We start from the raw sequence: 144,179 nt of genomic DNA, 5'->3' as shown, positions 1-144,179 counted from the left end.
CCACCTAGACTGAACATCCCTAGATACTATGGGCAATGTAGCATGGCCAATCCACTAAACCTGCTCATCTTTGGACTCTGGGAGGAAACTGGAGCACCCAGAGGAAATCCACATAGACACAGGGAGAATGTGCAAACTCCACACAGACATTCACCCAAGGATGGAGTTGAATCCAGTCCCTGGTGCTGGGAGGCAGCAGTGCTAATTACTGAGACACTGTGCCATCCTAATAACATGAAGGCTTATGCCACCAAACAACTGCTGAATCAGTAAGCAGAAATTTCTTTCAGCTCCCAGACACAGACAGGCATTTTACAAAATTTAAAAGAATTTTAAATAACATCTTGACAGTTTTCATAGAACATGCCCCCATTTATTGGTATTTGCATCCACTCTAAAAAAATTCATGCCATACGTTATGGGATGAGGCCCTTGTTCCAGCGAAATGCTGTCTACTCAAACTCAGCAATGATTTCAAATCTTTGGGGTGACTTGGTGGTTAGCACTGCTGCCTCACAGAAGCAGGGACCCCAGTTTGATTCTAGTCCTTGGGTGACTCCCGTATGGAATTTGCACATTCTCCCCATGTCTGCATAGGTTTCCTCTGGGTGCTCTAGTTTCCTCCCACAGTCCAACAATGTACAGGTTCGCTGGATTGGCCATGCTAAATGCATGGTTATGGCCCTAGGGAGGATCAGTGCAGTCTCAGTGGGCTGAATGGTCTCTATTTTCACTTTATCTTCCATCACTCCATGATTGTATGAAATGGCATAGCCTGATTCCTTTTCCACACGAGCATAAAATAGGCTGTGTAACAAATTGGTGAGGACCCTGCACCAATATAGACTAAGAAGGGAAAAACTTAATGTTGGAAAAGCTTGGAAACCATAACTCCGAAGTAACATGTTGTTCTATACTGTCTCTGTACTTGTGATATTTCAAATTATTTACATACAATACATTCTTGCTTTAAGTTGTTCCCCTTAAAATCATTTTGTTTTAATGTAATTTATTCATTCAAGCCATTTTATTTTGAGTGCCATTTTCATGTTACCATCATTGGCTTGCCCAGTGGGAATTGGAGTTACATGTCGAAATCAGAATATTGCGTCAGAATCAAACATCATATCCACAGATCAACATACAGGTGCACAAAATGGAAATTGCTAGAGAAATTCAGCAGTTCTAGCAGCATCTGTTGGGAGAAAGCAGAGTTAATATTTTAAGTTTGGTGACCCTTCTTCAGAACCTAAACAGTTTATATCCTGGACCATACAACAATCAGGCAGCTGGTTGGGTGCCAGGATACTTCCTGCTGGAATTAGGACCCAGGAGAAGGAAGCACCAACCACCAAGAGTTGTTGGCCAATGAGAGGCTGACAGTTCCAGAATGCTCACCAGTTCTCTCTGGACAAGAATCACCCCTGGGAAAGGTAAATGTTGTTTGGGGTTGTGGGGGAGAGAAGGGAAATATTGTATGATGATACCTCATCAGTAACCATCCAGCTAACCAATTTGCTGCCACCATCCTCTCTCCTGGTAGGGATACACAGCACCTGACGGTCTAGTGTCATAGAGGAAAACCATTCAGTAATTGAATGAGAACTCACGCTCATCCTAAACAAAATGTAGTTTGTTACATGATAACAACTGGAAAGTGTTAAGTTGGCACAATAGACATTGTTATTAAGACTATGAACAAGACCTCAATGCTGGGGTCTGACTACATCAAGGTATGTTCCTCCACCCGGTTCTGTATAATATCATCATATTGGGTGATGCTTAATGCAATCCTCAACGCTAACACTTTCAGATACACAATCCCTTATACAACAGGCAGAGGGGTTAGCAACAATGAGATGGCTTTCAGTGCCCACTTCTCTGCCCTCGATTCAGTCCCTTGGTTGTGCACAGATCACAGCACATCGCCATCACCTATCCATTACATCCCACTAACTGATACCCTGCCCTCATCAGTTAGACAATTAGATAGGCCAACTCTTTCTCCTTCCACCTGGAGCTGAAATAATTACAGCTCAGTTGGGATGAGGCCCTTAAGAGGCCACTTAGTGACCACTTAAAGGCCACAAAGAGTAGTGATAAACGGCTCCATTTCGGAATGGCAGGCAGTGACCAGTGGGATACCGCAGCCTTTTACAAGATGTATTAATGATATAGAAGATGGTATGAGTAATAACATTAGCAAATTTGCTGATGATACTAAGCTGGGTGGCAGGGTGAAATGTGAGGAGGATGTTAGAAGATTACAGGGTGACCTGGACAGGTTAGGTGAGTGGTCAGATGCATGGCAGATGCAGTTTAATGTGGATGAATGTATGTTTATCAACTTTGGTGGCAAGAACAGGAAGGCAGATTACTACCTAAATGGAATCAATTTAGGTAAAGGGGCAGTACAAAGAGATCTGGGTGTTCTTGTACACCAGTCAATGAAGGTAAGCATGCAGGTGCAGCAGGTAGTGAAGAAGGCTAATAGCATGCTGGCCTTCATAACAAGAGGGATTGAGTATAGAAGGAAAGAGGTTCTTCTGCAGCAGTACAGGGCCCTGGTGAGACCACACCTGGAGGACTGTGTGCAGTTATTGTCTCCAAATTTGAGGAAATACATTCTGGCTATTGAGGGAGTGCAGCATAGGTTCACGAGGTCAATTCCTGGAATGGCGGGATTACCTGACACTGAAAGACTGGAGCGACTGGGCTTGTATACCCTTGAGTTTAGAAGACTGAGAGGGGATCTCATTGAGACATGTAAGATTATTAAAGGATTGGACACTCTGGAGGTAGGAAACATGTTTCCGCTGATGGGTGAGTGCTGAACCAAAGGACACAGCTTAAAAATACGGGGTAGACCATTTAGGACAGAGTTGAGGAGAAACTTCTTCACCCAGAGAGTGGTGGTTGTGTGGAATGCTCTGCCCCAAAGGGCAGTGGAGGACCAGTCTCTGGATTCATTTAAGAAAGAGTTGGATAGAGTTCTCAAGGATAGTGGAATCAAGGGTTATGGAGAAAAGGCAGGAACAGGATACTGATTAAGGATGATCAGCCGTGATCATATTGAATGGTGGTGCAGGCTCGAAGGGCAGAATGGCCTACTCCTGCACCTATTGTCTATTGTCAATTGACAGCAGGGCAGGAAGGTGGAACCTGGGCCTTCCAACCAAGTACTGACTTCAGGAAAAGGTGGGTAAGTGGCAGGGATTAGTCTTCCATCATCTTGTCTAAACAGGTTCATATCCGGCTTCTAGATCCCTGCATTTAGGTCCAGAAGAATCCACCCCAGTTTCACATATACCCTTACTTTACCTCGCAGGTGAAAGCTTCGCTTTACAGAGTATACATCTCAGAAAACTGAGCATGGAGTACATGTGGCCAGTTGCAAATTATTTCACTAAAAGACCTGGAACCAGTTTTAGATACTTAATTTATACAGTAATAGACCAACATCTGCTTCAGGGATTTACCCGATGTAAGGACTGTGTCTTTTCATTTGTGTTTTTGTTTTAGAAAAGCTATGGACTGAAATAAGAAAGAACTTTTTTTTAAAAGTGTGGCTATATGTTTTGAAACCAAGACACCGAAAGCGAGCTTCATGTAAACAGCTATTTCAACAAATGGTACTTGAAGAATGAGTAGCACACCCACTGGAACTAATGTGGGGGTGGTGATGTACAGATGTAGCTTTTGCTGGCACCAAGGAGTTGGTTAGTCTATGGGCCCGGGACCAATTATCAATGACAACGCCTTTTCGCCTGTCAAAACCGTGTGAATGGATCTCAAGTAACTGAACAGCTTGGAATTTAGAATAAGTTATGGACAGAGAGAAGTGTTCAGTTCTTCCCCAGATTGGGAGCAATTTCTCTGTTCGCTGCAGTCAAAACTCACTGTAAATCTGAAAGAAAGTCAGTTTCTCTTTCCTGTAGCAGTTGTTAAAAGCTGTGACTTTTAACTAATAAATCAAAGGCTTTTTATAAGCAAACTGGCCAGCTTGTGTTTTTTTTCCTTTATACATTCCCAAGACAAGAGCGTCACTGGCTGGGCAGCATTTATTACCTATCCCTAATTGTCCAGAGGGCAGTTAAGAATCAACTACATTGCTGTGGGTCTGGAGTCACAGATAAGGATAGCAGTTGTCTTCCCTGAAGAGCATTAGTGAACCCAGATGGGTTTTTTTCCCCGACAGTTAGCAATAGTTATCATTAGACTCTAATTCCAGATTTTTTTATTGAATCCAAATTTTACCATCTGCTGTAGTAGGATTCAAACCCAGGTCCCTAGATCATTACCTGGGGTCTACAGTCCAGCAATAATGCCATAAGACCATCTACTTACTAACCAGTAGAAGTGTCCAGAAAAAGACGACTGAAACAACAAGCTGGCCAGCATGGAATCAAAAAAATCATCCCAATAACAGGGCCTAGGATTAACAACATATGTACTTTTTTTTAACCAGTTTTCTCTCTACCATTGCATATTTTTATCCTGTTTGATTTTTATGTCTGTATGTAGGAAGAGTTTCTAAGGGGATTGGAGTTTTAATTAGTAGTGTTGTATGCTAAGGTTGATAACTGCTAATATGTAACTAGAGTCTACTTCTCATAAACAGGAAAAGTTTATCATCGTGGAATCTTTAAATTTTGTGATGACTGTGAGAATAGTGGATCTTTATTTCTAGTGCACTACCTCAGTGCGTTGTCCCATTTGAATGGCTCAGAGAGGGCTGTCATGAAAATGGCAAGTGCAACATAAGAATATACCTGCTGTATTACATGCTTAAGCAATTTTGGTTGGCTTCATAATGCTGCTCTGCAATCTAATTTATAGGTCTCTGTGTTTAACACTTGGGAGTTAACCTTGAATCCATGAATTTCTGCTCAGGTATTGGGCTGGATTTTGCAGTCAACATTGAGACCAGAATTGCACACAATATTCCAAAAGTGGCCTAACCAATGTCCTGTACAGCCGCAACATGACCTCCCAACTCCTGTACTCAATACTCTGACCAATAAAGGAAAGCACACCAAACGCCTTCTTCACTATCCTGCGACTCCACTTTCAAGGAGCTATGAACCTGCACTCCAAGGTCTCTTTACTTAGCAATACTCTCTAGTCCTGCTAAGATTTGCTTTCCCAAAATGCAGCACCTCGCATTTATCTGAATTAAATTCCATCTGCCACTTCTCAGCCCATTGGCCCATCTGGTCAAGGTCCTGTTATAATCTGAGGTAACTCTCTTCGCTGTCCACTACACCTCCAATTTTGGTGCCATCTGCAAATTTACTAACTGTACTAAATGTAAGAGAATCTCCAAGTATCCAGCAACAGTGGATACATTGATTAAGGTAAGCAGTCCATCATGTTGAAGTATTCTCTCAGATAGCGACCTAACAAGTAAAACCTATTGAAACTCTTTACTGTATAATTTTACAAATCGTTTGTATGATGTTGGAACACATACTTGACGTTAGGGTAGAAACTAAAATATAAAACTAAACTTTTCTTTTAAATGTGGAATTTCTTATCATAAAAAAGAATTTTTCCATTCTATAAATATAAAATGACTACTAGATTCGGCTGAGGTAGGTAGAAATAATTACAAACTTAAGACAGTATTAAAAATCCAGTAATGCCTTATTCAAGTTTTCTACAGTTTTTACAGTGAGATGGAACATAAAAGCGGAAGTTGTCAAGTCAATAATTTCAAAATCATTGCAATCTAGGGCTATCTCAACTCACTGTTTGGAGAAGCATCAAATTACTGATAACAACATCAGAATTTCTGCTTGCAACTGTGCATATAAACAAAAGGAATCATTCCTGCTTCATGTTAAATGGTAAATTGGGGGTGAGCACATTGAAAAGCTTTCTACAATTCCAGAATTAGAGCAAAGGCAGATGTTTGCATACTTTTTTCTTCTGCTTACAAACAGACACACAACTGTTGTATGGAAGCATTTTATTTTGTAAGTGGAGTTTTCACACAAAGAGATACATGCAAACTGCACAGTTACCACAGAAACAAAATAGAACTTGAAAAATGTACCTACAAAAAGATACTGTGTTCACAAGAGTTGCGCATAAAGACATTTCAGCCTACTTATTATGACAATTTTACACAGGATAATTGGAATGGAGTAAATACAGCATGCAGAAAAAAATCATCCAACCGGGCAAGATGACTAATGGTACTTAATTTCCAGAAGAATACATATCAACATGACTGCCTAACGCATGTAGCTACTATTATAATACCTCAACTTGAAAATTCCAAATACTGTGTTTCAGTAGTGGGACAAACTCCAATTATTTTGTGGTCAGTGAATGCTGTTCAAATAGATATGACAATCTGGAGTTGTGGAATTGTATTCAAAGCTTTTAACTGATCTGCTTGTAACACTGATTCCAATTACTGCCATACTTTTTAATTTCTTCCACAAGGCCAAACTGCTTGAATCGGATTGCTTCCATGATTTTCAACAGAGTGTGGTCTTTGTTTTTCTATGGTCAATGACAGTTATCCATTTTTTTTCCTTCTTAAAATATACAAGTTTCTGCCCTTTCACAATTTCTGTTTTAAAAAGGTCAAATGACAAGTGACATCTGAAGTAATAATTGCTCCCAGAACTCTAGTTTGTTAGGATATTTAAAGGGCAACCTATCAAAGAATACTTTCAAACTGAACAGGATACTAATCAGCTTCATTAATTCCAACATTTGTGACATGAATATCAAGGTATAATTCATGAAGAACAAGTACTATTGTTAGGAATTCCTTCTTGGTGATTCCTACAATATAAATATCAGCCAAATATACTCACAGGCAGGGAATTGATGAAATCTGCGAATGCCTCATTTTCCTGCAAATTTATATGCACTCATTCTGAGTCCTGAGCTCTGTAGTCTTGCACCACTGAAAACATCCTATCTGGATGCATCACAGCATGACTGCAAGAAACTACAGAGAGTCATGAACCAAGTCCAGTTCACTACACAAACCAGTCCATCAGGCAGAAGATATAAACGTTTGAATACATATATGAATAGATTCAAGAAAAGCAATTTTCCCATTGGCATAAGACCTTTGAATGAATGTCTCAAATGTTAATTCTGATCTCTCTCTCTCTGCACCTCCTCTGTGGCTGTAACACTGTATTCTGCGCTCTGTTCTATCGTCCTTATGCACTTTGTATGGTACGATCTAACTGTAATACATGCAAAACAACATTTTGCATTGTATCTCAGCATGTGACCATAATAAATCAATTAATCACTTCCTTGCTGGATCCCAGTATTTGAGAGGGAATGATCTTCAGCTTTATTTTCCAACTGCTTTGAATCCACAGTGGGTCATCTAGTTTGACATAATCATGGGGAATAGTTAGCTCTGCTGGTTCAATGACTCATGTGCAGCTCAGAGTAACAAGAACGGTTTGAATATAATTCCTGTTCTGATTAAGATAGGCTTGGGACAGCCTCTTCATTCTGCCCCTGAGGATGGATGGCAATAGCATACCATCACTAACAAAAACTGTCAACAAAGTTCTCCTGTCATTCAGCAACTGCAAACAACGGACCAAAGACCTGCCTTCAGGTGGTATGCACAAACTATATTTGCATCTGTTTTAGCAGAAGCCTTCAACTTCCTTATCCAGTTTGACATATGAAATTCCTGTTTTTAACACAACTTTAACTTGAAAAGAAGTAGCCTTTCAGATTTCTTAATTTTGTGTGTGAATCTGATGGTAGAAGGAGGTGATATTAAGCAAAGAGCGGAATCCTAACATGTTTAAATTGTTGAAAAATGGTTGTTATTTCCATAGTCGTCAAGTCAAGGTGCAACATCATCTAACTAATTTTCAAACCTAGTCCCCTTGATGGCACACTGTGCTTGGTTCACAAATGTATCTTTGTTTTTAGTATTTTCTAGCCTACGAGAAAGCTCTGTGGTCAATCTCGTTCATGAATGGAAAAACACGAGTAGAAATTCACCTTGGACAAATGACAGCATTGTTATATTTTGCCTGATATCCAGTTTCATTAACTGCATGACTCAACCACTTTAATATCTGCCTAATTTGTGGCACCATCCAAGATGAATTTTCACCCCAATTCAGTTGAGCACTTCCTATTAAGTATTAGAGAATAGTATCATGGAATGGTTATGGCACAGAAGGGCACTTTGGATGGTTGTCATGCCAGTCGTCTAAAGAACAACCTCAGCCAGTCTCATTCAACCAGTTTTTTTCACTTTGTTGAATGTGTACCTTGCCTTGAAGAGAATTCTCCACTCAGGACTCCATGCGCTGTATGTGTACAATGTCACAACTTTGCCTGGCCATCAATACTTTGGAGATTCTCAAGCTGCAAGCCACAGAAAAGTTAGTTTTGCAACAATGTTGGCTTCATAATTTGTATTGTGCTTTCCTGTTTTAAATAATTACCTGCTAAATAAAAGTATTACATAATTATCATTGACAAAGCACATGTAGACTTCTGAGATATTTTCTTTCAGACACTTCCTCAATTGCATTTTGAAAGCCACAATTGAAACTGACTCCAACACAATCTCCATTTGTATATTCTAGATCCCAAGTACCCAATGCCTCATGTTGCATTGATTCTTTTGATGATCACTTTAAAATGGTGTCCTGTGGTTCTTGATCATTCCGCCAACAGGGAAGTTTCTTTCTCGATCAATTTGATTGAAACCGCACATGATTTTGAACATTTCTCTGAAATCTCCGCTCACGTGTCTCTTCCCTCAAAAGAATAACTCCCGCTTTGATAATCTATCAGCACAATTGAAATCGCTCAGCACAAACAAAGTTATCATAAATCTTTGCTGTTTATCTATTTGCTTGACTTATTTGATAGATAAATATGTTTAGATTCAGAGTTGTTTCTGCAAAAATTTAAAACAAATTTAATTTTTAAGACACTACTCAGAAGAGCCATATTTCACCTTGAAGATTTTATTGTCCTTTAGACAAAGTCACTGGCAGAACCTTCTCAGCCTCTGAACAATGTAGGCAGTGGCAAGTCATTTGGAAAAAGTAGGGCAAGATGGAAAAAAATTAAAATGCAGCTATTTTTCCAGGCAAAATATAGAAACCAGATGGCGAAAATTCCTGGCAAGAATGTCTGAGCAAGTCCATGGTGGCTCCAGCTCACCACTTATTCATCTGGCCCTCCAGCATGACCAGCATTCCTCATCTCTGCCTTGCCTTGTCTTGTCTTGTTTTTTTGTGCATTGTCATTTCATTGAGAATTTACAGCCTCACAGTACTTCTATATTACCCTCCCTCTTAGTGCACCTTGTCATAATTGCCAGCAATGGTTAGTCAAGGGGGTGGCCATATTGTTGTACAGCATCACGCAATGTCAATGTCATACCCACATCATGTGACAACAGCTTAATCACATTGCATGTGCTTCTACCCAAATAGCTATGCCTCAAAGGTTAAGGGAAGCTGATTTCAGTCAAAGCAAGGAAGACTGTTATCTGTCAGGGGGTCCCACCAGACGCTGTTAAAGATATTATCTGATCACAATCCAGGGGCTTGGATACAGTTAGTCAGCTGCTTGGGACGTTCAGAGTCAAGTGTCCCACATCATTACAGTCCAAGGACTGGGCCAAGGTCAGTCCTGTGGGTCCGGCGTAACCAGATGGGAATTAGCAATAAGTCACTAGGAAGTCACACAGAGATCAGTCAGTTAGGAGAAAGTGAGGATTGCAGATGTTGGAGACCAGAGTTGAGAATATGATGCTGGAAAATCACAGCAGGTCAGGCAGCAACTGAGGAGCAGGAGAATCAAAGTTTCAGGCATAAGCCCTTCATCAGGAATGAGGCTTGTAAGTGGGGAGCACAGCTCCACCCTCCTGTCTGACCTATCACCCTTCAAAAAGCTACAATTTTGAAGAATGAGGGGGGATGTTGTAGGAACATATAAAATTATGAAGAGAATAGATAAGGTAGAATCAGGGGGATTGTTTCCACTGGCTGGTGAAACCAGAACTAGGGGAAGTAACCACAAAATAAGGAGGAGCAGACTTATGACTGAGTTGAGGAGGAACTCCTTCACCCAAAGGGTTGTGAATCTGTGGAATTCCCTGTCCAGTGAAGCCGTTGATGCTACCTTGTTGAATGTTTTTAAGGCAAAGAGAGATAGATTTTTGAACAGTAAAGGAATTAAGGATTATGGTGAGCAGGTAGGTAAGTGGAGCTGAGTCCACAAAACAACCATGATCTTGTTGAATGGCATAGCAGGCTCAAAGGGCCAAATGGCCTACTCCTGCTCCTCGTTCTTATGTTGTTATGTACATGCAGGTTCAAGAGATATCACTTTTTTTTCTATTTTTATCAATTGGAAGAGTGTTTGTTACACTTAATTACTTTATTTTACATCAAAATGTCTTTTGTCCTGATGACGCATTATAATATCCACATGTGCTATTTTCACCTAGGGGGCTGTCCCAGGCTTAATCCCAGCATGAGCTGAGTTAACTACCTGACCGTGACTGGAAATGCAATAAATTACCTTAGCAGCTTTGGGCTGGGGGAAGGAGTAATCAGCCAAGGATCGCTGTCCCACTTCTTACACATTGATTTCTTGCTTTAGATTTTATGTGGGGTTGTGGGTGTTGGATGAAAATAAGGTTGTTTTGGGTTATAATACACCGAATGTTGAATAATTTACCATCTACTATTCAGACAAGAAAAATGACCTTTTTAGATAGGAAACCCAGAGGGCTGCCCATACCCATAAGAGCCGTATGGCAAGATTAACTCAATACTCACGGGGAATGAGGGGGAAAGAAAGAAATTTTAAAGTAAACTCACTTCTGAGCGGGAGAGATTTGTTTCAGTGTTACTTGGTCTTTGGTGGAGTACAGTGATTGGTAACAACGCATTTGGGTCTCAAGTGATCGTGGAAGACTATGTCCTGCAGTTGATAATTACAAAGATACTCCATTGCCCGCTGGCTGTAAAGTTACTGTCTGAGATTTGATTTCAACTCATGCCTCTGAGCACATATCAGCTCCTAAAACATGGTTCTAAATTGGCAAACTTGCTGGCTTCAAGGAAACAAGATGTGGTCAGAGATTATGACTCAGTTACTGTTTGATTTCACTTTACCTCAGTTGCTTCAGTGTAACAGAGAAAGGAAGTCTGTTTACTGTTTAATGCAAGGATAGTACAGCATAGGAGAATTGCTTACTCTGTTTAATCATGGAATTACATGTGAAGAGCTGAAGAAGATTTTAATTGAATTAACTGTGCAGAGAAAGCCAAGCCAGAATAGGAACTGGTTGGGGGAATAGGGGAAGAGAGGTTTTATTGGTGCGATTAATCAACATATTAATGCTACATAGGAAAAGCAGCTTCTGATATTTTATCCATTACTAGAAACTCATGGGCAAACTGCTCCGGTCGAATTGTTTTGATAGCTGCAAGGTGACAACTTGAATATTGCTGAAAAGATGTACCTTGCTGAAGCTTTTCCCTTTACACTCTTCAGGACAAATTCAAAAATCCCAAATTTCAAATGATCACCCAATTTATCTTATAAGAGAAAAAGCTGCTGGTTAGTCGCAAGTCAACTTTGAAGGCTTTGTGGTTTATATTGCAAGGTTTGGCAGATTGATCAAGCAGCATTTTTCTTCATTTCTTCATAATAGGACGAGAACAGACCATATTCACACAGCCTACACTTTGAAAACCTAAAATAAAATGTTTACACATAGATGTGATTCCATGAATAGAGACTGCACCTACTGAACAATCATGAGTGTGCTAACGCCAAATTAACAGCAATTTAAAATAACCAGTCAAGTTTATAGTGTGGAGAAAGTGAGGACTGCAGATGCTGGAGATCAGAGTTGAGAGTGCAGCACTGGAAAAGCACAGCAGGTCAGGCAGCATCCAAGGACCAGGGGAATCGACGTTTCGGGCATATGCCCTTCATCAAGAATGAGGCCTGTCAGCCAAGGTGGTAGAGAGATAAATGGGAAGTGGGGTGGGGCTAGGGGGTAGGTAGTTGAGAATGCAATAGGTAGATGAATGTGGAGGTAATTGTGATAGGTCAGAGAGGGGGGTGAAACGGATAGGTGGGAAAGAAGATGGACAGGTAAGACAGGTCATGAGGGCAGTGCCAAGTTGGAAGATTGGTTTTGGGATAAGGTGGGGGAAGGGGAAATCCACATTAATCCTGTGTGGTTGGAGGGTCCCAAGGCAGAAAATGAGGTGTTCTTCCTCCAGGCATTAAGTGGTTAGGGTTTGGCAATGGAGGAGGCTCAGGACCTGCATGTCCTTTGCGGAGTGGGAGGAGTAGTTAAAGTGTTTAGCCACAGGATGGTGGGGTTGGTTGGTGTGGGTGTCCTGGAGATGTTCTCTGAAGCACTCTGCAAGTAGGAGTCCCATCTCTCCAATGTAGAGGAGATTGCATTCTTTGGGGACTTGGACGGAGGTGAGTGGGATAGGTGTCGGCACAGGCTTTACAATTCTTGCATTGGCAGGGGGAGGTGCCGGGAGGGGATGGTGGGCTGGTGGGGGGGGCGTTGACCTGACAAGACAGTTGCAGAGGGAATTGCCTTTACGGAATGCAAATAGGTGTGGGGAGGGGAACATGTCTCTGGTGGTGGGGTCTGTTTGTAGGTGACGGAAATGGCGGAGGATGATGCAATGTATCTGGAAGTTGGAGAGATGGAGTTCAAGGGCAGAGGTGCAAGAAGTGGACAAGATGCGCTGGAGGGCATCATCGACCATGTGGCAGGGCAATTGCGATCTTTAAGACGAAGGCCATCTGGTGTGTTCTGTGCTGGAATTGATCCTCCTGGAAGCAGATGCGGTGGAGACAGAGGAATTGGGAATAAGGGAGGATGTTTTTACAGGAGGTAGGGTGGGAGGAGGTGAAGTCCTGGTAGCTGTGAGAGTCAGTAGGTTTGTAGAAGATGTCCGTGTTGGATCAGTCACTGTTGATGGAGCTGGAGATGGAGAGGTCCAGGAAGGGGAGAGAGGTGTCTGAGATGGTCCAGGTGAACTTAAGGTCGGGGTGGAATGTGTTGGTGAAGTTGATGAACTGTTCAACCTCCTCAGGAGAGTACAAGATGGTGCCGCTACAGTCATCAATGTAGCAGAGGAAGAGGCAGGGAATGGTGCCACTGTAACTGTGGTAGATGGACTGTTCCACATAACCGACAAAGAGACAGGCATAACTGGGGCCCATGTGGGTGCCCATGGCTACCCCTTTCATCTGCTGGAAGTGGGAGGATTCAAAGGAGAAGATTTTGAGGGTGAGGACCAGTTCAGCCAAATGAATGAGCGTGTCACTGGAAGGGTATTGGTGGGGACACCAGGAGAAGAAGAAACGGAGGGCTGGGGGTCCTTTGTCATGTCAGATGAACATTTGTATATCCATGGTGAAGATGAGGCATTGGGGGCTGGGGAAGCAGAAGTCATGGAGGAGGTGGAGCGCGTGGGTGGTGTCCTAAACATAGGTGGGAAGTTACTGGACTGAGTGGAATAGGACAGCATCAAGGTATGTGTTGATATGTTCGGTGGGGCAGGACCAGGCTGAGATAATTGGTCGTCCGGGGCAGTCAGGATTGTGAATCTTGGGAAGGAGGTAGAACCTGACAGTGCGGAGTTTCTGAACTATGAGGTTGAAAGCTATGAGTGCAAGATCCCCTGAGATGATGAGGTTGTGTACAGTCTGGGAGATGATTATTTGGTGATGGGGGGGTGAGGTCATGGTCAAGGGGGCAGCAGGAGGAGGTGTCTGTGAGTTGGCTCCTGGATTCAGCCATGTAGACGACAGTGTGCCAACCTACCACTGCAACCTCCTTGTCCACTGCTTTGATGGTGAGGTTGGGGTTGGAGTAGAGGTAGTGGAGGGCTACACGTTGTGAGGGTGAGACGTTGGAGTAGGTGAGGGGTGTGGACAGGTTGAGGCAGTCAATATCCCTGCAGCAGTTGGAAATAAAGAGATCGAGGGTGGGTAATGGATTGTATCCATCACTCCTGATGCGATTTCCTCCACACTGGGGAGTCAGGATGCCTACTTGCAGAACGCTTCACAGAACATAAGGTTTGATAAGGTTCCACATGGTAGAGTATTGCACAAAATATGGACTTTCAGGATTGAAGGTGGCTTAGTGAATTGGATCAGAAATTGGCTTGCTGAAAGAAGACAGAGGGTGGTGGTTGATGAGAAACGTTCAAGCTAGAGCTCAGTTACTAGTGGTATGCTGCAAGGATCTGTTTTGGGGCCACTGCTGTTGGTCATTTTTATAAATGATCTGGATGTGGGCGTAGAAGGGTGGGTTAATAAATTTGTGGCTGACGCTAAGATAGGCAAAGTTGTAGATAGTGCTGAAGGATGTTGTGGGCTACAGAGGGACATAGATAAGATGCAGAGCTGGCTGAGAAGTGGCAAATGGAATTTAATGAGGAAAAGTGTGAGGTAGTTCACTTTGAAAGAAATAACAGGAATGCAGAGTACTGGGCTAATGGTAAAATTCCTAGCAGTGCAGATGAAGAGAGAGATCTCGGTGCCCAGGTACATAAATCTCTGAACGTTGTCACCCAGGTTGATAGGGTTGTTAAGAAGGCATATGGTGTGTTGGTGTTTATTGGTAGGGCGATTGAGTTTTGGAGCCACAAGATCATGCTTCAGCTGTACAAGACACTGGTAAGGCTGCACCTGGAGTATTGCATGCAGTTCTGGTCATCACATTATAGGAAGGACGTGGAAGCTTTGAAAAGGGTTCAGAGGAGATTTACTAGGATGTTGCCTGGTATGGAAGGAAGGTCTTATGAGGAAAGGCTGAGGGAACTGAGGCTGTTTTCGTTGGAGAGAAGAGGGCTGAGAGGTGACATAATCGAGACGTATAAGATGATCAGAGGGTTAGATAGGGTGGAGAGTGAGAGCCTTTTCTCTCGGATGGTGAAGGCTAATACAAGGGGACATACCTTTATATTGAGCGGTGATAGATTTAGGACAGATATCAGGGATAGTTTCTTTACTCAGAGAGTGGTGGGGCGTGGAACAATCTGCCTGCAACAGTAGTAGATTTGCCGACGTTAAAGGCATTTAAATGGGCATTGGACAGACACGTGGATAATAATGGAACGGTGTAGGTTAGATGGGCATCAGATTAATTTCACAGGTTGGCGCAACATTGAGGGCTGAAGGGCCTGTACTGCACTGTAATGTTCTATGTAACATCTCTGGAACATGCACAAAGAAACCCCATCACTCCGTGGCCGAACATTTCAACTCCCCCTCCCACTCCTCCAAGGACATGCAAGTCCTGGGCCTCCTCCATCACCAAACCCTAACCACCTGATGCCTGGAGAAAGAATGCTTCATCTTCTGCCTTGGGACCCTCCAACCACACGTGATTAATGTGGATTTTACCAGTTTCCTCATTTCCCCTTACCCCATCTTATCCCAGATCCAAACTTCCAACTTGGCACCGCCCTCATGTCCTATCCTACCTCTCCATCTTCCTTCCCTCCTTTCCTCGCCACTCTTCTCTCCAAACTATCACCATTACTCCCACCTTCATTTATCTATCACATTCCCAGCTACCTCTCTCCCAAACCCCCCATCCTTCTCATTTATCTCTTTACCCCTTTGGCTCACAAGCCTCATTCCTGATGAAGGGTTTATACCCAAAACATCAACTCTCCTGCTCCTTGGATGCTGCCTCATCTGCTGTGCTTTTTCAGCACAACACTCTTGAAGCTTATAATTTGGCTTACTTACACTCGCTAGAAGCAATCCATTCATATTCAGGGACCAATTTGTTGTAAGGAAAAATAATATGTTCAAGCTTTGCATCCTTTTCTAATTACTCAGGTATTTGGGGAACCTCTAGGGTCTGTTGCCTTCAGGGCAACACCCTCGCCAATCATATTTGACATTGCTGTACCAACCAGCACCCTTTTTTCCTACAGTTCAAATTGCAATAATTTGAAATCTGATATTTTTGCATTTGTCCTGATGAATGCAATAGAAAAGCTTTGTCAACGTTACTATCGTATTGGCAATGTTTGGTGCTACTAAGAAAGCCCTTTCACCTCTGAGAATTAATGCTAGACTAAGAGCTTCAAATATGTTTTTCAATCTTGGTGGTTCCTTCGTCACCTGCCGCAAACCTAAACCCACTGGCCAAGTCCTTCAGAATCAATGAACTCAGTCAGTCATGCAACTGCCAAGCCACACTTGGTGATGGACATTGAAGACCCTAACCAAAGTATATTCTGCACCTAGCTTTCCTCCAGGTGTTCAACATGGAAGAGTACTGATTCATCGGTCATGTTAGGTGAGAAATGGGCACAGTACATTATTCAACACTTTTCTTTTGTCCATGTGCGACCTGATGTCATGTGACCTCAATGTGTCTGGTGTCAACATTGAGAACTTCTAGGTAGTTGCCCCCAAATGGTACACTACTGTCCCATCCCCTCTCCCCAACCAGATGGAGAAGACATATTCAGGGATGGTGATGGTGGTGTCTGGGATATATCAGAGTCAAGCAGCATGGAACAGATCCTTCAGTCCAACCAGTCCACATCAACCATGTTCCCAAATCAAAGTAGTCTCGCCTGCCTGCACTTGGCCCATCTCCCTCCAAAAGTTTCCTATCATGAACTTATCTAAATGTCTTTTAAATGTTATAATTTTATCTGTATCCACCAAGTTCTCTAATAGTTCATTCCACACATGAACCACTCTCTGCATAAAAAGGTTGTCCCTTGTGTCCTTTTTAAATCTTTCTCATCTCACCTGAAAAATATGCCCCCTGGTTTTGAAGTCCCCCACCATAGGGAAAAAAGAACTCTTGTCATTCAGCTTATCCATACTCCTCATGATTTTATAAACCTCTATAAGGTCACACCTCAACCTCCTACACTCCAGTCAAAAAAGACCCAGTCTTTCCAGCCTATTTTTATAACTCAGGCCTTCCATTCCCACCAAAGTTCTGATAGCTCTTTTCTGAACCCTCTCCAATTTAATTAAATCCTTCTTCTAACTGGGTGACCAGAAGTGCACACAGTACTGTAGAAGAGGCCTCACCCTGGTCCTGTACAACCTCAAGATCACATGTCAACTCGTATACCCAAAGGTCTGAGCAATGAAGGCAAGTGTACTAAACACCTTCTGATCTACCCTGTCTGTCTATGATTCCATGAATATAATGATGCCAGACTGTTCCTTGACTAGTCTGTGAGACAGATCTCCCAATTTTGACACTAGTCTCCAGATGTTAGCATGTAGAACCTCTCAGGCTTGACATGGCTGTGTTTGTCATCATCGTTTCCAAGGCCTGGGTTAGTGCAAGGAGGCTGGTTTGCTTTTACTTGAAATACCACACCTCCTACTCTTTCTGCACAGTGCTACAGAAGACTCCTTTAGCCCAGCACTATGTCAGTTCTTTCCTTTTCCCCGTAACGAATTACATTGTACAACTGGTGACAGCAGAATGTTCCAAAGTACTTTACAATCAATACAATTCTTTCCAAATGTGGTCATTCTTAAACAGAAATCTAGGGAGGTAATTTACATAACACAAAAGCTCACAATTTAGAAATGAAATAAATGACTAGTCTGTTTTAGTTGAAGTTTGAAATTTAGCCAGAACAGCTTGTGGATACTTTGCTTTACTTCAATGGAATTGATTGAACAAACAGATGGAGTTTCAATTTAATGTCATTCAGAAGGTGTCAATTCAGATAGTGCAGCATTCTCTTAGTACTTTGCTGAAGGCACAGCTTTGATTGTATTAAAAAAGATGTTTCAATTGACTGAGTAAAATGCATCATTCCTACTTCCCACAGCTAAAGAGATCTATTCTATGGGCTCTGTTGCAATTTTTGACTTATTTTGATAGTCTCCAAATACACTTCACAATTATTACCTTCATAAGTGTGCTTTTTCCACATAGAAATAAGAATTATCCATTTTTTGTTGTCTCAATATTCAGTAATGGTAGCAGACCAAGGAGCTGAACAAAAGCTCTTGTCAGTGTATTCAGCTTCCTTGGTAACCCATGTCCCTAGAGTTATCCCGATCTTCATCTCTCTTCTTTTGCACTCTACTTTAAAACTTACTATGATCTGAAGTCCCCACCTGCTTCAAGAAGATCACCATCATCCCAGTGCCAAAGAAAAATCATGCACTGTGCCTCAATGGTAGCTCTATCCTCCATAATTATGAAGTGCTTCAAGAAGTTAGTCATGGCTGACATTAACTCCAGCCTACCAAATTGTCTTGACCTTTTGCAATTCACCCACTGACCTAATGGATCCACAGCAGATGTGTTGTCCCGAGCTCTACACTAATCCCCAGAATATCGGGATAACAAGGACATTTATGTCAAGCTCCTGCTTTTTGACTACAGTTTCACCTTCAATTCCAAACAAACTCATCCCTAAATTCCAAGACGTAGATTTCAGCTCCCCCCTCTGGATTTGGATCCTCGACTTTCTGACCTATTGATCTCAGTCAGTAAGAATAGGCAACAACTTCTCCACCATAGTCCTCAACACTGCTGCCCTAAAAGGCTGCTTGCTCAGCCCTTACTATAAACCTCATACACTCACCACTTGTGTGGCCAAATTCCATCCCAACTCCACTTAAAATTTGCTGATGACATCACCGGGCATAGGGCGGATCTGAAACAATGACGAGACAGAATACAGGGAAGAGCTTGAGTGCTTAGTGGCCTGATGTAAAGACAACAATCTCTCCATCAACATAAAAAAACTGAAGGAGCTAATCATTGACTTCAGGAGACGATGTGGAGGGCACGCCCCCATCTGCATCAATGGTGAAGAGGTGGAGCTGGTCTGGAGCATCACGTTGTTGGGAGTGATGATCATCAACAATCTGTCCCGGTCCAATCATGTCGATACAATGATCAAGAAAGCACACCAAATCTCAACTTCCTCATGAGGCTAAGGAAATTTGGCATGTCCTTAAAGACTCTTGCCAATTTTTAAGTGTACACCATTGAAAGCATCCTATCTGGATGTGTCACAGTGTGGTTTGGCAATTGCTGTTACCAAAACCGCAAGAAACTACAGAGAGTCATGAACACACATTGACTCCTTCTATACCTGCCTTGGGAAAGCAACCAGCATAATCAAAGACCCCTCCCACTCTGGTTATACTCTCTTGCACCCTCATCCATCAGGTAGAAGATATAAAAGCTTGTATGCACATACAAATATATTCAAGAACAGTTTCTTCCCCTCTGTTATTAGATGTCTGAATGGACCTCTCATATATTAAATTTAATGTTGATCTTGGTCTCTGTGCACCTTCTCTTCAGCTGTAACATTGTATTCTTCATTCTGTTCTATTATCCTATCCACTTTGTATGGCATGATCTGCCTGTACTGCACGCAAAACAAAACTTAGATACCGAATAAATCAAATCGAACCAAATGAAATCAAACTGTCTCCGTAACCGCACAGTGGGTCTACCTACACTGAACAGAATGCGAGATTCCAAACAGCAGCTTCCAACCATCTTCTCAAGGACAACAAGGGATGGCTGATAAATGTTGGCCCAATCAAAAATGTCCACATCCCATGAATGATTAAAGAAAAATCAGACAGTTAAGCAAATGCATTAAAAATAACTTTGTTAAAAAAGCCATTGTGACAGCAGACAGATTCACAATGTTATTCTGAAGAATAGAAAAACCTCCCCTTCAAAACATGAATCCAACGATTACCTCAAATTCAATGTAATGTTAGACATGAACAAGAATCCTACCTGTAACTTTAGAAGGGAGTTTGCAGCTAACCTCCCTTGGAGTTCTCTCTTTTCCTCTCCCTCTCACTGTCATAACGAGAAAAAAAATTGAAGAATTGGAATAAGCCTCTACAAGATATATTTCCTGGTAGCTACAAAGTTCGACAAGGGACAATGGAAATTAAATATGTATCTCTCCTAATTGCATCAGGCTGTCAAACATGCAAAGAATGTCGGAGATAATGACCAAGCTTCCCAGAAATTGTCTCCCAGAAGACCACCAAGGAATTGGTCCAATTTTATGCAAACAGCTGACTGGAAATATATATGCAAATACACCGCCACAAAACACAACATAGCTCACCATCCAGCCAACAGCTGCCAGTATAGTTCAGTTGCCAAGTTGTTACAACCACCACTTTTGAGCTCCTGAAACAAAGCAAGAAGGTTGCAATTTAAAGTATTTACATATTTATGTCCTGCTGAGACCCACAACAACAACTTGTATTTGCAGATTACCTTTGACATAGGAAAATATCCCAGCACGCTTCACTGGACCATTGCCAAACATGCCTCAAGAAGGGATCAGGGGTGGTAACCAAAATCCCAGTTATTAAAGGTAGGTTTTAGGAACGTTGTGCAACTAGAGAGATGGAGAACAGATCGATTTGGGGGAGTATTTCCAGAGTTTAGGGCCTTTCATCGTGGGGTTGCAATGGCAGAGTGGTATTATCACTAGATATTAATCCAGAAACTCAGCTAATGTTCTGGAGACTCAGGTTCATATCTCGTCACAGTATCTGGAATTAAGAATCCACTGATGACTATGAAACCATTGTCTGGTTCACTAATGCCATTGGGGGAAGGAAATCTGCCATCCTTACCTGGTCTACAGCAATGTGGTTGACTCATAATTTCCCTCTGAAATGCTTTAGCAAGCCATTCAGTTGTATCAATTGCAACAAAGTCTCAAGTAAGAAATTAAACAATTGGATCACCTGGACACAGAAAAGATAAGGGCAGAAATAGCCCTGTCGACCCTGCAAAGCCCTCCATACTAATTTAAGTGTCAAAATTGGGAGAGCTATTCTCATAGACTCGTCAAGCAACAGCTTGACTTAGTCATGCTTTATAAACAATGTCCCAAAACTAGCATCACCATCCCTGGATATGTCCTGTGCCACCAACAGACTGGCACAGTTGTCTACAGTTGGGAGAGAGTTACCCTGGGAGTCCTCAACATTAATTGTGGACCCCACAATGTCTCATGATTTCAGGTCAAATATAGTCAAGGGAACGTTCTACTGTTTAACACGTACTGTCCTCCCTCAGCTAATGCATCAGGACTCCAAAACGTGGGGGAAGTACTGAGGGTGACAAGGGCACAAAACGTACTCTGGATGGGGAGTTACATGTACCAAACCTAGAGTGGTCAAAAGTAGTATCAATGATCGTGATGGTTGGGTCCTAAAGGCCATAGCTATTAGATTGGATCTGCAGCCAATAATGAGGGAACCTACAAGGCAGAAAAAAAAACTTGATCTCATCCTTACTGGTATTCGGCAAGAACTTTCAAAAGCTGATTGGGTGCAGATGTTCACAGCTAAAGGGAGGGCTGGAAAATGGGATGCTTTCAGAAATGAGATAACGAGAATCCAGAGAAAGTATATTCCTGTTAGGGTGAAAGGAAAGGCTGGTAGGTACAAGGAATGCTGGAGGACGAAAGAAAAAGAAGAAAGCATATGTAAGGTATAGACAGGATAGATCGAGGGAATCCTTAGAAGAGTATAAAGGCAATAGGAGTATACTTAAGAGGGAAATCAGGAGGGCAAAAAGGGGACATGAAATAGCTTTGGCAAATAGAATTAAGGATAATCCAAAGGGTTTTTACAAATACATTAAGGACAAAAGGATAACTAGGGAGAGAATAGGGTCCCTCAAAGGTCAGCAAGGCAGCCTTGTGTGGAGCCGCAGAAAATGGGGGAAATACTAAATGAGTATTTTGCGTCAGTAGTCCAGAACTAGAGGGCTTAGGTTTAGGGTGTGAGGGGAAAGATATCAAAGTGACCTAAGGGGCAACGTTTTCACGCAGAGGGTGGTACGTGTATGGAATGAGTTGCCAGAGGAAGTGGTGGACGCTGGTACAATTACAACATTTAAAAGGCATCTGGATGGGTATATGAATAGGAAGGGTTTGGAGGGATATGGGCCGGGTGCTGGCAGGTGGGACTAGATTGGGTTGGGATATCTGGTCGGCATGGATGGGTTGGACCGAAGGGTCTGTTTCCATGCTGTACATTTCTATGACGCTATGATTTGCTGGCTGCAGATGTCAGGTCAGGATTGCTAAGAGTGATCACTGTACAATCCTTGTGAAGACAAAGTGCCACCTTCAGAAGACCCCATGCTTCACCATGCTAAATGGGATAGACCTTGAACAGATCTAGCAATTGAAGACTGATAATCCAGGAGGTGCTGTGGACCATCAACAGCAGCAGGACTATGCTCCAGCACAATCTGCAACCCCATGGCCCCACTCAATGACTACCATCAAGCCGGGGATCAACCCTGATTCAATGGAGAGCGCATTTCAAGACTTACACCAGGCTTACCTGAAAATGAGGTGTCAACCTGATTAAGCTACCAAACTGGACTACTTGCATGATAAACAGCATATGCTGTGAGTGACAGAGAGAGCTAAGTGATTCTACAACTGACAGATTAGATCTAAGCTTTGCAGTTCTGCACATCCAGTTGTGAAGGGCGATGGACAATTAAACAACTCACTGGATGAGGAAGTTCGCAAATATAATCATCCTTAATGATGGAAAAGCCCAGCATATCGGTGCAAAAGATAAGGCTGCAGCTTTCGATGCAATATTCAGCCAAGAGTGTTGAATGATGATCCATCTCAGCCTCTTCCAGTGGTCCACGGAATTACAGCCAACTTGATTCACTCCACATGATATCAAAAAACAGTTGGAGGCACTGGATACTGCAAAGGCTGTGAGCTTTGACAACATTCTAGCAATAGTACTGAGGACTTGTGCTCCAGAATTTTCCACTCTACTCACCAAGCTCTTCTAATACAGCTATAACATTGGCATCGACCTGACAATGTGGAAAATTATTCAGGCATGTCCTGTACGTAAAAAGCAGGACAAATCCAATCCTGCTAATTACCACCCCATCAGTCTACTGTCGATCATGATGGAAAGTTTCATCAATCGTGCTATCAAGCAATACCTGCTCAGCAATAGCCCGCTCAGTGATGCCCAGTTTGGATTCCACCAGGGCCACTCAGCCCCTGCCCTTATCATAGTCTAGGTTCAAAATGAACAAAAGCTATATTCCAGAGGTGAGGTGAGAGTGACAGCCCTTGACAACAAGGCTGCATTCTTCTGAGCGCGGCAACAAGGAGCCCTAACAACACTGGAATCAAGGGTGTCGGGGGAAAATTCTCCACTAGTTGGAGTCATACCTGGCACACGAAAAGATGGTTGTAGTTGTCAGAGATCAGTCATCTCAACTCTAAAATATATATGCACGAGTTCCTCAGGGCAGTGACTTAGGGCAAACCATCTTCAGCTGCTTCATCAATGACCTTTCCTCCATTATAAGGTCAGACATAGTGATGTTCACCAATGATTGCACAATGTTCAGCACCATTCGCAACTCATCAGATACTGAAGCAGTCCATGTTCAAATGGACAACATCCAGCCTTGGGCTAACAAGAGAAATGCCAGGTATCAACCATCTCCAATAAAAGACAATCCAACCACCGCCTAGACATTCAATAGTGTTACCATCAATGAACCCCCACTACCAACATCCTGCACAGTTACCATTGACCAGAAACTCAAGTGGATTCACCAAATAAACACTGTGGCTACAAGAATAGGTCAAAGGCTAGGATGACTATGGCAACCATCTCATCTCCTGACTCCCCAAAACCTGTCTTCCATCTACAACGTACAAGTCAGAAGTGTGCTAGAATATTGCCCACTAGCCCGGATGGGTGCAGTTCCAATAGCACTCATGAAGCTTGATGCCATCCAAGAGCTACCAGCCCGCTTGACTGGCATCATATCCAGAAACAGCTACTCCCTCCACCACCAATGTTCAGCAGTAGCAGTGTCCACTATCTGCAAGATACTTTGCATAAAATTGTCAAAGATATTTAGAGAGCATCTTCCAACCCACAACCACTCCCACCTAGAATGATAAGGTCAAGACTTACATGGTAACACCACCACCTGCAAGTTCCCCTCCAAAGTCTCACTATCCTGACTTGGAAATATATCACTGTCACTTCAATGCTGCTGGGTCACAATCATGGAAATCCCTTCTGCCCCAGTGACATTGTGGGTCAACAGACTGCAGTGGTTCATGGGACAGCTCACCACCACTTTCTCAAAGGTAACTAGGAACGGGCAATAAATGCTGGCCAGCCAGCAATGCCCACATCCCACAAGTGAATTAAATAAATGCAGCTGAAGCCAGATGTGATGAAAAAAAAAGACCAGGATTAAAGACTTAAAGAAAATAAAGTGGTCTGATTTATACTCAACAGCTCTGACCCTGAGATCTTATGTGTGAAAAATATAGGATTATCTTCTTAGTGAAGCTGTTTTAGGATATGAGATCATAAGAAATAGGAGCAGGGGCAGGCTGTTTGGCCCTTCAAACCTGCTCTGCTATTCAATAGAATCATGCCTGATCTGATATTCCTCACATCCACTTCCCTTCCCTTTCTACGAACCCTTCATTCCCTTCTAATCAAGAATCTATCTATCTCAGCTTTTAACATACACAGGAGCCTGTCCCCACAGCTCTCTGTGACAAGGAGTTCCAAAGACTTATAACACTCTGAGAGAAGAAATTCCTTCTCATCTCAGTTATAAATTGGCAGCCCTTTATTCTGAGACAATATCCTTTGGTCCATGAGGACAAACATCGTCTTAACATTTACCCTGTCAAGCCCCTTAAGAACACATATGTGTCAATGAGATCATCTCTCATTTTTCTAATTTCCAATGAGTTGAGTCCTAACTGCTTAAATTGTTGATTGTAAGACAATCCCTCCATACCAAGGGAGGTATACTGACCATTAAAATAACAAAATAAGTAGATGTGGTGGCCAGATTTTGCTGGAGGGGGACATTTCATTGTGTGCCCCTTTTGTTAAACTTATCCCAAGCAGGAAGGAGAGAAAAAGGGGAAATAAAGATTACATTTAGAGTGAGAACAAAAAGAGACTTTTTAAAAGTACATTTAAAATTTTAAAATTCACCAAGTATTTACTACTTGCAGAAATGAGACATTGCAAAATCAATTGTCTTCTTTCTGAGCTGAAAAGGTCAAATGGTGATTCCAAAGCACATCCTTCCATTGAAAGAGTTCTTACACTTTTAAACACCAGCTCTAATAGTCAAGTTTATTTAATATTCACACAAATGCAGAAATTCTTGAAACTCTTGAGGTTTATGATAGCTCTTATAACAAGCAAATTGTCCAGTAATTTGTGACAATTTGCAATTCACACAATTCTCTCACCACAATTTGCTGGACAATATACAGGTTAATTAAGATGTGCAAGTTGGACTAACCATTGTTTAACTACTAATTTACAGTCATTATGGCATGTTCGTAACGTTACATTTTATTGCATTATGTACCTAACATGAATTTCATGATTTCAAAATATTTTCTTAACTTCAGTGTTATATCTTCACACCAAGGACTGCTACCTCTGATAAATCCAAACCAAAGCCAATTTTCAAATACCCTTTTACAGCTGAGCTGTTATGTTTTACATTGTGTTCCTCAGAATTATGAATTATTGCCATGATTAACAGGTGAAAATGATATGTCAATGGCTTATCATTACCATGAGATCTTTGAGTTATCTTCAAATTATGAAAAATTGTGAAAATGTATTTAGCTGTGGAAAGACTTTGGTACTCCAACTGCTTATAGGGTTTTCTTCCATTGGAGTTTTCACCAGTCTTTATGTTACATTCTTCTTGATTGAATTTGTGCCATAGTTTAAATTTGATTTTGGCTTTTACAGTCAGGGGTTCTAGTTTTCACTTTAATAACACAAGCATTCATTTCTGTTTGCCTGGAACATGTTGCTGTGCTCTGTACAATTACAAATTTATTTAATGCTGTTTATGTTAATCTGCTGTTGTCTTAACAACCAACATTGAGAAGAGAATTTATTCACAAGTCAAAAAACAACAATTAGGAACACCAGTCTTTAAACCATCAGGTTAGAATTAAGCAAAGAGTATGGGAGGTAATTCATCATTTATAATGTTTAGTTTCTGGGAATTGCCTGGAAATAACGCCAAATACCAGGGAATCCTTTTCTTAATTTGTGAAAAACAAAAAGGTACAAATGCATCTTTGGCAGTATTGCATCTGCTGCTTGTTGTGGATATCAACACATATTCTGTTCTGTTGCACAAGATGACTTTCTACTCCGCCTTCATTTACCAAAAGGAAATTGTGTTAAGACTGCAGAAAGCTGTTTCCATTAGTTTTCATTCATAATGGATATGACAACTAAAATGATACGTTGCTGTGTTAACAACTTCAGAAATATAAATACTGCTGAATGTTAGCCTGGTTCCATACATACTGCCCTCATTGCTGGGTCAAATGTTGTGGATTTAAACATCAATATCAATATCCTGGGTGTTAACCAGAACTAGTAACTGAACCAGTAAGATAAGTACTATAGCTACGAGAGCAGGTCAGAGGCTAGGAATTCTGCAAACTAACTCACCTTCCCAATGCTTGTCCTCCATCTAAAGGCATGAGTCAGGACTTTGATGGAATAATCTCCACTTACCTAGAAAAGTGCTGTATTAAAAACACACAAGAGAGTTGATACCATCCACTTGAGTGGCACCTCAACCACCACCTTCAAAATTTATGCCTCTACCACAAATGCACAGTGACAGTAGTGTGTTTCATCTACAAGATTCACTGCAGTAATTCACCACATGTACCTCAAATCACTTTCCAAGTGAACCCATACTGTTACTGCCGAGAAGGAAAAGGGCAATAGTTGCATGGGAACACCACCAGCTGCACATTCCCCTCCATTCTGTACAGATTGGAACCATGTTATCATTATATACAACGATGTGGGTGAACCTACAACGCAAGGACTGCAGAAGTTTTAGAAGGCAGCTCATCGTCATCTCTCCTTGGAAATTAGGGATGGATAATAAATGCTAGCTGAGTCAGCAATGCCCACATTCTATGAATGAATAAAATGTATAGTTTTAAGTGTATACTTTTGGCTTGTTGCAATACAGAGGGTGTACTGCACTTTTGGAAGTGATTGCTTAGAAACAGACTCAGTTTAGCTCTCTAGTTGAATGATTTTTACATCTGAATGGGTAGACCCTAAGCACCAGCCAAAACTTGTTCCATGAATCTGTCAATCTAGCTTTGCTTGCTTTGCATTTAAAGGTAGCTTAATGTTGAACTGGAATCGAATTTTGGGCCATCACATCGCTCTGTATTCAGGGAGGTATGATAAAGGAAATGTATCTTTTTGGTGGAAGTCATGCATGGTCACATTAAGGACCAGTTATTCAACATGGAGACCTCGTTTTCATCAAACTAACCCAGCAGCAATTTCTTCAATAATCCACAAACAAGTGTGAGGCCTACTATTTGCAAATGTAAAGGGCCAGCACTTGTTTCAAATTTGGGCCTTGTACACCTCTTTTTCTGCCTTCATCAATATGATGAGTGGCATACTTAGAGTTTCTTGGTACATGACAAAATGGCATGGCACCAATAAATTCAGCACATCTAGCTCAGCGCCCTTTAATATTATACATATGGATTACATAGTCAAACACTAACTACCTGGATCAACTGACCAGACATAAAAACGTTGAATCTATGGGTAAACATTCCTTCACTTTCTGTAAGGGCACAATATATTTAAGGTTGCACACACAATTTAAAGCAAGGAATTAAAGAGTTAATGAAAACGCCTATGGGTATAAGACCAATTTTCCAAGTTGGAAAGGTTTGAGGCAATTCTAAATGCCAATATCTTAACTATTCTTTTATCAATGTGCTTTAGGAAACAGCTGTACCACTGCCTGCCAAAGAATTGGACTAACATTGAAGAGATTTAAGGCATCTCACAATGTCTCATTTGTTGTATAATCCATAAAAAAAGAAGTTTTAACTTGACCTGTGGTAAAGTAGTGAAGACATTCACAATAGATAAAGGGATAAAGATTTTGGAACCGTAAACGGTGTGCTACAAAATGGCATCCTCGTACCTTGCAGAAACACAGTCAGATTTAATACTGATCCATTCACTGTATATGGCTCTGTGTAGATAGTTTTACATACCATAGATTGTAGAGCATATGTTGGCCATACAGACAATACTATTTCCTCTACCCCAAAAATCATGTTTTTGCATAAATAGACCCCTCTTTTTGAGCCATTACATAGTGCAGTCACACTTGTAGTCAGCCTCAATGTTTCACTCCACAACTGAATGTTACACTTCCTGGTACCTTGCAACTGGGTGCAAAGGATCAAGCAGGTGATATTGGCTGTGTTGTGAAGATCAATGGGAGTTTAAGGTAAGTCCAAACAGAACAGACCCCATGTGGTGAATGACAGATAATGAGTACTCACATTGGCAGTTTACTTTTACTCTCAGTGTATAAGTTGACTCCATTTTTGGAAGGATTTTACAAAATTTCAAATCTATAGTATGACAGTTTAATTTTTCAAATAATTTTGATATAGATCTTGTTAAAACAGTACGGCAGCAACATCCAAAGAGAGCGCTTGATATAAACAAAGCCTGATGTTGATTCAACTCTGAAGTTCAAAGGAAGGTGGATGCTGGAGATCTGAAACCAACAAAGACAGAAATTGCTAGAGAAACTCAGCAGGACTGGATGCATCTCTAGCGGGAAAACAGAGTTAAAGTTTTAACAAGTTCTGAAGAAGTGTCACTGGACTTGACAGGGTGACTCTGTTTTCTTGGCAGGGATGCTGCCAGATCCACTGAGTTTCTGCAGCAATTTTGGTTCTTGTTTAATTCAGCTCCGTTAGATTAGACTGCTGGAAGGAGCAGGTGGCTTTTCTGTCTGCATTATATAGCATTGAAGAAGGCCGGACAGTTACATTTATAGCAGTGAGTGTAAACTTGTAAGAGGTTAAGTCAAAACTGTTTGATTTTTTATGAATAAATCATAAAGGTCTGGACCAGAAAATGCTGAAAGATAATGTTTCACTAGAAAAATAGCTCTGCATTTCTCAGTATTCAGCCTTATTTGTCCAAGTGGTTCTATAAGTGATTCACAATAACATGAGGTTGACAAAGGAAAATACTGGTCTAATTATATATAAAAGCTTTTTACAAGGAAAGGAGAAGGCACCTGTTCTTTTGAGCTCTTCTGTTGTACATTTCGAGCAAAGTTGATATATATTCAACTCCATCTGTTCACTTTTAATTCTGTACCCATTAATATGTTTGCCTGACAAAAATCTTTCAGCAGAATTTTGCCTGCCCTAAGGCGAGAGAAAATGGCGGTGAGGCCTGTTGGGAAATCTCTCCAACACTTTCCCAACATTGGGAGGTTTCCAGGGAGCAGACTGGCATGCAGATCAGTTAAATGATGTAAGGTGACTGGCAACAAATCTGAATGTGGAGTGACCCAACTACTGGAGGGCTCGTTGCATGTTTTCAGTGGTGGAGTGGGCCATACTGTTTAGGAAAACCAGTAAGTCTCTCTTTAAGAGGGTGGGGGTACCAAATAATGGCATCAAAGGGCGCATCTGCTTTGATCAAATCAGTCAGGCTGCTTGAATCCTTTTAAAAAATGTGTAGACTTTTACTTCTCCAACTGTACCTCCATAACAGGTGCTCATGTAATCTCTGACTTGACCCAACAGTGGCCAAGTCTGTCAGTAGAACTATCAATCCCCTAGGGTTCTGATAGAACTGCAGCCTCAAAAGGCCTCCCATCATCATTAATTATGTGGTGAACTCAGAGACTGTCATTTAGAAAGCCATCTCGTGGGTAACAGGCCTCCTCATCTGGCTGACAGCTGTGGTGGATTTCAGGACTCCTTTATCTAGACATTGGAATCTGAAGGCCGCAGGAAAATGCTGACCTATGAATCAGGTTTTCTTTTAAATATCAGTTCATCCCCAGCCTCATTAACTAAATAAAAAAGGTTTGAACTCATTTGCGCTTATTCTGATATGCACCCCAACCCTGATCCATTTTATTATATCCGAGTTACTTTGTCATATTTGGCAGTTTCTCACTGTTAGAAAGCAGCCGGCTACTGAAAAGAGGACAAGCTTGCTGGACCGATAGTGGGAATATGACTACAGTGAAAAAAATTACAAGCAAAGGAGCTCAGGAATAAACATGTCCTGAAGATTGGAGTTAATCTCCTGTTAATGGCTGTAAGACTAGTCTGATTGCAGCCAGATGAGAGGAGTGGAGGCCATAAGAGACCTAATCTTTTAATAGAGGATGCCTACACACATTATTGCCACCTCTTGAAGCCTAGTATCACCTCACCTTTGGCATTCCCAGAAGAAATGATAACACAAAATAGGAGGAAAATTCACCTAAAACCTTAAAAATCACAGAAAGGTCAAACAAATTGGAGCTTTATTTATTTCATGGAAAAAGGTGTAAACTGTTGCTTAGTGTATTGGTAAAATGGGACGTGGGAAGAATTATCACCAGTAGATCAAAAGTGAAATTGGAAGACAATTCTGCCTATGTGATGTTTTCAGTACATGCAACGTTTTACTGCAGGTAATATCAATGGTTGAAATGTTCCTATTTACATCTTACTGTCCATGATGAAATGAAAGAACTGAGAAAATGGAAAACAGTTCAACTCTCAAGTTATGTCTGATTTATTAGTTATGGAAGAGCAGCTTCCTCAGACTCAGTTTAAGGTTCAGGGTAAACTTGGGGTAAGGCCATAACCAGAACTCAATGATTCTCCATCAAGCAGCTGGATTAAATATCTATTATCTCTTGGTTCAACAATAACTGTCATTGATTCAATGGAAGAAACTTAGGAGGGCTTTGTATAAAGATATCATTCCTAACTCAGCTTGCTCTTCTCAATCACCAAACTCTCAAACATAACTTTCGAATCATCACTTTTCCCACCCTCATGTCTTCACAGAAACACTTCTCAATGCATTAAATCATAGAATGGTTAAAGCACAGAGCAATATCAGTCAGCACATGCCTGTGTCCAGTCTCTGCAACAATAACTCACATAGTCTCAATATAGAACAATGGAAATGATACAACACAGAAGGGAACTATTTGTCTGTTCTCATTGCAAAGAAGAAGGCTAAGGGGGGATTTGATAGAGACATACAAGATGATCAGAGGATCAGATAGGGTAGACAGTGAAAGTCTTTTTCCTAGGATGATGACATCAGCTTGTACGAGGGAGCATAACTACAAATTGAGGAGTGATAGATTTAAGACAGATATCAGAGGCAGGTTCTTTACTCAGAGAGTGGTAAGGACGTGGAATGCCCTACCTGTAGTTAACACAGCCATATTAGGAAGATTTAAACAATCCTTGGATAAGCACATGGCTGATGATGGGATAGTGTAGGGGGACGAGCTGAGAATAGTTCACAAGGTCGGCACAACATTGAGGGCCGAAGGGCCTGTTCTGCGCTGTATTGTTCTATGTTCTATGTTGTCCCATCCTGTCCAAGCCACCTCCTGCCTTTCCCTCACAGATTGCCACGCAAATTTCTATTCTCTTCACATAATTTGAAAGTCACAATTGAATCTGCTTGCACCAGACTCTCAGGCAGTGTATACCAGATCCAAACTACCCAGTGCATAAAACTCTTTTTGTTTGTGAGGCTTTTGCATCTTTGGCCAATTACAATCAATCAATGTTCTCTGCGTCTCAATTCTTCTGTCAGTTGGAAAGGTTTCTCTCTATCTGTACTGTCCAGACTCTTCATTATTTTGATAAGCTGTATGAAATCCCATTTAATCTTCTTTTCTCCAAAGAGAAAATCTCCAGTTTCTCCAATCCATCCGTATAACTGAAGTTCCTCAGTCCTGGAACATTCCAGTACTTCTTTTCTACAGCTCTTTCATGTTTCTTACGTGTGGTGCCCAGAACTGGACACAAAGCATAAATTGAGGCTGAAACACTGTTTATACAAGTTTATCATAACTCTCTTGCTCCTGTGCTCTGATATGCCCCTAGTCATAAAGCAAGGTCCTTATGCTTCATTAATTGTTTTTCACCCTGTATTGTGATCTTTGATGAATTACACACATATACTCCCAGCTTCCTTTGCTGTTGCACCTCTTATACATTTGTGCACTTCATTTTATATTGCTTCTCTTTGTAGCAGAATAAGACCATAAAATCTAAGAGCAGAATTAGGCCACTCAGCCCATCTACACTGCTCCATCATTTGATCATGGTTGATGTGTTTCTCAACCCCATCTTCTGGCCTTCTCCCCATCACCCTTGATCCCCATTCTAATCAAGAAACTATCTATCTCTGTCTTAAATACATTCAATGATTTGGCCTCCACAGCCCATTACAGCAAATGGTTTATCAGATTCACAACACTCTGGCTGAAGAAATTCCTCCTCATCTCAGTCTACAAAGTTGCCCCTTCACTCTGAGGCTGTGTCCTCAGGTCCTGGTCTCCCTAACTAGTGAAAACATTTTCTCCGCATGCACTCCAACCAAGCCTCTCAGTATTCTGTAAGTCTCAATCAGATCCCCCTCATCCTTCTAAACTCCAATGAGTACAATTTCAGAGTCCTCAACTGCTCCTCACATGACAAGCCCTTCAACACTTGGATCATCCTTGTAAATCTCCACTGGACATCTCCTTAGATACGGAGTCCTATGCTAATCATGGTATTCTCAATGTGGTCTAACCAGAGACTGATACAGCCTCAGCAGTACATCTCAGCTCTTGCTCCCTTCCCTCTTGAAATAAATACCAACATTGCAGTTCTTTCCGAGCTGCCAACTGAACCTGCATGCTAATCTTAAGAGAATCCTGAACTAGGGCTTCCAAGTCTCTTTGCATTTCAGATTTCCAAAATCTTTCCCCCACTTAGAAAATTGTCTACACCTCTATTCTACCTAACAAAATGTACAATCTCATACTTTTTCACATTGTATTCCATCTGCCACCTCTTTACACACTTGCCTGGCATGTCCAAGCTCTTCTTCAGCTTCCCCATTCCCAAACACTAGCTGTCTCTCCACCTATCTTTGTGTCATCTGCAAATTTAGCAACAATGCCCTCAGTTCCTTCGACCAGATCTTCATATCATTCCAATTTCCTATGATTCTTCTGACCTAATGAACCACTTCTATCTCTCTGCATTTAATTTCACATGTCGCATACCTGCCTATTCTTCCAGATTTTCCGTGTGCTCCTCTTAAGGTTTATCACCCATCCTCTTGGTGTTCACAATGTCCATTTGTGTCATCATCACAGTTTGCAATTGTTCTCTGTACACTCAGGTCTATGTCAGTAAAATATGTGCAGTATTAGGGAAAGGGGTCTTAAGACTGACAACAAAGGAACCCCACAGTATAACTTTCTTTAGACTGTGAACAAAACATTAACCACTATTTTCTTTGCTTCCTGTCATTCAGTTAATTTTGTTGGTCAATTCCATAGACCTTACTTTTGCTGACAAATCTCTCTGTGCCATTTTATGAAATTTTTTTGGAAATCATGTGCGCCACATACACTCTCAGTTACCTCATTTAAAAAAGCTCAATCAAGGTGGTTAAACAAGACTTGCTGTTAACAAATCCATGTTGGCTTTCCTTAATTAATGCACATTTATCCAAGTGATAGATTTTTTTCCCTAAATTATTCTATGCTTGCATCATCGAGGTTCAACTGACTGGCCTCTGGCTGCTAAACTCTTCTACACATCTTTCTTAAACAATGCTAAAAATCACACAACACCAGGTTATAGTCCAACTGGTTTAATTGGAAGCACTAGCTTTCGGAGAGACGCTCCTTCATCAGGTGGTTGTCCCAACCACCTGATGAAGGAGCGGTGCTCCAAAAGCTAGTGCTTCCAATTAAACCTGTTGGACTATAACCTGGTGTTGTGTGATTTTTAAGTTTGTACTCCCCAGTCCAACATCGGCACCTCCATTTCTTGAACAATGACATAAAATTTTCAATTCACCGGTTCCCTGGCACCACCCTGCATCCAAGCAAGATTCAAAGATTATGCATTGCCACCACAATTTCCACCTTCTTTCCTTCTGTATTTCTTGGATTCACCAGTACTGGTGATTTACCAACGTTAAGTATAGCATCTTCCCTTTTATCAATGGTTCACCTGTCAAGTGTCTCATCTATTTTCTCTTTCCCTATGATTTGGACAGCAAAGTCTTCCTTGATTAAGGCAGGCAAAAACTCCATTTTAATTTCCAGATGCTACACTGGGATGAAAACAAATGTGTATTTCATCCATTTAATTGCCTTTTTAACCTCAAGACAAATCACCAACTCATTGAGATCTGGACAAGAATGAATAACATTTTTAAAGCGGCTGTAAAACTTTTACTGATTGTTGGTACAGAGAATGGATCGGTAATTTGCTGACTTTTATGAGAGAAGAACAAGCTTTAAAATTCCAGCATTAAAAATGTTTAAGATCATATTTTAAAAAATCAGATACTAAAGCTAATTCAAGTATGTAATTTCAAATACAAGCACTGACATAATACTTGCTCATATTGTCCATGCGCTTAAAATTCTTCCAGTGAATCCTTACTATGTCTGTTAATGCAAAGAGTACCATTAATGATTCTTTTTTGTGGTTTATAGGCTTGTTAAACAGCAACAAATAATAGATATGCAAATGTTTGCCATCAAGCTGTTACAATGTTCATGATGCTCACATTCAAGGTGGCAGGAGTCCAGTGTAGTGCAGAGCAATAAATGGTTCAAAGGAGGAACTCTGTTGTTTAAATGCACATCATAGGGACATCAGCAAGGTCCATTTTGCTGACTGTATCGAAGGGAAGGACACCACAGGGGATCTAACCAATAGAAGATTTACCAGAACTCACTACAATCCCAGGTAATGAGGTAAGTTTTAACTTTGTGCGATAATGTAAAATGAATGATAAGTGTTAGCAGCCCATCGTACATTTCTCCTGGTTTTTATTTCTATTGAAGTCAATGGTAAAGGTTGGCTGCCAATTCACAATCACCTGTAGAATGCTAATATACAAAGTCAAAATGAATCCCCAATACTTTTGCCCCTATTAGTAGGGAACCAAGTTAGATTATTGCTCGTGTATCAGCAGCCCGCTCAAGATCAGCACAACCAGAAACATGGGATCAAGTTACATCTCAGTCTCCTATGTCACAGGATGTTGCATAGTGGAAAGAATGGCAGGAAGTCCTGAACTAGGTAATTCTATTAAAATGTCTTAGTGAGGAAGATAAAAGGTTTCCATGGGATGAAAATAGGAGAAGAAAACAAACATGAATAAAATAAATCAAAAAATATTTATTTTCTTTAAATCATTCACAAGCCACGCTCATATTTATTGCCCAATCCAGAGGGTATTTAAGGGTCAGTATTGACAAGACCAGGTAAGGACAGTATTTTCTTCCCAAAAGGACATTGTTATGCAGATGTTTTTCCCCCACAACCATGGTTTCATGGCCATCGGTAGACACTAATTAGCAACTTTAAAATTGAATTCAAATTCCACCATTTGTCATATACAGGATTTGAACTAGAGTCTGCAAGATTAACTGATCTCTGGATGAACACTCTAGCAACAATATCACTTGGCCAACAGCTCCCCATTGGCATCATAGCCAAATATAACTCTCTTCATTAAGTTAGTCTTCAATAGCCAGGTACTAATTCTTAAATACATTTGTTTAAAACTATGAATTTTGAATATCATCCTATCTATGAAGTAACTCAGAGACACTCTGACATGTTTAAATTATGAAATGTTGACGGCATATTCCTTCATTACAGAAAGGCAGTGCAGAGGCTTCTCAGCCTTTTATGAATCTAAAAGATGGTAGCTCCGTTACTATGCATGACAGCATTTATGCCTATGTCAAAATATAAAAAGGTTTAGCTTTTTATTTCATAAAATGATAGCACTATCTATAAATCAACTTAAAATTACGACTGTTATGGACTTTAACTTGGATTGTGCTATTAAGGTTATGGATATAGTTCAATTATTTGGATAATAACATCTTTACAATTTCATTTCATTGTAATTGAATCTACAAACCCCAGGATTCCTTTTAAAGCCAGCTTTTGAACTAAGTCAAGCTCCCAATTACAATTTGATTCTGCTAAAAATTGTCCGTTTCTCTGACCTTCTCTTCACTCATGTTGTGTTCACTTCTGAAAAAGGCAGAGTTCATTGTAGCTAAACCCTTTCTCTCATGGGTTAGTTGTAGAAACATATACAATGTGAGCAGGAGTATCAATTCCGCCTTTTGAATGTGTTCCACCATTTGATATGATCATGGATGATCCAATTCAGTATTCTGTTCCTACTTTATCTTTGATCCCTTTAGTTCTAAGAACTATATAGAATCCCTACAGTGTGGAAGCAGCCATTTGCCCCATCGCATCCACACTGATCCTCCAAAGAGCATCCCAACCCAGGCACATCCCACCCCTACACTCTACATTTAGCATGGCTAATCCACCAAGCCTGCTCATCTTTGGACTGTGGGAGGAAACCAGAGGAAACCCACACAGACACAAGGAGAATGTGGAAACGCCAACAGACAGTCATCCAAGGCTCGAATCAAACCCCAGGTCCTTGGCACTGTGAGGCAGCAGTGCTAACCACTGAGCCAACATGGCACCCAATATTCAACTCTTTCTTGAAAACATTCACTGTTTTCTGTGACAGATAATTCCACAGGCTCACCACTCTCTAGGGTTAGGATTAGGATTGGAGCAGACAAGAGGGATAGGGTTAGGGGAGATAATGGGGTGAATTTGGTAAGGTATAGTGGAAGATCTTACTAGGCCTCATGGTGAGAAACTCTCAAAGAAACTTGACAAAATTGACATGTAGCCAAAAAAGGTTCAGCCCTTCAGGTTTATCCAATTGTACAAATGTCCAAACCACCATAAGGACATAAGAAAATCATTTTTTTAAAATCAACTTTCCCCTCTTAGAGTCATAGAGTCATAGAGATGTACAGCATGGAAACAGACCCTTCAATCTGACTTGTCCATGCCGACCAGATATCCCACCCTAATCTATTCCCATTTGCCAGCTCTTGGCCCATAATACTCTAAACCCTTCCCATTCATACACTCATCCAGATGCCTTTTAAATGCTGTAATTGTATCAGCCTCCACCGCTTCCATACGCGCACCACCCTCTGCGTGAAAAAGTTGGCCCTCAGGTCCCTTTTATATCTTTCCCCTCTCAGCCTACATCAATACCCTCCAGTTCTGGACTCCCCCACCCCAAGGGAAAGACCTTGTCTATTTATCCTATCCATACCCCTCATGATTTTATAAACCTCTATAAGATCACCCCTCAGTCTCCGACATTCCAGGGAAAACAGCCTCAGCCTATTTAGCTTCTCCCTATAGTTCAAATCCTGCAACATCCTTGTAAATCTTTTCTGAACCCTTTCAAGTTTCAGAACATCCTTTCTATAGAAAGGAGGCCAGAATTGTATGCAATATTCCAAAAGTAGCCTAACCAATGTCCTGTACAGCTGCAACATGACCTCCCAAATCCTATACTCAATGCTCTGACCAATAAAGGAAAGCACACAAAACGCCTTCTTCACTATCCTATCTCCCTGCCACTCGACTTTCAAGGAACTATGAAGCTGCACTCCAAGGTCTCTTTGTTCAGCAACACTCCCCAGCACCTTACCATTAAGTGTATGAGTCCTGCTCTGATTTGCCTTTCTAAAATGCAGAACCTCACATTTATCTAAATTAAACTCCATCTGTCACTCCTCAGCCCATTGGCCCATCTGATCAAGATCCCATTGTACTCTGAGGTAATCTTCTTTGCTGTCCACTATGCCTCCAATTTTTTTGGTGTCATCTGCAAACTTACTAACTATATCTCCTATGTTCCCATCCAAATCATTTATATAAATGACGAAAAACAGTGGACCCAGCACCGATCCTTGTGGCACACCACTGGTCCTCTTATCTACATGTCTCACCTTTTCTTGCATAAAGATGATCCTGCAAACAGACTTTGGAATACATCTCATCTGCAGGTCTACTCCTAGAGTTTATGCTAGTTGATTTTTAAACTGATAATTATCTTACATAGTTTCTGCTGCAAAGTTTCCCCATTGTGTCCTAACCAGTTTAATGGTTGTTCTTCCCTTTTAATGTTTCTCATTGAGACATCAATTTCCTTTATCATGAAACTGTTAAGGACAGTTAATATTTTAAAAACAGAATCCAAAAGAATCAAGCAATTACTGATGGAATTACATCACTAAACTTCATTTGTTTGAATAAAATCAAACTTGACTGGATACCAAACAGAGTAAGCTCTGTGACATTAGCACTATAGATTACAACTCTGTATGTTATGAGTCGAGAGTGTGGTGCTGGAAAAGCACAGTAGGTCAGGCAGCATCCGAGGAGCAGGAGAATCGATTCTCCTGCAAAATGTCAATTCTCCTGCTCCTCAGATCCTGCCTGACCTGCTGTCCTTTTCCAGCACTACACTCTCGACTTGATCTTCAGCATGTGCAGTCCTCACTTTCTTCTATGTGTGTTATGAACATAGGTTTGCTTTTATTTCTCCCAAGAATTGCCTTAGAGACCAACCGAACTATATGTCACAGCCCTCTGAAAATTACTTAGTTGTCCCAGGGATACAGCTATCCTCTGAGGTACAATGCTGTGGGAGTTCCTTCTATTAGCTGTGTGATCCTCCACTTTTCCTTTACAGACGTCTCAACTGTGGATGCCTCATATCTTTGTTTGTATTGACAGCAGATAGCTCACTACTTTCTAATAGATTTTTAGGCTGACTTTGATAACCCTAAGAATGATAAGCTTGTGGAATTCTCTGCCACAGAAAGTGGTTAAGGCCAAAACTGTGAATGTTTTTTAGGAAGGAGTAAGGTATAGAATGCCACAAGGCTTCATAGTGATCACTGTGCACTTCTTCTTTGGCTGCAAACTAAAGCACGTCTTCCAGCTGCCTTTCCATCACAAAAGCTAGACTGAGATTTAGCCCCACTCATATTCCACATATTGAACGATGAACTTCGTATTTTCTAGGATTGAAAGAGCTAACTATCACTTGCACTGCCCTCCCTCAATCTGATAAGATGCAGTCCACATCTGAAAATGCCTGCTTTTGTAAGCAAACACCTGGATAACTTAAGCAAAATCACTTCCTACTCCTACACCACACCCCATGACTATATTGTACGCTTCAGGGTGTTCTCAGATAGAAATGTAAACAATTCTTTTATCTTCTGTACCACTCTTTGATTTTTTTTTACTCCTTTTGAATAATTGATATCGCAAATGATGTTTTATGATTCTTTCTCTAGATCTTCTAGCTCCATTACAAACTTAGAATTGAATCATTCATTTTTCAAATGTTCTTACCCTTTCAACTGTGAGATAAGTGTAGGTTAATTAAAGGTGATCTTGGTTGATTCGCTTTTACATTAAAGTTGTGTTTACCAGTTTTGCAATCAGATATCCTCATTTATCTAGAACCTTGGGGTCACTATTTAAAACAAACATCACCCATTTAAGACAGACATAAGGCAATTTTTTTTCCCTCGGAGTTTCACAATTCTTTAGAACTTTCTTCTTCAAGTACTTTTAAGGCAGAGCAGGATAGATCCTTGGTAATCAAGGGGGTGGGAATGCAGAGTCCGGGTTACAGTCAGATCCAGCATGACCCTGTATAACAGACTCAAGGGGCCAAATGACCAGTCCTGCTTGTAACTCATATGTTTGTATGTAAGTAGCTAGTGTTAAAACTTTCATTCTTGAAACTAAATTTTATATGGTAAAATGTATGAACTATGAACTAAGAACTGTTGATAACTAATGCTTCACTGCATAAAACATGAAAGTAAATTGAAAAATTGTATGCATTGTCTTAGATTTTAGAATCTATAAACAACATGTCCAAAAGCTGTAGCATCCTGCTTTGCATACAAACTCTCACATCCACACATCGTCCTGTGATTCTTTGAAGCTATGAACACTTGGTTGTGTTCTTCACAAACAAAGCATCCAGCTGTTCATCAGGAGATAACTTCAATCAGCTTAGACCTGTCCTAACAGGCATAACAAGGCACCAATTCTCTTGCAATGTATCACAGATACAGAATTTTCTCAAAGACAAATTGAAGACTTGAAATATATTGTTGGAGCTGACAATGTGTACACCATGCAGTCTCTCACATCATCAAGGTTGTACTGAAAGAACTCTGTCACAATCTTTCAATCTTTAACAATTCCTAATATACTGACAGCCTGTTAAAATTATGCCTCAGACTGAATAAGAGTTTAAAAATACATATGTTGCAACATTTTTATCAAACATCATTTTCTCTTCTAAACTTTGTTTTCTTTTATTTTCCAGTATTCAGTAACTTTGAGCCCGTCTTCATTTTTAACATCTTGTAGTTAGTCTCTTAATTTATATGTGCTCATCCTCTGGTACATGATTTCCAAGTTCCTGTTTTTAGCTAATCACTTTATCTCATTTAAATCAGAAACAGAAAATGCACAATTTTTAGAAATATTAAACAAAACCTTTTTTGTCAGAAGACTCCCCCCTCACAGAAGTGGAATGTAACAAATATAGCCACCAGGCCATCCTAGGATGTTAGGGGAGAGTAACTATAAGTTTGGTCACAGAAATAAAATTTAATCATAGACTCCCTACAGCGTGGAAGCAAGACATTCAGCCCATCAAGTCTACACCAACCCTCCAAAAGATTCAACCCATTCCCATCCCACTAACCTAACGCTGCATTTCCCACCTAGCCTGCACGTCCCTTGACACTACTGTCAATTTAGCATGGCCAATCCACCTGACCTGCACATCTTTGGACTGTGGAAGGAAACCAGAGCACCCGGAGGAAACCCACACTGACACAGGGAGAATGTACAAACACCACACAAACACCGCCAGGGGCTGGAATCAAACTGGGGTCCCTGGTGCTGTGAGGCAGTCGTGCTGACCACTGAGTCACCATGCTCAAGGAGGGCTTTAAAGGACTACAATAAGATAATGACGCTGTTTTTAAATTATACAGAACAGAGGGAGGCAATTCAGTCTGTCTTACCTCTGTCAGCCCTCTAAATTAGTGCCCAGCTTCTGCTGTTCCATGTTATCCTGAAAAACATTCCTTTCACGCATTGTCCCAATTCCTTTTTGAAAATTATTGTTGCTTTTGTTTCCATGGATGGCACCTTCCAGATCACAGCAAATAAGATATAAATATTTTTTGTTTCTTTTGTCAGTTACCATGAATTGGTGTCCTCTGGTTACCAAATCTCCAGCCAATGGAAACACTTACTCTTTTACTGACAAAGCCCTATTAGAATGCCTCTTTTAAGATTTCTTTAATCACCTTAGTCCTAAGGAATATCGCTTCAGCCTCTCTAGTATCAGCACATAACTGGAGTCTCTCATCTCTGGTACCACTGAAATCAATCTCATCTACAAGGTCTTGAAAGATTTCTGAAAATGTGGTGCCCAGAACTAAATCCAATACTCCAGCTATAAACTAGTCAAAGTTGAAAAGTAAATTCAGAGATTTGGATGTGGACAGCTGAAGACCCACCATCAATGAGGGAATGGAGTGGAGGATAAATAAGCCAGAATTTCTATGATTCACCCTTGCCACCTGCTCCTACTACTGCTGGATAAATTATCAATCCTAACATAGGTGATGAAACTCATCTGACATATCCTGCTCAAATAGCTAAGTCATCAAAGTCCCTACATTATTAATTGCTGAGGTTACTGCATTTTCCTTTGGACTGTTGGGGTCAGTTCTTCCTCCCAGCTAGCAGCTTGTGTGAATGGCTGTAGCACTGCAGTCCCCTTTCATTATGCAGCTCAATTACTCCTCCCCAATAATTTTCCAAATATGTTTTCAGAATGTCAACAAGAAAATCTAGAAAATAAAATCATATGTTTTAAATTATCATAACTCTTGATGAATTGTAGTCTGTAATGTATTTTTTAAACAATTTTACAGACAATAAACCAGCATCTTGCCAGTCATTTGCTCTTGGATGATAGCTAATTAAGCAATCAAACTAGCAGCTGATAAACCAATTACAATGTAATATTTGATACTAAAACACACCAGATGAAATAATTCATATTGGTCATAGTTCTCTGTTACTGTTTCACCCTTTAGTTTTAAAAGGAGCTTAAACAAAACTTGTTGCATTTTATATCAAACACGTCTACACATCAAAGTCCACTTGTCAACCAATCAGCACCCTCTTCCTACGCACTATAAATTGTTGTTCTCTTTGAGATTTGGCATTCTTGCAATTGTATCCTGATGACTGCAATATAAAACATCACAGCTAAAGGTTCCTTTTTCAGAGCTACTCAAGGTCTGACTTCCGAAGCAACTCAAAAAATATATACAGATAGACAATCTCTTATCCAAAATCCCGAAATCTAAAAAGTTCCGAAATCCAAAGGTTTTCTTGTGAAGTTTTTTTTCTCATTCCACATCCACTCGATGCATGTCACTCAGATGTGATGTGGGTGGGTGTGACCTAGCACTGGCAGGTCTCACTTCTGTCTCAGGGCCCATATTACTCACAGTGAGTCTACTGATCAGTAAAATTTTTTTAAAATTTCATCGTCAAACTGTCACTTATTCTGAAATTTGAACAATTCCGAAAGCCAGCTGGTCCCAAGCATTTGGGATAAAAGATTGTGTACCTGTATTCTTCATGTGTCAACTTCAAATAAAAATATTTCTGACATATTTTCTATTACACTTTAACCATAATTCTTTTTCCCTCTTAACACTTTTTAACTTAACACTAGAATTTTTTTACCCAATTCCCTTAACATTTAACTTTTGAAATCCCAACTGTTTCATTTTTGACTCTGCATTTCTATAATTACACATCTGTTCAAGCACACCCTCTCTCTTTGTGATGCTCTAGTTACCATTAATATCATCCATCTGTCACTCAGCCTGGTCAATCTCCTAACAGGTCCCACATTGTTGTTTCCTAAGGCAACAGGAAATAGACTTGATTGGAAAGGACAGATATGCTTTAGGAGAAAGTGAGGACTGCAGATGCTGGAGATCAGATTCGAGAATGTGGTGTGGGAAAAGCACAGCCGGTCAGGCAGCATCCGAGGAGCAGGAGAATCAATGGACATACTTTAAACATTCACTTTCTTTTCTTTATATAATATATTTTTATTAAGAAAAAATAGATTTTTAAATAGTACAACAAATACAAAACAATGCAATTCAAAACAGTACAAAAATAGTACAAAACTAAACCCAAATAATAAGAAACATTCCCCAACCCACCGTCCTATACGAATGTATAAACATATATAGAGAAGTATAAAATTAAAAAAGAACCTAAACTAGCTACTTAACTAACTAGATAAATACCTAACAACAAAAAAAAATTAGTAATAACTCAGCCCAGCCAAACAAAACACTCATACATTCACAGTTCCTCCTCCCTGGATATTGGACTCATGAAACACAATTGTTATGGCTATATAAAAGCCCTTGTTAGTGTGACAGATAAATCTGTGTCCAGGTATTTCAAAAAGGGTTGCCATGTCTTGTAAAAATTCTCAGTTTTGTGGTGTACCATATTTGTGAGAAACTCCAGTGGAATATGCTCCATAACAATCTTCCGCCAACCCGACAGGCCTGGGGTTTTTTCTGATATCCAACCTAACAAGATATTCTTCCTTACACAGAATGTAAAAATATTGAAAAGTTTTGCCTTATGCAAGTCTGCAGGAAATACAATGGGTAGGCCCAAAAGGAGAGAAATAGGGTCCTTCTCCACCCTACGCCTAAAATCCTCTCCATTGCACCCACCACAGCGCTCCAATATGTTTGAAGCCTGTCACAAGACCAAAGACAATGGGTAAGAGTGCCCGTGCAGACCTTGCACTTGGGGCATGCTGGTTTAAATTTTGACAAATGGTCTGGGGCTAAGTGGACCCTGTGGAGAATCTTCAACTGTAAAGCATGGGTCCTATTGCAAATTGATATCCTTGCATTCTCCCAAATATCCTCCCATGCCTCTGAAGAAACTTCAACACCCAGCTCTCTTTCCCACATCTTGCAGAGTCAATCAGACTCATCTGAGGTGGCACCCCCCAATTGGTGATATAGAGTACTGACAGAGAGTGTACCCTTAGCCCTTAGTACCCCTCTTTCTATGTCAGATTTGTAGGGATCAGTCAAAAGTGTGGTCCTTTTTTGAATAAAATCCCTAACTTGAAAAAAAAACGAAAGAGGTCTCTATTAGGTAACTTGTACTTCCATACTGACTGATTGAAGGACATCATTCCATCTCCCTCAAATAAATCACCCATGCAAGATATACCCCTCGCTGCCCAATGTTTAAATCCTGAAAATATTTTATCCGGTTGAAAACTCAGCATACCCACTAAAGGTGTAAACAAAGATGTTTTGCCAATATTACCTTCCCTCTGCTGAATTGCCCTCCATGCTTTAACAGCATTGATGACTATTGGGTGATGGCAATATTCCCTAACTGTCCTCACCTTGTCCAAAAACAGCAAACTGGTAAGGGGGCACCTTGCCTGGGAGACTTCGATATCTAGCCGTATTGAAAGAGAGTGCCCACAAACCCAATCACTTACGTAGTTCAAAAGCGAGCTTAATTGGTAATTTTTAATGTCCGGAAGGTCTACTCCCCCCAGTCTGTGAGGCAACTGCAGTTTGGCTAATTTAATGAGGGGCTGTTTACGGTGCCAGATAAAGGAGCTGAACCAACTGTTCAGTCTCCTGAGTGTTTGTTTATTGAAAATCAGGAGGAGCATCCGTATAGAGTATAGCGCACGAGGGAGAATATTCATCTTAATAAGCGCTATCCGACCCAACAATGAGACTGGAAGTGCCTCCCATCTTTGGAGATCTTGTCTATTTTTTTCAAATAATTGAACAATTAACAGCCAATCCAGAACTGCAGTAATGAATATGCCCAAATACACAAGACCCCCCTGTGACCACCTAAATGGGAATCTGTAGTCTCTCAAGAGCCAACTCTTTCTTAAGACCACCCATTGGCATAGCCTCTGATTTAGCAAAATTAATCTTATAACATGAAAAAGTGCCAAATGTGTGAATGCATTGTATCAGGCAAAGTACTGAGACTGCTGGATTTGTCAAGAAAATTAGAACATCATCTGCATACAGCAAGATCTTATGTAATTTTGACCCCACTTCTGGATCTGATATAATGAGATCCCCACGAATGGCCTTTGCCAACGGTTCAATCACCAAAGTAAAAAGCAATGGTGAAAGCAATGCCGGCTGCCCCTAGAAATATTAAAATTGCTTGATCGTACTCTGTTGTTAATGACCGCCGCGAGACGTACAGTGTAGAGAACCTTTACCCATCTTATGAAAACTTCGCCCAGACCAAACCGATCTAGAGTGTAGAAAAGGTACGGCCACTCAACTCAGTCAAATGCCTTCTCTGCATCTAAAGAAATCACCAATCCCTGTATTGACTGCTGTTGGCGTGCTTGAATTACGTTAAGCAGCCTCCTAACGTTATTGGAGGATCTGCGACCCTTTATGAAGCCTGTCTGATCCTCTTTAATAATAGAGGGTAACACAGTCTCCAGCCTTAACGCAAGAGCCTTAGAGAGGATCTTAAAGTCCACATTTAAGAGCAAGATGGGCCTGTATGAAGCACAGTCTTCTGGATCCTTCCCTTTTTTAAGGATAAGTGGGAGACAAACATGACTGTATGAATCATTAAACATATTCAGCATCAGGCCTGACAGTATACTTATAAATTCCTTATAGAATTCACTGGGAAGTCCATCAGGACCGGGCGCCTTTCCACTCTGAAGCTGCCTCACAGTTTCCTGCACTTATTGCTCTGATAATGGAGCATTGAGAAAGAACTGTTGTTTTGGGAATCACACCCGGGAGCTTCAGATCTCTAAAAAAGGATTCCATTTTGGCCTGCCCCTCCTCACAATTCTCAGACTGATATAACTTAATCTCTGGATCGCCACATTAATCTTTTTAGAATCAAATGTTAGGTTCCCAAACCCTTCCCTAATCGCTGTAATGGTTTGTGGGGCACTTCTCTTTCTGGCAAGGTATGCTAAGTATCTGCCTGGCTTGTCACCATGCTCGTATAACTTTTGCTTTGCAAAAGCCAGCTCCTTCTTTGCCATCTGCGTGAGCACAGAATTTAGTGCAAACCGCAGTGCCATAATCCTCTGTAGTTTGACCAACGAGGGTCTGTCAAAATAGGCCTTCTCGGCTGCCTTCAAGCATGCTTCAAGGAGACGTTGCTGCTCACCCTTCTGCCGCTTCCTACTTGTGGAATATGAAATAATTAACCCTCTGGCATAAGCTTTGGCAGTTTCCCAGAGAACAGATGAGCTATCAACCGAGCCTATGTTGATGTATAGGAATGCCCGAAATTTCCTAGAGAAATACTCCACAAACTTGCTGTCCATGAGACTAAATGGGTCCATTTGCCAGTACCTTGAATCCACTGTAACATCCTTAATCTTAACCATGAGGTACACTGGAGCATGATCAGAGATGGCAATATTACCAATCATACAGGATACCACCAGATCCAGGGTTACCGCAGGGGTCAGAAAAAAATCAATTTTCGTGTGACATCTGTGCGGATTGGAGAAAAATGTGAAATCCCTACCTGTAGGGTGGAGACACCTCAGCCATCCACCAATCCTAATTCCCCACATAAACCCAATAACTGTTCAGTTTGTGCAGAGGGTATCGAGGGACCTTTAGGCAACCTGTCTATTGTGGGGTCCATGAGGCAGTTAAAATCTCCCCCTTTAATGATGTGCCGAGACTTGAGACTTAACAGTTTAGAAAAAGCATCTACCAAGAATTTAAGAGGATGAGCTGGGGGACAATAAACATTTAAAATGCCATATTCTTCCCCATTTATCAAGGCTTTAAGAATTACAAACCTCCCGTATGTGTCTTTAACACATTTCAACAATTTAAATGAAAGATTTTTCCTTACCAATATCGCCACTCCCCTACTTCTGGTATTAAATGATGAAAAATAAACTCGGTCAAAGCCATTCTGCTGTAATTTCAGATGCTCCTTGTCATCCAAATGTGTCTCCTGTAACAAAGCAATATCCACCTTCTCCTTTCTAAGACTCAAAAGTACCTTCTTCTTCTTAATTGGGGAGTGACTTCCCTTGATATTCCAGGTACGCCATTTAATCAAATCATTAGCCATAATCTTCTGCAATTACATTTAAATTCCAGAGAGGAGGAACCCGAACTACAAATTGCTGAGCCTTAGTGTCGCATGGTCCACCAAATATAAAAACTACATAAACTAAAACCACTACATTTAACAAACATACAAGATGGTTAAAAATAAAAAACAACAAAAACCAGAAAACAAACCAACATGTAAAGCGCCAATAGCACTGAGTAGGGGAATTCACTCCCTGCCCAGAGGGCGCAATTACCCGTCCCGAACTGCCCATAAATAGGCATCTAACCATCTCAACCACCTTCACTTCTCCCAGCTAGAGCTGCATCACAAGCACAAGCTAAAAAGAATAAACACCCCATAGAATATCAATATGAATAAAAAAACATTCTTTCATTAAAAAAAGGGGAAATAAATACCCCACCTATCCTTTGGTATGTCCTAACATAGAAATTTAAAATGTACATCTTAACCACCGCCAGACATAGTTTGAACCAAATTATTATCAACAGAGAAAAAAAAGGGAAAAACAAAGCTCCAACCGGATATCCTCTATTTCTTTTACAGAATGATAAACACATACCCAAGCGACAATATTTATACATACTACAATTGTTTAAATTAGGTTAGTTTGTCCACAAAGTCTCTTGCCTTCTCCGATGTGTCAAAGAGATGCATGGTTCCATCTAAGGTGATCCGAAGCACTGCCGGATATCTCAGGGAGTACTGAATCCCAAGCTCCTTCAATCTTCTCTTGACACCATCATATGATTTTCGTTTCTGGATCACCGCCGCTGAAAAGTCCTGAAAAAACATGATCTTAGACCCCTTATAAATTAGGCCCTTTGGATCCTTCCCCTGGAGTCTGGAAGCCTCCATGACTCTCTCCTTATCCCGGTAATGATGGAACCACACCAGGAAAGGGCGAGGGTGTTGACCCAGACCCGACCTCCGTGCTGCGACCCGGTGAGCGCTCTCTATCTTCAATCCTCTCATGCCAGTCTCCAAGTCAAGGAATTTCGGAAGCCAATCTTCAACAAATCCCGCAGGCTGCTCACCTTCCTTACCCTCAGGCAGACCGATGATCCGAATGTTTTTTCTCCTGCCCCTGTTTTCAAGATCATCCACTTGGTCACGCAAATTACGAACTTGCATCTTCAGGGCTTGGATCTCTTCCTTGAATGAACTGGCATCAGCTTCCACCACTGTGACCCTGTGCTCCACCTTATCCGTCCTCTTCTCCAGGTCTCCCAGCTGCTGCTCATGCTTCTGCAGCATGAGAGAGACTGGAGCCAGCTTCTCTTCAATCTGTTTCCCCAACATCTCGCAAGATTTCGAGAGCTGGTTCACCAGGTCCTGGAGAGTAATCGGCTCCGAGGCTGCTGTAGGCTGAGCTGCAGGCCCAGCCTCAGATTCTCTTCCTCCATTTTTAGGCATTTCTGGACAGCTGAAAATACAGGTAAGTCAATTTTTAAATCTTTCTTGGGGCTCCACAATCTTTTCAATGCCCCAAGAAATCCTGATGACCTGGGTTGGGTGGGTTAAAGGACCGTCCTGCTCCTGCTGCGATGCGAAGCTCTGCAGTGTGATCCTCTCAGATCGCCACCATTTTAGATCCCCCAAACATTCACTTTCAAATTTGACTGGATCATACAAAGCCCTAACAGGCCTTCCTCTCATTTATTGAAACTATTACTGTTCTAGGATGACGCTGAAATCTAAAGATCTTCCATTCCTATTGTACTAGTTTTCTTAAACTATTCTCCCCTGTTCTCTCCACTCTTCCCTCCAAGGAGCTCATGGATTCTTTGTTGCAAATATGAAGGCTTTCTATGCAGGTGCCTCTTCTGTTTCCCCTACTCTACTGAATCACAATTTCTTCAAGACTTCCTGCCTAGGTCCTGACGTGCAGCTTACTCTACATTTTATTTTTTCTCATCTCACATTTGTTATGCTCATTGCCTGCACTTTGTATCTACTCCCACTAAACTGTTGACCACTCAACTCATTTTCCTATTGGTTGACATTATTCATGATGCTTGCCCCTCTTCTATAGAAAAGTTTGAGTAGTCTGTCTTCCCTCCCTATTCTCTTCAAATGCCTTTTACATGTTGTAGCTATCCAAACCTATGCCATCTTTCCAAGAACTCCATTTGAACTCATGCAATCAGGTTACCCCTCTGCTTTAGTATCAAAATCCCTCTTATCAAAGCCACAAATAACATTCCACATGAATGTAGCAAAGATAAGCTTTGCCTCTTCATTCTTATCAATCTGTCTCCTTTGTCACTTTAATAAGGTTGACACCATCCTCCCCCAATATTTCTTTTCCATTGTCTGGTTGGTGGGACTACTCTCACCTGATCGTATCCTTGTATCTAGTCATTGTCCAAAAATCACCTACAATGACTGCACTGTTGTCCCTCGTGTCCTCCAGGGATCTATCATTGGGCAGCTCCACTTTCTCATCTGCATGCTGTTCCTCAGCAATATCATCCAGAGTTAGCTTGAATAGGCACACTGAAGACATCCAACTCTAGAATCATAGAATCCCTACACTGCAGATAGAGGCCATTCAGTCAACTGAATCTACACTGACTTTCTGAATAGCATCTCAAACACATCCACCCATCTTATCCCCGTAACCCTGCATTTGCCATGGCTAATCCACTTAACCTACACATCCCTGGACACTGTGGGGCAATTTAACATGAGCAATCCACCTAATCTGCACATAGAACATAGAACAGTACAATATAGTACAGGCCATTCAGCCCTTGATGTTGTGCTGGCCTTCTATTCTACTCCTAGATCAGACTAACCTACATACCCTTCATTGTACTTAGATTAGATTAGACTTACAGTGTGGAAACAGGCCCTTCGGCCCAACAAGTCCACACCGACCCGCCGAAGCGCAACCCACCCATACCCCTAACCTAACACTAGGGGCAATTTAGCATGGCCAATTCACCTGACCCGCACATCTTTTGTGACTGTGGGAGGAAACCGGAGCACCCGGAGGAAACCCACGCAGACACGGGGAGAACGTGCAAACTCCACACAGTCAGTCGCCTGAGTCGGGAATTGAACCCGGGTCTACAGGTGCTGTGAGGCAGCAGTGCTAACCACTGTGCCACCGTGCCGCCCACAAATCTTGCATCTTGCTATCTTGCATGTACCTATCCAAGAGTTGCTTAAGTGTCCCTAATGCATCTGACTCTACTACCACTGCTGGCAGTACATTCATGCACTCACCACTCTCTGAGTAAAGAACCTACTAAATGTTTCCCCTAAACCTTGCTCCAGTTCTCTTAAAATTATGCTCCCTTGTGACAGACATTTCTGCCATGAGAAAAAAGTCTCTGGTTATCCACTCTATCTATTTTGGCCAGAAATATAAAGGGGCAAATTATTATTTAAATGGGAAGCAGAAGGATCTGGGTGTCTTTGTTCCCAAATCACAGAAATTGGCTATGCCGGCGCAGCATATAAGATAGGCAAATAGAATCCTGACATTTACTGCAAATGGACTGGATTATAAAAGTAAAAAAATGTTGTTATAATTATATAAGACATTGGAATATTGTATCCAGTTTTAGTCTCCTTGCTTGAAAAAGGATGTGGTGGAGGTATTTCAGAGGAAGTTCATAAGGTTGATTCCAGCCGATGAGAAGGCAGCCGTTAGAGGATAGGTTGAATACTTTGGGCTTGTGCTCAATGGAGTTCAGAAGAATAAGGGGGGAGTCTAATTGAGATTTATAAAATGTTAAAGGGGATTGATAAGGTGGATGTTGAACAGATGTTCTCCCATGTGGGACAGAGGTCATAAATATAGAGTGAGAGGAGGTAGGTTCAATATTGAGATGAAAAGAAACTACTTTTTCTCAGAGGGTAGTGAGTCTGTGGAACTCACTGCCCCAGAGTGCAGTGGAGACAGAATTAATCAACAGATTCAAGAAAGAAATAAATATGTTTCTGATAGAAGGATTTGGGGAGCAGGCAGGGAAGTGGAGTTGAGATCAGGATAAGATCAGCTATGATCATATTAAATGGTGATGCGGACTTGAAGGTCTAAATTGCCTACTCCTGCTTCTAATTCCCATGTTCTGGTGTTGTTCCAATGAACTCTACAAGTGCTATCTACCCTGTTTCTGGCAGCACCTGCAAATCACAACTTAGACTTGCCACCTATCTTATAACCTGTCAAACTAGAGGAGAAACAGGTCAGTCTTAATCCAGAGAACTGCCTAAAGAAAAGGAACTTGAGAAACTACTTCATTATTTCTTTCTCATGACCTCAAGGCAAAAGGACATCTTCCTTAGTCTCCCCTTCCTTCAGCAATCTTCAATTCTCTAAAATTGATCCCTTGCCAACTCTGTTTTGTCTTTTTTCCCAGTCTTGGTGCCTCTATCATTATAGGCCACATTTCTTTACTTTGGTTCCTCAATTAAAAAAAATCTGTGAGTCTGAAAGCTAAGCAATAGACAGTCCTCATCAAAACCTAGGTGTGTCCTAGAACTTAATATAGCCACATTTCAGTGAAGGGACTACATGGTTTGACTTACGTCACAACTAGATTAGAACAAAAATGTTGTGATTCCCACAACAAAAAATGGATGAGGCGAGGAACACACAGATCAAGAAACAAATACCAGAGGAAATGAAGGATTTGAGTTGCAGGGAAAGGTTGGCTGAACATGAATAGTTATGTCACACAAATTTCATCTTGCAACATCACCAGAGCACCCCCTGCTGGTCAGCAACAAACTGCTAATTTCCAGAAATAAGAGCCCAAATAAACTCACACCCATCACTTTCAACAAAGGCATGTGAATTGACATTAACCTTTCACCTCAGAATTCCTTTCTACACCACAAGACATCAGCACAATTTGAAATGTAATAAACTTAGCTAATTTATATGACATGGTCTCCCGAATATAAAAATGCCTCACTCTAATTTGAGACTCGATTCAGGTTTTTGATACCATAACTACTTTGTTTTAAAATACAAACTGTGATATCAGAAAGTAACATGTTTTGGATCAGATGCTAATATTCCATGCCTGGCAATCTGTATTTCTCCAGGAGGTGATTCCTACAATACAGCATTCCCAACACTTTAAAAGTATTTAGTCAAACAATCAAGAAAGACTGGAATTTATTTTGCACTTCTCATAACCACCAGTAATCTCAAATGCTTCATCGTCACAGAAGTATTTTTGCAATGTAGAAACATGGCAACCAATTTTGATCTGCCAAATATTCACAAGCAGCCATATGACAGTGATCTCTTTTTGTGATGTTTGATTGAGGGACAAATATTAGCCAGGCCACCGATGATAACTCATCCATTCTTCCTTGAAATAGGACCAAATGGTTATTTTTATCATTGTAATAATCAGATGGTGCCTCAGTTTAACACTTCATCTTAAGGAGGGCACCTCCAACAGTGCAGCACTTCCACCATGGAGTACCAGCTTTGACTTTTGTACTCAAATGTAATGAGTCAGACTTGAACCCAAGACCTTATGATTCAGAGGTAAGAGTGTTACACACTCAGCTATAGTTGATTCCAAACATTTTACTGAGAAATGCTTTGATTGTTCTAATAAATTATTAATTTGCTTTATTTTTGTGTGATGTGATTAATTAATTTATTAATGCTCTGAAATCTCTGACACTTACTTAGCTTGACCAGCTGTTTTGTCCACTAAGTACTGCTTCACCTCAAAGAATAGCATTGGAGTGGATTTGTTGAGGAATTGTTTGTTTCCCCAATCAACTGTGTCAAATTCAAAACAACAAAATCATGATTGGTATGTTGCTGTTGGAGAATTTCTGTAACACAAGGGTTCCGGTATAAGAAACACTTGAGGCATTATTATTTTTTAGTCTGAAGAAAAGGACATTTGCTGCCCTATCCACCCAGGGGTTGTGACATATACTTCAGGCTATGTTTTGTAATTTGACAAATTGAAACTGGCAGCCGATGTCTGCAGTTGAGCAGATTTTGTCGCTTGTCAGCATGATTTTATGTTAATACTTATTTTTCCAACAGTGTTACCACAGCAGACTGAAGGGTGCACTCAATGCATTCCTACACAGGACTGAAAGCAACTACAATTTTCAAAACTTTAAAGAAATTACTTTATTTCTCACCCACCCCCCCCCCCCCCCCCCCCCCACCTCCCCCAGTCACACATTGTATGCAATCATGAATGTATGCAACAATTAGATTCATTCTTATTATGGGGACAGAAAGTTTAAACTTTGTAAGAAACGATTGTTTAAGCTAATTCTTTCATAATTAAGACAGATTTTGCATGCAGTTTACCTGACATTATGGTTGTCAGCATGACGTTTATTGAATTGGAATATAGACAGTCAAATTACTATCATGACCAAGCTCTGGATGTCTTTGGAAGAGAGCTGAAAATCTTGCTAGTAAACATTTATCAACTATTTACAGTTGTTACGGTGTCAAACTTTGTCAGGACTCTAGTAGAATATTCTTCCTTCAGGTTTGAGTAAACACATGGCCTGATGTCATCTGACTTGCACTATAGATGTCAGCATAAGAACTATTAGCACTTTATACTACACCTCCCCGAAATCTTTTATTCTGCCTATGAAATACTTACATCTTTGTCCTACTCTCACTCCTTCACTGCCACCCACAAAGTCGCTGTTAGCCCTTCCAAATCAGATGCCGTTGTGGCTAAACTAATCTGCAGACTGTAGTCTTGTTTTTATTGAAAGAGGTGGAGGATCACAGGTATCTTTTGGAGATGACCCAGAGATGGCTGGCTTATCTTCCCTTTCAGCTAGGTGATCCACCTGGGCCAGCAAGAACCACTTGCTTGTGGACTCTAAAGCAGATCTGTTGCGTCTGAGGGCACTGTGGTCAGTGTTGAACAGGTAAAAGTGGGATTGAATCAAAGGGCTTAAAGCATGAGCCAGGTGGGTTCTGGTCTCAAAACCAGTCACATTCCTCAGAATGGAGTGCTGTCAACACAATAACCCTGCAGCAATGGCTAAAGGTGACAGCAATGGTTACACAGTAGTGACCCTCCTCCTCCTGCTGACCCTTAGCTAAGACAATATTCTTGGTACCTCTTTGGAGACTATGCTGGAGACTTGGCAGCAGGGTAGCTAACCTCCTGGCCAGAAGAGTTCTGAAGGTGCCTGGCTATTGTGCAACAGTGTGACATTAACTAAGTAAAGCCAGATCGATGTTGTCCTTTGTCTTGTACCGGTCTTTGACGGTATGAATGCATTATCTAGCTTTACGTTTGGCTTGTGGGGATCTCAGGAAGCTAGATGTGGATGTGTGTTTCCATGAAGTGTTTAAAGCAGTCATTGGTGTACTGCATTTCTCTATCAAAAATGGTTATCTCAAGAATGTCATGTGTGGGGAAAATCTCTTCAAGCTCATAGTTAAAGAGGATCTCCACTGACATATGATCTGTTTGGATTGTGAATTTAAGGGTTAGGACATAATTAGAGAACTTTTCACTGGCCCAGGTGACTGCCAGGGCCTCCTTTTCAATGATCTCATACTACTGGAGTCATAAAACATTGGTGTCCATAATACTGGGTCTGGAACAAGCCATAATAATGGTGGACAGGTCCTTGTCAGAATGGGTTTGGGGTGGGATAAACATGAGCATGTTTTTGATGTTATCAAGGGCCTGTTGTTGGTGTATGCCCCAATACCAAACCTGACCCCATTTCCAGAACTACTGAAGAATAGCCTTGGGTGGTTGCCTGTATGGAGTTTGCACATTCTCCTAGTATCTATGTTGGTTTCTGTTGGGTACTCCAGTTTCCTTATACAATCCGAAGATGTGCAGGTTAGGTGGATTAACCATGGTAAATGCAGGGTTTCAGTGATAGGGAAGGGGGCTGGGTCTGAGTGGGATACTCTTCAGAGCCTTTGTACAGAATTAATGGGTGAATAGCCTTTCTCCGTAGGGATTCTATGATTCTCACTAGATAGGCTTCCCTGTATGGTAGTGGGTGGAAGTGCCAATGCCCAATGCCCTGGGCCCACCACATTGCCTGGTCAAAAGAGTAACATCCAAAACATCTCCCTCCTTTCTGGCAATCTTCTCCCTGATACTTTTATCCAGCCACAACAGTCATCTTGTTGGGATCCAGCCACAATACCTGATGAAGTACACAATGTAATACTGACAGTGGCCGCCACCTCCAGTGATGCCCTCTGATTGGTGGTTACTCCGTAAGACAACTCCCAGTTCCTGAGGGAGGAGAAATTCCACCTCCTGTCTCCTAACAGCCAATCGGAATTTAAATGATTACAGGGCTCCAGATCCTCCCCTGGAGGATCCAGTCAGCCCCAAACACTTTCTTGGAGGTCAAAGACTTCAGCATCCTGTTAAATCCAACAAATGCAGCAATTGGCTCTAAAGGTTTTTGACTTAATTGCTACCTTTCCCTGTTATCAAAAGGGCTGTGAATGGAAATTCCATTTATAAAGTAAAAAACTGGCACGTAATTGTGTGATCACTCCTTTTATGTAGGAGAAAAAAATGATAATGCACATCTGTTGTGCTCTTGGAATAATAAAACAATTTGCAGTCATACCATACTTTCAACAAAGTGTGAATGTGTCACTAGTATCACTGGCTGTGCTAAGCATTTCCTAATGAAGCAATCCAATGAGTATATTTACTGATTTATTTCCCTCTGCAACTTTAAATTACATTTTTATGCTCTTCTCATTTGTAGGTAATTATACTGCTCCTCAGAAGCCCTCTGCTGTCCGTCATTTCCTTGCTCATGTGTCCATCACAAGAGGTGATAGGTGCAAAGCTCTATGGAATGGAGCAGAAAGGGTAATTATAAACTATTCCTTTTGAAAGTAGGAGAAATTCCCAGGATAGTTCTTACATGGAGAGTGTCGAACAACCCCAAACAAGTTTTAATAACATTTTGTCATTCCATTATTATTGTAAATTGTGTTTCTTGGTATTTCTGATTGCTGCTACATCATCGAGCCTGAATTGAAAGTAAACATTTGACTTCAACCTTTAAACTATACGTTGATGGTCTACCATTTAGAAGATGGAAAACATCATTGGGATGAAGTTACATTTCAGTATGTATATTGGAGCAATTGCAACACTTGTTATTCCCAGGATACAAGGACGCATTACAAAACATATGGTATCTTGATTGTATGAGTTATTTCACATGCCTCTGTCTTACTTTTTTGTAACAAGGTACAAAGGTTCTTTTCAGGGATCTTCTAATGGTAGCTGTCAGGGATTCTGCAAGCGCAGTGGCTCAATGCTTTGCGATTCTGTTTTCCCTCTATCTCAGCAAGGTAACAGCAGGCTTAATCATGACGCTAACCACAGATGGCAGAACCAGGAACACGAACAGACAGTGTGGAGAATTAATTTAGCTTCAAGTGACTGTCTGAGGCCTGTTTACACACTTGGGGGAAGGAAAATCAGCATTTTCTTCAGCTGTACTGGATTATTAGAACAAGTTGTAACAATTGCAACTCCATAGCTGCTCATAGGGTCAAAAGGAAGTAAATAAACATTGAAACCAGATATTTAAGCTGAAGAGTCTTAGATGCCATGAATGAATATCCTGCAACTCAATGATTTGGGCACCGCGCTTCTTTACTAGGATACTGAATATATCTTACAGCTACAAGTGAGCTTCTAATTCTAGTTTCAATAAAGGATGAACTATCAAATATAAATTTCTGTATAAATCAATGCTCCAATACAGCTAAGAAATGGGGTGAGATCCTAAAAGCTGAATAAAGGGAGTTAGGAAGTAAATTAAAAAAGGACATCAAAAATAGCGATCTCAAGATTACTATAAGTGCCATCTGCTAGTCAGAATAAAAATATATCAATATGTGTTGTATATATTCGATATATCAGATGAACACATGACTGAGGAGTGGGAGGATTTCAGGTTCCTGGGGCATTGGGACCAGTTCTGAGGGAGGTAGGACTAGTACAAACTGGATGAGTTGCGCCTGAGCAGCACTGGGATTGATTTGCTAGGAGGAGTATTTGTTGAGTGGTTGGGGAGATTTTAAATTATAATAGCAGGGGGTTCAGGAACATATGCAAGGAGTCCAAGGACGGGGAATCAAGACAAGAACAAAAGACAAAAAGGGGAATAAGAAAAATGTTAGGCAGAGAAATCAAGGCCAGGATCAAACAAGGCCACAAGAAAACAATAGGAATGGGATAAGTTACAAAGCCAACCCTTAAAGGCTTTCTGCCTTAATGTACGAGCATTTGTAATAAGTGGGTGAATTAATCACTCAGGTATGAAAACAGGTATGATATAGTCAGGATTATGGGCAATGACTGCAGGGTGACTAGGGATAGGAATTAAATATAAAGAGTATTCAGTACTTAGGAAGAACAGACAAAAAGGAAAAGACAGTGGAGTTGTAGAACATAGAACATAGAAAAGTACAGCACAGAGCAGGCCCTTTGTCCCACAATGTTGTGCCGAGCATTAATCCTAATGTAAAATAAAATAACCTAACCTATCCACCCCTCAACTCACTGCTATCCATGTGTACAGCCAGCAGTTGCTCAAATGTCCCCAATGACTCTGCTTCTACCACCAACGCAGGCAACGCATTCCATGCATTCAAAACTCTCTGTGTAAAGAATCTACCTCTGACGTCCCCTTTATACCTTTCCCCTAATATCTTAAAACTATGGCCCTTCGTGCCAGTCAATCCTGCCCTGGGGTAAAGTCTCTGGCTATTGACTCTATCCTCTCACTACCTTATATACCTCGATCAGGTCATCTCTCTTCCTCCTTCTCTCCAGAGAGAAAAGTCCGAGCTTAGTTAACCTCGCTTCATAAGGCAAGCCCTCCAGTCCACGTAGCATCCTGGTAAACCTACTTTGCACCCTCTCCATATTCTCTGTATCTTTCCTATAGTAGGCTACCAGAACTGGACACAATATTCCAAGTGTGGTCTCACCAGGAGCTGTAGCAAAACCTCGCGCCTCTTAAACTCAATCCCCCTGTTCATGAAAGCCGAAATGCCATATGCTTTCTTAACAACCTTATCCGCTTGGGTGGCAACTTTGAGGGATCTATGTACTTGAACACAAAGTACTCTGTTCCTCCACACTGCCAAGAATCCTGTCTTTAATCCTATATTCAACATTCGAGTTCGACCTTCCAAAATGCATCACTACACATTTATCCAGGTTGAACTCTATTTGCCATTTCTCAGCCCAGCTCTGCATCCTGTCTATGTCGCGCTGCAGCCTGCAATAGCCCTCGATACAATCAACGGCACCTCCAATCTTTGTGTCATCTGCAAATTTACTAACCCACCTCTCAACCTCCTTATTCAAGTCATTTATAAAAACTACAAAGAGCAGAGCCCTGTGGGACCCCACTCAACACTGACCTCCAGGTAGAATACTTTCCATTTACAACCAATTCCTGCTTTCTGTCAGCCAACCAATTTTGAATCCAGATAGCCAAATCTCCCTGTATCCCATGCTTCCTGACTTTATGAATGTGCCTACCATGGGGAATCTTATTAAATGCCTTTCTGAAGTCCATATACACCACATCCACTACTTGACCTTCGTCGACCTGTCTTGTCACCTCCTCAGAGAACTCAATAAGATTTGTGAGGCATGATCTGCCCCTCACAAAGCCATGCTGACTGCATTTAATCACGCTTTGCTTTTCCAAATAGTCATAAATCCTATCCCTCAGAATTCTTTCTAAAACATTTGCTGACCACAGACATAAGACTGACTGGTCTGCAATTGGTAGGGATTTCCCTATTACCATTCTTGAAAAGAGGAAAACCATTCGACTCCTTCCAATCCTCCGGTGTGACTCCCGTGGAGAGTGAGGAGGCAAAGATCTTCGCCAGTGGCTTAGCAACCTCTTTTCTTGCTTCCCGGGGCAGCCTAGGATAAATCTTGTCTGGCCCTGGAGACTTATCAATCTTAATGTTTGCCAAAATTTCCAGCACGTCAACTTCATCAATCTTGATCTGGTCAAGCCTATATCCCTGCTCCTCAAAGTTCTCATTCACAACAAGGTCCCTTTCCTTAGTAAAAACCAAAGCAAAAAACTCATTTAGGGCTTCCCCTATGTGCTCTGACTCCATGCACAAGTTCCCTATATTATCCCTGACCGGCCCTACTTTCTCCCTGATCATTCTCTTATTCCGGGTGTAGGTTTGCTCGCTGAGCTGGAAGGTTCATTTCCAGACGTTTCGTCACCCTAATAGGTAACATCTTCAGTGGGCCTCCAGGCGAAGCTAGTAGGGTGATGAAATGTTTGGATGTGAACCTTCCAGCTCAGCGAGCAAATCCACACCCAGAGCCTCATCCTGAGCTACATATCTTCTCAAAACTCATTATTATCTTATTCCTCATGTATGAGTAAAATGCCTTTGGGTTTTCCCTAATCCTTCTTGCCAAGCCTTTTTCAAGCCCCCTCCTGGCTCTCCTCAGTAATCCTCTAAAACTGTGCTAGATCTTTGCTTCCTCCACCTTACATGAGCTGCCTTCTTCCTTTTGACGAGAAGCTCCTCTGTTCTTGTCATCTAAGGTTCCTTAACCTTACCCCTTCTTACCTGTCTCAAAGGAACAAATTTGTGCATCACTCGCAACAACTGCTTCTTAAACAGCCTCCACATGTCTACTATGCCCTTTCTGTGGCCCCAGTCTGTACTTCCCAATTCCTGTCTGCTAGCGTCATAATTTCCTTTTCCCCAATTAAATATCTTCCCTCGGTAACTGCTCCTTTCCCTTTCTATGATAAATGTGAGGCAGTTGTGATCACTGTCACCAAAGTATTCTCCCACCGCGAGATCTGACACCTGTCCTGGCTCATTGCCAAACACCAAATCCAAAATGGCCTCTCCCCTTGTCAGTCTGTCTACAGTTGTATTACTGGTTAAAGAGGAACTTAATGCCATTGTGAGGAAGGATATTGTTGAAATTGATTAAAAATAGCTACTGAACTGTGAGACTGCGAGAGCTAAACAAACTCAGCACAGGTTCAACAAAAATTGGTCCAACAAAACAAATGGTCTTTATTAACAAGAAAACTGCATGCAGAGTGGCTGAACATGTTCACGCTTACAAAGGAAAAAGCAGGAATCTTTATACTTAAAACTTATCGATAGCTTTAATAACTACCACTGGAGGTTAGTCATCCATCAGACTGGTACATTGAATTATGATCTGTGTTATCACTTCCAAGGTTTATCAGATTGACTTCCCAAAACATTGTGCCACATACATCATCTCATAATCTCGTCCTTGTTGGGGGCTTAGAGAATTTTGTTTGGGCATAGTCAGTATCCCAGAATGTATGAGGAGCCAGCTGAATCAAGCTCTGCCGAGGTCTACCAAGGTAGATTAAAGAATTTATGTGGACTTAGCCTACTTCAAGTCCTGCTGAGGCGAGCAATGCTTTGACCTTTGTTAGAGTCTTAACTGGTGGTGTGTCAGGCAGCTCTTGGGTCGTACAAAGGACAGTCAAAATGTATGTTACAAGCAGGAGTTAGCCAGTTTTCCCATCATGCAATTATCTGTTCCACACAATTCCACAATATTTGCTCCTAAAATATGAAATTCGTATGGGAAAAACTGAGAAACATGAAGGGACAAAAAAAAAAATTAGTGTGGGTTGTATATAGACCCCAAAACTCTAGAGGTGATGTTGGAAATGGCATTTAGCAGGATTTTAGAGATGCAAGCAATGGACCTTATGGATAACAGATTCAATGGCGGTTATTTTCTAAGATTCTAATCTGGAGCAATTCCTACAAATTGGATGGTAGTTAATTTAACCCTTCTATTTAAAAAGGGAGACAGAGAGAACATTTGGAATTATAGACTGGTCAACCTGACTTTGGGAATGGAGAAGATGCTAAAGTCCATTATAAGTAAAGGAACACTGTAATTGTGTATGACCTTAACCTGCTTGGGTAAATCAAATTGGTAACAATACCATAGAGGAGGAATTTTTCAAGTGTACACGGGACAGCTTCCTGGACCATAATGTTAAGAAACCATCTAGAGGACAGACCATCCTAGACTGAGTATAGTGTAGTGGGAAAGGAATAATTTGGCAAACTAGTTGTTTGAGACTACCAGGAGATAAGTGACCACAATAATATAGAATTCCTTATCAAGGTAGAGAATGATGCAGTTGATTCCTGAATCTAAATAGAGGAAACTATAATAGTATGAGGCACCCGTTGACTGTGATAGATTGCAAACAATTACTTAAAGGAATGATGGATGTAAGTTTGCCTGCTGAGCTGGAAAGTTCATTTTCAGATGTTTTGTCACCATACTAGGTAAGGTTATCAGTGAGCCTCCGGTAAAGCACTGGAATTAGTGACCCGCTTTCTATTTATGTGTTTGGGTTTCCTAGGGTTGGTGATGTCATTTCCCATGGTGATGTCATTTCCTGTTCTTTTTCTCAGGGGGTGGTAATAGGGTCCAAGTCGATGTGTTTGTTGATAGAGCTCCAGTTGGAATGCCATGCTTCTAGGAATTCTCGTGTGTGTCTCTGTTAGGCTTTTCAAAGGATAAATGTCTTGTCCCAGGAACTGACTTCACCACTGGAAATGACATCACCAACCCAAGGAAACCTAAATACATAAATAGAAAGTGGGTCACTAACACCAGTGCTTCACTGGAAACTCACTAATGATGTTACCTAGTTCGGTGACAAAACATCTTTAGATTAGATTACTTACAGGGTGGAAACAGGCCCTTCGGCCCAACAAGTCCACACCAACCCGCCGAAGCGCAACCCACCCATACCCCTACATTTACCCCTTACCTAACACTACGGGCAATTTAGCATGGCCAATTCACCTGACCCGCACATCTTTGGACTGTGGGAGGAAATCGGAGCACACCCACGCAGACACAGGGAGAACGTGCAAACTCCACACAATCAGTCGCCTGAGTCGGGAATTGAACCCAGGTCTCTGGCGCTGTGAGGCAGCAGTGCTAACCACTGTGCCACTGTGCTGCCCACAAAATAAACCTTCCAACTCAGCGAGCAAACTTGTGTCCAGAACCTCAACCTGAGCTACAAATCTTCTCAAAAAGGAATGATGTTTAAAAGCAATGGCAAACATTCAAAGAGTGCACAGGCGATCTGCAACAGTTGTTCATTCCTATGTAGCACAAAGGTAAAATGGGAATGTGGCCAAACCATGGCTTACAAGAGAAATTAGATTTAATATTAGATCTAAAGAAGTTGCATACAAATTGGGATTTAGAATTGAGGTGAAGAGAAATTTCTTCAGCCAAAGCGTGGTGAATCTTTGGAATTCATTGCAGTAGAGGACTGTGGAGGTCAAGTCTTTGAGTGTATTTAAGACCGAGATAGGTAGGTTCTTGATTCTTAAGGGGATCAAGGATTACAGGGAGAAGGCAGAAGAATAGGGTTGAGAAACACATCAGCCATGATGGTATGGCAGAGCAGACTTGAAGCCTGAATGATCTACTTCTGCTCCTGTTTTTATGGTCTAAATAAATGCCAAAAATATTGGGGATTACAGGGTTTAGTGAAAGTGAGATAATAAGTATTCGTCAGAAATGGTATTGTGGAAATTGATGGTGTTGAAGGCAGATAAATCCTCAAGGCCCAATAACCTAAAGCCCTGAGTAGTTAAGAAAGTGGCCGTAGAAATAATAGGTTCTATAGAATCTGAAACTATTCTTGCAGAATGGATGGTAGCTAATTTTCCCCCTTTATTTAGAAAGGGAGTCAGAGAGTTAGGAATTATAAACTGGTCAGTCTGACTTTGGTATTGGAGAAAAAGCTAGAGTCCTTTATAAAATATTGAATTGAAGAGCACATGCAAAACAGTGGCAGAATCAGATGGCATCAGCATGGATTTATGAAAGGGAAATCATACTTGACAAATCTATCCAAATTCTTCAAAGATGTACTTCTTAGAGTTGATCAGGCGAGCCAGAGGATGCCGTTTATTTGGACTTCCGGAAGGCTTTTGACACAGTCCTGCATTAATGTATAAAGTGCACAGGATTGGCGTTAGTGCATTGAAATGGATAGAAAATTAGTTAGCAGACAGGAAAGAAAGTGTGAATAAAAGGGTAGTGCAGTATTTAAGAGGTACCCGGGTTTGATTTCATCCTCGGGTGACTGTCTGTGTGGAGTTTGCACATTCTCCCAGTGCCTCCATGGGTTTCCTCCAGGTGCTCTGGTTTCTTGCCATAATCCAAAGATGTGGAGGTCAGGTGGATTGGCCATGTTAAATTACCCATGGTGTCCAGCAATGTGCAGGTTATGTGGATTAGCCATGGCAAATGCAGGGTTACAGAAGTAAGATAGTGGGTGGGATACTCTTTGGAGGGTCAGTGTAGACTTGATGGGCCAAATGGCCTGCTTCTAATCTATGATTTTAAATGGGTGTTTTTCAGAATAGTAGATAGTGACTAGCAGGATACCACAGGGATCCGTGCTAAGATATTGTGGAAATTGATGGGGTTGTTCACAATATGAATTAATGATTTAGATGAGGAAACTAAGTGTAACATCTGCAAATGACACAAAGTTAATTAGGAGGGTGAGCTGTGAGGAGGACGCAAAGATGCTGCAGTGTGATTCAGACAAGTTGAGTGAGTGGGCAAATGCGTGATAAATGCAGTATAATGTGAATGCAGGTGAAGCCATTCACTTTTGAAGCGAAATCAGGAAGACAGATTATTATTTGAATGTTTATAAATTGGGGGTGAATGTACAATGAGAACTGGGTGTTCCAATGCATCAGTTGCTGAAGGTGAAGTAGGCAGTGAAAAAGGCAAATGTTATGTTTGCCTTCATGGCAAGACAATTCAAGTACAGGAGCAAGGATGTCTTACTGCAATTATACAGGGCCATGGTGACACCACATCTGAAATATTGTGTGCAATTTTGGGCTCCTTATCTGAGGATTTAGAGTCATAGAGTCATACAGATGTACAATACGGAAACAGACCCTTCGGTCCAACCCGTCCATGCCGACCAGATATCCCAACCCAATCTAGTTCCACCTGCCAGCACCTGGCCCATATCCCTCCAAAGTTGAAAATGTGTTGCTGGTTAAAGCACAGCAGGTCAGGCAGCATCCAAGGAATAGTCCTGCTGTGCTTTAACCAGCAACACATTTTCAACTGTGATCTCCAGCATCTGCAGACCTCATTTTTTTACCCATATCCCTCCAAACCCTTCCTATTATTATATCCAACCAGATGCCTTTTAAATGTTGCAATTGTACTAGCCTCCACCACTTCCTCTGACAGCTCATTCCAAACACGTATCACTTCTGCATGAAAATGTTACCTCTTAGCTCTTTTTTACATCTTTCCGCTCTCACCCTAAAACTATGCCCTCTAGTTCTGGACACCCCCACCCCAGGGAAAAGACCTTGTCTATTTATCCTATCCATTCTTGACATATTTGGAATGCAAAGAAGTTTACCGGACTGATGCCTGGAATGATGGGACTGACTGATGAGGAGAATTTGCTGGAGTTCAGAGAATAGAAGAAGGGAGGGAGGTGCTGTCACAGAAGCCTACAAAATTCTAAAGAACTAGACAGGGTTGATACAGGAAGGATGTTCTTAGTGACTGGGAGTCCGGAACAAGGGGTCATAGTCTAAGGATATGCAGTACACCATTTAGGACTGAGATGAGGAGAAATTTCTTTATCCAGAGATTGATAAGCCAGTGGAATTTGCTACCATAGAAAGCAATACCTATCATGGGTGAAGTAAACATTTCTGCAAATGATGATACAGTAGAGCAATGACAGTATCAGGATCATGGCTATTGCCATAAGGTCTTGATAGTGATGGTTAATGATAGTTTTGATGGTTCATGATAGTGCAGGATGCCCTTTATGGACAAGATCATGCTCTGCACAGATTGACAGGAGGAGTACAGCAATGGTATTTGCTTTCTCTGATCCTTTGTTACCAATCAATCCCTTCTGGAGATTGAAGTCCTTCCTGACTCTGCCATTCAAATTTCCGAGGGGATCAATTTGTCACCCGCTGGGACTCAGGCTAGGGTTTGGTCCAGGTCAATGTAGAATGCTTCCCTCATCTCCGTTGTTGCAAGAGGGTATATGCTAATAAATAATGATGTGCTGATTCCTCCTTTGGGTGAGTAGGGCAGTCATGGGACACTCACTTATCCTAGGGAGCAGGGTTGCTTGGGGCGAGTCACTGAAAGTTCCAGACAAAATGAATGTTGATAGCAAAGCCTAACCTTTACTGCATGCAGAATCGGTCTCCTTGACTCAAGGAAGATACACTTGTCATTGAAGGACCTTAGTGGATGTTCACCAGGCTGATTCCAGAGATGGGTAAAAGGTGAGGTCTGCAGATGCTGGAGATCAGAGCTGAAAATGTGTTGCTGGTTAAAGCACAGCAGGTCAGGCAGCATCCAAGGAACAGGAAATTCGACGTTTCGGGCCAGAGCCCTTCATCAGTCCTGATGAAGGGCTCTGGCCCGAAACGTCGAATTTCCTGTTCCTTGGATGCTGCCTGACCTGCTGTGCTTTAACCAGCAACACATTTTCAGCGCTGATTCCTGAGATGGTGCAACTGTCCTGTGAGCAGAGATTGAGGTGACTGGGCCTTTATTCTCTGGAGTTCAGAGGAATGAATGGTGATCTCATTGAAACTTACAACATTCTTGAAGGTACAGAATAGATTCAGAAAGATTACTCCCCTGGCAGAAGAGTCCAGAGCCAGGTGACATAGCTTCAGGATAAAAAGCAAAATCTTTAGGACTGAGATGAGGAAGAACTTTTTCGCTCAGAGTGTGGTGAATCTTTGGGATTCTCAATGCCAGAGGGTTGTGGAAGTTCAATCATTAAGAAAGTTCAAGGGACAGAGACTGATAGATTTCTAATTACTAACAACATCAAGGAATATGGGGATATTACAGAAACATGATCAACCATGATCTAAAACGACAGGAAGGCTTGAGGATCTGATTGCCCTGCTCCTGTCCCAAACACTATTTCAATGAATGGGAGATGTCTGTTTAAAAACAATGACTGCAGATGCTGGAAACCAGATTCTGGATTAGTGGTGCTGGAAGAGCGCAGCAGTTCAGGCAGCATCCGAGAAGCAGTAAAATCAACGTTTCAGGCAAAAGCCCTTGACTGTGTATGCTTGTTTATAATGTGGGATCATTGTTACAAGCCAAATACCATCCAGAACGGAACCTTGGTCTGTTATGTTATGTCTCATGGTCTGTATATGAGTACACCTTTAAAAGATGTGTTGATGGTATCATTGCTGCATCATAGGATGTGACATAGGTGTATAAAGATCATCCATTTGACTTCACCTTGTATTACTTGAAGCACAACACACTACTGGAAGGACATTGCAAATTATTAGCTTAATACTCATCCAGGTATTATGCGCTTGAGGAATGTAATGTACATTTTTTAAATTCATTCTACTGTACCACTACCTCCACGTACATAATAGTTGGGAATAATAGATAATTGTTGAATTCTTCAAAACTAATATATTGATGCACAATTTCCTGTGTTAATGGAGATAACATAAGCATTGCCACAATACCTATTGAAGACAAGCTCACACCATGTTAGTAGAAGTGGTCGTCTAGAAAAGATTCTAATAGCTTGATGGTAGATATTTGGAAAACAAATTGAAGACCAACCAGACAATAGTTGTGGACAACAAGAGAACTTGAACAGTGGGAGAAATGCTCACCCTTAAGCTGCATCAGTTTCTGTGAGGAGGGTTAAAAAGTGTGGTGCTGGAAAAGTACAGAAAGTCAAGCAACATCTGAGGAGCAGGAGAATCAATGTTTCGGGCATAAGCCCTTCATTGGGAATTTCTGTGAGTACAGACAGCGAAACAAGATCTGTAGGTAAGGTAATAATCACTTGAAAAACCGAACTAATTTCTCTTTGATTAGAATAGAAGTTATTTCAAGACAAAAGATACTTATAATATTGCTTTAATTAAAAGAAAGGAAAGGAAAAATTAAAAAGACCTTTGAGCTGAAACACAAAAGTCAGCTGGAAGCTAGAACACTCTATTCCTACCAAGTGACATGTAATAAACCAAGCTCTCAGACAACAACTTCTGAGTTTTGGCTTAAAAGTATAATTTAGCATTTTTAAGGCAGGACAATGGATAGCAGAAACTCTAGTAAAGAATGGGCATCGAGTGATCCTTTACTGAATTATAACTATTCACACAATGTATGCAGTTTTAGTTTACAGATCAAGTGATAGATACAACTGAGAAAAGAGCTCTAAAAATCTTGCTTGCACTTGGCCAGCCATTGTGAATAGTTTCAATTCACAACTACCAAAGAAGATCAGTGATAGGATTTGCAAAAGATCATATTCCCTGACAATATTAAAGAAATACCTAAGAAGATTTGTAAATTTTGACCATATAAACTTGGTATATCATGATAAAGGTGAATAAAATAAAATATCATGTCATGTTACCTCAGGGACATTTCAGCATTGAACTATTACTATTACAAATGAGATAAGAGATACAGTGATAGCATGGGAACATGGCATTGAAGTAGATGATCAGCCATTATCTAGAATCACAGAGCAGGATTGAGTGGTTGAGGAATGTAATGTACATATTTTTAAATTCATTCTACTGTACCACTACCTCCACCTACATAATAGTTGGTAATAATAGAATTCTTCAAAACTAATATTCCTGCTCTTATGATCTAATATTCCTATCATCCAAACCTCATTTTGACAAATGGAAGATAACCAAATATCATTTGTTTTAATGTGGAGTAGTCATTGCATACCAACCATCATATGACCTCAGCTGAGCAGAGCCTTGGAATCCATGCTGTTCTGGAAGACATGAGCACATTCATGAATGAAGCTACAACACATAAAATGCAGTAGTTCAAGAAGGTAGCTCACATGACTTTCTCAAGGGATTGGCAATAAATTCTTGCCCCGCCAGTGAAGCCCATTTCCTGTGATCAAGCAAAAACGATTAAGGTTGACACTATTTGCTGCAGAACTGAAAATGTGTTGCTGGTTAAAGCACAGCAGGTTAGGCAGCATCCAAGGAACAGGAAATTCTTAGGCAGCATCCAAGGAACAGGAAATTAACCTGCTGTGCTTTAACCAGCAACACATTTTCAGCTCTGATCTCCAGCATCTGCAGACCTCACCTTTTACTCGACTATTTGCTGCAGGTTGATATTGGTGTCTCAGTTTCAGCTGCTTCAGGCTCTGTTAGTGCGGTGGAGATCTCCAGCCACTTCTGCTGGTTTGTGGGTGGTAAGAAGAATCATAAAACAGTGGAATTGTTCCAATGGGCCTGTGTCATCTCTTACAAAGAACAATTCTGTTCATTCTGTTTTTCAAATGCTGCTAATTCCCCTTATCTCAGCAAATGTTTCCTCTCAAGTGTTTATCAATTTCCCTTTTGAAACCTCTTAATAAATCTGTAGCCGCTACCCTATCAGAAGTAAATTCCAAGTCCTAACCATTAATTGCAAAGAGAAAGTTCCCTCATGTTACCTCTGGTTATTTTGCAGTTCACCTTTAAATCTTGGTGGCACGGTGACTCAGTGGTTAGCACAGCTGCCTCAAAGTGCCAAGAGATCCATGTTCAATTTCTATCCTTGAATGACTATCTAGGAGAAGGTGAGGACTGGGGATCAGAGTCAAAAAAGTGTGGTGCTGGAAAAGCACAGCAGGTCAGGCAGCATCCAAAGAGCAGGAGAGTCAACGTTTCCAATATAAGTTATTCCTCAGGATTGAAGGGCATATGTTGGAAGAGTCAACTTTCCTGCTCCTCGGATGCTGCCTGACCTGTCGTGCTTTTCCAGCACCACACTTTTTGACTTGGGTGATTATTTGTATGAAGTTTGCATGCTTTTCCTCTGAGTGCTCTAGTTTGCTCCCAGAGTCCAAAGGTGTGCAGGTTAGGTGGATTGGCAATCCTAAAAGGCTTCATAGAGTCCAGGAATGTATAAAGTGGGTGAATCAGCCATGGAAAATAGAGGGGTGGGTCTAGGTAGGATGCTCTTTGGAGGATCAGTGTGGACTGAATGGCCTGCTTCCACAATGTGGGGATTCTAAGATCTCTGATTTCTGAAAATCAACGCTCAGGCCTTAGAAATCAGTTTTTCTTTATTTCCTCTGTAATGATCCTTTATGATTTTAACTCATCTATTAACTGTCCTTGGAGCCTTCTCTGCTGTAGGGACAACAACATCAGCTTCTTTGTTCTTTTCATCTCACTGTGATCCCTCATCACTGGAACCATTTTAGTAAATCTTTGAGCATCCTTTCAAAAATGTCTGCTGCCTGTCATTTTCATTGCAGTGTAACAAAACATTCAACAATGACGTTCACAACAATTTTATCACAACAGAATGTCTGTCCAATACAAAATAATTGAAGATAATCATGTTGAAACATCTGAAACAATAGGGAAAGTAGAATTAATAGCAACATACAATGCCACTTGAGAAATGTACAAAGTTAAAAATCTCTCAACATCAGGTTACAGTCCAACAGGTTTATTTGGGAACACTAGCTTTCAGAGCATTGCTCCTTCATCAGGTGGTTGTGGAGTATAAGATTGTAAGACACAGAATTTATAGCAAAAGTTTACAGTGTGTTGTAACTGAAATTTTATATTGAAAACGACACACACACATGCACACATACGCATATAGGTTTGTGGGGTGAACTTGTACTTGCAGAATTACATTGCACTTTGCTCAAACACTGCATGAATCCATGGAAGATGGAAGATTGTTACACTGCACTGAAAATGACAGGAAGCAACACTTTTGAAAGGATGCTAAAAGATTTACTAAAATGGTTCCAATAATGAGGGATCACAGTGAGATAAAAATAACAAAGGAGCTGATGTTGTCCCTACAGCAGAGAAGTCTCCAAGGATAGTTAATAGATCAAGGTGTGTGTGTTGGGGAGTTGGGGGCGGGGTTATGAGTGTCTGTGAGAGAGTGTGTGCATGTGTGTGAGTGAGTGTAAAGAGGTCTAAGTCTGTGAGAGGGTCTACATGAGTGTATGGGTCTGTAAGAGAGTTTGTGTGTCTGTAGGAGTGTGCATGTGTGTAGGAGTGTCCGTGTATCTGTGTCTGGCTGTGAGTGTGCGTCTGTCTATGTGTGTCTGTCTGTGAGTGCACATCTGTGTTTGTGTCTGTCTGTGAGTGTGTGTGTGTGTGTGTGTGTGTGTGTGTGTCTACGGATAAAAAATGAGGTCTGCAGATGCTGGAGATCAGAGCTGAAAATGTGTTGCTGGTTAAAGCACAGCAGGTTAGGCAGCATCCAAGAAATAGGAAATTCGACGTTTCGGGCATAAGCCCTTCATCAGGATGAAGGGCTTATGCCCGAAACGTCGAATTTCCTATTCCTTGGATGCTGCCTAACCTGCTGTGCTTTAACCAGCAACACATTTTCAGCTGTGTCTGTGTGTGTCTGTCCGTATGTGTGTGCATCTGTCTGTCTGTGAGTGTACGTCTGTGTGTGTGTGTGAGCGTCTGTCTGTCTGTGAGTGTACATCTGTGTGTGTGTCTGTCTGTGTCTGTATATGTATAGTGCGATGGGGTCACCTGTCGTATGACATGAACCCAAGGTCCTGGTTGAGGCCATCCCCATGGGTATCAGCCTCTGCTCGGCCACTTTTCATTGTTGCCTGTCCCGAAGTCCGCCTTGGAGGATGGTCATCCGAAGGTCCGAGGTCGAATGTCCCGGACCACTGAAGTGTTCTCCGACTGTGAGGGAACACTTCTGTCTGTTGATTGTCGTTCAGTGTCTGTTCATCCGTTGCCATGGCCTCTGCTTGGTCTGGCCAATGTACCATGCCTCAAGGCATCCTTGCCTGCAGCGTATGAGACAAACAATGTTGGCTGAGTAAAAACAAGGACTGCAGATGCTGGAAACCAGATTCTGGATCAGTGGTGCTGGAAGTGCACAGCAGTTCAGGCAGCATCTAACGAGCAGCGAAATCGACGTTTTGGGCAAAAGCCCTTCGTCAGGAATAAAGGCAGTGAGCTGGAAGCATGGAGAGACAAGCTATGCTACTCTCTCCCCACCCCACCCTCCTCTAGCTTATCTCTCCATGCTTCCAGCTCACTGCCTTTATTCCTGATGAAGGGCTTTTGCCCGAAGCATCAATTTCGCTGCTCGTTGGATGCTGCCTGAACTGCTGTGCTCTTCCAGCACCACTGATCCAGAATGTTGGTTGAGTCGCATGAATACCTGCCACGTACATGGTGGGAGGTGTCCCCACGTGTAATGATGGTATCCGTGTCGACATTCTGACACATCTTGCAGTGTCTACCGTGACAAGGTTATATGGAAAGCCGGGCAGTTTGCGATGAACATGTCACACACACAGATAGACGCGCGCACACAGACACTCACACACACACACACACACACACACACACTCATACAGATACAAACGCTCTCCTATAGACCGTACACTCATGCAGACCCTCTCTCCTACTCTCACGCATACACTCCCATACCAACACACGCACTCTCTCACAGACTTATACCCCTTTACACACACACACACACACACACACACACACACTCATATGCACTCATAACCCCTGCCCCCAACAACCCCACCCCTACCCCCACCACATACACACATACACATATCAGTTTGTAGGGTGAACTTGTACTTGCAGAATTACATTGCACGTTTCTCAAACACTGCATGAAGCCATGGAAAATTCTGTAAATCCGTTTTTTTAGATTAGAATCAGTCTGACCATTGTGGTACAGACAGTCTCACACAGGGCACCTCACACCTTCAAGGCATTATCTGGGCCGACATGACACCAATTGTTAAAGTTCACTTGAGAATATAACTTGTAAAAAGTTTTGCCATTTACATATGAAAGAACTGAAACCAACACGGTCATTCTAAAAGTTGAGAGACTTAACAAATAATCCAGGTCTTTTTCAGTATATAATTTCAGTTACATCACACTGTAGACCTTTGCTATAAATTCTGTGTCTAACAATCTTATACTCCACAACCACCTGATGAAGGAGCAGCACTCCAAATAAACCTGTTGGACTAAAACCTGGTGTTGTGTGATTTTTAACTTTTGTACACCCCAGTCCAACACCAGTATCTCCAAACCTAAGAAATGGTGTCAGTGGAATTACAGCACATAGCAGTGGAAACCAATTTATGCTTTCTATTTATAGTTTCCTATAGAGTCATATTTAACTCATCGTTTCACCAAAACATAGGAGGGCCAACTTTAATAAAAAACATTTAACAATGAGATAGGCCAAATTATACACTTCTGTACTGTAATATGATTCTATGAATTAAAAAACTACAATTAGTGACTTCACAAACAGTACAATTGCAACATTTAAAAGGCATCTGGATGGGTATATGAATAGGAAGGGTTTGGAGGGATATGGGCCAGGTGCTGGCAGGTGGGACTAGATTGGGTTAGGATATCTGGTCGGCATGGACGAGTTGGATCAAAGAATCTGTTTCCGTGCTGTACATTTCTATGACTCTATGATCATGAAATTTACAGTAGTATAGCACATACACAAAAAGATATACACTTGGACAAAAAAAACCCTTCAACACAAAATTGGTCCTAGTCAGATGGACCACAACTTTTTTCTGCTGTTTTATATTCTAAAACATTTCTAAAGTTCAAATAAAATTTGAATCACAACAAAAATGATACAGTAATGAAAATTATCAAAGCTAGATGCCAGGACTAAAAGATTCATTCTCCCTAAATGACTCATTTCATGTAGGTCAATAAGTGGCACAAATAAACTGACAAATAGATACTTGTGTCTTTTGTTGCTCCCATCAATTGGTTGGCATGAAAGTCACGATCATGTCATCAATAAGAGAACTATTATGCACATAAAGATCTGTGCATTTGATCATCAGGGGTTTTCCCATAGAATCAAAGCGTCATTAAGATGTACAGCATGGAAGTAGACCCTTCAGTCCAACTCATCCATGCTGACCAAGTGCCCAAAATTAATCTAGTGCCATTTGCTAGCACTAGGCCTATACCCCAATAAACCCTTCCTATTCATATACCTATCCAGTCTTTTACATGTTGTAATTGTACCAGCCTCCACCACTTCCTCTGGAAGCTCATTCCACACATATACCACCCTTTGTATGAAAAGGTTGCCCCTTAGGTCCCTTTTAAACTTTTTCCCCCTCACTGTAAACCTATTCCCCCCTATTTCTGGACTCCCCAAACCCAAGGAAAAGGCAATGTCCATTTACCCTATTCATGCTCCTCATCATTTTATAAACCTTTATAAGGTCACTCCTCAGCCTCCGATGCTCCAGGGAAAACAGCCCCAGTCTATTCAGCCATATTGAAGATTTGTTAGAAAATGCAGGTCAGAGTACAATCTGTATCCAGTCGCAACAACTAGTCATCTTCCTCCATTAGTCCCAAATATATTCTCTGATTAAAAGTATAAATGCCTTTCTCATTCTGTATCTCCTCCCATTATGTTCCTAATCAGCACTGTAGATTATCTTAAAAGCTAAACTAACCATTTCTGCCACATTCTGATTTAATTCCACGTTGACAGCTTTAACTTTCACTATGGGCTGATAATACCTTCATGGACAATGCTTGGACTTGCTGTGACACATGGCTCACCGACCGTGGGGCTTGGGTTCACAGTTGCCACACTCAGCCTGCTGCTGGTTGGGTTTAACCTTTTAGCATTGCTTAAAACAACTTGTATTTATATATTACCTTTAATTATAATAAACATCTCCCATGTTGTTTCTTGGGACAGAAATTATAACAATATTAGCCATATGAGGTGATTTTAGGGGTGATTGTGAAAGCTGGACCAAAGAGTTTTTTAATAAATGTCTTAAAGGAGGAAAGTGAGGTAGAGAAGGCTAAGTAGAGAATTCCAGAGTTTATGACGTATATAGACAACAGCCGGTTTTGGAGGAATTTGGGAATGCTCAAGATCCCAGAATTAGATGATGCAGATATCTTGGACTGTTGTGGGACTAGAGGAACTCATAAGGCCAGCACTAAATACCCTACGTATAAAGGCTCATTCACCCAGTCTATTCTTTCAACCTGCACTTGAACATTGGCCTACTCCCACCAACAATCTATGAATCTGACTTTACATGATCCATTGCGGGGGGTGGGGGTGTGTGCAGCACCAAACAGTCTTTATGAATGATAAAGTCAAAAATCCTGAGTTTTCACGTGCCTTGAGAACATGAGTGATGCTTGATTTCATTTTGAAACCATCTTTCACAATAAATGTGAGAGTTGGCATGTCTGAATATGTGTGTTTGCTAGATGATTAGCACTAATGCTGGATGAGTGTTTTACTTCTTATCTATTTTGATTTACAAACCTTGGCTTTAAAATGTGAGCTATTTTTATGAGTGTCACTCCTGCAAATGAGCACAGCTCCATTTGTTTAAATGACTTCACTCTCTGTTTTACCAATTGGGATTGAAAAAAAATTGATTGCTAACTTTCAACTGTCAAATTGCCAGTTTGGGTTCTTAAAAAGTTATATCCAAAATGGAATGTTAACTCTGTTTCTGTTGCCATGTCATGACCACATCACCAAATTTATGTTATGATTTGGCTGGAGACCAATGACTTAAAGTAGAGAAAGAATGAGATTCCAGGTTTTTATTAAAAGAATAAAGCTACAAAATTTATGGTTTTTAAACAAATGACAATAAACTTTATAATTCAAAGCTGTAAGTGTAATACAATGTGTAAAATATATGCAGTATTGTTAATACTGTATTGAGGTGTTAGAATGTGGCAACAAGGGTGTAAGCTCTTTGCTTTCACCTTTCACTTTAACTTTAAATGCAAGATGTAAGTCAATTGCAATGATAATTGGACAGGTTCTGACTGACTTCTAGTAGATGGGACTAGGATGTGGATCTTCTGGCCCAGAGATTAGAACACTACCATTATGTAACAATATCCTCTCAAGTACAATTATATGTTGAGTTAACAGAGCTAGTCTAAAGGTTTACGATCCAGATTAGTTGTAGGACCCTTTCCAGGTGCAGTCACTTAATAGTTTTTTTTTGCCTAACTCCGAGTTACATTTACTTGAATCATAAACCATATAAACTGTGGTCATGACATGGCAACAGAAATAGTAAACATTCCATTTTGGATATAACTTTTTAAGAACCCAAGCTGGCAATTTGACAGTTGAAAGTTAGCAGAGGTAAACATGGAAGCATTGTGTCAGAGCATATTGTGTTAGAGGCAATGTGCTGTCATGTACGGAGGATTGGCTGACTGACAGAAGGCAGAGAGTGGAGAGAAAGGGCTCTTTTTGAGAATGGCAACTGGTGTCTAGTAGAGTTCTGCAGGTGTTGGAACAATTGCTCAATTTTCAGATGGCACAAAGATAGGTGGAGGGACAGGTAGTGTTGAGGGAGCAGGGCGGCTGCAGAAAGACTTGTACAGGCTAGGACAGCAGACAAAGAAGTGGCAGATGAAATATAATGTGCATTTGGTAGGAAGAATAGAGGTGTACGCTATGTTCTATGTTGATGTGATCTATTTTGACAAGGTTCCACATGGCAGACTTGTTAGTAAGGTTAAGTCACATAGAGTACAGGGAGAACTAGCCATTTGGATACAGAACTGGCTCGAAAATAGTAGACAGAGGAGTGAGGGGTTGTTTTTGAGACTGGAGGTCTGTGACTAGTGGTGTGCCTCAAGGGTTGGTGCTGGGTTCACTGCATTTTGTCATTTATATAAATGATTTCAGTGTGAACATAGGAGGTATAGTTAGTAAGCTGGCAGATGACACCAAAATTGGAGGCATAGTGGACAGTGAAGGAAGTTACCTCTGGGTATAACTGGACCTTGATCAGATGGGCCAGTGAACCAATGAATTTAATTCTAGAAGGAGTTTAATTTAGTTAAATGTCTGGTGTTTCATTTTTGGTAAGGCTAATCAGGGCAGGAGGGATACACACAATGATAAGGTTTTGGGGAATGTTGTTGAACAAAAAGACCTTGGAGTGCAGGTTCATAATTCCTTAAAAGTAGAGTCGCAGGTAGACAGGATAGTGAAGAAGGTATTTTGTATGCTTGCCTTGACTGGTCAGTACTGTCACAAAGCTAGTCCTTTTGTTTTCTAAAAGCCGCTCCTTGGCTCAAGGACACTCTGTTCTTGATATTTTTCAGAGGGGTAATAAACTGGCCTGGGCTCTTATCAGTCTGGTTTGGTACAGGGATGAAAAGGATTTTGAGAGGCCTTTTGTTTATATGTAAACAGATGAGGCTTCAGGCCAATGTGGTCATGTTTTAGAAGTGACCTGTATAAAGAAAGGGAAGTGGTCAGCTCTCTAGCTAACTGAGCTGAGCAGTTTTAGTTCAGTCTTGAACTGGTTGGAAGTTCAACAGGGCGTGTGTGGAAACTCTCTCTCTCTCACTTCTGCCCTTCAACTTCAACCTGTAAGCCTGTGTTCCATTTATACTGGTTTTTAAAGGGAGTTTGCTTATTGGGACTGTCGTGTATATTTGGAACAGCATAATTAAGTTGGAGAGGTTGAGTTCTGTAGGGGTTCCTTATTCAGTTCTTTGTTTCATTGTGTAATTTTGTGAATATATTTTTATCTGTTTTAAAATCTAGTCGTCAACCTAGCTAACTTAATCCATGTAATTTTCAGTGTACACTTAGCAAAACAAAATGCAAAGTTATGGTCTGAGCTGCTCTTTAAGAATGTTTAGAGTAGTCTGGCTTAGTCCATAACATATTGGGGGCTCTTTGCATGACTTCAAACAGTAAGTTGTAGGTGTTAGTGTCTTTATTTCAGGTGTTGGTTTGATTGGGTAGACAAAGCTTGGGATAGTAATGGCTCTTTCAGATGACAGAAGTTTTCTGTATGAGGATGTAGTGACTTTGGAAGTTATAAGACCAAGTTGCAAGACTTAGCAGAGAAGCTGGAATTGGAACTGCCTGCTTCTATGAGGAAAGGAGAGATAATTACAGCAGTAGCTCAGCATTTAAACTTGCTGGAGAAACCATCAGAATCTATGGAGATGGCCAGAATTCAATTGCAAATGAAGCAGCTTGAGTTAGAGACAAGAGATAAGGAAAGGGCAGCAGAAATGCAACAGTTTGATTTACGATTAAAAGCAGAACAGAGAGACGAAGAGAGAGCTTTTGAACTTCAAAAAACTGACACTTAATAAAGAAAATCAGCGTAAAAGGCTGGAGATAAAGGCTGAGGGTAAGGATGAGCAAGCCCCTGATAGTCGGAAGCCTAGTGAGCAGCCATTGTCTAAATTTGATGAGAAGGATGTGGAAGACTTTTTCATCTCATTTGAAAACGTGACTAACCAAATGCAGTGGCTAGTGGCAATGTGGGTTTTGTTGATCTGAATGAAACTTGTAGGTAGGGCTAGTGAGGTATTTACATCACTATCGGAGGAGGTGTCTGGGGAGTATGAGGAGGTGAAAAAAGCCATTTTAAGTGCATATGAACTTGTACCGGAAGCCTATAGACAATGTTTAAGGAATCGAAGGAGGGACCCTAGTTAAACTTATATTGAGTTTGAAAGGATCAAACAGATTAATTTCGATAGATAGATAAGAGCTTTACAAATCGAGCAAACCCTTAGAGAGGTAATTATTTTGAAGGAATTCAAAATTCACTACCTGAAGTAGTGCAGACTTGTGGAAGAGCAGAGAGTTAAAACAGCAAGGTTAGCAGCTGACATGGCTGATGATTATGTGCTGGTCCATAAAGCTCGGTTTGGCTTCCAGAATCAACTTCAATCCGTGAGGGATAGAAACTGGGGCAAAGAGAAATCCTCACGTGGAAAGGGCAAGGTAGATCTCAGTGAAGATCATAAGGATAACTTACCACAGGGTAAAAAAGAAACCCTTGAGGGGGACAAAGAGGTTAAAAAGCTCCAGTGCTCTCATTGTAATAAAATGGGCCACAAGAAATCACAGTGTTGGTGGGCTAGGAGAAAGCCAGGTGTAGGAAAATCAGACAAGCCTGGGTGTTTTGTCGGACTAGTAACAAAAGGCACAAGGAAAGTTAGACAACTGCCTCAGAGTGTACAAGTTGATCAGAGGTTGATTAAGGAGGAAGTGCCAGATCTGCTTAAAAAATACACATGCAAGGGTAGGTTTTATTCACATAGACCAGGAGTAATAGGTAAGGAAGGACAATATTAAGGGACACAGGATCCTCTCAGTCTTTAATGCTAAAGGATGAGGAGATATGCACTCCTGAAGGACTATTGCCAGAAAAGGTACTGATAACAGGAATTCATGATGAGACAGAAAGTGCTCAATTATATAAAGTGAGACAACAGAGTCCAGAGAAGAGAGGAGAATTTGTGGTAGGAGTGCTGGACAAAGTTTCATCTCCTGGAATACAATGTGTCCTTGCAAATGATATAACTGATTCACCGGTAGGCATGCTGCCTGCTCTAGTTGAAAAGCCAGTGGTGACGCAGGCAACTGAAAACATGGAAAATGTTTATCCAGGAATTTTCCCTGATTGTGTGATCACAAGATCACAGAAGCACAAGGTGAATCAGGAGAGATCAAAAGCACAGACAAGGAAGCTGACATAACATTATCTGAAATTTTCTTTGATCAGATAAGTGGAACAGAGAATGAGCAAATAGGTAAACATGAAAGTATCTTTAGCTCTACTAAGCTGATTGAATTACAGCAGAAAGATGAGTTAAAACAGTTGTATCAAAAGGCATTTACTGAGAAAGAAAGTGAATGCATTCCTGTGTGTTATTACTTAACAAATGATGCCTTAATGAGGAAATGGAGACAAGCACACATTCAAGCAGATGAGAAACTGGCAGAGATTCAGCAAATTGTTTTGCCAATAGGGCATAGAAAGGAGGTGCTGCGAGCTACCACTTGGAGGTCATTTAGGGATGAGGCAAACACAGGCTAAAATACAAAGACACTTTTGTTGGCCTGGACTACTCAAAGATGTTTTTGAATTTTGCCAGACTTGTCATACATGTCAGCTAATCGGGAAACCACAGGCAGCAATAAAACCTGCACCTTTAAAACAATTCTAGCATTTGAGGAACTTTTCACAAGAGTCTTGATTGATTGCGTAGGTCCCCGACCTCAAACCAAAAGTGGGAATAAGTATTTATTAACAATAACGGATGTCTTGACCAGATTTCCAGAGGCAATCCCATTACGCAACATCACAATTAAAAGGATTGTAGAAGAATTACTTAATTTTTTTACTAGACACAGACTACCAATAGAGATCCAGTCAGATCAAGGATCAAAATTCACATCCAAACTATTCAAGGAGGTTATGGATAACTTGGGGATAAAGCAATTCAGATCTGTTGAGCACCATCCAGAATCGCAGGGAACGCTAGAGAGATGGCATCAAACACTAAAGATCATGTTGAGGGCTTATGGTCAGGATTATCCAGATGATTGGGATAAGGGAGTTCTGTTTGTACTTTATGCAATCAGAGATGCACTGAATGAATCAACTAAATTCAGTCCATTTGAGTTGATTTTTGGGCATGAAGTAAGAGGACCGTTAAAATTGATTGAGGAGAAATTAATAAGTCAGAATTCATTGACCACCCATTTGGACTATGTGTCAAATTTTACAGAACAATTAAATAGAGTTGGAGAGTTGGCAAGACAGCATTTGAACATAGGACAGCACACAATGAAACAAAAACTGCATAAGAAATCACAAATTCACAATTTTGCAATTGTGCTTAAGGTATTGGTGTTACTTCCAGTTATAGGTGAGCCTTTAAAAGCAAGGTTTAGTGGACCATATCAAACTGAGAAGAAATTGAGTGAGGTGAACCACTTGTTAAGGACTCCAGGCAGGAAGAAATCTCACAGTGTGCCATGTGAATATACTCAAAAGGTATTTTGACAGGGAAGGAAAGCAAGAGGAGAAGGTGTTAATGATTACAGCACAGAAAGAAGAGCCAAGTTCAGAGGATTCTGAATTGGACATTCCTCAAATCAAATTGGACAATGAGCAAGTTGTCAAAAATTGGGATAAATTATTGGGTTAACTTCCACAAGAAAATCGAAATGACCTGAAAGAGTTATTACTATCACATGGGGAGATATGCGGAAATAAACTGGGAAGTACTAACCTAATTGTGCATGATATGGGAGGTGCTGTTCCGATTAAATAACATTCTTATAAGCATAACCCTCTAAAGTTGGAACAAGTTCAGAAGGAGATAGAGAGCATGCTCCAAGATGGCATAAACGAAGTGAGTTTCAGTGACTGGAGCTCACCCATAGCCATGGTCCAAAGCCAGACGGTCCCCAATGGTTATGTGTAGACTATCACAAAGTCAATGCCATTACAAAAACTGATACATATCCAATTCCATGGTTGGAGGACTGTGTCGAAATAGTGGGACAGGCAACTTACATTTGTCAGTTGGACTTGCTCAGAGGCTACTGGCAAGTACCTCTGTCAGAGAGAGCAAAAGCAATTTCGGCTTTCCTAACGCCAAATGGACTATATCAGTTCAAAGTCATGCCATTTGGTATGGAAAATGTTCCAGCCACATTTCACTGCCGGATTACCCAACTGTGTGATGTATGTTGATGACCTAGTGATTTTTAGTCACTCATGGAAGGAACATTTGCAGCATTTATCGGACTTGTTCGATTTACTTTGGAAGGCAGGCTTGGAGATAAATCGAGCTAAAAGTGAATTTACCAAAGTCCAAGTCACCATGGGCAAATGGCCCAACAGGATGTGAGAATGAAAGTAATTTGTGAATTTTCCGTACCGTTGACTTAAAGCGTAGTACTACAGTTCCTGGGGCCGACTGGATTTTATCGAAAGTTTATGCTGAACTTTAGCAGTGTGGCTGCTCCACTCACCGAATTGTTAAACAGGGCAAGAAGTTTCAGTTGACAGTGGACTGTCAAAAGGCATTTAACAGGCCTAAAAACTGTGATAATGACTGCCCCAGTACTGGCCACAGAAGATTACATGAAACCTTTCAAGGTGTTTATCGATGGCAATGATGTGGGGGTCGGTGTGGTGCTCCTGCTGGAGGATGATGAGGGGATAGAAAGACCCATCGGTTATGTTTCCAGGAAGTTGAATGTTCATCAACAGAAATATTCAACGGTGGAGAAGGAAACTTTAAGGTTGGTGTTGGCATTACAACATTTCAGTGTTTATATTACCGGCAATGCATCTGAGTCAATCGTATACACTGATCATAATCCACTGAGATTTATTGAAAAATGTATGGACAAAAAATTTCAGACTGTTTAGATGGAGCTTGTTGTTGCAGCCATTCAATTTGACAATTGTACATATGACAGGTTGTGAAAACATGATTGCCGATGCATTATCAAGACTAAAATGAGATACAGAGGCGTTCGGTGGTGGGTGTACCACAGCCTGAATTTGCATGTGGGTGTGCATGTTTGCATGTTTATAGTTAGTATAGTGTATATGTGTGTTCAGATTACTAGCCTGGTTTTAAAGGGTTAAAAATGAAGCCATCTTTTGGTATTGATGGTTCTTTACTTTAAGGGAGGAGGTGTCACCAAGTTAGTTCCTTTATTTTCCTTGGTTCAAGAACATTTTGTCCTTGATTTTTTTCAGAGGGCTAATAAATCAGGCCAGGCTCTGATCCGTCTGGTTTGGTACAGAGATGAAAAGGATTTTGAGAGGCCTTTTGTTTATATGTAAACAGATGAGACTTCGGCCAAAGTAGTCATGTTTTAGAAGTGACCTGTATAAAGAAACGGGAGTGGTCAGCTGTCTAGCTGAGGTAAGCAGTTCAGTTCAGTCTTGAACTGGTTGGAAGTTCAACAGGGATCTGTGTGGACATTCTCTCTCTCTCTCACTACTGCCTTCAACTTCAACCTGTAACCTTGTGTTCCATTTATATTGGTTTTGTAAAGGGAATTTGCTTATTGGGATTGTTGTGTCTCTTCGGAACAGTGTAGTTAAGTCTAGTTGGACAGGTTGAGTTCTGTGGGGGTTCTTTATTCTGTTCTTTGTGTTTCATTGTGTAATTTTGTGAATAATCTTTTGTCTGTTTTAAAATCTAGTAGTCAACCTATCTAACTTAACCCAGGTAATCATCACTGAACACTTACCAAAACAAATTGTAAAGTTGTGGTCTGAGCTGCCTGCTTAAGAATGAATTGAGTGGTCTGGCTTAGTCCATAACAGCACATTGAATATAAGAGCTGGGAGTCATGTTGCAGCTGCACAGGATGCTGGTTAGGCCACGACTGGATTACTGCATTTAATTCTGGTCTCCCCTGTGTAGGATGGCTGCTGTGAAACATAAGCGTCTTCCAAAAAGATTTACAAGGATTTTGTCAGGTTAAAGGGTTTGAGTGATATGGAGCGGCTAAATAGTCGAGCGCTATTTTCCTTGGAGCATTGGAGAGATCCAAGGGCCAACTTTTTCACACAGAAGATGGTTTGTGTATGGAATGACCTACCAGAGGAAGTGGTGGAGTCAAAGCGTCATAGAGGTGAACAGCATGGAAACAGATCCTTCGGTCCAACCCATCCATGCCGACCAACTAAACCAACCTAATCTAGTCCCACCTGCCAGCACCTGGCCATATCCCTCCAAACCCTTCATATTTAGTCCCATTAACCTGCATTTGGCCCATTTCCTCTGAACCCTTTCAATTCATATACCCATCCAGATACCTTTTAATTGTTGCAATTGTACCAGCCTCCTCCACAACTTCCTCTGGCAACTCATTCCATACACGTACCACTCTCTGTGTGTAAAATGTGCCCCTTAGGTCTCTTTTATATCTTTCCCCTCTCACCCTAAATCTATGCCTCTGGTTCTGGACTCCCCGACCGCAGGAAAAAGACTTTGTCTATTTACCCTATCCATGCCCCTCATAATTTTGTAAACCTCTTTAAAATCACCTCTCAGCCTCCGACGCTCCAGGAAAAACAGCCCCAGCCTGTTTAGCCTCTCCCTATAGCTCAAACCCTCCAACCCTGGCAACATCCTTGTAAATCTTTTCTGAACCCTTTCAAGTTTCACAACATCTTTCCAATAGGAAGGAGATCAGAATTGTACGCAATATTCCAACAGTGGCCTAACCAATGACTTCCCAACTCTTGTACTCAATACTCTGACCAATATAGGAAAGCATACCAAACGCCTTCTTCACTATCCTATCTACCTGTGACTCCACTTTCAAGGACCTATGAACCTGCACTCCAAGGTCTCTTTGTTCAGCAACACTCCCTGGTACCTTACCATTAAGTGTATAAATCCTGCTAAGATTTGCTTTCCCAAAATGCAGCACCTCGCATTTTCTGAATTAAACTCCATCTGCCACTTCTCAGCCCATTGGCCCATCTGGTCAAGATCCTGTTGTAATCTGAAGTAACCTTCTTCGCTGCCCACTACACCTCCAATTCTGGTGTCATCTGCAAACTTACTAAGTATACCTCTTATGTTTGCATCCAAATCATTTATATAAATGACAAAAGGCTGGTACAATTCCAACATTTCAAAGGCATCTTATGGGTATATGAATAGGAAGGGTTCAGAGGGTTATGGACCAAAAGCTGGCAAATGAGACTCGATTAATTTAGGATATCTGGTCAGCACAGACAAGTTGGACTAAAGGATCTGTTTTCATGCTTTACAGCTCTATGACTCTATAACCACGATCAAATGTGAGCAGATTCAATTGACTAAATAGCCTGATTCTGCTCCTATATCTTATGGTTCTAATATAAAATTAATTCCTCACTTGCTTAATCGGGTCACAATAACTGAAAACTAACTCAAACCTAAATAGTCTACGGATTGTGGTTGAACATATCATGTGGCAAATGCAATCAGATTTCACAGATTCTCAGCAATTTTCCTCCTCCCAAGTCAAGGTAAGTGACACTGAAAAACAGCAAATCTCATTCAAATTTGTAATCTGTATTCTAGCACTTGATATCAGGATCAATTTCAACTTTTCAGATAGCTGGTTTCACCAAGTTTGTATTGCTCTTGAAAATTTTTGTCTTTTATTTTTGCTCAGATATGCAAGGCAAATACAACTTATGAGGTTTTCAATCACCATCTTCCGTCAGAGTGAAGTATTAATTCATTGCAGATTTCTTCTGAGGTGCTCGGTTTCCTGACTTTCCAGAGCACTAACTCCAACACAACAGACAATAGATGCAGGAGTAGGCCATTCTGCCCTTTGAGCCTGCACTACCATTCATTATGATCATGGATGATCATCCTCAATCAGTATCCTGTTCCTGTTTTATCTCCATAACCCTTGATTCCACTATCCTTCAGAGCTCTATCCAACTTTTTCTTAAACGAATCCAGAGAATGGGCCTCCACTGTCTTCGAGGGCAGAGCATTCCACACACCCACCACTCTCTGGGTGAAGAAGTTTCTCCTCATCTCTATCCTAAATGGCCCACCATTTTTAATCTGTGTTCTCTAGTTCGGGACTCACCCATCAGCAGAAACAGGTTTCCTGCCTGCAGAGTGTCCAATCCTTTAATAATCTTGTACATCTCAATCAGATCCCCTCTCAGTCTTCTAAATTCAAGGGTATACAAACCCAGTCGTCCAATCTTTTAACGTAAGACAGTGCCGCCATTCCAGGAATTGACCTTGTGTATCTACACTGCACTCCCTCAATAGCCAGAATGTCTTTCCTCAAATTTGGAGACCAGAACTGCACACAATATTCCAGGTGCGGTCTCAACAGGGCCCTGTACAGCTGCAGAAGAACCTCTTTGCATCTATACTCAATCCCTCTTGTTATGAAGGCCAGCATGCTATTAACTTTCTTCACTACCTGCTGTATCTGCATGCTAGCCTTCATTGACTGGTGTACAAGAACACCCAGATCTCTTTGTACTGCCCCTTTACCTAACTTGATTCCATTTAGGTAGTAATCTGCCTTCCTGTTCTTGCCACCAAAGTGGACAACTATACATTTATCCACATCTGCCATGCATCTGTCCGCTCACCTAACCTGTCCAGATCACCCTGTAATCTCCTAACATCCTCCTCACATTTCGCCCTGCCACCCAGCTTTGTGTCATCAGCAAATTTGCTAATGTTACTATTAATACCATCTTCTATATCATTAATATATATTGTAAAAAGCTGCGGTCCCAGCACTGATCTCTGCGGTACCCCACTGGTCACCGCCTGCCATTCCGAAAGGAAGCTGTTTATCACTACTCTTTTGTTTCCTGTCAGCCAACCAATTTTCAATCCAAGTCAGTACTTTGCCCCCATTACCATGCACACTAATTTTGTTCACTAACCTCCTACGTGGGACTTTATCAAAGGCTTTCTGAAAGTCCAGGTACACTACATCCACTGGATCTCCCTTGTCTGTGCTGTTCAAGAGTTATCTAATGGTTTGTGGGACTTTTCCCTGAACCTTACTATGTAGAAGCAGCAGCGTTCTCAACAACAGATTTCTCATGGAGCCTGTGTTTGGCTCTCCAACTGCATGTAACTCTTCGATTCTTGGGTCCCTTGAAGTGGTCTGAGTAAGCCTTGCAAAAAACCTGACCTTGTTCCTTGGCAGGACTGAATTTTAAACAGTGGAACTCAAATGCAGTAAATGCTCATGTCTGTCTGTTCCTTCAATGTTCACAACCTGCTCTTATGCCAGGACACTCAGGTTTACCTGCCACCTGCTCCGGAGATGTGTCTCTGAACAGGTAGAAAATATTTAGACGGGAAAAGAGGATTTCATCATAATCTCTGTCTGCAGCTGCTGTCTGACCAAATTCATTATTATTATTCATTCACAGGATGATGTCATCTCTTGCTTAACCAGCATTTATTGTCCAGGGGGCAGTTAAGAGTCAGCCAGATTACTGTTGCTGAGAATTTCCTCGATCTTTTTTGTTGTATATTTAAACATCTTTACTGTGGCAGTAAAAATAATCAACTGAAGTACTTTTTTTTTCAAAATCTGCTTTGATTTATTCCTCTTGCAGGGGCAATGATGCACTGCCCGGAACCTTTCTCCAGGGGTTGAGCCGCTGCGCTGGGTGGGGGGAGGGAAATGGTTTCGGTCGGCCGTTCCCACTTGCCGGGGGACAGCAGTGGCGGCGGGACACTGCGCTGGCTTCCTGTTTCCGCTTGTCTCTCCCACTTTAACAATGGTGGTAACGGTGTGAGCGGCCTGACCCGGCCCGGCCTGGCCCCGAGCGGATCGAACTCGACGTGAGCAGGTGAGGGCGCCCGGGGACGGAGCGGGGGAGGGTCTCTCGGGCGGAGCGGGGCCTGCCGGGGTTAGAGGTGGGGGGGGGGTGCTGGCAGGTCGGAGTTGCCGGGGCCTCCTTCCATTTCTTCCCCGCCCCTTGTGTCTCCTCCCCGTGCCCGGTCGTGCACACCCTGCGGAGAACGGCAGCTGTGAACAGGCCGGTGGGGACCAGGCCTCCGGGAAAGGCCCAGGCTCCGCGGCCTAGTGCTGCAGCCGAGTCCCAGGCAGAAAGGGGGCAGGGGATTCCGCGGGGCCGGTCAGGGTTGAACCGATCCATCTCTCCTCATCTTCTCCCCCAAACTCGGGGCCGCTCGTTCTTCCCGCCGGTTTACAAAAAAAAATCCCTTTTTCCAAAAAAAAACTCAGCACCTTTTGAAGTAGCCTCCTCCTCAGCGCAATTATTTTATATTAAATCACCAGGTGCGTCCATGTTTTTTAAAGCTGGGTCACTCCCAGGTTTTTTTTTGTGTCACTTTTTCTCTTTTTGTCTTGATGAAATAATTTGGAGCTAATTTAGTATTTTCTTCAGTGTCACTGCCTGGCCGTTAAAACTGGGAGGGAGTGGTGGAGGGAAGGGTGAGTTTTTGTTTTAGCTGGCAGGGTTCGCCAATAGGTTCAGTTTCGTGTCTTAGTGCGAATTTATTTTTGTTCCCTCCTTTTGCCCCATTCTCTGTCGCCCTGGTAATAGTCACCAGTAAACTACAGTTGAAATCTGGCGCATCACGATCTTTGTGATTGCGTAACTGGCTTTATGTGGGTCAATAGTGTGATATAGCGGAAGATAAAAATGCACTGGTACTTTGAAACCAATAGATGCTTTTGGACGATGTGTTGAAGCTTCCTTCTTTATCAGGTTGGTGTACGTTTTGACTTAATGTTAATGGAGATCAGACTTCCATGAAACACAGGCATTCGTTATGTTTGGTGCGAAGTTTACTGATATTACGAAATGCATTGTAATATAATTAATTGAGAATCTGTTTGTTTGCAAAAAGAAAACTTCAATGCACAGATTGAGCTATTTTATTGAACTATTTTTCCAAGCTTCAGAATACAGTGAACAGCTAAGATTGATATGTACAAGAAAAGTGAAGCAATTTGGGCATGTACTGTGGAGTAAGTCAAACTTCCGGATTGATAGCCTTTGAATTTATGTTAAAAATTTTTTTTAAGTTATCTCCCTTTTACACATACTCACTGTTACAGAGGTACCAAAGATTTTTGTCGATTTCTTCCATCATAGTTTAGTGGCTATTAACATTAAGTTAGGTCATCAACAGAGGCAGCAGACTTGCACATAGGGTGATGAATATACAGTACTAAAAATTCATTATTTAGAATAGGTGTAGTATACCCAAGTGTGTGCATATTGATATCCTTGTACTTGGTCAAAAATGCCTAGTGATTCTTATTGTTGTAACTGGTTATCTTTACAAATTTAACAAGCTGTTTTTGTGTCTTTCAGTAGCCTGCAATAAAGGTGCACAATGTTACATGTTATTCATTGGTAGGATGTATTACAGGCTTTCTTGACAGGAAATTATTCATCAAGTCTTTGATTTGTGAATTTTTCTCTGATCTCAGGGACCTCTTCTGATTCTTCTGTTAATCAAGATAATCAAGTGCAGTTGTAAGGTTTTTGTGCTAATTGGGTACTGTTGGGTACTATGCTGTTGGGTAAAGGATTCTTTCAGGATACTGTGTCCTGACATTTACTTTTAATATGAGACAGAATAAAATTGGGAAATGCAACACAAGAAAATTCAATAAATTGGCAGAGTTTCTTCCCTTTTAAAAATGATTGAAAAATTCCATAATTGGTGAACTGCAAAAGAAAATAAAACATTTTATTGCAGATGTCGCAGTTATAAAACAAAAACAGAAATTTTTGGTGAAACTCAGCAGGTCTGACTGATTACAAGTCCGGACTCAAAATGTTAACTCTGCTTTCTTCCCACAGATGCTACCAGACTTGCTAGGCTTCACCAGAAATTTCTGGTTCTGAACTAGAAAAGAATTTAGCAGCTAGGGCAATCCAACACTTTGGTCATAGGACTATACAGCATGGAAACAGACCTTTTTGGTCCAACGTGTCCATGCAAGCCAGATATTTTAAATTGATTTAGTCCCATTAACCAGCATTTGGCCCATTTCCTCTGAACCCTTTCTATTCATATACCCATCTAGATACCTTTTAAATGTTGTAATTGTACCAGCTTCCACCACTTCTTCTGGCAGCTCATGCCAGACACGCACCACCCTCTGAGATAAAGTTACCCCATAATTCCCTTTTTTAAATCTTTCCCCTCTCATCTTAAAGCTATACCCTCTAGTTTTAGACTTGCCTACCTTGGGTAAAACACTTCGGCTATTCATCCTATCTCTGCCCCCATGATCTTAAAAACTTTTATAAGGTCATCCGTCAGCCTCCAATGCTCCAGGAAAATTAGCTTATTCAGCCTCTCCCTATAGCTCAAACCCTCTAACCCTGGTAACATCCTCTTACATCTTTTCTGAACTCTTTCAAGTTTCACAACATCCATCCTATATCAGGGAGACCAGAAATGCATGCAGTACAGAGAAACCTCTATTATCCAGCATTCAGTTATCCGAATTTCAGATTATCTGACAAGATTGCAAGGTCCCGATGCTTGGCTAACATATGTTACCTGGCATTCGATTAACCAGATGAAATGCTCCCTGCCAGTATCCTTTGGATAATCGAGTTTCCTCTGTATTCCAAAAATGGCCTAACCAATGTCCTGTACAGTTGCAACATGACCTCCCAACTCCTATACGCAATGGTAAAGGTAAGCATAACAAACACTGCCTTCACTATCCTGTCTACCTGAAACTCTACTTTCAAGGAACTATGAGCTTGTACTCCAAGGTCTCTTTGTTTAGCAACACTTCCCAGGACTTTACCATGAAGTGTATGAGTCCTGCCCTGATTTGCCTTTCCAAAATGCAAACTTCACGTTTATCTAAAATAAACTCCATCTGCCACTCTTCGGCCCATCTGATCAAGGTCACTTGTACTCTAAGGTAACTTGCTTGGCTATCCACTACACTCCAGTTTTGGTGTTGATTTACTTTTGAGGGGTTGGCAACATTTGATTTTGTCCTTTCGTGAGATGGTGAAAACATAAGGATATTTGAACCTCCCTTTCTTGATGGTTATGTGTTGTCTGTGTTCAACAGCTCATGCAACAAGATGCTGAAAGAGTGTATATATTAAAAATAGTTGCTTAGTCCTAGGAGTGTGAACTTGCTATTATTCTATGTAATTTTTTTTGAGATGCCCAAAGATAGTAGCTGTTTTCCCTATGGTATATCAAGTTTTGCATCAAGGCAGATTTTGTCACCTGTGGGCCCGAATTAGCAGAATTTGTTAGCCAGTTTCAGCAGGGCATTTCATTCAAGTATGTTGACATTAGGCAGAAGGATTTTGGAAATTGGAAGACACATTCCCAAGGATGTTTTGGTATCAGAAGTGACTGGAGCTAGAAGATCAGCAAAATGCCCAAAGCTGTCCTTTTAGAATTCTTGCAAGTGTGATATGGTTGTCACAACTTGGAGTCAGAGGGAAATGGCAACTTTACTGGTGAGCTAACATACCATGAAGACACAGTGGCCACCACAACTTGGCAATAGGTACCAACACAAAATGATAACTTACTGATACATCTGATAACCACTTCATATGTGGCACTTGGGACAGAACCTGCCTCTTTCAGATTGGCTTCTGCTTCTATTGACAAAAATATACTGTATAAGGCTACCCCACTCCAATGCTGAATTACTGCATGTCTGTTGTCTTGCGTAGATGGAAGGATGCCGATGGCTACAAAATTGCATTATCCTAATCAGTTTGCAACATTGTACAGAAAGATGAAGTACAAGTGGAGAAGGGTACAGCAAGTCAGTAGAGAATGATGAAGTCAGTCCAAAGTAAGAATGCGAGATGCGCAATACGTGGTTGGCTTCCCTTGTGTTGTTTAATTTTGTTGTTGACCTTGAGTCAGGTTCATATAAGATGCACTGTAGAAAGTCGCAAAATTTCTTAGCCCCTTCCAAACCCACGACTGCCACCATCTAGAAGGACAACGTCATTGGATAATGAGGAGTGTTACAAGGGAACATAAATTTAAGGTGAAGGGAGGAAGGCATGGGGGGATGTCAGGGGGAGGTTCTTTACCCAGAGAGTGGTGGGGGCATGGAATGCGCTGCCTGTGGGAGTGGCAGAGTCAGAATCATTGGTGGCCTTTAAGCGGCAATTGGATAGGTACATGGATAGGTGCTTAAACTAGGACAAATGTTCGGCACAACATCGTGGACCGAAGGGCCTGTTCTGTGCTGTATTGTTCTATGTAACCCCACAGCCTGCGTGCTCCACTCCAACCTACTCTGCTCTGTTTTAGAGCATGACAAAACAATATCTTGTGCTAATTTGGACTGGATGCCTGATTACACTTCTAAGTACTGCTATTTCACCCAACATTGAAATCTTTGGATCTAGTTTTCCAGTTGAAATTTGTCATTGTCAAGAATAGAAACTTCCTGGTTACAGTGTTGGTAATGCTGACTTTGCTTGTGTGATCATATCCTTTAACTACATAGAAATATGTTTTAAAAATTGCAGAGTAACCCATTTGGCTCTTGAGCTTGCTCCGTCATTCAATATGATGACCATAGCTGTTCATTCAACTCTGAACCTTGTTCCCACTTTCTTCCTGTGTCCTTTAGCCCTAAGAACTGTGTTGCACAACTCCTTGAAAGCATACAATGTTTAGACTCAGCTACCTTCTGTAACAGGGAATTGCACAGGCTCATTATTGCCTGGGTAAAGAAATTTCTCCTCATCCCAGTCTTAAATGGCCTACCCAACATCCCTAACTTGTGACCTCTGGACTTGGGAATATGCTTGCTGCATTTATCCTGCCAAGACCTGTTAGAGTTTTATAGATTTGAGATCCCCATATTTTTCTAAACTTCAGTGAATGTAGTCCTAACCATTCCAATCTTTCTCCATGTCAGTCCTGCCAAACTAGGAAGAAGTCTTGTAAATCTTTGTTGCAGATAATTCTTCCTCCATAGGGAGACCAACAATGCTCCAGCTATAGTTTCACCAAGGTCTTGTGCAAATGTAGCAAGGCATCACTGCTTCTGTGCTTGAATCCTCACTATGACAGCCACCATGCCATTTGCCGCTTTCACTATCTGCTGGACTTCCATGTTTACTTTCAGTGACGTGTATAAGAACACCCATTGCATCACCCCCCCCCCCCCACCTTCCCTGCTTGCTTTCCTATTTTTACTTCCAAGGTTGATATCATGTTTAGTCACAATGTACTTCATCTGTCATGCATTTACCCATCTAAATACATTAAGGGCAAAAGGGTAACTAGGGAGAGAACAGGGCCCCTCAAAGATCAGCAGGGCGGCCTTTGTGTGGAGCCGCAGGAGAATGGGGGAGATACTAAACGAGTATTTTGCACCAGTATTTACTGTGGAAAGGACCTGGAAGGTATAGAATGTAGGGAAATAGATGATGACACCTTGGAAAATGTCCATATTACAGAGAAGGAAATGCTGGATGTCTTGAAACGCGTAAAAGTGGATAAATCCCCAGGACCTGATCAGGTGTACCCTAGAACTCTTTGGGAAGCTAGGGAAGTGATTGCTGGGCCTCTGGCTGAGATATTTGTAGCATTGATAGTCACAGGTGAGGTGCCAGAAGACTGGAAGTTGGCTAATGTGGTGTCACTGTTTAAGAAAGGTGGTAAGGACAAGCCAGGGAACTATAGCTTGACATCGGTGGTGGGCAAGTTGTTGGAGGGAATCCTGAGGAACAGGAGGTATATGTATTTGGAAAGGCAAGGACTGATTAGGGATAGTCAGCATGGCTTTGTGTATGGGAAATCATGTCTCACAAACTTGATTGAAGTAACAAAGAGGATTGATGAGGGCAGAGCAGTGGACATGATCTATGTGGACTTCAGTATGGCGTTCGACAAAGTTCCCCATGGAAGACTGGTTAGCAAGGTTAGATCTCATGGAATACAGGGATAATTAGCCACTTGGATACAGAACTGGCTCAAAGGTAGAAGACAGAGGATGGTGGGGGAGGGTTGTCTTTCAGACTGGAGGCCTGTGACCTGTGGAGTGCCGCAAGGATTAGTGCTGCGTCCACTACTTTCCGTCATTTATAAAAATGATTTTGAAGTAAGCATAAGAGGTATAGTTAGTAAGTTTGCAGATGACATCAAAATTGGAGATGTAGTGGACAGTGAAGAAGGTTACTTCAGACTACAACAGGATCTTGATCAATAGACTGAGAAATGGCAGATGGGGTTTAATTTAGATAAACTGTGAGGTGCTGCATTTTTGGAAAACAAATCTTAGCAGGACTTAATGGTCAAGTCCTCAGGAGTGTTGCTGAACAAGGAGACCTTGGAGTGCAGGTTCATAGCTCTTTGAAAGTGGAGTTGCAGGTCGATAGGATAGTGAAGAAGGTGTTTGGTATGCTTTTCTTTATTGGTCAGAGTATTGAGTCCAGGAGTTGGGAGGTCATGTTGCGGCTGTAAAGGACATTGGTTAGTCCACTGTTGGAATGTTGCATGCAATTTTGGTTTCCTTCCTATCGGAAGGATGTTGTGAAACTTGAAAGGGTTCCGAAAAGATTTACAAGGATGTTGCCAGGGCTGGAGGATTTGAGCTATAGGGAGAGGCTGAATAGGCTCTGGCTGTTTTCTCTGGAGCATCTGAGGCAAAGGGGTGACCTTATAGAGGTTTACAAAATTGAGGGGCATGGATAGTATAAATAGACAAAGTCTTTTCCCTGTGGTGGGGGAGTGCAGAACTAGAGGTCATAAGTTTATGGTGAGAGGGGAAAGATATAAAAAATACCTAAGGAGCAACCTTTTCATGCAGAGGGTGGTGCCAGTCTGGAATGAGCTGCCAGAGAAAGTAATGGAAGCTAGTACAGTTGCAACATTTTAAAAGGTGTCTGGATGGGTATGTGAATGGGATGGGTGTGGAGGGATATGGGCCGGGTGCTGGTAGATGGGACTAGATTGGGTTGGGATATCTGGTCGGCATGAGCAAGTTGGACCGAAGGGTCTGTTTCCATGCTGTGAATCTGTGGCTCAATTCATCAAAATCATGTTTTTGCATCTTTGCATTGTCCTTGCAGTTGAGCTGCCAAGCCAGCTTGATGTCATGTGCAAATGTGGAGATATTACATTTAGTTCCCTCATCTAAATTATTAATATTGTGAATAGCTGGTTTCCACGCATTGATCCCTGTAGTACCCACCATTCAGAATTTGCCATTTAGAAAAAAATGCTTTGTTTCCTGTCTGCCAACCAGTTTTCTATCTGTATCAGTACATGAGCTCCGGTTCCCTGCACGTTGATTTTATCCCTTGTGTGGAACCTTATCAAAAGCTTTGGAAAGTCCAAGTAAAGCACATGCACTGGCTTCTCCTTATCAATTCCACTGGTTACATCCTCAAAAGTTTCAGTAGCTTTGTCAAGAAGTATTGCCCTTTCATAAATACATGATGACTTTGTCCAATCCAGTCACTGTTTTCCAAATGCTATGCTATTAAATCTTTGATAGTGGATACTAATATGTTCCCCACTACAAATGTCAGACTAACCCATCTGTAATTCCCTGTTTTGTCTCCACTTCCTTTTTAAGTTGTGGGTTTACATTAGTTATCCTCCAATCCATAGAAACTGTTCGTGTATATAGAATCTTGGAAGGTAAACACCAAACGCCCACTGTTCCTAGGGCCATTTCCTCAAGAACTCTAGGATATGGATTATTGGTCCCTGGGGATTAATCTCATCAATTTTCCCAGCATTATTTCTCTAATAATATTTATGTTCACGTGTCTTACTGGGTCCTGTGCCCCCAGGATTATTTGTGTCGTCCTTTCTGAAGACAGAACCAAAGTATGTATTTACTTGGTCTCTATCTTTGTTCTTCATTATAAGTTGCCTGTTTTTGATTGGAAAGGACCTCCATTTGTTTTCGCCAATCTTCTCTTCATTTGTGTTTGCAATCAGTTTGTTTCTGTTCAGCATGACTTTATTCCCTTTGTCTTTTATTGAAATTTAAACTGCTCTAAATCTGCTTTTATTGGCCAATTTGTATGTCCCTTCCTTTGATCTAATACTATCAATAATTTCACTCGTTAGCCATGATCAGGTCACTTTCCTGTTTTTGTTTTGTGCCATGGAAGAATTGTTTCTTGGCTGAAATCTTTGGTCTCTACAGGCATCCTGGTACTTGTACAAAGTGTAGTTTTGTGAATGCCCGCCATGAAATTAGGTTCACATTGCCCAAAACATATTTTACTTAACAAAGTTATACTCACTGGAACCTTCCATTGTATTCTACTTGGCTAATTTATTGTTAACATAAGTCTGGAAGGTAAAAGGGTTTTGGGTTGGATATCCTATTCTTTTGATGCATTGATATATTTCTTTAGAAATATTTTGTATTCTGCTCACAGCTTGCTTTCCAAACTTTTGTGTCAACAGTAAATTTGGCTATGATACAAATTGTTTCTTTGTCCAAGTTATTAATAGTTTGTAACTAGCTGAAGGCTCCAGCACCGAACCTGACTCAGTCTTACTGACTGCATGATGCTTTTGCATTTGCTTGAAGCTCCATTTATAGAGATTGGGGACCTGTAGACAAAAGGAATTTGCACATACACTGTAACTGAAAAGAAGGGTCATGGATTCAACTGAATCAGCACTGCGTCCCCATGGCAACACCCTGACCAATCAGAATCTAGCTGTCATGTGAACAAAGATTGACAGCTAACTGTTTTCGCTGCATCTCCAAGTCAGTGATGGCCCAAACTATCAGGTGCCCTCGTACTATAGAATGTCCCTTATTTCAAATTTATTTCTTGTTCGAGTTCTGATGAATGCAAGATAAAAAGCTGCAACTTGTTTTCTTTTCGCAATGTTTGAGTCTACGAGCAAGCAATTATTGACATTGTCTTTTAAAGTAAGCAATACAGAAGCTAACCCCTAAAGACAACACACAAATACAAAAGATAAGTCCTCCACAGCTTACAATGAAGACTTTGAAAACAGTCTGTGTCAGAAGAGCTGTCCATTTTTTCTGATCTGAACTCTATGTACATTTTCGGAGGTTATCCATGGTTCACAGCAAGCCAAATAATCTGGTTGAATAACGGCTTGTGATATCACCTAAGCTGGAGGGAAAATCTTAATCTATATGCACTGTATTCCATGTTTTATATAGCCACCATTTTTTTGATACATAAACTGGCAAAAATAACATTTCCTTGAAGACAAATTCCAAAGTAATAATTAAAGTCCACAGCTGTGCAATGTGAAATTCACAGAAGATTTGGTGACTGAGCTATTTACATATTAAGAATAGCGAATATAGTTGCTGTTCAGTTTCTTCATTGGTTGGGGTTCGCTTAAACATAGAAGACAGCAAATAAAACGAAACTCCCCTGTTGCGATTTTAAATACAGGTACAGCCAGCATGGGTGATTATTTCCTTGTAAGCCGAAGAATGTGCTGTTGTCTGTTACCAAAGCAGTTGTGCTCATGTGCTGCTTCTGCACTAAACCTTTCTGAAATGTTGCTTCCATGAGATCTATGGCTGTTCAATGCAGGGTTGGGTGGGGAGAGAAAAGCATAATTTTGATAATTTTCTCCTTTCTGAAAACAAAATGGAAAAAATACAAGTGCCGATAACCCCCTTATATTGCACCCTAATTACTATTCTCTAGATTTTTGAATCTAGATGGTGAGAGTCACCATCTGGCTCAGTCCTTATACACATCAATGTACTTATTGGCTGAATGTCATTCGGACTCTGACTTGAGCTTTTTAAGTTAAAAAGAAAGAACTACAAATGATGGAGTTGGCAAGAAAGGTTGCATCATATTTAATATGGTAACTTTGTTTTCTCTCCACAGATGCTACAAGACCTGTGTTTTTCCAGCTCTGTTTTTAATTTAGTCACTTTTTAAATGTTTATCAGCTTCAGTATACTGAGACACACCTCCATAACTGCTAGTCCCACAGAGATATCAGGTACTTTGTAACCTCCAGAAAGCCAACCCAAGTTGATAAATTTTTACTTAGTTTGACAGGCTAACAGGAAAAATGTTTATGAAATGGCAAGGGACAAGGCAGATTTCAGAATGCAAGAGTATGACAGGCACATTCCCCCTCAACTTCTCAAATAGACCACAAAAGATTGGCATGTGCACAGATATCGTAGTGAGAGTGGGAAATTGAAGCATTTGATTTAAGAAAGTGAATTTGGGGAGAAACAGAATCTGAATAGTGATTGCAGCTCATCTAGGCACAGGTTCCCTTGCTCTCATTGCTCCTCCAGACGTGCAACTGAATAATTGAAGGAGCAGCAAAGGTGTGAGAGAGGAAACCTGATTGGAGTTCAAGGAAAGATTATCGGGAATGTCAGTTCCAAACTAAATAAAATCCTAAATAATAGAACTGCAGATACTGGAAATCAGAAACAAAAACAAATTTGCTGGAAAGGCTCAGCAGGTCTGGCAGCATCTGGAGAGAAATCAGTTCATGTTTTTGGTCCAGTGACCCCTCGTCAGTACTCATATCTACCCCTTTTTAATTTCCCGTAAATCATGGTTGGGGAGTGAAGAGGCGATCTTAGTTTATTGTAATTAAGGAATTGCATTTGGGTTGTCGTGGTTTTGTTCGCCGAGCTGGGAATTTGTGTTGCAGACGTTTCGTCCCCGTCTAGGTGACATCCTCAGTGCATGGGAGCTTCCACTACAAATGCCGGAGGAAAGATCACAGAAGCACTTCACAGGAGGCTCCCAAGCACTGTGGATGTCACCTAGACAGGGGACGAAACATCTGCAACACAAATTCCCAGCTCGGCGAACAGAACCACAACAACAAGCACCCGAGCTACAAATCTTCTCACAAACTTTGCTTTTGGATGATGATGAACATTGATTTTTATAAATAACAGGCCCAGGTACAGCTGACCATATCAGCAATGGTGATAATCTGGAACCGTTTCTACAATTAGGTTTGTAGAATCAAAGTACCTTAAGATCAGACTTACTTCTTAGATGGCATAATCTCTTTACTGATAATTACAACTTACTTTGGTGTGTTTTCCAAACTCTGCACCATATCTCTTTCTGAAATCATGATCATCATCACATTCTGTCCTCACCCCTTGGAAAAAGGAGCCCTCAATGGAATGAAGCTAAGTAGTTTTCTTTTGCTCAGGAAGAGCCCTTAATAATTTATTTTGATCCTAGGTTAGGTGAGAGCCAAAGTTATTGATATAGAAGTTTTTTTTTTAAAGATGACCAGGAAGGAAAAGAGAATAACTTTCAGGAAGTGTTTTATAAGTGCAGAGATGTTGGCTCTCATTTAGAATGGGGGAACAACATTGAGCACTAACCTGGGTGGATTGTGGTAGGAGTAGATTATGGGTGAATCCAATAGCTGGAGGAAATTGTGTTGAGATTTGGTAACAAAGACAATGCATTTTAAAATCAACACAGGATAAAGGTGAATAATGGATTCAGAAAGTAGTGGTGTGTTAAATAAAGGAGGATACAGTTTTTATGAATTAAATTGTGAAAGAGGACAGTCAACAGGGTAATGCATTTATGATGTTGCTTTAGATGTCTCTTTGGTTCCAAAGTGGAAGGAAAGCTGCAGGAGTATGAGCTGGGGTTTGGAAGTGGAGAATGATATTTTGTTAACTATTATAATTGTTAAGAGAGTCAAAATATGTGGTGTTGATAAAGCATAGCCGGTCAGGCAGCATCAGAGGAGCAGGAGAGCCGATGTTTCAAGCATAAACTGCTCATCATTCCTGATGAAGAGCTTATTCTCAAAACATCGACTCTCCTGCTCCTCAGATGCTGCCTGACTGGCTGTGCTTTTCCAGCACCACACCTTTTGATTCTGATCTCCAGCATCTGCAGTCCTCACTTTCTCCTAATTGTTAAGAGAGCTCAGGCTCAAGGTGCTGATTTTGTGTATTGCTGTATTCAGTTCAAGCAGGTGGGTGGGGCAATTTTTGAACAGGAACTGGAGAAACAAGTCCTGACATGATTGAAATGGGGTGTCAGTGATCCTGTTGACAAGAATATTTCAAACATGGTATTGACTGTGCATTTCATGGCTCAGTGCTTATAGATGATGACGCTAAAGTGTAGCTCAGTGTAGAAAGTGGAAACCAAAGTTAAAGCCCAGTTATGTTGCAATAGCCATAAATGCACAGGTGAAGTCATTTGAGTCGGTGTGACTATAAGAAGAATGGCTTTTGAACATGTTTTACGAAAGTGGAATGTTGGGTGTAAAGGGATAATCAGTGGGGAATGTATTGCAAACATAGAAATGATTACCGATGAGAGCAATGTTCCCTTCTCAGTTTCTGTTTCTTGTGACTGTTTTCAACCATTTCTGTGTGGCGATCTCCCAACAATCAATGACCAAATTGATACATTTATACATTTCCAGGAATCCTCTTCTCCTAACTACCTGGCCAGTGTTTCCTGTAAGGAGGAAAAGCTGCCTTAAGTTAATATAAATTTTGTCTTGCATAGTGTAACTTATAAATGTTTGCACACAGAACCATTTTAATTCAAATGCTGATGATTGAGTCATGGTTACCTGTGTTCAGTATCTGCTTGGCAAGATGGGTAAACCAGAAATTGTTATCGAACGGTCTGCAGTAGTTTGGAGCTCTAAATTGTAAATGTCCGTGTCCCATTCTCTCCTGGCAAACCAAAATGAAAGTACAAGGGCAATTAAGAATTTTGTTAAATTATCTATTGGGAAGTGCAGAAATTAGACCGATTTGTGGAGTTTCTAAATTGGTAATATAGGCCTTTTTGAGGATGCAATTTTCGAATCTGCTAGTTAAGGTTACCTTTCCCAATTACTTGTGATTTAAGATTTTGCTGCATTTGTACAATGGTGCTTAAATCGGTGTTGTATGAACTGGAAATGCTGAAAAGATGCAGTTTAGTCAGGATCTATGAAATCCCAGAGAATGGTCAAATGTAGAAGAAAGGAGTGGAGAGTCAACTGGCAAACAATTTGCCAGTTTTAAATTGTCTGCAGCTTGACTTTCTTTTCCTATTTTATTTCACCCTTGTTGGTGTGGTTGTTTTCAGTGTCTCTGCATTATGATGATCTTTTTGTCTTCGTTTAACTGATCTTTTAACCTTACATTAAACAATGAAGAGTATTCAAATTATTTACTCTGTCTTGAGATTCTGGTATCGAGAGGAGAAAGTGATGACTGCAGATGCTGGAGATTAGAGTCGAGTGTGTGGTGCTGGAAAAGCACAGCAGGTCAGGCAGCATCCGAGGAGTAGGCGAATTAATGGTTCGAGCATAAACCCCAGTTCCTGAGGGGGAGGATTTATGCTCGAAACATCAATTCTCCTGCTCCTCGGATGCTGCCTGACCTGCTGTGCTTTTCCAGTACCCCACACTCGACTCTGATTCTAGTATCTGGTGATTTTCACTTTGTTAAAATGGTTTTATCAATGTGCTTGTCTTTGATTGTGTTAAAGTGTTCATGTCCAAAAAAATCATCATCTGGCAATTGTTCATTCTTGATGCAAACTAATCTGCAGTGTATTTCTAACATCTGTGGTTTTGCTTTATAGTGATTTATTATTTTGCTTTGTATTTAAGTGCCATTTCTGTATCTTTGGTATTGCAACCCCTGTAGAGACTGATATTTGGTAAAATATGACCTCCGTCAAGTCAGTCAATAAAAAGATAATAAGATTTAAGGCTTTGTGCAGGGAAGGTCATCTGCCTCAAACTTGATTGAATTGCTTGAGGTGCTGAAAAAGATAATATATATGGACTTGAGAAAGGCCTTTGACAAGATACTGTTAGGTTCTTTTTCCATGCTTTCACACATGACATGCAATTCGCACACACTAACCTCTGCAAAGAGTTAAAGTTTATTCAAGGTTGTACGAGCTAGGTGACCCCTTTGCAGCTGTGCAAGGTTGAGTCAGCGAGGCCCTGAGCAAAGAAAACGCATCCCCTTTATACAGGTCAGTTGGCCTTGCCTGCAGATGCTTTGGCCATTCCCCCAGTCACATGCCACTAAAGACAATCACCAGTTACTCACAGTCACGTGTTACCCCCAGTACAGTGGCAGGATGAGATCATCCTCCGAGATAATGCTAATGCCCTAATCCTGGGGAATCGTTATGCAGATGATTTCCTGACTTAGTGATTCCTCAAGACGATGCAAGTGTGACATATCTTTGGCCAGAAAGCATTCCTGGGGGATGGAAGAGATTTAATTTAGAGTTTAACTTGACAATAGCAAATGACTGTCTAGCTGAAGTGTAAATTACAATGAATAGTCATCCAAGTTCATCCATGATTGTAGCAAGTTTTGAGAAGATTTGTAGCTCAGGTTGAGGTTTTGGATGTAGGTTTGTGTGCTGAGCTTGAAGGTTCATTTCCAGATATCTTGTTATTTTACTAGGTAATATCTTCAGTAGGCCTCAGGCGAAGCACTGCTGAAAATTCCTGCTTTCTATTTAATGGTTGGGTTTCTTTGGGTTGGTGATGTCACTTCCTGTTCCTTTTCTCAGGGAGTAGTAGATGGGGTCTAACTCGATGTGTTGGTGGAGTTCCGGTTGGAATGCCATGTTTCTAGGAATTCTCGTGCGTGTCTTTGGCTTGTCCAGGATGGATGCATTGTCCCAGTCAAAGTGGTGTCCTTCCTCATCCGTTTGTAAGGATACCATGGGTCGTGTCACTGGAAATGACTGCCAGACTACTCGGACCACTTGGCATCATGGTAGCCCGTAACCCACCAACAAACTAAAACAACAACTAAACTTGAAAGACCCTGTACAGACAACAAGCAAAACTAATGTCATTTACAAAATACCATGCAAGGACTGTAACAAACAAGCAGAAAACTGGTCACTAGGATACATTAACACCAACTAGTCACAAAAAGACATGACCCTCTCTCACTAGTATCCTCACATACGGATGAGGAAGGACACCATTTCGACTGGGACAACGCCTCCATCCTAGGAAAGCTAAACAAAGACATGCACGAGAATTCCTAGACACATGGCATTCCAACTGGAACTCTATCAACAAACACACTGAGTTAGACCCCAGCTACCACCCCCTGAGAAAAGAAGCAGGAAGTAACATCAGAAACCCAAACATACAAATAGAAAACAGGAATTCTCAGCAGTGCTTCACCTGAGGCCAACTGAAGATGTTGCTGAAAATGTGTTGCTGGAAAAGCGCAGCAGGTCAGGCAGCATCCAAGGAACAGGATATTCAACGTTTCGGGCATAAACCCTTCTTCGGGGCTTATCACACATCAGGGTGAGAAGACAAATCCTTCACAGTAATCTCAGCTAGTACGGGAATTGAACCCACGTTATTATCATACTTTGCATTGCAAGCCAGTCTTCCAGCCTAACTGTGCTGAGGGGTGTTGGTCTGAAACTAACTTTAAGAGGATGTGAACATCAGAAAGAAATATCAGAGGAAAAACATGGTGCCCAATGAACTAGGAGTGACAAATTGCACTAGTTCAGAACAAGGAGTGGTCAGGCAGATTAAGATCCAAGTGTATTTGTGTAAGTGCAGTTAGTGTAGCAAATAAAATTGATAGGAAATAGGCGTATGTCACCGCATTTGAATGGGGCAAGAGACCTGATTTCCATCAAACAGTCTGTTGAAAATATAACATTCCTCATGTCAAGGCATTTGGGAAGACTAGGTTAGGTAAAGAGAAAGTTGCATTGTACTGTGGCAGGGTGAGCAAGTCCTGGCAAGATATTTAAGGGATACATCAACGTTTGAACGACCTGTAATGGAGCGCAGTAAGTATTGGCAAAGACAGAATTGTGGGCTAAAAAACATTAGGGCAATACCACTGCCAGATGACCTGTCATGGATCAGATAATAAAGGGAGGGAGGGGTCAGCCAGAAAAGTAGTTTTAAGTCTACAATCCGATCAGCCCTGACCTTTATTGAATGGCATGGCAGGCTTGTGATGCTGATTGGCCGCCTCCATATTTTGTTTCTTGTTTTTGATGTTTTTTGCTTTAATGTTGCCAGAGAAAGCTTTGTCAATGCAGAGAGATTGGACAAGATAACGTTGTTTGGTTTGGAGCAGTGAAGGTGAGGGGAGATTTGGTAGGTCGTCATCTTGAAAAGCTTAAATGGAGTAAATAGGGAGTAGTTCTATCCACTGTAAGAAAGGCTGTCAGCAAGAGGATGTGGGTTTAAGCTGATTTGCAAAAGAAACCAAGAGTACTTGAGGAAACGGAGGTGACGATAAATTAATGGCTTTTTCACTGATTCCAAACCTCATAATGCCGTTTCATAATCAAAATTCTTGACTATTTTAAAAACCTTTTAAGTCTACTCCAATGGACATAATCCCAATTTTTGAGAGCACTCGTCAACTGTAGTTGCTCGTCTGAGACACCTAAAACAGAAATCTTCTTGTGTTGGTGGCGCTGTTGAGTGAGATGATTGACCAGGATCTTGCAGAATTCACTGCTAGTTCTCACATGTTGCAAAGGTAGCTTGAGCAAATGTAGGAAGAATTTGTTTTAACATCTTGTCTCCAACATTGCAGCTCTTTTTCTATATTGCTGTTGTAGGGTATTGTTTTAAGTATCTGTGTTGAGCCTACACCCAGGACCTCTTGACCCGGGTGAAACCAGTGTCAATTAAGCCAACTTGGTACTTGAAGGATGTACACACCTTGTGTTATTTCTCCAATTGGCTAATTAAAATGAAATAAATATATTTGCAACTTTTAGTGGAGTACATTCAGGACACCTTGATCGTCTTGATTGTCTTGAGATCATGAAAGGAATTCCTTCATTTTTCTTGAACTTACTACAGGTTTTTGCTTATTGTCTTATTGGAAAGGTTTGTTAAAGCCTGATGGTCTCTTCTCACCTTTTACCATCTGCTTATCAGTGCTGCGCAGTGTGTTCGAAGGTATATTGACAATTTCAAATTATAAACAAATAAAACTTGTAGTATCCTTTTAAAAAAAAGTAGTATCTTAATTGAATAAGATAACCTATGTATTGCTGTGATTGTGAAAGGCAGTTACTTGCTGGCTTGTTTTCACCAAGTGAAGATGCTAGTTGCACTGTTATTGACAATGTTTGCAGGAATTAAACAATTGGAAAGAAAATCTTGTAATTTAAGCTTCCATTATTTGTCAGTTCCCTCCACAAAAATCATGCTCCAGATGTCACAGCTGACAGCAGCTTCACTGTTGCAACTCAATAAATGTTTTCGGTGTCATTGGCACCAACTTCCTATTTTATTCTTGTAGACCAAGATATGGGCAGCCAGAAGATTGGCTAATTCAACATACAGAAATTGTGGCATTTTTGATAAAACTGTTCTAACGTTGACTTTTATTGTGTTAGATATCTTAGGTCAAATTGCTAATAAACAGAACTCATCTTTTTGCAGCAGAGGAACTGTTAATCTTTGTTTGTGAATAGCCCCATTCATGTTATCAATGATCAAGCTGGTGTTTGAGGTGCGCCTGAGTTATCTCCGTATCAACAGAAAATATTTCTTCATGTCTATTATGAAATGTACTCAATATAATGCAGCATTCTTTTTCACACCCAAACGTGGACACCATTGCCAGCAGCATTTACCCATATTAATACACTGCATGCAGCAAAATGACACGTCAGGTGGCATTCTAATCTGAATACAAAAACCATTTTAATTGTGTAGTTATAGTTGACTCATGTCAGTAGACTACTTAATATATAAATGCAATTTGTATTGACAGTTTTGATCACCGCTTCTGGCATTTTAATATCATAGAACCAGGAGCAAGTGAGCCATTTGATCCTTTGAGTCTGCTCTGATGTTCAATATGATCATGACTGATCCTCTATCCCAAACCACTTTCCTGCTTTCTCCCAAATCCCTTGATGTTTTTAAGATCTAAAAATGTATTTCTCTCTCTCTCTCTCTCTCTCTCTCTCTCTCTCTCTCTCTCTCTCTCTCTCTCTCTCTCTCTCTCTCTCCCTCCCTCCCTCCCTCCCTCCCTCCCTCTCTCTCTCGCCCCCTCCCTCCCTCCCTCCCTCTCCCTCTCTCTCTCTCTCTTCTCTCCCCCCCCCACCCCCCCCATGGTTGGTTTCCACAGCCTTTTAAGGTAGAGAATGCAACAGGATCGCTGCATGCAGGTGCACACATTTCAAAACCCCGCCCCGTAACTTGAGATTGCCCCAACCAAGAAAACATCCTCCCAGCATCTAGTGTGTCCAGCCCTATTAAAATTCTAATGTTTCGATCAGCTCTCCCTCATTCTTCTGACCCTTAGTGATTACAGACCCAGTCGAACCAATCTCTGCTCATAGGTTAGTCCTTCCATCCTCTGTATCAGCTGAGTGAATTTCTGCTGCATTCCTTTGTTCCTTCGGTGTGCACACCTATTCCAGGCGTAGTACTGCAGTAAGACATCACTACTTCTGAACTATTTACCTTTTCTAATTGCTTACTCCACCTGTCTGAATACTTTTATTTGACTGGTGTGCAAAGACACCCAGATAGATCCCTCTATATGTCCACCCTTCCCAATATAACATCATTGAAATAATATTCTCCTTTCTGTTTTTTGACATATATATAACTTGCCATTGTATTAAATCTGCTACATGATTTAAGCAAGTGGGCCAATACATGGAAATCTCCTTGCATCCTCCTTTTGATCTCTCCATTGTGTTTGAGTAGAAAAAATTCATCAGGATGAGTTCTAAGTTACGAGAAAATTTTGCATGAGTTTTTAACCTTAGAGTATCTGGAAGGCAATGTTGTAAATAGGAATAAAAATGTTATTGCAGGATAAAAATAGAGGTTAAATTGTTTAAACAGTGAGAGTAGGATTTGTTTACTAGCTAGTGAAAGGCAAATCCAGAGCTGATAATAGGCATTCTTCAAGAACACTTCAAACTATTAATACTGAGACTGATTAATTGAATTGACCAGTATGTTCCCATGCAAGTTCAATGTATTTTTGAATGTGGTAATCTACTCAATATACAGACATAGAGAAGTTTGCAACAGAATGCATCTTTAAGCCTTTTACCTGGAGGAATTGTTCCCATTACCGCAAATTAAACCGAGTTTAGAAGATATGAAAACCAGTGCAAAGCTGTCATGCACTGTTGCTTACAGCAGTTAAGAATTTATCCAGTTGCTCTTTTCATTTGCAGAGCCTATTTGAATGTAAATTTAGGCTAACTACTTTGACTTCAACTCTGAATTTTCCACACTTCTGAATTCCTGACCAAGTTTGCACTCTTACTCAAGATCCTTAAGAAATGAGACCTACAGAATTTACCACTTAATTCTTCACTGTAAGCAATTATTTTGGTAAATAATATTTGAAGAAGCTTGTCCTGACTTAGCAGAAAATAATATGTATTCTTCAGTTTCGTGTTCCAGAAAATGTAGAAATTGGCAAATCATATTAAGGACTGTTGAGTCTAACTTGCATGCCAAGCAAGATGGTTAGAACTTTTGAGTGGAGCGTGAGGATGTGCATCAATATTTTGAAAAAAAGTAAAGTCAGGAGCAAACACTGAGCACAAAATGATTGGGAGCAAGACCAGTACTCCTTGGACAAGATGAGACGAGGAAAATTGATTTTGACAGAAATGTCCCATTTCAAGTGATCTGTTCTGTAAATATTGCCTAAAACCCAAAATAAATTATTTGGATACCTGTTGCTTCAGAATTTCATATACTTTAGAGAGTTCATAAGATTGATCTTTAAGTGTGGCTACAGGAGTCTAGATGGAATGTTATACATAGTGATGGATGAGATGACTTTACATGAAAGTTTCAATTGCTGGTTTCAGAGATGTCTAACCACAAACATAAAGCTACGCGATATGTAAAATGAAAATAATCGATTTGTGCTGTACAACTAATTGATGTAATATTTCAGACAGTCATTGTGTTTTCTTTTGATTTCAGTCTGAAGTAAATAATGTTTGGTTACAAGACTGTACAGTGACAGATCAAGATATAATGCTAGGCCATTCTTTTTGAAAGCAAACCCATTTTATCAGCTGTAAGACACTGGGGAGTCCTGATCAAAATTCTTTCAGGTAGAAGTTCATACACAATTGCCTTTTATATGGACATTGATCAACAGTTTTGAAATACAAAATAAGTGAAGGGGGAGGTTTTGATCTTGATTGGTGCATTCTCTTAGATTGCTGATGGGAGCACTTGGTCAGAACAAAGTAACCTTTTGCTCTTATCACTGAAATGTGAGTGATCAGTTTTGGAAGCATTGAAAATGGAAACATTGCTAACATTGCTGCTTTAGTTTACACTAAATCAGTGCATATTCGTTCCCAGACAACACAGTTTAAAAATAAGGGGCAGACCACTTAGAACAGAGTTGAGGAGAAGCTTCTTCACCCAGAGAGTGGTGGGTGTATGGAATGCTCTGCCCCAGAAGGCTGTGGAGGCCAAGTCTCTGGATATTTTTAAGAAAGCGTTGGATAGCACTCTTAAGGATAATGGAATCAAGGGTTATGGGGCTAAGGCAGGAACAGGATACTGATTGAGGATGATCAGCCATGATCATAATAAATGGTGGTGCTGGCTATAAGGACAGAATGGCCTACTCCTGCACCTATTATCTATTGTCCAACACTGTTGGCCTGCAAAGTAGTGTGGAGTTCATATTTTGTAAAATCTTAAAATCCAGGCATTTTGAGAATATCTTTTTGCAAATGATAGTTAGTTTTCTAGTCTCAGATATATCATGATGTAGCAAAGATCCAGAAAGATGTTCAGTACTGAATAGTTGGTGTAAATAGAATTCTGAGGGCGAAGATGGATTTGAAAGAAGGGGTCTTTGGCAAATGTTGAACTAAATTGCAAACACCAACTGCAAGAGTTTCTTCTTGAGGGGGTAAAAAAACCTTTTCTAGAAAATATTCTTTGCTTTGCTTTGAAAGGAGATTCCCTTGCTTTTGTTGCAGCTTGATAACCCACACTTTCCCCTTTTTTATGTTGGACAGTTGTGTGGCTAATCAAGTGTAGTCCAGACTATGGGGTTCTGTTTCCTATGTTTAAACACCATTGAGCTGCTTAGGTTTTCAACAATTTGTTGGCTGCTTGTTTTCCCCTTGTACTAATTTGTTAGCCCATGAAAGTACTGTGACATGAACTGAATTCTGCTTAATTATTTCATGGGATAAATGAGAGCTTCTGGAATTTGCAACTCCAAAAAGTTGAGGATGAATAGATCCAAGACTGACATTGGTTAGACTTTTGAGCACTAAGGGAATTGAGAATTGTGGTTAAGGTGGGCGAATGGGAGTTGATGTAGAACTTCAGCCATGATCTTATCAAATGGCAGAAATTCTCCTATATGGTCTACTATGTCTTTGTCCTTTATAGTAGGATTTGAGTTGCTCCAGTACAATCGCTACCCGTAATAGTCAAATGTATATTCCTGCACACTCTCCACCATGCCATGCATTCAGATATCTAGAACCCAAGGTATGTATCCTTCCCTAAAGCTCTTCACCTCCTCTTTCTGTCTTTGTGTATTATGCACTTTCTCTCTGTCTCTTACTTTCACATTCTCTCTTGCTTTACTATCTTTATAAATCCTTTCAATTGTCATGCACTGAATGGGCATTGGTGACTTTGTGCTTCTGTATTGGTCCAAGATTGGCGAGGGACTACAGTAGCTTATCATTGTTTTTGCAGGTGGCTGGTGTGGAATCTCTTAATTACCAAAGCCATATCAGAAGATTTTACAGGTTGATAACTTGTTTGGCAACATTATTAACTCAGTTTTTGTGGCTATTAAATCCCTGAAATGTAATTTGAACCCAGTGCTTATGATCCAGGAATACTACCACTGCATGACAAGAATTTACCCACAATATGGGACTTAATTAACGTGATGTGAACATAGAGTAGTGTGTCTGTCTGTCTCAGAAAATGAGTGAACTATATCACTAAATCAAGGCTGAAGTAACAATTACATTGCGAGTACTTGGTTTTGTTTTTGTTTTATAGCATTGCTAGGGAATTAAAGTGCAGACAGGAAAATGTGAAATTGATAGCTGGGATCAAGTATAATATTAAAACATATACATTACAATCCTGTTTTCACACCGTTCTCTCTAGGTAAAATCTGTTTTATCTCATTATGGAAAATGCTGCTAATGAAGATGGAGGAAATGATCAGGCTGATACTCAGTCTTCTAACGAAGATCAGCGCAGGCGTCAGTCAGACCGCCTGGATCGGGAGGAAGCCTTCTATCATTTTGTCAATAACCTGAGTGAAGAGGAGTACAGGCTGATGAGGGATAATAACCTGTTTGGTACACCAGGTGGGCAACCTTAACAAAAAATGAATATCCGTATTTTCTGAGAAAGCTTATTGAAGATATAAAAATATGTCACTGCCTCACTGGGTTTTGTGCTGTACAGTGATATCCAGACAGGAAATGTAATTTTAGATTTTGTTTTTATTGAAACACTCAATGGAAGTTGAATTTCCTATTATTGAATTATTATCCTATATTAAGGAGGTTCAGGTATAGGCTGGTGTTCTTGTTACTATAGGTAGAATCACTCAATCACTTTGTGAATGCTTTTGTTAATGGTCAATGGATGTTGAGAGTAGCTAGCTTTGTAGGTTTGCATGTGTTCCTCGCAAAATTGTTGGTTTTTATCAGTAACAGATTCAATTTTGAATACTTTGAATAATCAAAAGTTCTGAGAATTTTCAATTGGAAGTAAACTTATACAATGCTTTAAAATTTCCTAATTTTGAAGGAGAGCTGGTACACTGCATTTTATTGTTTCCTCCCCCCTTTAAACCAAGTATTGATTGTGAATGTACAATACCGTCATTTCCAAGCTGGCTTTCCATGCCATTGCTTGTGTCAGAGTGAACATTGCAAAGAAAATAGAGTTGGGTAAAAAGGAGATATAACTGCTGGAGAGTGATTTTCCTTTTGTTCTGGAAAGTAGTGGTAACAGAAGGCAATGGTCTGGTGGTATGATAGCTGGAATGTGAATCCAGAGACCCAGGTAATGTCCTGCGGTTCCAGATTCTAATCTCACCACGGCAGATAGTAGATTTTGAATTCAATAATTCTGGAATTAGGAGTCTCATGATGTCGGTGAAGCCATTATCGGTTGTCAGAAAAACGCATCTGCTTCACTGATTCTTTTATGGAAGGAAACTGGCCTCCTTACCTAGTCTAGCCTATACGTGACTCCAGACCTAAAACAATGTGGCTGTCCTCTGGGCTGTTAGGGATAGGTAATAAATTCCGGTGTAGCCAATAGTGCCCTCATTCTGTGAATTAATTTTTAAAGTATTTTTCTTTTATACATTGCAGTTAGATAGACCTAAAATCATTTTGATGGCTTCTACCCAACAATTGCATAACAAATCTGCAGAATTGGGAGACAGAATACTTTCACTAAAGATTGAGCATTTGCTGTTCTATAACGTTGCTAATATGTTTCCATTTCTTTTCAAGTTTTTCTTTTGTACAAAGGCTTTTACACTCAAAATTGAGTTGAGTGAGTTATTAGCTGCAATGGAACAACTTTTTACTATTGTTGCAAATATTGTTTTGTCACAGACAAGAAATCATAACAGTTAAGAGATCAAATTGATAACCATAAATTGTGTCGTCCTCTACCTACACCGCCAGCTGGCTGTAGCTATGTTATCATTTTAAGGCATGATGTTTAGAGGTGCCCAACTTGATTTGCAGATGACATGGTCCTCCAGAGTGTTTCATACACCCTGACATCTGTTTTACTGATAGACTAATTTACAGCCCATTCATAAGATTCTCAATGATTAATTGCATGCCCTTACGTGAGAAGGGTAATAATCAGGAAAATAATGATTTTAAGTGAATGTTAATTGTTCTTTGCATTGTTTTTTCTGTCTCGTGTGTTGTTTGGAGCCAGAGCATACTATAGGTAAGAATGTGTGGAGGATTTCGCGAAGTGCTGCTCCTCCGATCAGATGGCCTTTCCCTCTATGTGCACAGTTGCAGGCTTACTGGTGAACCTATCGGGAGCAAAAATGGGAGAGAATCTGTCTGTGATTAGAGGAGCAGTGAGCAACCCAAAGTGTTGTTCAATGCTGTTAAATCTGCTGTTAGGTCTGGGAATGGGTGACTCTTGAGGACTTTTAAGGAAGATAGGAAGGAGATGAACGTCATATGATGTGGCGAAAACAATGACCGTCTAATGGCAGAGGGGTACTACGATTGTTCTGTGTATAGGACGGTGTATACCTGCTACAGGTATATCCTGAAGACAAAAAGCAGGACAACGCCTGCCTAGCCAATTACCATCTCTTAATCTGCTGCCAATTATTCATAAAGTATTCGAAAATGTCATAGTACTATCAAGCAGCACCTGCTAAGCGATAATCTGTTCACTGATCAGTTTGGGTTCCACCAGGGCCACTCAGCACCTAACCTCATTACAGCCTCTGTATAATCGTGGACAAAAGAACCGAATACCCAGGGGAGATTAAAGTTACTGCCCTTGCCATCAATGCAGCATTTGACCAGGTCTGACATCAAAGAATCCCTGCAAATTTGGAGTTAGTGGAATCAGGAAAAATTCTCCAACAGTTGCACTCATACCTAGTTAATCATCTCAGCTCCAGGACATCTCTGCTGGAGTTGCTTAGGGTAAATATTTTCGATTCAACCCGTTCACAAATGTTATGACATACTACTGGAGCAGATAAAAGTTGAATGTACCCTTCCTGGCTCAAAGGTAGGGACGCTACCACTGTGCTACAGGTGCCTTCAGTTCAGTGGTGTACATATTGTTAATCATCTGGTTCAGAGATACTATTCACATCTAGAGCAGATGGAATCTGAACCTGAGCTTCCTGGCTCACCGTTGGGAACATTACAACTGCACCACAAGAGCTCTTAGTTCCTCAGTATTGTGTCCTAGACCCAACCATCTTCAGCTGCTTTATCAAGAATCTTATCTCCATCAGGTCAGAAATCCAAAGATTTGCAGTTTTGATGATTTGGCTGTGCTAAATTGCCCATAGTGTCCAGGGATGTGTAGGCTGGATGTATTAGTCAGGGGTAAATATAGGATTGGGGTGTGGGTCTGGGTGAGTTACTCTTGGAGGATCGGTGTGGATGTGTTGGGCCAAAGTGTCTATTTCTACATTGTAAGGGTTCTAATTCTAATTCAAGTGGGTTTTTCACTTATGATCATGGAATGTTCAACACCGCTTGCTACACATCAGATACTGAAGCAGTTCATGTCCAAGCTTGAGCTGAAAAGTGGCAAGTAACATCTTTGGTTAGGTTGTGTTTAACTGCGATGCCATTGTCTGGCATATATATAGCAATGCTCCTTGATATTTGGCATTACCATCACTGAACACCCCACTATTAATATCCTGGGGAGGTGGGGGGGAGGTTGCCATTGATCAGAAACTGAACTATATAAATAAAATGGCTGCAAAAGTAGGTCAGAGGCTGGGCATACTCCAGCAAATAACTTATCACCTGATTCTCCACAGCCTGTTGACAATTTACAAGGCAAAAGTCAGAAGTGTGATGGAATGCTGCCCACTTGTTTGGGTGTGTGCAACTCCAACAGAATTCAAGGGACTTGGGAGCAAGCAGAACAAAGCAGCCAACTTGATTTATACTGCATTCACCTCCTTGATTGCTGACACTCAGAAGCAGCATATCCCATTTACAAGATGGGCTGCAGAAGTTTACTAAAGCCCTAAAAATAGCACCTTCCAAACCCATGACCACTTCCATCTAGAAGGACAAGGACCAAAGATACATGGGAACCATGCAATTTCCCCTCCAGAGCCACTCGCCATCTTGGCTTGGAAATAACTCATTGTTTCTTTAATATCACTGTCAAAATCTTAATGCCCTCTCTAGTGGCATTGTGGGTCTACTGACAGCCCTTGGACTGCAGCAGTTCAAGAAAGCAGCTCGACACTATCTTCTCAAGGACACTTAGGGGTAGACTAAACTCTGGCCAAGCCAGTGATGCCCATATCCCAAATGTGAATTAAAAGAAAGTCAGGCCATGAAGGTGAGCAGCGTAGGGAGAAATGAGAGTCAGGCCGATGGGTCTCTGCCACAAATTATTCTTTCTTTATATTAACTTTTTAAAAATAGTTAAAGAATAATTATTAAGTCTGTATTTAAATATGGTTTTGGTGGGTGGGGATAGTGTGTTGTTTGAGTGTGGCTTGTTAAACCACTTTAATCTCAACTGGTGAAGTGGTAATGATGGAAATATTTGAAGCACAGTTCACCATGAATTATTTTCTTGTAAGTTAAAGGAACAGAATAAGCCATACAGAAAGAGAGGGATAAGTGCCTGTGTGTTAGGAGGTAGGGTGACATGTAGAAGTGAGCAAAAGAGAGGTAAGTGAGAGTGAAAGGGGAAAGGAAAACAGACTTGAGTGAGAAGGAAACCCTGGACGGAAATTCAACTCTTCTTTAACCCCCACTTATCTGTGCATTCCGCAGAGGCCAACTTGAAATGTGCCCTACCAAAGGCAACCCAAGGTCAGCATTATTTAAACCTAACTCCTTAGCTCAACCCCAGAAAATGCGCCTTCCCTTGTGATCATGGCGGGCTGCTTTGTTTTTCTCTAGCTCAGTGTCTCAACGAAAAAGTAAAAATTCACTTTTATTGAGCTTTTGCTGCATGGTGTATTTTAGTGTTAATTTCCGATAATTATTCATCTAAATGATCAATTTATTGTTTTTGAATTTTTTTCATGAAATTCATGTTTAATATTGTGACAAGCATTATCCCTCTGAAATTTGTTTACGAGCCCTTGTCAGAAGAGAAAAATCAAAATGTGACCCCCTCTCCACAAGAATAACCCTGTTCTGGAATTAGGTCAGACTTCCATATCTAGTTTCTTATGTGCAAAATGTAGATAGATTTAAGTTAGCAATATATTTTGGGACTAACAGCCACTGTTAAATGTTATGTAAGGAACACAGCAACTTCCCAACAATCCTTTTTGTTATAATATGAACAGCTTTCTAGTAATATTCCTTTGACTTTGTTTTAAAAAAAATTCCAGGTATTTGGGGATTTCTTTGCTTTGGTAGCTTGCCATTGTTGACGGTGATGCTTATAAATAGCAGGTCTTGATGGGCTTTGTGAATGGCCAACCTTGCTGTCAGTAATTAAACACCAAATACTGGGATTTACAGTAATATTGTTTGTATTTTAATTTTGGCTTTATTCGGGTAATAATCACTGTGAAAAGTTCCATGAGCTTGAGTCTTAGTATTCCCATGAGGGCTTTTGGACTCTGACAACACTGACATTTCAAGCAGAGCTTCACAGTTACCCATTGTGAATTTTGCCATCTTTATAATGTGTTGCAAGAAATATTCCAATTTTTTAACTGTTTATGCAGAAAGTGAAACATGGTCAAAATCATTTGCAAAAATATTTGAATTGGTATTGTTTCCTTTTTTTAAAACTGGTTTTTGCAAGGTTTGTGAAGGTTTGTAACTCAGGTTGAGGTTTAGGGTGTAGGTTTGCTCGCTGAGCTGTAGGTTTGATATCCAGACGTTTCATTACCTGGCTAGGTAACATCATCAGTGGCGACCTCCAAGTGAAGTGAAGCTGTTGTCTCCTCCTTTCTATTTATAGATTTGTCCTGGATGGGGTTCCTGGGGTTTGTGGTGATGTCATTTCCTGTTCGTTTTCTGAGGGGTTGATAGATGGGATCTAGATCGGTGTGTTTATTTATGGCGTTGTGGTTGGAGTGCCAGGCCTCTAGGAATTCTCCAACCACAACGCCATAAACAAACACACCGATCTAGATCCCATCTATCAACCCCTCAGAAAACGAACAGGAAATGACATCACCACAAACCCCAGGAACCCCATCCAGGACAAACATATAAATAGAAAGCCGGAGACGATAACTTTGCTTCACTTGGAGATTGCCATGATGATGTTACCTAGCCAGGCAGTGAAACGTCTGGATATCAAACCTACAGCTCAGCGAGCAAACCTACACCCTTAAACTGGTTGTTGGCTCCTTTTTTGATTTGATCCTTTTAATAAGCCAATCTGGTAGCATCTTGATCTGTTAATAACAGACTAATGTGCAGAGCATACGTGCATGTATTGATGTTGAAACTTTCATTTTAACACAAAAAAAAGTAAGATTTTCATGTATCGGAGTATAAAATATCTCTCATTCTGCAAGGTCTACTAGTTGGAAGTATTTGTTTTTAATGATACTGAGCTGTTTGTAAGCTTATCTGCACTGTGAATTAGTTCTGCAATTTGGTATCACTGGGAAATTGTGAAATTCATTAAACTACTATATTTGTGCTGAAATTTGGCAGCAGTAGGATAGAGATAGTGGGACATTAGAATGGAGAGAGGGTTTTCAGCTATTTGAATGATCAAAGAGCCTTGTATTGCACAGAACTTTTAAGGCCCAACTGATTTTTAAAAAAATGCTTTTCATCCAACCACTTGAGCTGAATTTGTAAATGCATTTGGTATTGATTTGTGAATTCTTCATGCTTATCAAGTACTGTCCAAGCTTCGCAGCACAAGGTTGTGTGTTTTATTTTCATATGGGGTGTTGGTTGACCAGCATTTATTGCTCATCCCTAGTTGCTGTTGAGAAGATAATGAGCTGCCGCCTTGAACTGCTACAGTGTACGTGCTGTAGGTAGGCCCACAATACCATTATCGAGGGAATTTCAGGATTTTGACTCTGTGACAGTGAAGAAACAGTAATATAATTCCAATTCAGAATGAGAAGTGGCTTGAAGGGGAACTTGCAGGTGCTGGGGTTCCCATGAATCTGCTACCCTTGTACTCCTAGGTAAAGGTACTATATAAGGATCTTTGAATTTCTGAAATGCATCTTGTAAATAGTACACATTGCTTCTGAGCGTCAGTGGTGGAGAGAGCAGTTGCTTATGGATGTACCAATCAAGGGTACTGCTTTGTTTTGGGTGATGTTAAGCTTCTTGGAGTGTTATTGGAGCTGCACCTGTTCAAGCAAAAGGAGAATATTTCATCCTACTCCTGACTTGTGTCTTATAGATAGTGGACAGACTTTGGGCAGTCAGAAGGTGTTACTCACTGCAATGTTCCTAGGATCCTTACCGATAGTAAAATCACTGTTCTTGTGTATATCTATGTCTTGAAGCTATCATACGTAGGAATGCTTCCAGTTATCAACAAAAAAGTTAAGTTCTTCTTTGCCTGACAAGCTTTTGAAAATCATGTATGGTGACAGGATACAGTAAGTCTGGGTCAGGCAAAGTGTGCGCTTTCTCTATACGTAGGGCAGTTTCTGAAATTTACATTCTGAGAAAACTGCAAGAGTGTAGTTTGTGCAAAAAAGTACACCTGAATGAAACTTGAACTTTGGCCCCTGAGAAATGGTTTTGAAATAAGCTGGTGCTAAGACCTTGAAGATATATGGCTTTACTTCCACTCCTATGTTATGGTCTTCTATCCAATGGGCATGAAGTATGACAAAAAAAACAAGTTTCTCAAAAAAATTAGATCTTTTCTTTCTCTTTCCCAATGTTGCTCACGTGTCTGCTTTTTGTTTGTGTGTGCTGCTTTCTTCTTGCAGCCATCCCTTTTACGTGTGCTAGTTTGTTCTTTTTATCAGCTCAGCTTTTTGTCTGTTTTGTTTCCCTCTGTCTCTGTCCTCTGCTTGCCTCCACAGGGGGTAGCCTTTAGCTCACAGATCAAGGGAGTGAGCTGACCAGGGCACAGTTCAACTTTCAGGTCGTGTGAAGAGTCTGGCCAGGGCAGTAGGTCAACACTGAATAGTGGGAGGTGATCAGTATGATACCACAAAATTTTAAGTCAGGTGGCTGGCATGTGGAGCACAATATGATATGTTGAAGCGTGAGAGGATTGAAAGGTAGATATGTATGGTAAGTATGCATGCTGACATCTGAAAGGTTTAAGAGGAATCTACTGGATGTAAAAACTTGAAAGTAAAAACATTTCGTGCAAAAATTTATGTACTGATCTCTCTCATTCTGCTCTGTATTCTTCGGTGTGATCTTTCATGTGCTTGGTGCCAGTGGAGGCAAGGAAGAATTTTTACCCCTGCATTTTTAAAGGGAATAAAGTATATTCACTTTGGGAGACTGCACTCTTAATTGAGGTTTCTACTGTCATTTGGAATGTTCTGGTACATTGGGGTAAAATGAATTGTATGCTTGTGTGTTAAGTGTTGATCACTGCATCAAAGTTAGTTGCTGTTTAAATTTGAAGAGGTGATACCCTCATTGTCTATAATATTATTTTGGTGCCTGACTAGGTACTATTTTACTGTGAAAGTAAAACTTATTTCTTCTTTCACCATTTGTGGTGAATGTTTGAAATGCTGGGATGACTACCTCAATTCTGGCAGGACAACAGACACTAGCTGCTTGCAATCTAGAGAATGTAAACCAAAATGTTAACTGTGTGAAGTAGCATCAAGTTTATTTTAACACAAAATAATCCATTTGATTTTTAGCCAAGGCATATTCTTTATGAAAATGTAAGAATGTTGTGTGTGGTTATATCTGTGTGCAAGCTGCTTTAACATCATTTAACATAGGCTTGCCTTGTGAAAACAAGCATTATTTTCTAGAGTTTGTAGTGTATTTAGTTATGATGAGAAATTTTGCCTGGAATGGTACTTGGTGGAGCAGAAAGATTTAAGTGGCTTAGAGAGATATTTAAACATTGAAAGAGTTTAAATGGGTAAGTAATAAAGAATGGCATTTGTTGATCAGTGAATCAGTAATGTTGAGTGTTTTTAGGCTAAGGATTAATATGACAACAAGTAGTTAGAAGTGTATTCTCATAAGATCTTACTAGAGTAAGATTAAGGTCACTCAAAGATAGTAGTGGAAAGTTGTGTGTGGAATCTGATGACATTGGGGAAGTGCTTAATGAATACTTTTCGTCAGTATTCACGTTAGAAAAGGGCAATGTTAGTGAGAATACAGTGATGCAGGCTACAAGATTAGATGGGATTGAGGTTGACCAAGCCGAGCTTTTAGCAATTTTGGAAGATCTGAAAATAAATAAGATCCCTGGGCCAGATGGGATTTAACCTCTGATTCTTTGGGAAGCCAAGGAGAAGATTGCAGAGCCTTTACTTTGATCTTTGTCATCATTGTCGCCAAAAGACTGGAGGAAAGCAAATGTTGTTCCCTTGTTTAAGAATGGGAGTCGGGACAACCCTTCTAATTATAGGCCAGTGAGCCTTACTCCGGTTGTGGATTACGTGTAGGAAAAGGTTAGAAGATATAGGATTTATAATCATCTGGAAAGGAATAATTTGATTAGGGATAGTCAACATGGTTTTATGAAGAGTAGGTCATGCCTCAGTAACCTTATTGAGTTCTTCGAGAAGGTGCCAAAATAGGTTGATGAAGGTAAAGCTGTTGATGTGTATGTGGACTTCACTAAGGCATTTGATAAGGTTCCACGTGGTAGGTTATTGCACAAAGTACAGAGTTTCGGGATTGAAGGTGATTTAACTGCTTGGATCAGAAGTTGGCTAGCTGAAAGAAGATGGTGGTGGTTGATGGGAAATATTCATCCTGGAGCTCAGTTACCAGTGGTATGCCGCAGGAATCTGTTTTGGGGCCACAGCTGTTTGTCATTTTTATAAATGATCTGGAAGTGTGCGTAGAAGGATGGGTTGGTAAATTTGCGGGTGACACTTAAGGTAGGCGGAGTTGTAATAGTGCCAAAGGATGTTGTGGGTTTCAGAAGGATGTAGATAAGATGCAGAGCTGGGCTGAGAAGTGGCAAATGGAGTTTAATGCAGAGAAGTGTGAGTTTACTTCGGAAGAAATAACAGGAATAGAGTACTCGCCTAATAGTAAAATGCTTTGCAGTGTAGATGAACAGAGAGATGTCTGTGTCCTGGTGTATAAATCCCTGAAAGTTGCCACCCAAGTTGATAAGGTTGTTAAGAAGGCATATGATGTGTTGGCATTTGTAGGGGATGGAGTTTCAGAGCCACGTGGTCATGCTTCAGCTGTGCAAGACACCGATAAGGCCGCATCTGGAGTATTGCGTGCAGTTCTGGTCACCGCATTATAGGAAGGATGTGGAAGCTTTGGAAAGGAGATTTACGAGGATGTTGCCTGGTATGGTAGGAAGGTCTTATGAGGAAAGGCTGAGGGAACTGAGGCTGTTTTTGTTGGAGAGAAGGTTGAGAGATTACTTAATTGTGACGTATAAAATAATCAGAGGGTTAGATAGGGTGAGAGCCTTTTTCCCCATGGTGAAGGCTAACACAAGGGACATAGCTTTAAATTGAGGGGTGATAGATTTAGGACGGAGATTAAGGGTGATTTCTTCACTCAGAAGTAATGGCGTGGAATGGCCTGCCTGCAACAGTAGTAGACTCGCGAACGTTAAGGGCATTTAAATGGGCATTGGGCATACATATGGATAATAATGGGACGTTGTAGGTTAGATGGATATCAGATTATTTTCACAGGTCGACGCAACATCGAGGGCCGAAGGGCCTGTACTGCGCTGTAACGTCCTATGTTCTATAATATGGCTACTGATGTCTAATCTTTTGAGAAATTTTAAATTTCACAAAGCTTAGTTCCTGTAGCAGAACATACTAAAATGTGTTCCTGAGGTGACTCTGCTTTGTTTTTTAAAAAAATTCTGTTCTAGTTAGAGTAAAAAAGCAGAAATTAGAAGGCTGCTCAGCTACCCCTCTGTGTTAATCCGAGTGTCTCAACTATGATTTTCTGCAAAGTCCCATTGATGGGATTAATACCAATCATCCACCATTTCCCAGAGGTGATCAGACTTGAGTAATTCATATACAAAGTTTCCTAAAAGAGAGGCTTGAAAGGACTTTAATAATAGAAAATATCATTCAGCAGTAAAAGTGCTTAATTTACTTATTCAGAATGCATTAATTCTGCTCTGGTTATTTGGTGTGTTTGGAGAACATTGTATTATGCACGTAATAAAAATTAGATTAGAAATTAAGTTAAACAAGCAGCTTTAGTTGCTTGGAAACTCATGATGATGCCAGTTTACTCATGAAAAGCCTTGTTACTCATCAAACCACATTTTAAATTGTAACTCTTTGAAAGTTGGAGTGATGTTATACTTTAGCTGAGATTAAAGAACAAAACAGATCTTGCTGATCTCAGTGACTACTTTGGACCATCATTAACTGATCTTTCAACTCATTCAGAATCATTCAAAGCTATATAATGCATTTTTACAGATTACAATATTTTCACCATAACTTTTGCATTAACACCACCTATACATCTGAAATTTGGTCATGGTTTTTTTTGTTGGAAAAGCATGTGCATTGGTTATAGAGGCTTAGTGATTAAAATCTGTGCCTCTCACATTACAATCCATAAAAGGCCTGAGGATACCAGTTTTAATTCCCAATCTACATTAATTAACTGATCTCAACTGGGGAATTAATTACATCATTGCGATTGGCCTTGGTACCTGTGTCCAGAAAGCGTTAATCAATGAGAATTGCCAGTGCTGCTTGCCATACAGACCATCTTGGTAAAAAGTGTGCATGTGTTTAGATGTCAGGCTTGTCTATGGTTTTTCTTTTAGTTGATTAATGCAACGCTGTTATGGTTCAAATGAATGATTAGTTAGCAGAGTTGTTGGATTCTGCATCATTGTGTAACCTGTTAAGAGACAGTGCTTTCAAGAACAGAAAATGGACACTCAGTTTTGCCGAATCACAAATGAAAAGACAGTTTCTTCTCAGTGACTGTGATTCCCGCATATAAGTCAGTCACCAAAATGTATGTTCCAATTTACTGGCAGTGTTCATGGTACTTGTCCTCATTGTATTTTGAAGGGGAAGTTACAGAAGAGGAACTTAGCAGGCGTTTACAACAGGTGAAGGACGGCGTTATTCAGAACAACCCAGATACTTGGAGAAGTGAAGGCTCTGGTGACAACAGAGGTAGGCAATTAAATAGTGATGCCACCTGTGTGGTGTATAAATTTAATATAAGAACTCTGTTTGGCAGTTTTCCACTTGCCCTGTCTTTGGAGTCAACAAAATATGCACATGGGCATAGAAGAAAAATATGTTAGCAACATTATTTAAGCTTACTGATGACAATACATTACTCAAATGTTACAATCTGATGCTTCTGTTTCTCTGGCAGGACTTAGCCATAAAAATTTTCATCCTGGAACCCTGGCCCTCTTTCTCCAGCTTGAAGTAGAATTTGGACAATTAACCTTTTTGACAATTTCTGTTTTCAGGACTAGCTAATCGGTTTTGTGGTCAGGCTAAGTTTCCCACCAGTATCCATTCTTTCCTCTGAGTAACCTTTTTGTTCTTCAGGAGTGCAAGAGCTGACACTCTCTTGCTCACTGTTCAAATTCATGCAATATCCAGAAGAAAAAGCTAAATTGTACCATCTCTGAACTGGCCGTCACACATATATTTGTGCTTTCAAAATAAGATGTTTCACTTGAGTATTCTCCACATTTTTGTAGGATTAATGCCTGGCTGGATTGGATGTGAAGGATTCTTAACTTATTAGCACATGAAAATTGTGACAGTGTAAAGTAGATATTGCTGCCTGCTTTGAAGTCCCATCTTAAACCACTGAGCCTATTTATTTCACCATTGTTACCAAGGCTCTGTTGACTTACTCTCTTTATGGTGTCCCTGCAAGTGGGCAAAATGTTTAGCTTTTCCACAAATAATTCTCATTGGTTTTAACTCATAAGTTGTTTTGGATTTCCAAAAACGGCCAGTCCACAATTTCCTTTTCAGGATTTCCTCTCTGGAATTTTCTAAGGAATTTAGTTTTCTGGATCAGTTGGCAAAATCTGAGAACAAATGTTAAGGGAGTAATATTGTCCAACTTGGTGCACGTCTGACTTAACAAAATGAGTTAATTGAAGATATTGGCCTGTTCACAAACCTGTTTACACGCAGGTGTTCATCTGGTCTTAAGGCAACAGTTATCAGTATCCAAATCTCCAAATGGCTAAATAGTTATTTGAAAAACACACAAAAGGGAACTGGGGCACAAAATTAGCATTTTAGCACAGATACAGTTGAACTACTGTTATCATTTGTAAATGTACTGCACCTAATACTTTCAAAGAACTTCTTAAGCAGTGCTGAATGCAATATTGATATCGATGTTTGCCAGAGGCTGAAACACTGTGTGCAGAATACATCAACCCACCAAAATCAGTGATCTGTATGATTGTTAATAGAAGACTGAAGAAAGTAATCCATCTAACCACAATGAACGACAAAATAATTTGCCCAATGCTGTTGAGCACAAAATTGATAGGAAATGCTCAAAGATGACAATTTTTAGTTAAGAGTCACCAATCTTACAGTACCTTGTCCAGTCATGCAATATTTAAGATTTATCAACTTTTAGTTTGGCACTGGGGGCTGTTTGCTTGTTATTACTGTTGAGACGTCAGACACCTCTATAAAGAAACCATATTTATCAATGTAGTTTTGCTCTGATTCTGGTCATTCCCAGAAACTTGCCTCTAAGCCGCATAGATATCAAAAACCTTTCATGCTATGCTCTTACCTGGATGATCCAAATACCATGTGAAACAACAAAGTGTGTTCCATCAAATACTGTTCCCCAGTTGTTAAAAGCTGATGTCTTCACTCCTAATCAACCAATCTTTGAAGACTGTATCCTTGTGAGCTACGAATTTCTATCTCCTCACGCTAAAATCCTTGAACATGATGTTTGCTTCCTATCTGATGTGTACCTTTCTTCGAAAACAAGGTTTGAATGCCTCCAATCAGATTTTTGTTTTTGCTACATATAACATGACTCTTGTATGTGGGGCAAATGACATCCTATGGCTGATGAGTGAAAACAATCTTCCTTTTGACCTTCTCAACTTTATATATAAAAACCTTTGACATGGTAGTCTGATAGCAGCTCCCTCCAAGGCCTCTCCACCTTCCTCACCTAGAGGAGGCTGCATTTGCTTGTTTCCATTCCTCTCCAGCTCATCACAGGGAGAAAATTGCCAGCAGTATCATCTTTCCCTATTCACCAAGTTATCTTTGGTTTTCCCCAAGGATAAATCCTTGGCCCCATCTTGTCTGTCATCAGCATGCTGCCTCTTCATGTCATTGGAAAGTACGGTGTCAGTTTCCACACTCTTTTCTACCTCACCATCACTTTTGATCGCTCCTCTCTGCATTTTTAATGATTTTGTTTACGTCCAGTAGTGGCTAAATAGAAATTTTCTTGAACTAAATATTGAGAAGCTGAAAGCATTTATTTTCAGGCCCCACCATCAAACTCCTGTCATTGGTGATTTTGAGCCTGAACCACATTGTTCACAAACTTAATGTCATTTTTGATCCTCTGACTACCTCCTACATCCACAGCACATTAAGGTAGCCTGTTTCTAGCTGTAAAACATTGTCCGAATCTGCCCTTCCATCACTCATCTGCTACGTCCATGTCCTTGTTAGCTCTGGAATTGACTACAGAGCACTCCTGGCCACCTCCCATTTTTTACCTTCTATAAATTTGAGATTATCCAAATTCTGCCCATGATCTATCTTGCCCCATCCTATTCAAGCATCTGTGCTTGTTCACCTATGAGTTTCCTGGTTGCAAAACTCTCATCTTGTATCAGACCCCTCTATGATGTCAGCTGCTCCATATCCATAGTCTCCTCCAGGCTAAAAATCCTCTTTAGTATCTGTGCTCTTAATTCTGAACTCTTGAACATCCCAAACTTTAATAACACTATCTTTGGCATCTGTGGAAACTCTGGAATTTCCTCCGTAAACATTTGTCTTTTTCCATTTTAAGATCCTCCTTAAAACTATCCAGTTGATGAAGCTTTTTGGCAATTAAGACACCACCTTCCCATGCATGGTTGTCATTTTGTTTCTCGATGCTCTGTGAAGTGCTTTGAGATGCTTTGTTGAAATAAAGCTGCAATGGAAATGAACGCTGTTGTACAAGGCAGTATCTTTAAATCTAGTCTGTCTAAGCTTGTGTGGCCTGTTAATTTTGCCCTCAAAAGCAAGGTTATTCAGTTTTACTTATGTTTATTTATCCCTTTAATGTCAATAAAGAGCCTTAAAGGTTCTTGACAATTTTACCTCATTTGTTGATTGTTACTCCATCAAAAGCTTTTTTAATTCTCAAAACTATGTACTTGAATAATTCATACAGATACCTGCTGTAAATGACTATAATTCTGCTTTATTACCCATGCTTACTGGAACAATGTATCTTCAGAGCTTCCCTTTTCAATTTTGCTGAAGTGGCTTCTCGAGCTTATCTGTTGTACCCAAATTGAGTGTATTTTTCATGTACCTACAGCTGTTTCATCATCATCTTCCCAACTACATTGATCACATGGATCTATCGTTCTGTTTTATTCCATTAACTTTACTAGTCATGGTCCAGGTCTTCACTCCCACAGCTACACTGTTGTTTATTATTGTTATACTTTCCCACTCTGCTAGCACTGACACCATTGTGCATCTCTACTTTGCTCTTGAATGATCATCTTTTAGTTTCTTATTAACTCTTTTCTCATTCCTTTGGTTCCAGTGGCAGATCTCCAGCAGCACAGATATTGATATTCTGCTTCTAGAATGTCTACTGTGTCCACTTAATCTTTATAACTATCACTGAAGTTGAGCGCTCTTTTTGTGAGTGTCCATAGCTGTCTTCAACATGGCTACATCATCCCTTCACAAGTACTTCAATTTACTTCTGGGTTTGCTCTTCTGTCATGTCCTCCTTGTTCTTCACTTATGAGTAATATGTTTCTCTTTGCATGCATAGCTGAAAATGCTTTTATGTCCACCTAAAAAGGCAGTCTTACACAAAGCCATTCCTGATCACCTCATTGTAACCCTCATTAATTGCCTGCAATTTGTACGAAGTGTGCAGGAGCAGAGTGTTCTTGTGGAATGTGCAGAAGTATTTGTAACTGAAGGGGCAAGATAAGAATGCTTCTTTGCACCTTTGAACTAATTTATTTTGTTGAGACCCATATACAATTCCCGTGACTTCATTTCTATTAAACTGCTGATCAGCCATTTCTCCCTCTGACCCCCATACTAGTTGGCGTTGTAATTGTTTCTTTTCTTTAAATGCAGTAAACTTTGTCTCAAGCTTTCCATTGATGTCCTATTTCTCCGAGAAAGGCCCTTGATTCTTGCAAATTACTGCCCTGTTCCCAGTCTTCCTTTCCATTGTAAAATCCTTGTGTGTTTTCTTCTCCTAGGTCCATTTACAGTTTTATGGTTGACTGTAACTAAAGGTTGTAGAGGATTGAGAAAGAATGTCCTGAAGTCAAAGAAAATACTGTTTGAAACTTTGATTAGGGACATTTCAGATGCTTTGTCATGGATGGTGACTTGATTGGATTAATCAAACTTAGCATTGCAGGAAGAGCAGAGATTTGGGAGGCAATAGTGTGTTCAAGAACTTGGGGAGGAAAATATGAAAAGAAAACTAGCTTCTATGTAAGCTAGATTGAACTTAGTAGAAAGTGTGGGAGTATGGTTAACTGCATCCAGTAAAGTGTTCTAAATTAATTCCTCAAAGCATTTGAGGTGGTTACAGTTCTTGAGATTATACAGGCAATAGGGAACAGGCTAGCAGCTGTGGATGTGAAAGATGACTAATTTTATATCGCTATTTAGGAATGTCATTGGAGATTCTGGTTCAGTTTCAAAAGACAAAGCTGTCGGTATAAGGACATGCCATTTGGCGCCAGTCTGGCACCCAAGGTTTTACAAAGTGCCTGTTTGCACTCACAACGCATCAAGGATGCCCACGTTTATCTGCATTGGATGACAGATTCATCAGAGCACCTTGGAGTCCACTGGCATGGCCATGCAGCAGGTAATCAATACAGTCCAGGAGTCATAATCAATTAATGTTCTTAAGAGCATTATCTTGAACTATCTGGCTGGTTTGTGCTACTCCGATTTGGTTTTCTTTTTATTGAGATAATTGGTTTCAATGAAAAGCTGTCTACAAATATTTGGCTGCCATTTCTGTGGTTCTCAAACCTTGCTTGCAAGATTCCATCAAACTGTTCAACCAGTGAATGTCCATTTCTCAACAGGTAAGGATTGACCAAGCCTTTGCTCTTGATCTGACTTGGTGGTCACAATGATAATGGTTATGTCCCTGTCTGGATGGATGGCCCAGTTATAAGGGATTGGGCTTATAGCAGATGGATAACAGAAAAGTCCACTGAGCACATCATCCTTGGGATTTGGGATGATCAGGTTGACTATGGAAGACTTCCAGTTTTTAATATGGGGTAAGTTAATATATGCATGACTGGACAATGTCACATCATAAGCAAATACTAAAAAGCCTTTCAGTACCCCTGCTTAGATACAAACTGCAAAGGTTTTTTAAATTAATTCATGGGATGTGGGCATCGCTGGCTAGGCCAGCATTTATCGCCCATCCCTAATTGCCCAGAGGGCATTTAAGAGTCAACCACATTGCTGTGGGTCTAGAATCAAATGTAGGCCATTCTTGCCAGGTAAGAAAGGCAGTTTCCTTCCCTCGAGGACATTCGTGAACCAGGTGAATTTTCCAACAATCGACATCAGTTGGATGGTCACCATTGGATTCTTAAATCTATGGTTTTTTTTAAATTTAATTCAGTCCACCATCTGCCATATTTGGGATTTGAACTCAGGTTTCCAGATCAATGCTGGTGTCTCTAGGTTAAAAGTCTAGTGAAGATAGCGGAAGGCCATTGTCTCCCCCGAATTAATGCTTATGCACTTAAATTTCTTACTTCATTGTAATGAATCAGCTTGTAGGTTTAATGAAATGCAAATAGAAAGCACTCAGAGTATTCAGTCTGACGACACCACCTGTGGAGATCTTCACCCAGTGAAGCTATAGTGCAGGAATACGTGTACTAAGCAGCAGAAGATCTTCTGCAGTGAAAACCATATTAAGTAGAGTTAAGTCATTCCAAAACCACAGGTCAGTAAAATTTATGAATGGTGGTGGACAGTTAAACAACTAAGTGGCAGCAGAGGCACCGTAAGTATCTGCATGCCCAATGAATGGGGAGCCTAGCACACCAGTACACAGGACAAAGTTGAAGAATTTGCAACAATGTTAGGGCAAAAGTGTCATGTCTCCTCATCCTTCTGAGGTTTTCAGCATTACAAATATAGCCAATTTAGTTCACTCGGATTAATGTCAAGAAACTGCCAAAGACATTGGATATAAAGCAAAGGTTATAGATATAAAGGAAAGGTTATGGGCTCTGATGGCATCACAGCAGTCATACTGAACTTTGTGTTCCAGAGTTAGCCATGTCCTGAGCCAATCTGTTTGAGTGATATTTGCCTGGTAATTTGCAAAATTGCCTAGGTATATCATTTTCTTAGAAAGAAGGACAAATTTAGCATGGTCAGTTACTGCCTCATCTGTTGACTCGAGTCATCCACAAATTGATGGGAGATCCCCATCATCAGTGACATCAGGTAGAATTTGCACAGCAACAATTGACTCGCTGTTCAGTTTGAATTCTTTCACGGCCATCTGGCTCCTTACCTCATTACAGCCACGATTTAAACTTGAAGATCTGAACTCTGTAACGTATGAGTGACTACCCTGACATCATAGACATACAACATACAAATTAGGTGCATAAAGTAGCCACTCAGCCTTTCAAACCCTCTGTTCCATTCAGTAAGACCACAGCTAATTTACATATTCCACATTTCTGCTAGTCAAGAATCTATCTACAGCTACTTTAAAAATATTCAAAAACTGAGACCCTCAGGTATATTTTCTCCTAATATTGTCAGTTGTAAATAGACAACCCCTTATTTTTGAACTGTGGCCCAAGTTTTAGTTACTACCACAAGGGGAAATATCTTCTGCATATCCATGTAACCAACACCCTACAAGATGTTGTAAATTTCAGTAAAGTCGCATTTTACTCTTGTAAACTCCAGCAGAAACGAGCCTAGCCCATCCAGCCTCTCCTCATAAGACAGTCCACTCGTTCCAGGTGTTGGGAGGTAAACATGCTCTGAACTGCTTCCAGTGCATTTACACCCTTTCCTTAAATATGGAGATCAGTACTATATGCAGTACTCCTGATGTGGTCTCAACAATGCTGTACAGCTGAAACATGAGCTTCTGACTTTTATTTTCATATCCACTCATGACAAATAATAACATTCAATTAGTTTTTCTAGTTATCTGCTGTGCAAACATATTAGCATTTTCATTCTGCCTGCCAAAATGGTCAGTTTTATGTTTGGTCACATTGCACTCTATTTCCTAGATCTCTATTCTTTTGTAACTTCTATATGTCCTCTTCACAGCTTATGTTCCTATCTTAGATACCACCAAATTTAGCAACTGTACATTTGGTCCCTTCAACCACATCATGATTCATATAATACAATTCCCAATTGCATCTTTGAGAAAGTGACAACAGCAAATGCTGCAGAAGTCTGAGTTGAAAAGGTGGTGCTGGAAAAGTACAGCAGGTCATACAGCATCTGAGGAGCAGGAGAGTTGACATTTCGGGCATAAGCCCTTCCTGATTAATGGTTTATGCCTGAAACATTGACTCTTATTGAGTCATAGAGATGTACAGCATGGAAACAGACCCTTTGATCCAACCTGTCCATGCCAACCAGATATACCAACCGAATCTAGACCCACCTGCCAGAACTCGGCCCATATCCCTTCAAACCCTTCCTATCCATATACCTATCCAAATGCCTCTTAAATGTTGCAATTGTACCAGCCTCCACCACTTCCTCTGGCAGCTCATTCCATACACATACCACCCTCTGTGTGGAAAATGTTGCCCCTTAGGTCTCTTTTATATCTTTCCCCTCTCAACCTAAACCTATGCCCTCTAGTTCTGGACTCCCCGACCCCAGGGAAAAGACTTTGCCCATTTATCCTAGCCATGCCCCTCAATTTTGTAAACCTCTGAGGTCACCCCTCTGCCTCCGACGCTCCAGGGAAAACAGCCTCAGCTTGTTCAGCCTCTCCCTATAGCTCGAATCCTCCAACCCTGGCAACATCCTTGTAAATCTTTTCTGAACCCTTTCAAGTTTCACAACATCTTTCCGATAGGAAAGAGACCAGAATTGCACTCAATATTCCAACTGTGGCCTAACCAATATCCTGTACAGCTGCAACATGACCTCCCAACTCCTGTACTCAATGCTCTGACCAATAAAGGAAAGCATACCAAACGCCGCCTTCACTATCCTATCGACCTGTGACGCCACTTTCGAGGAGCTATGAACCTGCACTCCAAGGTCTCCTTGTTCATCAACACTCCCTGTATAAGTCCTGCTAAGATTTGCTTTCCCGAAATGCAGCACCTCGCATTTATCTGAATTAAACTCCATCTGCCACTTCTCAACCCATTGGCCCATCTGGTCAAGATTCTGTTGTAATCTGAGGAAACCCTCTTCGCTGTCCACTACACTCCAATTTTGGTGTCATCTGCAGACTTACTAACTGTACCTCTTATGCTCGCATCCAAATCATTTATGTAAATGACAAAAAGTAGAGGACCCCTTGTGGCACTCCACTGGTCACAGGCCTCCAGTCTGATAAACGAACCCTCCACCACCACCTCTGTCTTCTACCTTTTTGAGCGAGTTCTCCCTGTATTCCATGAGATCTAACCTTGCTAATCAGTCTCCCATGGGGAACCTTGTTGAACGCCTTACTGAAGTCCGTATAGATCACACTTACCGCTCTGCCCTCATCAATCCTCTGTTACTTCTTCAAAAAACTCAGTTTCTTCTGCTCCTCTGATGCTACCTGACCTGCTGTACTTTTCCAGCACCACCCTTTTCAACTCCCATTTATATCTTGCCAACTAGAAAAAGATCCAGTTATTTCCTGTTAGCTAGCTAGCATTCTATCCATTAAGACCATAAGAAATAGGAGCAGAATTGGGTCATTTGTCCCATCAAGTCAGCTTCAATCATGGCTGATGTGATCTCTGGTTTATTCTGCTGCCCCCTCCCCATAATTCTTTATCCCCTTATCGACCAAGAACCTATATATTTCTGTCTGAAATACTCTCAATTACATGGCCTCCACAGCTTTCTGTAGCAGTGAGTTCTACAGATTAACCACTCTCTGGCTGAAGAAATTCCTCCTCATTTCCTGAGGATGTGTCCTTGGGACCTAGTAGAAACATCTTCTCCACATCCACTCTATTCAGGCCATTCCATGTTCGGTCAGCTTCAATCAGATTCCCCCTCGTCGCAAAAGTCCCAGAATCCTCAACCACTCCTTATATGACAAACTGTTCATTCCAGGATCGTTCTTGGAAACTTCAGCTGGATCCCCTCCACAGCCAGTGCATTCTTTGTTAGCTACAGAGCCCAAAACTGCTCTTTATTCCAGATAGTTTGTCCAGACCCTTAAACAGTATCAAAACTACATGTCTGCAGTTGCATTCTAGCCTTGTTGAAATGACTACGAGCATTGCATTTGCCTTCCTATCTGCCAGCTGAACCTTCTTAACTTTAAGAGAATAGTGAACTAAGATTCCCAAAGTCCCTTTTGTGCTTCAGATTTCCAAAGCTTTTCCCCATTTAGCTCTATTCTATTGACAAAAATGAATAACTTTCCCACATTGTATTCCATCTGCCACTTCTTTGTTCACTCCTAGCCAGTGCAAGTTCTCCTACAGCCTCCCTATATCCTTAACACTGCCTTTCCATCCATCTCTCTTTGTGTCATCTGCGACAATGCCCTCTGTTCTTTCATCCAGTTTGTATAATGTGAAGAGTTGTAGTCCCAACACAGAGCCCTGTGGAACTCCCAAGTGTCGTTGGCTGTCATTCTGAAAAAGACTTCTTTGTCCCTACTCCCTCCCTCTGTCAGTCAGCCAATCCTTTATGCCAGCACCTTGCCCCTAACACCCTGGGTTCTTATTTAGCAGCCTCCTGTGCAGCACCTTGTCAAGGGCTTTCTGGAAATTCAAATAGATCATTTCCACTGGCTCTCCTTTGTCAAACTTGCTCATTGCCTCCTTCTAACAGATTTGTTAGACATGACCTCCCCTTGATGAAGCCATGCTGACTCAACCGATTTTTACCATGCACTTCTAATATCTTGTACTTTAATGATTAATGCTGTTCTTATAATTTTTCAGCTCGACCTGATGTATTTTCTGAACTTGGATCATTTATCTCTATTGAGCTAATGCCTCCAATAATTAATATAATCATCCCTCTACTGTTTCTTAGCCTCCTGTTCTTTCTAAATGCCCTGTACCCATCAAGCTTCAGGTCTGAATCAATATCATCATGCAGTCAACTCTGTGCAATGGATATCTGGTAGTACAACAGAAATAAGTACAATCAGTTCTTCTGTCTCATTTTGAATGCTGTTAGTGAGATGTCAAGCCTTTAATTTTGCTATTTTTATTATTTTTATCACCTGGCTTTTGATTTACATTAAGATATATACTCACTGTTTTTCCATCACACTCTTTAAATTTCCCATGTTAATACCTTTCTCTCTCGCCTTTATTCTTTGGTTTACCAAATCTTCCCAAATTTAATCCCTTGTCCTCACTATTTTGTTTTCTGCACTCCCTACTGACCTCGCTATGATGCTTGCGTGAGCACCTGTCCCAGCACAATTCAGTTACAGATTGCCTAGCACTGCAGATCCTCTGTGCCCAGACCCCACAAACCTGAACCCCTATGTCTCCCCCACCAGTGTTTGAGTCATGCATTTATTTCTCTAACCTTGTTTCATCTACCCCAGTTGCTCGTAGCTCAGGTGATCATTCAGAGATTCTTTTCTTTGAGTTCCACTTTTTAATTTGGAGTAGAGTAATATCTCCCACTTGAGAAGCAAGATTATTGAGAGAGATTAATGATGATGGTGAAACTGTTTTTGATTGTTTTAAAACCCCATCTGATTCATTAATATCCTTTAGGGAAGGAAATCTGCTGTCCTTATCTGATATGGCCTGCATGTGACTCCAGACCCACAGCAATGTAATTGTCTTTCAATTGCCATGTAAAATGACCTAGCAGCCCACTCAGTTGTATCAAGCCATTGCAAAATCTCAAAAGGAAGAAACCGGACAGAGTGCCTCACATTGCTTTAAACATCATAAATTACAGCAGCAAGCTCAGTGATATTGATCCAAAGTCCTGCTGACTAACATCTGAGGGCTAGTGCCAAAAATGGGAAAGCTATCTCTGTCTAGTAATCAACACCTTAAAATTGACGTAAGATATGATTCCATGGCTGTGATTATGTCCCTAGTCATCACCATTGCCATCCCTGGATATGCTTTGTCCCACTGTCAGGAGAGACCCAGCAGAGGTGGCAGCATAGTAGTATACAGTTGGGAAGGAGTTTCTATGGGAGCCTTCAACATTGACTTCAATCCCTGTAAAGCTTCATGGCACCAGGTCAAATGTTGTCAGTGGAATCTCCTGATTACCAAGTGTTGCCATCCCTTAGTTGATTAATCCTCCAACTGAACACCGCTTGGAGGATGTCTGTCATCAATGGATCAGATCTAAATTCTGCGTCCTGCCCTAACATGTCCACTTGTGAATGATGGTGGGCAATTGAGTAGTTCACTGGAGGAGGGGGCTTCACAGAATTTCTTAACCTCAGGAATGTGGGAAGCCCAGCAATCAGTGCAAAAGATAAGGCTGAAGCATTTACAACAATCTTCAGCTGGAAATGCCAAGTGAGTCATGTTGGCATCTACCAGAGGTTCCCAGCATCACAGCTGTCAGTCTTCAGCCAATTTAATTCACTCTACATGATATCAAGGCACTAGATACTACAAACTCTGTGTACCCTGACACTATTTCAGCAATAATTTTGAACACATGTGCTCTCGAACCTTCCACGCCCCATTTGCTGAGTTTTCTGATACAGCTACAACACTGGCATCAACCTGGCAAATTTGTTCAGATACATCCTGTCTCCACGAAGGAGGAAAAATTCAATCAGACTAATGGCTGCCTCATCAATCACGTTTTGATGATCAGCAAAATGATGAAAGGATTTATTGACACTACTATCAAGCAGCACTTGCTTAACAACAACTTATGTACTGATGGGCAGATGGATTCTGCCAGGGCCAGTCAGCTCGTTGTCTCATTCCAGCTTAGTCCAAGCATGGACAAAATTCCAGAGATGAGATGAACGTGACTATCCTTGACAGGCCATGTTTGAACAAGTGTGGGATCAAGGAGCCATAGCAAAATTACAATCAATGGGAATTAAAGAAACTGCTGTTGGCAATCGTGCTCAGCAACAACAACAAAAACTCCCATCTTCCTTTGTGGAGATTTGTTGCTCCGCGACATCTCTGCATCTTCCTCAAAGTAATGTCTTCGGCACAACCATCTTCAGCTGCTTCATCAATGACCTTCTGTCTGTCGTAAGGATAGAAATGGGGATATTCATTGTGCAATGTTCAGCACCATTCATGACGATTTGTGCTGACGCAATGTGTTCAAATCCAGCAAGACCTGGGCAATATCCAGGCTTGGGCTGAAAAGTGGCAAGTAACATTCACACTGCACAAATGACAATACCATCTCCAACAAAAGAGAATCTAGCCATTGTCCTTTGGCATTCAGTGGTATTGCCATCACTGAATCTTCCACTATCAATATCCTAGGAACTAGCAATGGCGCGGCTTGTGTAGTCTCAACTTATTAATTTTTAATAAATAAATACTGCTACTCAAACTGTACTGATAGTAATGAAACCTTACGTTTTGCAATAAATGTCCTGGGCTTTAAAAGATAAGGTGATTGCGCATAATATTGCCAAGTCGCCAATTATCTGTTTCAAATGTCTCCAAATGTTATTACTATAATACAATTTGAGGTTTGGTGTGCTCAGACCTGACCACCTGCAGGTTCTCTGTCACCCCCTGTGCAGACTGTCATTTTCCTTAATGCTGATAAAGTTAGAAAAGGAACAGAGCACTTCACTCCACTCCTCTCCTCATCTGACTTCCTTACCAAACTTGGTTTTGCATGCACTCAAGGCAAGATTTGACCAAACGTGACACCTTTTAAGCCTAGCAAAATTGAAGTAAATGGAAATTGCAGGGTGGGGAACCCTCCACTGGCTGTAGGCATATCAAGCACAAAGGAAGATATTTGTGGTTGTTGGAAGCCAGTCATCTCCGCCTTCGTGGAAAACTGCAGGAATTCCTCTGAGTAGTCTCTTAGGTCTGACCATCTTCAACTGCCTTATCAATGACTATGTTTGCTCCTTTAATAATTAGAAAGTTCTTTTACAGTTCTGCAGTGTTAATATGAATGCCCAAATTAGGAGCAGAAATAAATGATTTGCCTTTTCAAACCTGCACCACCTTTCATCAAGATCATGCCTGATTAGTTTGTGACTCAAATTCCATATTCCCATCTACACCAAGTAACCTTTTGATTCACTCACCAAACAAAAATCTATCTACTCCCTTAAAAATATTCAATGATCCCACTCTCATTCATTCTACAATGAATGAATAGTTCCAAATTCACAGAACCTTCTGAGAGAAAAAAGACATTTTATTAATCTCTCCTGAAAGGATGATAAGCAAAACTCCTAGTTCTGGGCTTGCTCCCACAAAGAAAACACTGTTTCAATATCCACCTTTTTGAGACTGTGGTCACCTGTCACTCTTCATGTCAGTGAATGCTATCGCAATCTGTCCACCCTTTCCTCGTAAAACAACCTATTCATTTCAGGTATGAATGTGATAAAATTCTTTTGAACCTACACCAATTCATCCTTCCTTAAATAAAGGCACCAAAAGTACACATTGTATTCAATGTGTCATCTCATCAATGCCCTATGTATAGCTGAAATGTAAAATTTGCCCTTCAATGGTCAGTTCTTGTGATAAAAGACAGCATCCCATTAGCTTTCTTAGCTATTTGCTGGTACCTCATTACATCCTGTTTACAATATAATTTCCTTCTTATCTTTGTGTCATCTTCAAATAGTTGCCATCCCTTCGCTCCCCTCATTAACTGCACATGTAAGGTGGTGGTGAGCAGGTTGTTGGATTAATAATCCAGAGGCCCAGGCAGATGCTGGAAGGTAAATTAATAAATCTGGAATTGAAGTTTAATCTAATGCCGACTGTGAATCTGTTGGCTAGTAATCCAACCCTAAAGTTGGTTCTTGCACCAAAGTGAATTCTGCTTTCCTACCTGGATGGTTCGCATGTGACTCCAGACCCACAGTAATGTGGTTGTCTCTAAAAGCCCCCTAAAATTGTCTAGCAAGCTAGTCAGCTGTATCAAACTGGTAGAAGGCCTGAAAGAAAGGAATGAATGTGGACACACTGACTGGCATTACTCCAGGTGAACAGGAAATGGCATCAGCCAGCCCTTGGCTATCTTTTATGACTAACATTTGGGACTTGTGCCAGAATTGGTTGAGCTGTCTTATAGAGCAGTCAAACAGCAGCTTGACGTTATTTATAGGATGGGATTCCTGGTCTGTGATCATGTTCAAAACATCATAGCCGTCCCTGCAGCTGTCCTGTCGCCAGTATAACCCATCAGAATTGACGACATATTCGGTCGAAAGGGCTTTGCCGCAGGAGTCCTCAACATTGACACCAGGCCCCATGAAGTTACATAGCACTGGGGCATGAAAACCTGCTGGATACTACCCACCATCTACCTTCGGCTAATGAGTCTCCATATTGAAAACAACTGGAAAGAGTGTGAGGGTGACAAGGGCACAGCATATACTGGGTTGAGGGCATCAATGTTTATCATTGGGATTGGTTCAGTAGCACTACTGCCTACTAAGTTGACCAAATCCTAAAAGTGTATCCAGGTATGTGGTAAGTGGTGAAAGAACCAACAAGAGGAAAAATCTTGGCATGATCTCATCCTTACTGATCTACCTTTCATAGATATATCTGTCCATAACAGGAGTAACACTTCTTGTAGAGATTATCTCATTTTTATATTCAATATACTCTTCTATCATGTAGTACCACTGAGGTAAATGGGACAGATTTCTATTTAGGATCTCAAAACAAAACCACCATTCTGAGGCACTGTGAACTATCAGAAGTAGATTTGTATTCAACTATAAATCTGTAATCTCATTCGCTAGCCCACCTCCCCCTATCACTTGCTCAGCAGTAGCCTGTTCATTGGCATTGAATTTGCATTCCACCAGGGCCACATCATTACAGCATTGATACAAATATAGCTGAACTCCCAATGAAGAGATAAGGTGAGAATATCCTTCACAGTAAGGCAACATTTGACAGACTGTGACATCAAGGAGCCCTAGCAAAACTGGTATAAATAGGTATCAGTGGGACAGCTCTGAAAACTGTTTGTTTGGAATAATACTTTGTGAAGAGGTCAGGGAAGGAAGGAAATCATTGTGGTTATTGGAGGTTAATCGCCCCAATTCCAGTCATTGCTGTAGGAACTTTTCAGGTAAGTGTCCAAGGTCCAAATGTCTGCTTCAATGAACATCCTTCCACCACAAGGTCAGAAGTTGGGATGTTCACTGGTGGCTGTAAATTGTTCAGTTGCAAATGATCATGTCCATATTCAGCAGCACCTGAAAAATATCCGGGCATAGATTGGTAATATTTGTGCCATAGGAGTACCAAGCCACCATCATCATCAATGAGAGAATCTATCCATCAGCCTTGAACATTCAGTTGTATTGCCATTGTTGAATTCCTCATAATTAGCATTCTATGCATTACCATTGACCAGAAACTGAACTGGATTGGCCATATGAGTGCCGTGGATATAAGAACAAGGTGCAGGCTAAGATTTCTAGGACAAATGACTTCCCATACCCTGTCCACCATTTAAAAGGCACAGATCAGAAGAGTGATGGAACACTTTCCATTTCGGGGATGGTTATAGCACACCACCCAGGACAAAGAGCCGAGACTCCATCCATTACCTTTTAACATTCATTCTCTTCACCATTGATGCAGAAACCTGCCACGGTTCGTTTGGCAATACCTTCCAAACGTGATAGGTACCACCTTTTAGAAGACAAGGGCAGCAGAGATGTGTGCAGTACCACCTGCGAGTTCTCCTCCAAGCCACTACCGTTCCGACTCTTTATCGCAGGGTAAAAATCATGGAGCTCCCGTCCTAACAGTATTACATGTGTACCTGACTTTTCTGGATTGCAACAGTTTGTTATCACCACCTCAAGGGCAATTGGGATGTGCAATAATTGCTGACTTAGCCAACAATGCACACATCCTGTAGGTAAACTTAAAAGAAAATAAATCTGCTTTGTATCCTAATTAAGCAATTTTTGCACTCTTTTGGGTTTGCTATCAGTTGCTCCTTAAGTTTTTATTTTAAAGATGTTTTTATTGTTGACGTGTCAATCGAAAGGATGGGTTATTATTTTCTAAGTGCTAAGAAGGTCCCAAATTATTGTGTTGCAGAACAATTTCTAATTGTAACCTGTAGTACAAAGACTCGAGGTCAAGAGAGAACAGGTGGATAGTTTGATCATTGAATGTTGTTTACTAATAGATAATGTTACAGAGGAGAATCCAAAGGCTGAGTGTAAATGCTTCCGTCCATGGCAGCTTTCTGTTCTTGCTGTATAATGCTATTTCGTAAAGGCCACTGAATCTTCATTTCTGTTTTTTTAACCTCGGCCATCCCTGTAATAATGTAGACTTTCAAAATTAGATATTTGCGTACTGATCTCTACATTGCAGAAGCTGAGCATCAGCTCTCCCAATACTACCACCACCTATCTTCCACGTCAGTCACTGACCTCATTTAACCTGGCAACTTCTTTCACCTCCTCTCCGGCCTCCAAGCTGAGTCCCCCAGCCCTGAACAACTCGCTTCTACCTCCTGAGAATCCACAAATAGGACTCCCCAGGCAAACCCATTGTTTCAGCCTGCTCCTGCCCCACAGTCACAGAACTCATCTCTTCATACCTTGACTCTAGTGTTTTCTCCCTGGTCGCATCCCTGCCCACATATACCCTTAATTCCTCTGATGCTTTCTGCCAGTTTCAGAATTTCCAGTTTGCGGGCTCCAGCTGCTGCCGCTTTACCATGGATGTGTCGTCCCTTTACCCCACTAGGATGGTCTCAGGGCTCTCTGCTTCTTCCTGGGGCAAAGGCCTGAACTGGCCCCACCCACCACCACCTTCCTCCGCTTGGCTGAGCTCATCCTCACCCTAAACAGCTTCGCTTTTAACTTCTCTCATTTTCTTCAGGTCAGCGGGTTGGCCAAAGGTCTCAAAGGGTTGGCATAGGCCCCAGTTATGCATGTCTCTTTTTGGTACGTGGAACATTCCTTGTTCCAGTCCTTTTCCGGCTCCCACCCACACCTCTTGCTTCATTGTTGATGCTAACGTTGGTACTGATTCCCCTTCCCATCTGGAATTGGAAAAGTTAATCAATTTTGCTTCCAATTTCCACTGTGCCTTCACTTTCACTTGGTCTACCTCTGACTCCTCCCTTCCATTCCTCAACATCTCCATTTCCATTTCTGGGGATAGATTAACCACTAGTATGCACTATATAAACATACCGACTCCCACAGCTAACTGGACTATACACCCTCGCAACCTATTTCCTGGAAAGACTTCATTTCATTCTCCCAGTTCCTTCATCTCCGTCACATATATTCCGATGAGGGCAACTTTGACAAGGGAGCCTCCGAAATATTCACTTTTTTCCCTCAACCATGGGCTCCGCAGCACCATTGTCGATAGGGTCCTCAGCCAGGATCTGACTCATCTCCTGCACTTTAACCCCATGCCCCTGTCTTCCCTTCTGCAACAGCAATACATTCCCCTTGTACTTACCATCCCACCAGCATCCACATCCAGAGGATCATCAGCTGCCTTTTCTGCCACCTCCAGCAAGATGCTACTTCCAGACACGTATTCTCCTCCCATATCCATCTTCTGCAGGGGCTGTTCCCTCTGGCACACCTGGTCTATTCTTCCTTCACTCCTAAAAAAAAAATTAAAAACTCCCATGACACCTTCCCCTGCAACTGCTGAAGGTGTAATACCTACCAATTTACCACCTCTCTCTTCAGTGTCCAAGAGTCCAAATATACCTTTCAGGTGAAGCAGCACTACTCACAATCTAGTCAACTGCATTCACTGCTCACAATGTGGGTCTTCTCTATTGGGAGAACCAAGTGTAGACTGGATGATTGCTTAGCAGAACATCCACATTCTGCCTGCAAAAAAGACCCCGAGCCTCCAGTTGCCTGCCACTGTTCCCTGTTCCCTGGCCAGCATCTCTGTCTCTGGTTTGCTGCAAGCTGGAAAAACAACACCTCATTTTCCGCTTGGGGACCCTGCAGCCCTCCAGATTCAATATAGAGTTCAATAATTTTAGAGCCCGAACTCCCCCCAAGTTCCAGCCCCCTACCCGACACACTAGGTTTTTGTCATTACATATTCTGCCATTGCACACTACCTATTGTTAGCCACAAACAGTCTCTGTTAACAGCTATTAACCCTCCCAGCCAGATAGGTACCAACCCCTTTGTCCAACTGTTCTCTCTTTTGGTTTCTATCCTTACCTATCGTTTACTCCTTACCCCCTTCCCCACCCTACCTTCTGCATATAAACCAACATTTTCCTAGCTACTATCAGTTCTGAGCAAGGGTTACCAGGCCCAAAACATTAACTTTGATTTCTCTTCACAGATTTGCTGAGCTTTTCCAATACTTCCGTTTTTGTTTCTAGTTTACAGCATCCGCAGTTCTTCTGGTTTTTATTTTAGAAATTTGTTAATTCGTTAGAAGTGTACGAAACTTGAGGTTTCTTGTGAGGAGGCATTTCAGAATGTGGGAGGGGAGTGGTGATAAATTGGGAGGAATCATCTTAATTGGGCAGTAACTTGATAACTGGAAGGGATGAAAAGAAGGCATTTACCAAAAGAATGAAGAAGTAAATGAATTATTTATTTTTACAAGCGTGTCAGTAAATTACATAACTAATATTGGAGGCACATTCCTTAAAGGGCTCGTGGATGTGGAAAGTGAATAATATGCGGCAATGGAACTGATCAGAGAGCTGTTTGAGACAGTTTGTACAGATGACATAATCTTTCTCTACAATTCTAAACCATCATGCTAGATTTTATTCCAACAGTGTGGAGGGTTCATATCATTCAGTGTATCAAAAGGATCCTGCAAGAGGGATGTACTAAATTGTTTAGTTACTAATGAATTTTTTTTGTTTTGCACCATAGGTACTGAGGGTTCAGAAGAAGGATCAAGTGGAGATTCTCTTCTCGAGTGGTTGAATGCTTTTAGGCAGACGGGGAACACAACGAGAAGTGGTCAAAGTGGGAATCGTTCCTGGAGAGCAGTCAGTCGTACAAACCCAACAAGTGGTGATTTTAGATTCAGCTTGGAAATTAATGTCAGTCGGAGTAGAATTGACCAAAGTGCTGAAATGGAAAGTGAGCAACCTATGGACACTTCAAATGTGGAAGCGACAGTACCTGCGGCAGAAGAAGCAGTGACCCCAGTACCATCCGGAAATACAAGTGCACCCTCACCAACAGCAACGCAACCACCACCACCACCACCACCTGTAACAGATCCACCAACGGCTATGGCAGAAGATGATGTTCAGAATGAACCTGAAAGATCTGCTTCCACTGGAACAAGACGAAGTCGAGGACCAAGTGGAGAGCTATCTTATGAAAACAGATATGAACTTTTGAGACATGAGCTTGAAACCCAAGCTCAACATCAAGGTCGCCCAAGAAGTGGTAGAAGTAGGAGTCCAGAGCGCCGGAGGTCATCTAGAACGAGGAGCAATCGAAGTCGGTCACCCTTGCATCAAGTCAGTGAGGGGACGAGTAGATCACGGCGTCAGGGACTTTCCCAGAGGTCTGATAGATCTGTTTCAGAAAGTGGAACAGAAGGAAGTTCCAGAACTAGACAGCATGTCATGTCCAGACAGAGTCGGGTTGGAGATGGGGTGCAGTCTGAAATAACAAATCATGTTCCTGTTCTTGAGCCAAATGAACCTAGAGAGACTTCCCAGGAAGCTGCTGACTCTTCAGAAGCCGTCGTCAGTGATCCCTCTGTAGCTGGGCGCCGACCACCGACCATTATGTTAGACCTGCAAGTGAGAAGGGTGAGACCTGGTGAAAATGCAGATAGAGATAGCATAGCTAACAGGACCCGGTCACGATCCCAAACATCCGACAACACTGTTGTATATGAAAGTGAGCGGGGTGGCCTCAGGCGCACATTCTCCCGCTCTGAACGAGCAGGGGTGCGAACTTATGTCAGCACCATTCGTATTCCTTTTCGCAGGATATCTGATTCAGGTCTTGGAGAGGCTGCCTCAGTTGCCCTCCAAACAATACTACGCCGGATAATGATGGGTGGGGAACTGAGTTCCTTTGTGGACAGTGACAGCGATTCTGAATCTAGCAACAGGGGCCAAAGTCAAGTGCAGGATGTTTCTGAATCGCAAGACAGTATAAATGAATCCCCAGGCATGGCTTCTGAAGGCAGAACGGGTGAGCAACAGGCAGGGGAGCAGCGGAATGGCAGTGAAACAGATAGCATAACTGGAGCTAGGAGAAGAGAAGGTCAGCAATCTCGAGGCTTATTTGGTCTTGAAGAAAGTGGTACTTTGCCCATACTTAGGCTTGCTCATTTCTTTCTGCTCAATGATGAAGATGAGGACGATCAGCCCAGGGGACTGACTAAAGAGCAGATTGATAACCTGTCCACGAGAAATTTTGGAGAAAGTGATGCGATTAAAACCTGCAGTGTGTGTATTAGTGAATACACAGCAGGAAACAAGCTGCGCAAGCTACCCTGCTCTCACGAATATCACGTTCATTGTATCGATCGCTGGCTGTCCGAAAACTCCACATGTCCCATTTGCCGTCAGGCTGTTTTAGTTCGCACCACTGGTGAAAGTGTTGGCTAGGGTACAACCTCCATTGGTTTGTGCTCCAGTATTGATGTAACGTAGAATTAGCTAGCTGTACCAAACAGTGAACCATATAAAATTGTACTTCAGAATGTAGTGGGGAAATTCAAAATAGCCATACCTAATACGTTTACCTGGTCTATCCTTTGTGTAAGGAAAGGCTTTTCTCTTTTTGCTAATCTTTAGTGAGGATTTGGGCACTTCTTAAATTCCTTCATTTGTGAGTGTGCAACATTGCACTGTTTAAAGACAGGAAATTTTACCATGCTTCGAAACCAACTAGCGATCCTGCATTTAGGACACAGCTTCTGATATGTGTGTGTGTTGGTGTAACCTATTTTAAGGATGTGTTCTTAGCATGGTAAATAAGTAACTTAACCTTTAATGCTTTGCTGCATCCTTCACTCATTTTCTAAAAGTTAAATTCTTGCCCTGATTTCTTTTATGTTTGTGCTTCATTTGGGTTAGCTATATTGACTTTCAAGGTTTTCATTTTTTGTAATTTTTTTGATCAATGACATTTCCTTTTCTGATGTATGATTTATGTGCACACTTAGTGTATTTTAGCAATTCAGGATATTTGTTCACGGTTCATTGCAGGATTTGTGTACTTGCGAAGAAATTGGTCACTTTAAAATAAAAAATTTGCGATGTAAATTGTCACTACTCGTAAAAAACTGTCTAATTTACTGAACATCTTTAATGGACAGATTGCCTTATTCTACAATATATATCAAGTCTATGGGACAAATTGGAGACATACAGTTAAGTCTTCGGTGCAGTGGAGTTATTTATTATCCTTTTTAAAAAAAAACTCAAATATATTCCCACCTTTTTATGGAGTTACTCTGGGCCTCTCTTTTATTGATTTTTGCCTTTCCACCTTTCATCTCCAGGCTTTTAAGAATATTTTAAAGTGTGGAATGGCCCACTAGTCCAATGATGCAGGCTTGCACTTTTGCCTTTGGGAAACTGGCTGTTTTTGATTTCTCTACAGTCAATTGGAACAGCAGCAGAACTGTGGATGCGCTAGCCGCTGACCGCATTTCTGCCACTTTCCGAAACTGCGCTATGTAATCTGTGCCTAATAAAAGACCTGTGACTTCACAGCTTGCCGCTTAAATGACATTTTGGTATTGTTGCAACCCTACAGTATGTCTGTGGGCAGGCTGTGTGGCACTGCTCTGAAATCCTGATGGAATATTGGTGACTTCTGTACTTGCAGATCTGGTCTGCAAGCAATGTAAGCTCCAGTGTTCAGTCAGATGAAAATGTTGCATTTATAGGATGTATGGGGAAGGATGTTACAGTGTGATAAGACACACTGGAAATTGCAGTTTTGTAACCATGAAATTAAAATATTGCAGCTGTAATATAACTGATGTAACTGAATTGAAGAATCATAGGGCTTTTTTTTTTAGGGAGGATAGCTGTTTTTCTTGGATACATATGCACAGGATAATGGAAAGTAATGTCCTTACTTATTGTGTTGCCTATCCTGATGTGTATGGAAGACCCATTTTTGTACAAAAATGACAAGATATTAATGGTGTCCTGTATAAATTTTAAATGCCAATATTGTAACGTGCATTTGCATTACCAAAATAGTTTAGTTCCACAGAACAAATGTTATTAGAAAAGAATGATGCTATGACACAAAATAGGAATCCCACAGACTGTGATCAATCCTGCATAAGGCGAACTGTATAATAAAGATTCAAAGCAAATTAGGAGACATATGCTTTAAGAAGTCCAGGGAGAGTTCTTCCTTCAGCTGCAGGAGTCCTACCAAAGTGCATATACTTTGGTTTACTGTACAGGGCTTGTTTAAAGTGATTTAGTTTATTTATGTAATCTGTTGTACCAATTTTTGTAAATTAGTAACTGAGTTTTCATGCAAAATTGCAAGTTTTATTATCCAGTCATCATTGAACTTTTCTGGGAGAAGAAACATCAAATGCAAATAGGCATTATCTTTTGACATTGACCATTTTGAAGAGTTGGGTTATTCATAAATGTTAATAAAATATTGCACGAGAAAACAACTTGCACTGTTTGTCTGAGATTTATTCCTTTGCTTTCCTGCTCCTTTTGATTTTGGATTTCTGTTTGGATCACCAGTTATTCATGAACTAATTTGTCTGTTAATATTACTGTTGTTCACTCTCTCAACACTCTTCATGTTCCAGAACATTGCACATTTAATCTTTGCATTTATGCGTTAATTAAAGAACCTTTTTAAGGTTTTTGTGAGATCAGCATCAATCATCAATTGGGCAATTTTATTGCAATGCTTTTT

The 144,179-nt window shown here is 41.0% G+C and overlaps 1 protein-coding gene across 2 annotated transcripts; it reads left to right on the top strand.

Moving 5' to 3' along the window:
• Nucleotides 1-86,570: 86,570 nt before the first annotated feature.
• rlim (ring finger protein, LIM domain interacting) lies at nucleotides 86,571-143,913 on the top strand. Of its 2 annotated transcripts, XM_060832466.1 has the most exons (4): nucleotides 86,571-86,690; nucleotides 108,979-109,184; nucleotides 120,737-120,844; nucleotides 140,169-143,913. In XM_060832466.1, the coding sequence occupies exons 2-4, from the start codon at nucleotides 109,001-109,003 to the stop codon at nucleotides 141,875-141,877; spliced, it is 2,001 nt and encodes a 666-aa protein (XP_060688449.1). In that variant the 5' UTR covers nucleotides 86,571-86,690; nucleotides 108,979-109,000; the 3' UTR covers nucleotides 141,878-143,913. The 2 variants fall into 2 exon arrangements, with proteins under 2 accessions (XP_060688449.1, XP_060688450.1); XM_060832467.1 differs by lacking the exons at nucleotides 86,571-86,690; nucleotides 108,979-109,184; nucleotides 120,737-120,844 and adding an exon at nucleotides 126,147-126,201.
• The last annotated feature ends 266 nt before the right edge of the window (nucleotides 143,914-144,179 follow it).

This window comes from Hemiscyllium ocellatum, chromosome 11 (assembly GCF_020745735.1).
Source record: "Hemiscyllium ocellatum isolate sHemOce1 chromosome 11, sHemOce1.pat.X.cur, whole genome shotgun sequence".
In the NCBI taxonomy this organism is placed as follows: domain Eukaryota; kingdom Metazoa; phylum Chordata; class Chondrichthyes; order Orectolobiformes; family Hemiscylliidae; genus Hemiscyllium; species Hemiscyllium ocellatum.
This window is presented reverse-complemented; position numbering and strand designations above follow the sequence as displayed.

What these genes read in the sequence shown, in the direction of transcription:
- rlim (XM_060832466.1), top strand. Translation starts at nt 109,001, where the DNA reads ATGGAAAATGCTGCTAATGAAGATGGAGGAAATGATCAGGCTGATACT. An exon ending in TAACCTGTTTGGTACACCAG is followed by an intron (nt 109,185 to 120,736) that starts GTGGGCAACCTT and finishes TGTATTTTGAAG; the next exon opens with GGGAAGTTACAGAAGAGGAA. An exon ending in AGGCTCTGGTGACAACAGAG is followed by an intron (nt 120,845 to 140,168) that starts GTAGGCAATTAA and finishes TTTGCACCATAG; the next exon opens with GTACTGAGGGTTCAGAAGAA.